Here is a 138,737-nt window from a genome sequence, read left to right as displayed (position 1 = left end):
AAGTTTGAACTAATCATCCTACGTGGAGGCATACTAACCTTCAGGACTGTTACGGCAATTCTGTGGGTAGTAAAGAATGTGGAAAAACATGCTGTGCTGAAACACCAGCATACCTTTGCTGATATCAGTGGCCTGGAGTATGTGATATCCCATTGTTGTTTGACCCCTTTCTGACACATCTTTAACTATTGCCACAAGTGGCTACTCGGGATACAGAAACCTAGATTCTTGGTGTTGGTTGCTGAATAGATCAGAGGGTCTTGTGCATAAAACTTCCAAAATGAAGGCCTAAAAGGGCATCTGTTGCAAATGGTTATATTACTTCTAAATGTTTAGCCAAACTTGAGCCAACCACTTCACTTGCATTAACTCAAAGCAGAGCTGTATAGTTCTGAACAGAGATGCCAGATCAGCTGCTTAAACAGCTTCAAGGAAGCATAATTAAATATTAGCTGTTAATATGTTACTTTATTCCCCACAATAGCTGGAGTAACTAATGAACTTGGACAGTGTCATCAGTCACAGGCTGTTCTGAAGGAGCTGGTGATCATTCAGTTCCTTGGATTAGCACCATGAGAAGCGTGAACGTTGCAGGATTAATTTTAGCCATTTAAGTTCAGTTGCCCCATAGGATTAGCTACCTGAGCATTGGTGCTGGAAGGAGAAAAAAAGAAGGAGAAAAAGGAAGGAGTGAGAGGGAAGCAGGCCAATTAAGGCACATACTTGGCCTCTTTTTAATGGGACTTCTGGTTGTGTGAGGAGCAGTAGGAGGAGTTGTCACAAAGATCATTCTGTGGACAGGAAGCTTAAACTGATGCTGTGAGGGCCTTTGCCAGGTGATGGTAGGACTGCTGTTGAGTGAGCTGCTGTGCAGGCAGCTCCAGAGCCTGTGCTGTGTTTATCGTGGCTGGTGTCATGCAAAGTACATGTACTGCATGACAAAGTACATGTACTCTGTACTGCAAAGTACAGAGGCCAGTTCAGAGATGGTCAAGTGGTTCCCATCTAAGCCTCAGTATATTAAGTTCAAAGCAACCTGTAACCTTATTATACAATTCACTTATCACCTAATTCAGGTCAAAGAATACAAAAGTACAAGTTTTCAGTTTTAACAGCCATGGTGAGCTTGGTCTATTTATTCTGAAAGAGCTCAAATTGGGTTCCACCTTTCAGTGTCCCTAAGACCTGCTCCGAGTGGAAACACCACGTCAGAGAGAAGCCCTGGAGACTAAACATGGATCACGTGTTTAGTGTCCCAGATTTCCATTTGAGCCTTGCTTTTGGTCTTCAAGGCTTCTTCTGCTTCCTGTGCTACAGCAACTTCAAACATGAACCGTTCTTTTCTAAATCTCCACTAGGACACCAAGATTAGAATGCTTTGCTCCAGTTACTAATCTCCAAAATACTTAATGTGCTGTGTAAGGCAGCATTCCAGAAGAAAGAGAAGATGCCCATGAACTGTCACTTGAAATTTAAGATTATCCCTTCAGAGACAGCCTGCAATGATCCTCTAGCAGTCATAAACCAGAAGTTTTGAAGCTTGTGTGGGATGAGCAGGGGAGGGGAGAATGCTGTAGCAGATTTAACATTATCCCTGAAGTCATATGGTAGGACTTCTACTCTGGTTCCATACATCAGGCATGAAGCAGCTGTGCTGATTCCCATTGCTCACTCCCACTGCTTCATGCAGACAGCGAGCTGCTCCCCAAGGATCAGCCTCAACAAAGCTGCTTGGTTTTAACCCCTGACATGGTTTGCTGGTTCTTCAGGCTCCTTTTGCTCCCTCCTTCAGGATCTTTCCTTCCGCTTTTTGAGCAATGGGCTCAGTTTCCATTTCTTAATGCAGCAGAGACTGATGAGAGGATTGCACCCAGAGTCAGGAGACCATCATCCATTTTTGTGTCTGTTCACTCATGACAGATCATGGCTGTTTCCTCTGACCTCAGTTCTGTGCCTCAGCGTCTGGAACAGCAGAGCTAATCCAAGAATGCTGCTAACAGAATGTGTAGTTACTGTAGAGGACATTAAGGATGGTGGAAAGGCTGGAAAGGGGTTTGTGGGTTAGGAGGGGAGGTCAAGTAAAACGAAGGAGAATAGACCCATCTATGCTAAATGCACAATGGGCCAAATGGAAGGTGTCTGAAGATGGAAGAAGTGTATAGGAGGGTCAGAATCACTCCATGCAGGTGTGCTTTTCTTCTGGAGCAGTTGCTGTTGACCACTGTCAGAATATGAAGCAAGCTGGATTTATGGTCTGACTCAGAAGCTTTTAGTCTGTTAAAATTCCTGGGTTTAGGCAGGGCTAGCTTTTTAGCTTTTTGTTTATTTCAGGGCTGAGATGAAGTATGAAGCATCTTCTCTCTTCATCTGTCTGGAAATAAATATGCTGTGCTGGTGCGGACAGCATCTTTTATGTTGCCAGTGAGATTCTGTGAGGGCATCCAGTGTCCTGCACTCACAGTAGCCATAGGCTGTTATACCAGGAGGAAGCTTGCCCCTGTGGAAGCTCAGTGCAAAGCTCTCACTGGGTCTGGCTTGACAAATGAGCCTTAAGAAGGTCCCAAACTGCTTTCTTGGTATATCCACAGTGAAGTGTCTGTGAGAACCCACCATGGGCACAGGAGAGCTGTCACAAGCTAGATGCCATCTGCCATCACTGCACTTGAGCTATTAGCTTCTTGGCGTAAGACCTTGCATAGCTTGTCTAGCACTGAGGAAAGCACCTCTGATTTCTGGATGAGGTAGGGTTGGGGGTTTTTGCATCTTTAAACTGAGTTTTGTCTCCCTTGGGTTAAGCATGTGCATTGCCATGGCTGGTGTAGCTTCTCAGGAAGCAATACAAGAAGAAATACATTTCAAATCCTGATCCTTACATTGTCCATTTTATTTTTTTTACCATACTACAGCTTAGTTGAAATACACCCCACTCCTCCTCTCACCCCACATTCCTGCCACATACCTGGCATTCCTTCATCCTTAATGAGATGGAGTGGGGGATTTCGCCTTCCTGGAATTTTGAAGGAATACTAAGTGGATTTATCATGAAAAGCCCCATTTAGGGTACAAATCTCCCTGAAAGAGTCCCCATATGGCAAACCTTGCTTTAGCTGGTAATGGTGAACAAAGTGTTTAGGTCCTCATTTAATAGCGATTTTGGAATATATATATAACATTTTGCAATATATATATATATATAACATAAATGAAATATATACCAATAGCAACCTGGCATGGTGCCCAGAGAAGCTGTGGCTGCCCCATCCCTGGCAGTGTTCAAGGCCAGGTTGGACACAGGGGCTTGGAGCAAGCTGCTCCAGTGGAAGGGGTCCCTGCCTGTGGCAGGGGTTGGAGGTCCCATCCAACCCAAAGCATTCCATGGTTCATTGGTTCTGCTTCAGCTCTGTTGTATTGCCATTGATGGAGACCATGTTGGAACAAGCTCCTGGGAGAGTGGATGAAGCAGAAGAGGCTTAGATCCTTGCAAATGTAGGTAGGGACACAAGTGGAACTCCGGGGCTGTTGGCACTTGATGTTTTACCAGTCACTTCGGTGTGGACACACTCTCCATAGACAAGGCAAGGTTGTTAAGTCAAAATAGTTTTCTTCAGTCTGAGTCATTAATTGACACTATTAACACAAAGCTGCCTGGTTGGATCAAAGGTTCTTCTGGCCTTGTCCTGGTAGTGACCTCCAGGAGATGTTGAGGAAGAAGTATAAGAATAGGAGCAGTAGTGATCATGTGTGTAAACCAGGAAGAAGATTGTAAGTAATTCCAGCTGCTCAACACCACATATCCAGGGAGGCATGTGAAATGTGAATGTGGTGCTCCTGGAGCCCCTGTTTCCATGAGATCCATCACTATTGCAGGACTTTCTTGTGTTGAAAGGACAAGTTAAGGTGTCCAAATTACAAGAGGTCCACACTGATGTGGATTTTTCAGTAGCAAAACCATGCTGGACTGTGGCCATCCCTTCGAAGCTCTGTGCTGTGGACGTTGTGAGTCAGCTCTGACAGCCCCTAGCTGTGCTCCAAAAGGGCTGGGACAGGACGCTTGTATTTGGCAGGTAAGCCCAGCCCTGCATCCTGCTCTGGGAGAGGGGCTTCACTGCAGTCCCCAGAGCCAGGTGCAAAGGCAGCAGCAGCTCTGGGCCTGTTGTACAACAGCCTCAGGCTGCTTTTATCCAGCTCCATGGTGGCAAATGGCCACGGGCTGTTCTTGCTGCTGGGGAAACAATGGAGAGGAAGGCTTTGATTTCCCCAGTGATGGACACCCTCCTGCTCAGGGGTGGTGCAAATGGAAGGAACTGGGGGCCAGAGCTCCGGTTTTTTGCTTTTATCCTTTGTTAACTGCTGGTAGCTTCTTGTTGTGAGAACTGCCACGACCTCTCTTGAGGGTTTGTTTATGCACTTTTGCTGACGTTGTTTGCAGCAGGACTTTGATGCACAGCCCCGGGGGCATCCTCTGGCTGGAAACAGGAAGAGTTGAGCCCAGCTGAACACCAGTGCGCTCCAACCCCGGAAGGAGAAGGGCTGGTGCCCTGCCATGGTGCCAGTGTGCGGGGATGCAACTTCCCATCACCTGGTGAAGATGAGTCAGTCACATGCTATTATGGACTGTTGCCAGGCTGATGGCTTGTGCTTTCCTCCACTCCACAGCAGCATCTCATGTGCACAGTGGTTATGGCCAGGCTGGAGCAGTGGATGGTGCTGCACTGCCAGCGGGTGGAGAAGATGCGAAGAAGAATCTGGCATTTAACAGGGATTTGTCGTGTTTTTCTAAGGAAACAACCAGGAGGTTGCAGAGGTTTTATATGGGGTTCAGGCTGCAGAGTTGTGCCTGTTAGAGCTGGGAGATGCCCAGCACATGATCTGGGGAGCTTTGCCCAAGCCTCCTGCCCATGGCATCCTGGGGGTTTGCTGGCTGCTCCACCGACGCCTTGTCAGGCTGAACTGAGGAAGGAATGATTCCCAGCTTCTGACGGCTTCACTTCCCAGTGTGCTGTAAAACTTACATATCCGTGCCTTTTGCAATAGATCCTGTTCACAGGAGGCTTTGTTTCTGCCCTTCACTGCCCAAATCCTTCTGGGTATTGAAAGCAAACAACTTTAATAATGATGCAGTAATGGAGAGGATAGTTTCTGTTTGCAATACCCCTGAGCCCATTCTCTCAAATGCGTTTTTAAAATCACAGTAAATACTGTATTTCACAACACAGCAGGTTCCCCAGATGGCAAAGGCCGTTCCCAGGAGCTGTAACCCCTCTGAGGATGTTTACCCAACTCAAAATGAACTTTATATTATACTGTGTCCTGGGCTGCACCCCCAGAGCGTGAGCAGCAGCTCAGGGAGGGGATCCTGCCCCTCTGCTGTGCTCTGGGGAGACCCCCCCTGCAGTCCTGATCCAGCTCTGGGGCAGCAGCACAAGAGGGACGTGGAGCTGTTGGAGTGAGGCCAGAGGAGGCCACAAACGTGCTCTAGTGGAAGGTGTCCCTGTCTGTGGCAGGGGGTTGGAACTGGATGAGCTTTAAGCTCCCTTCCAGCCCAGCCCAGCCCACTCTGTGATAGTAAGACACCACCTTCAACCTATCCTGCTGTCTTCCATGCTGGCATCTGATATATGTATAAGCACTGGTTGTGCATCACAGGGTTTGGAAATGAGTCTTTAATTGCAAGCTGGGTGAGGAATGGATGGCAGTTTTTGCAAGCAGACATCATTTGAGTCACAGGAGCCAACAGTCATGAGCAATTGACTGTCAGGTATCAAAGTACAACCTGACAACTGGGGAAGTAGTGCTCATTGAGAGGGGTTTTATCTCAAACTCTAGGCTTTAGAGAAGGTTTAAGTAGATGGTCACTGTTTCAAGGAGAACCTTAACTCCCAAGTGCCCTCCAATACCTCACTGCACGGGGCAGCAGCAGCAGGACCAAGATACACTGCTCCACTGAGCAACGCAGAATGTGGAGCTGGTTCAGATGTGAACATCCCTGTTCTGGGAGAAGCAGATATTGAGAAAACAGCAACAACATAAAAATATCCCCCCAGATCCCACTGTTCTGATTTTGAATCCAGAGCAGCGCTCTGGTGTTTCCACAGGAAAACCCCCTGACGTGTTCTGAGAAGCTACACTGACAATTCCCTATTTTAATCCCTCCTGGAAGGGTGTTTCAGCAGCTCCCAGTCCTGAACTGGGGAAGTGTTTTCCTGAAATGCAAACAGGAATTCTCCAGGGTTTTCTGGCTCAGGACATGGGTCCTCAGACCTGAGCCTGACTTCATGGAGCCACGGATCCCAGCAGTCCCCACCAGGCTGGTGGAAACCCAGCAGTCAGGTCCTGCCAGAAGGAATGATTTCTATTGCTCCAGCTTGGCGGATTTCATTCCTTGGCATGTTTTTTCTCCATGGGCTCTGTTAGAGGATTTTAAGCCAGGCTGCCACTTCCTTCTTAAAGAAGGTACCTTGGCTTAAATCTAGGCAAAACCAACCCCAAACCGAAACCAACTTCCCCTCAACTCTGCCTTGGGTTTTTTCCATAAGCATCCTAAGGACTTTCTTGAAATGAAAATAAAACTATGTCTATTTTGAAAGTGTTTTTATCCTTCAGCTCCTACTTCAAAAATGAAAGGGTTGGAGCTCCCTAAATGTGGCATCAGTTTCTTCTGAGATGTGTAATTTAAACATTTTGAAATCAGTGGAGGCCTTTAATGTCTTAATTTCTTAATACTGCTGCCCCAACTTTTTAGACATATAAGCCACTTGATTACAGTTTTATCTTATATGATGAACCATAATTAATATGATCATGTTTAATTTCTTCCTTATTGATCATAAGATAAAATAATTTCTCCAGAGAAAAGGGAGTTCCCTCAAATAACTGAACAGGAGGAGTTTTTAAATAATTTTGGGTTTGAAAAAAGAAGTTTAAGCCATGGGCTGGGATCAGAGCAGGATGTATGGAATGCAAACTGCTTGTGATGGGGGGAGAGAATCCCGGGGAGCCTTGGTCTGTGCCTGCACCATCGCCCTTTGCCATTGTGGTTTAACCCCAGCTGGCAGCTGACTCCTGCACAACTGAGCTGCTTGTCTCCCCCATGGTGGGATGGGGAGAGAATTGGAAGGGTAAAAGTGAGAAAACTCATGGGGTAAGATAAAGGCAGTTTAAGACAAGAAACCTGGAGAAGGGCTTGGGACAAGGGCCTGTAGGGACAGGCCAAGGGGAATGGCTTGAACCTGCCTGAGGGGAGACTGAGCTGAGCTCTTAGGCAGAAGCTCTTCCCTGTGAGGGTGCTGAGGCGCTGGCACAGGGTGCCCAGAGAAGCTGTGGCTGCCCCATCCCTGGCAGTGCTCAAGGCCAGGTTGGACACAGGGGCTTGGAGCAATCTGCTCTAGTGGAAGGGGTCCCTGCCTGTGGCAGGGGTTGGAGCTGGAGGAGCTTTAAGGTCCCTTCAACCCAAACCAGTCTGATTCTATGATGACAGGTAAGGCAAATGCCATGCACGCTTCCCATGGTCAGGGAGGAGTTCAGCCACCAGGACACCAGGGCTCCATAACACAAAAGAGTGACTTGGGAAGACAAAGGCCATCACTCCCAACATCTCTTTTTCCTTCTCCTCCCAGCTCTATACACTGAGCGTGACCCCATATGGTGTGGGATATCCCTGGGGTCAGTCAGGGCCAGCTGTCCCGGCTGTGTCCCCCCAGCTCCTTGTGCCCCCCCAGCCTGCTCTCTGGTGTGGTGGGGTGAGGAGCAGAAAAGGCCTCGGCTCTGTGTGAACGCTGCTTTGCAGTAACGAGCACATCCCTGTGTTATCAACACTGTCTTCAGCACAGATCCAAAACACAGCCCCACAGTAGCTACTATGAAAAAAAACAGCTCTACCCCAGCCGAAATCAGCACATCTTGCAGACAAGGCACAGGGAGAGCAATGGGAGTTTCCTGAGTGGCTTCTTTTCCTTCTCCTAGCACCATTTCATGGAAAACACAGAAAAGCCTTTGGTTGTCAGGGCTCTCCAGAAGATGTGCTCCGTTTTTCGGCTAAGCTCCATTTACTCACCGCTTTGGGAAGCAGCAGCTCTGTATAGAAGTAGAAATCCCCCTGCTGTCACACTCAGCCCATTGGCTTGTTCTTTTCAGAGGGGCTTATCGCTGGTGTGGGTGGCACCATCTCAGCAAAGGAATGTACAAGTTGGGAGCCTGAGCACACGGAGCCGTCCTCACCTGCCTCAATGTACTTGCCTGTCAGCGTCGAACACATCAGTGGTGCCATCTAAATGGGGGATGCTCTGGAAAGGTGCATTGGTGCATCTTTATAATGTGCACTTGTGCAAGCCAGGGACATCCTCCATGGCAACTTCCCAGCCCATGGGTAAAGCATCTGATGCAGCTGGCAATATTGCCCATCCCTGCAATGCCCTGGTATATCCCAGAGAGTTCACAATCCCAGTAATGATGTCCCATCCCTTTATCTTCTGAACAGCACATCCTCTGCAACCAAGGCCTTGAGCCTGACAGCATTTATCTTCTCCTGAAATTCAGTATGAGCAGAGTTACGCAGCTGGAACGTACTTCATCCGTACCTTGATATGATGTGCCATAGCCTTGTCCTCGCATCAGTGGTTCATGACTGAGCCCTCAGCCTCCATCCCCAGTTTTTGGTGCAACACAAGTGTGTTTGTGTGTTTTCTGCTGCAGCTGACACCCACCTTCCACCGCTCCGGAGGAAAAGGCCACTTCCACACTCAGGTTGTACCCTCAGGAGAGATCAGCAGAGCAAAGCGTCACCAAGAGGGTGTTGAAACAACTCTGTGCTTGGAAATGTTTTTGCTTAAACTCCTGATGCAGAGGGAGGAGAGTGCACTTCCAGCCCCCTGCATGCATGCTGACAGAGGAAATACGGGCTAATTTCTGCCTCCAGTTGCTCCCTGAGCTGATTCCCCAGCAATGCTTTGGTTTTAAGTTTCCCTCCTGGATCTCTGTGACATTATTACCAACAGTGGCCACTCAGGTGTGCTGGGAGGGGAGGAAGAGCCACAGAGATGTCAATTTCACCACTAGCAGGACAAAAGAAAACGCATGTTTGCTGAGCGGGAAGGGTTCCAGACCGCAGCAGGGGAGGGAGGAGAAGGAAAAGCTGTGAGCCTTTAGAGAAAGAACTATACAAAATACTTGATGATGCTTTTTAGGCCTTGTCAAAGCAGCAAAGCGCATTCCAGGGTTTGTACCTGTGGTCTCACAGGGATTTGACTTTGGATTCACAATTGTATAGTGTGTTTTGCAGCCTGGGTTTAAGCAGGGGCTGAGGTAAGTGGATCCAGGGCCATTGTATTGTCGGGTCTGGGCTGTGGGGGGATTAGGTCAGTATCAGCTCCCAAAGCTGCCTTAAGGCAAATTGAATTTTTCACAGAAAAGAGGAAGAAAAAGCCCTGTAACTTCACTGCAACTTAATCACCTGCCACTAACTATGGTGCATGAGCTATTCCCCACCTCCACTTTGCTTTCTAACAGTACTGCAGCAATTACTTGGCCTGTTTGACTGGAGCAGTTCTAATCCTTGCAGAATAAAAGTGATTCTGAGCAGCTCTGGCTGTTCTGGGTGTCTGATGGTCTGCTGGGTTTGAGCTCTTGGCAGCGGGCAGGCAGGAGGTCAGCTCAGTGGGATGGGTTTGAGCATGGGGAAAATCCTAGCATCACAGGATGGTTTGTGCTGGAGGAGACCTTAAAGCTCATCCGGTTCCACACACATGCGTGGAAGGTGACAGTCCCTCCACTGTCATGGTGCAGCTCTGTGAGTCCTCACCAAAACTGGCAGGGCTCTAAAGGGACGTGCTCAGGTTGCTGGCACGCTTGACCAAACCTGTTTTCCCAAATACTCTGTTTCAGCCCAAGCCTTAACATACCCGCACTACCAACAGACGGGTCTCTGACCTCCTGGCACCAAGCCCATGAGAAACAGCCACTGGCTCTCCTCCAGAATAATCCTTATCGAAAACACTTAGAAAATGAGTGGGTTTAGGGGTGGTGGTTCCATTAGGCTTGCAGAGCACGGGAGGCAATCAGGTACTGCTTGGGCACCCTTCCCTTTGGGTGTGTTTAGTGCCTTGAGTCCCCAGGTCAAGTCCTGGTAACCAGCACCGAGTCCTTACACCATTGATTCTGTGGGGATTCTGCACAGCATGTTCCAGAGAGGACATATTTCAACAACTGGGCTTTATTCCTTCACCTGTGGGTGGAATTAAAAGCAAGAGCAATTAAATGCTGAGCAGTTACCAAAATGTAGAGTTCTCATGTGCTTTGCAATAACTGCACCCGATATCCTTTTGTATTTTCATAACGCATCTTCCCTTCTACATTTCTCTCTTCCTGTGATGGCTCCCTCCTTTTTTCCTTGCTATTGAGCCAACACCTTGAACTCTTTTGGACTGAAATGGGCATTCATGTTGCAGATGTTTATGTAATGTAAGTGGCAAAGGCTTGGGCTTGGTTAAGTTCCTCTGCAGTGATGTGAGTTTTCACCCATACAGGCACATTTGTATCGGCTCTGCTCAACAGTAACTGTTCAATACTATGTTACTGTGTAAACAGCAATAGCAAAGTGCCCTACAGGGACATGGCCATGGGATGTTGGTAAAAACTGGGAATGAAGCCCTCTGTGGTCTGCCTGATCAGACAGCAAACCTTTTATCTGGAACTAGGACGTAACAGCTTTTTTCTTAGGAAATGGAGGAGTGAGTGAACAAAACTCACCTGTGAACAGCATCATCTTGGTCTTTGCTCCTTTTTTCTCTTAGTATATATATTTCCCCTAAGTTTATCCTTGTGTCAAAGCAAATTAGAAAGACAAACTGTAAGGAGAGTCATGTCTCTTATGAGGCTGGATGCTGCCACACTTAATAAGAACTCGAGCTCCCAGAACAGGAAACTCCCAATTAATAGTGATTAGAAACATTTTTTTCATTGTAAATACTCTAGCACAGTGTACATTGTCATCAGCACTTCTCTGGTTACAGCTGTCATCTTCAGTCTTGTCTGCTCGTTGGATCTCAATGGAAAGGTAGTCTTTCATTTATTCTCTATCATTAACAAAGCTGATTAACTGGAATACATATGAAAGATCTTGGGCTGCAACAGATGTAGAGCCATGCCTGGACTGACTGCTGAATGCGTTAAGCAAGGAGAAAACATTCATCTGCTCTGCTAAAAGCTCAGTGAAAGTGGGAACAGTCTGGGATGCTGCAAAATAAAACCCAAGTTTGTGGTAAAAGTGACTGTGCATTCCCCCAGCTGTTTATACACAGGGCTTGTTCCCAGTGTGTTCTGCTCGGTTTGTTGTCTTGCTACATCATTAAACCAGGCCTCAACAGCCTAGGGGAAAAAGAAATCCTGATGTTATGTGAGTTGTGTAATAATGAATATGCAGTTAAGGCCAGATACCTTAACCTTGAGTCTGCATTTCTCATGTCAGGTAACTTTGATAAAGGTCTGAGCTGCTCATGCCTCCTGATGTTTCCGTTAGTGTTGCTTAGTTCCCACTGTTTCTAATTGCTGACTATTTAAATGTTCCCTTATGGATTTAAAGAGGAAAGGCATTTTATCCTCACTTGGAAATGGGCATGTGTGATGGGACAGACTCTGATACTGCGGACAGCATAGCCCTGGTTACCTGAGTGCTGCTGCACCGGTCTCTTTCATCTGTACAGTAACATCACTGTGAGGGCACCTGACACTGAGGCTGGCCTTTTTAGGGAGGAGAAAGCCCTAAACATGAAATGTCTGTGTTTAAATCCTTATAACCCAGTCCTTGATTCCCACAGCTCTACTTCCGAGCTGCAGCTGTCCTTGTGTGTAGCCACTCAGCCCTGGGTCAAGCCCTGCTAGAACTAATGGGAAGGACTTTCATTAACTGTAGAAACTAGATCTGGCTCTGAAAGATGGACAAAGGCTTCTAACACTCCTGCTCCTGGTGAGTCTTTTATGCCTTCAGCTATCAAATGTGTACTGAGCTGAGCAGCATCATTAAAGATGCATGAGCTGTCAGTGTCTCTGTTTCCTGACAGGGCAGGCACGTGTTCTGCCCAGGGCTCTGAGCAGCAGTTCCAGCATTCACAATCTCCTTGTGCTCTTTCACTTCACTGACAATCAAGACCTGATGAATTTGGAGCATCTCTGAAGTCAGACCTGCCAGGTACAGCTGTCTGGTACACCGATGGAAGGACTCGGAGTCAAGCAGGGGTGATGCTGGACATGGGCTGCTCCAAGGAACTAACAGCGTGTGGTCACCCTTAGGAGAGGAGCAGCACCAGCAAGAAAGCACTGCAGCCATGGGAACAGATGGAGAGAAACTCCCCATGAATAAACTCATCTGGAAAATGGAAGATGAAGCTCCTCAGGCAGCAGAACTGGGGACTAAACGGGCTTCAGGATGTAGCAGGGCAGGTCCAACTCAAGGATTGTGTGATGCAAGTGTCAGACCAAACCAGGGCTTGTAGCTGGGATTCAGGAAACCTGCCTCCAGTTTTTCTGTACCAAAGGGCTCTGAGGCCAAGTTTTAGTCTGAGATTGTACTCAAAACTACGCTAAACTCTTGTGTATCTGAACAGAAATGCCAGGTGCACCCTTAAACGCTTCAGCTTGTCAAATACCTGAATGCCACAGAGGATTGTTTGGCTAAATACCCTCTGTACTTGGTGTAAGCCAGATTATTGCACAATATTTTCTTAAAGTGGGGGGAAAGCTCTCTGGTGATGACCGGTCACTGATGAGTTTCAAGTGGAGTGCAACAGGAGATATTTTAATTAACTGCCGATCAATGGCTGTCCAACAGAAGGCAGAAGGCCCTTTACATTAAAGGATCAGTGTGTGATAGTGGGTAGGAAATGTCATGTTTCTCCTTTGGTAGTGCTCTGACCTTCCACAGACTTCTGAAAAACTGGCATTTGCCTTCAAAATCAAAAAGTGTTGCTCTTTGTATTTACCGCATGCTCCTGTGATCTGGGCCTGTGGTGTTGGGTCTGGACTATTTCCATACATTTATGTTTTTTAACGGATTGAAGCAACCAGAGGCCAGAGAAACGTGTCGTGGTGCAGGTGTTTCTTAGGATGCAGGAGACCCCATTTTGCAGCTGTACCAGACCTGCCAGCACAGCTCCACTCTGGGTTTCCGTGCAGGTCCCTGCCCCAGGCTGGACAGCAGGAGCATGGCAAACACTTCCCAGATTTCTCTCAGCTTTGTGAAATACAGTGTGAAGAAAACCCCTGTTCCACAGATGAATTATGGGCTGGCAGTGCTCAAAGGCCAGGTTGGACACAGGGGCTTGGAGCAAGCTGCTCTAGTGGAAGGGGTCCCTGCCCGTGGCAGGGGTTGGAGCTGGATGAGCTTTAAGGTCCCTTCCAACACAAACCAGACTGGGATTCTGTGACTTCTTCAAGGCCAGAAATTGAGAAATATAAGGACACTATCAGAAGTGATGGTTTATTTTAGTCAAGAGAAGAAAGTGGAAGTGACTGCAAATGAAATAGCATCATCTTATCTAAAAGCTAAACAATCCTTTAGTCCAGTGCTGAGATCTTTTAGGATCCTCCTACTTTGCCTAATGTGGTCTTTTCCTAAAAGCCTTCAGCACTGACCCAAGGACTGACTATGAAGACCTGTTTTCAGGCAGCAGAGGGTCTTGCTTCTGATTCAAAGTCCTTTTGGATGCTGTTTTTTAAGGGTCCCCTCTTCTTGAGTTGCTGTCACTTCTAAACTCACTAAGACAGCATCTGTTGATAATGTGTCAGTGCAAGGAGCTTGTGCGGTACCACATGTATGTTTTGACTGCAAGTTGTATCTAAGCCTCAGAACACCTTCTCAAACTTCCCACAGGCGCAAAGGTGTTGAGTTAAAGCGGCTTGATTCTGACCTTCAGCATCTGCAGCCAGATGCACAGTTTGCACCTTGAGACAACCTTTCCAATGAATCTGCCCCGCCTGCTGTGAGGAAGGGGAGCAGCAGGCACCAGCTGCCACCCGGGGGCTGGAGGAGAGAAACGATGCAGAGCCGTGAGAACAGAAACGATTTTCAGCCCCCAGACTGCAGGCAGAAGGAAATGCTGTGCTGTTGAGAGCCTCTTCTTTCCCCAGAGCCTGTGGAGGTGGCACCGAGCCCACAGGTTTCTCTGTGGAGCCATGGCAGGGGACTTGAAGAGCTACAGAAAATGGAGGGATTAATTCTGTGATTAAAGCCCTTGTTGCTGAAGGTGCTGCTGCTGCTCCGGTGGGCTCTGAACTGCTGCTGCACTGTGTGAGGAGCTGGGAGGAGGAAACCACCACCAAAGCAATCCTTCCTCCAGAGAGCTGCCTTTGTGCTTCTAGGAAAGAGGAGGAAGGAAAAGCAGCCTTTGATAGGGGTGAGCTGTGCAAATAGTGGGTGTTGATCAATTAATCATTTTGCTGTATTTACAAGGTGCAAACTGCCACCGGCACCACCCCAAGTCTGGCTGGATTTTGTGGTGGTGAGGATGCACTTTGATAACTTGTTGGAGTGTTGGGATGTCATTGTGCCAGTTTAGTGCCTCCTGCCCAGGCTGGTGTAGACTTTCTTAGCTCAGATGGAGTAAGAGTTCCCAAGGCCAAGGCCCCTACTGCCAACATTTGCAAAGTTGGTTTTTTACTGATTCGATGCTCAAGAATGAAAGATGAGTTACTCTTCACTTCTCTTGCTGCAGCACTTTGTTGTTCTGCTGATTGGAGCCAGATCTGTTGCACCCTCTCTCTTTGCCTCCTAGTTTATTCTTCATCTAATCTTTGATTTCCTTTCATAGCCTTCTATTAAAATGAAGGTCCCAGATACACCCCTCATCTCTTTTAGTCCCATATTTCTGCTGCTGCTTTCAGGATTCCCTTGGTATCCTCCTGTGTCCTTTTCTCTCTTACTGATTTCCTTCATCTAAATTTCTTTTTTCATTCAGCCCCGGGTTATGTTCCCTTCTGTAAGATGTCTGAGAGCCTTTCCATATCTTCAGCACTTTCCAAGACCTTGTATCTGTTGTTTGTTCCCTTGTTTGCTTTTTTACAGAGGATAACCAATGTCAGTGTTCTGACTTGTGTATCTTTCTGTAGATCATGTTTCACCACCAGCACCCCTTGGTTTGAGCATAATTTCCTTTTCTTGTTCCTTGCTGCTTCCTTCTCACCAGCCCACAATCCACAGCTGAATCGCTCCTCTCCTGCCACCACTCCACAGTTCCCCTTGCGCTGCACTGCTCATTTCCTCCTGCTCTCTCTGTTTGAAACCTCTTGCCCTCACCATTAAGGCTGTAAGAGTAACGCTTCCTTCTGTTACCTCATCTCCTGCACCCTCCTGATGCTTTCCAAACCTCCCCTGCCCAATTGACTTTACCTCCTGCACTGGGCAAGCCCCAGTGCTTGAAGCAGCCCATGTTCACCAACTGTGACCAACTTCTGCCTTCAGTTCTTATGTCATGGCTTGCTGCTTCTTATCCCAAGCCCTTAGTGTGCTGCCAGATGCTGCCCATGAGCACTACCCAGCTGTGCCGTGCTATTGCATAGGACACCAGAGCGTAGGTTGCTCTTCTGCTTTGCAGAGGCTCATGCTCATTTGCAGTAGGTTTAAGTATGGATATGGTCTACTTCCTTACCATCCACATTGCTTTAGGGAGGTAACTCTTAGCTGGGGTAAAATACATTGGGAGACCTTGAAAGATCATGAAAAGAAAACTTTGCCATGGAGTTAAGCCTGTAGAGATGGAAATGTAAATTGAGGAAACAAGAGGGGAAATGGGGCAGCAGCTTCAGCCCATGCATGGCACTGCTGTCACAGCTCCTCCTGCGGCACTCGGCTCCCCTGCAGCCTGCCCATGCTCGACCCTGGCTGTTTTGACAAGTTGCCACCACGCGAGTGACAGGCACACGCTCTACAGAGCAAGGACATGAATTTTACTGTCCCCTCACTCCTACATTGTCAAGCTCCCAGCACAGCCCAAGACTGGCAGCTCTCTGTGCATCTGAGCTACAGGGTCTGCTGAGCATCCTTCAGTCGCTGCAGGTTTCCATCTGTGATTTTAATCCAGAAGAAGCAATTTGGTGGCCAGCACCTAGTCTGACTGCTGAGTAACTCGTGTTTTACCAAAGCACAAGAGAAGAAACCTCTTCTTGGGCCCAGGTGAAATCTGTCCAGCAAATAGTGAACTTGCTAAAGAAAAGAATCTGGAGGACCAGAACTACCTGGGAAATTGCATTGAACACTGGATAAGGAAGGAGGTGCTAGGAACTGTGCCTCTGAAAATGCGGGATGTTTAGTAGTGCTTTTTATGAAACTTTACCTTTGAAATATCTTTTTTCTTAACCTGGATCTCTAATCTTTTAAATTTGTACCCCCAAAAAAGGAAAAAAAAAAACCAAAACAAAGAATCTTGACTGTATTAAAGAACAATAAATTATATTTCTACTCTAGCTTCAAAGCTTTGTGTTGGCAACAGAAGAACTTTGACTTGCCAGCAAAGCTGAGGGTGCTGAGGATGCCTGCAGGCACTCTGACATGGGCACCCTTCCCTCTGCCCTGGATCTCCACCTTCTCCATTCCTGAGCTCTGGGCACCACAAGGTGGTAGCTGTTACTTATCTTCCCAATCACAATGCTCATACCCAGATCTGAATAGCAAAAGAGTTGGTGTTGGTGTTCAGATGCATTTCAGGTCTTTGCACTGACTCACAGGTTTGGAGTGGAGCCAGTTTGTGTGACTGCCCCATCACTACTATACATGCCTCAGAAAGCAGCTGTGCTTACAACACATCTTACATAAACAAACAACTGAATCAGGGACTTCAGAGACTGGTCCAGCGTTGCTCAGCTCCCCAGTGCCCAGGGCTGAGGCTCCAGCTGCCAGACTTGGGCTTTGGAAACCTGCCTCTGCCCTGTGTAGCCCCTGGCTGCCAAGGTCTCTGGCTGGTGAGGATCTAAGTCTTGTCTGAGACCTAGAGGGGAGCCTGAGATGAGCTCTTAGGCAGAAGCTCTCCCCTGTGAGGGTGCTGAGGCGCTGGCACAGGGTGCCCAGAGAAGCTGTGGCTGCCCCATCCCTGGCAGTGCTCAAGGCCAGGTTGGACACAGGGGCTTGGAGCAACCTGCTCCAGTGGAAGGGGTCCCTGCCCGTGGCAGAGGTTGGAGCTGGAGGAGCTTTAAGGTCCCTTCCAACACAAACCAGGCTGGGATTCTATAATCTGTAACTAAACTGTAACTTGGATAAAAACGTCTCCTCTCTTCTAATTCTGCACCTACACCTCTGTGAATCCAGTGAAGAGGAGGACATGGGCATTCTTCTCATCAGCTTTGTTTTCCAGGTTTTTGCATGTACAAATACAGCAATAAAACAAGCTTGTACACAATAAGACATGTCTCCATGTGTCACTTGGTGACTCTTAAAACACGGTTCTGCTGTGTTGCATCAGTAATATATGAATCCTGACAGAGCTCCTAGACACTCCTTGGAGAAAACTCCCACCTTCAGCAGACTTTCACGCTCTGGATGCTCTCTCACACTTCTGAACAATCAATTGCAAAGTCCAGGTTTATTACCCATAAACACTTCCCCTTATGTTGTCTTGTTCAAAGGAGCCAGTTGCTTTTCAAAGCAGAAGGCATTTGTTGAGCAGCAACGTTTGAATGAAACCCTGCAGCTCAATGGTCAGAGCTGTCTCCCTGCTCTTCTGTTAGGTGTGGGTGGAGGCCTTTTCTCAAGGAGGAGTACGGCCGGTGGTGATTAATCCTCCAAACCTCCTGAAACCTCTTTCACCCTGGAAAGGCAGCCGGTCCCAGACACACCACCTGACAGCAGCAGCAGGAATTCCCTCTGCACGGCTCCCAGCCCGCACAAGGTAAGCGTGGGCTCCCAGTGCCGCTCCCTGGCCCAGGAGGCTTCCTGGCTTCTCTCCCAGCTCTGGAGACAGGTTTGGCTCCTGGCAAAGACTCTTATCTGCCTCTCTTTGTCCGTCTATAAAATGGGCATGAGGCATTCTTCAGGAATGGTGTTTGTTGCCAGCCTCAGTCACTGTGCTTTAACAGCCTGACATGAATATTACATTGGTTATATGCATTAGGGATGTAGTTTCTCCTCAAAAGTGCTCTGGACTTCATCCCTAGCATCGATTCACTCTGTGGCATACAGGACCCTGCTGCTGTGCTTGGCTACACTGAACCAGGGGCAAAACAGTTTCTAACCCAGGTCCCTCCCCAGCTCTTCCACTGCCAGTGCAGGCAAGGGCATCCCACAGCTTGTGCGCAGCCAGCAGTGAGGGCAAATCTCAGCTACAGCCACACTCGGCAGCCACAGGAAGGCCCAGGTGTGATGGCTGCCTTCCACTGCAGCTTGGGCACCTTCTTTAGTATTGGTTTATTTATAGAATCATCATAGAACCACAGGATGGTTTGGGTTGGAAGGGACCTTAAAGCTCCTCCAGCTCCAACCCCTGCCACGGGCAGGGACCCCTTCCACTGGAGCAGCTTGCTCCAAGCCCCTGTGTCCAACCTGGCCTTGAACACTGCCAGGGATGGGGCAGCCACAGCTTCTACCCCCGCAACCCCAAGGAGCCCGAGCCCAGCCCGCACCCCCGGGGCTGCCGCTCCCCGCCCCGCGCCTCAGCCACCTGCGGGCCCCGGGGCCCCCCCCACGTCCCCGCCCCAGGGCGGAGCTGCGGCCGGAGCCGGGGCCGGGCGGGGGCTGGGGCTGCGCGGTGCCGTTGCCTGCTGCCTGCTGCCTGCTGCCTACCGCCTACCGCCTACCGCCTGCCGCCTGCCGCCTGCCGCGCCGGGCCCGCTGCGCCGCAGGGAGCTGCTGCGGGTGAGTGCGGGGCCGGGCGGCGGCGGAGCTGGGTGGGCTCGGTCCGGTCCGGTCCGGTCCGGTCCGGTCCGGGGGGGGGGGGCAGCTGCCGAGCGGGATGCGGTGGGCGCGGTGCGGGCCTCCCGGCGCGGGGGAGGTGTCCGTGTGCCCCCCCGCTTGTGTCCGTCTGTTCGGGTGTGTCCCCGGTCTGTGCTCCCCGCTCCGGCTGCTCCGCGGGGTCCCCACCGCGGCCCGGGCAGCGGCTGCGGTCGCACCGCGGAGTTGGGGTAACTCCAGCCCTGCGCGGTGCTGGACCGGACTGGCCGGAGCCGCCTCGCGGGGGTCGCCTCGGTCCATGTGGGCAGCCGTACCGTACCGCACCGCGCCGTACCGTACCGTACCGCACCGCACCGCACCGTACCGCGCCGTACCGTACCGCGCCGTAGCGCAGCTCGTGGCGAGGAGGCGAGTACCCCTTGAAGCGGTTTTTATTCCATGGGAGGGTTTCGGTGGTGTTGGAGTGCGTGTTCGTACCGAGGGGCATTCTGCAGAGCCCAGGACGGTAATTTCTCGCGTTTGCTCGTGGGTGGGTTTTGCTTATTGCCTTTATAAACCCTGGCATGATTTGGGTGCGGAAGAAACACGCTGGAGGTAGCAGAAATACAAGCAACCGTAATTCCTGAAATGGCATCAGGGTTGCAATTGCTGGTTTCTGTGGGAGATGAAGGTCTTTCTTGGAGACAGTCACATTCAGATACAGGCAGACCAGACAAACTTTACCGTGAACTTCAGCCCCTTCTCAGGCTCCGGGTTTGAGGTGGCAGTGCTGCCAGAGATGCTTCTCGTTGACTTCACAAGCCAACAAGTTCATGTTTAGATCTTTGCTTACTCCGGGTTTGAGGTGGCAGTGCTGCCAGAGATGCTTCTCGTTGACTTCACAAGCCAACAAGTTCATGTTTAGATCTTTGCTTACTTATTCTGAAAAGATCTTTTCTGCATTGTGATAACCACTCGAGGGGTAGGATGGAGGATGCTTCAAGCTGCAATAGCATCGCAGAAAAAGTGGCTTTTCACAAATGGCTGGGGAAAGGAGAGGGTTCACAAACCAGGCCAATACCCTGAATGAACCCTGAGTCCTCCTAACAAACCTGCAGAAAGCCTCGGGCTCCTGCCTGCCCTGCCTTCCACCTTGACCCTGAGCCCTGCCACCATTGCTCTGTGCTTTTTCTGAGGTGGAAGGGTTTATGGTCGGGAGCAGAGGCAGAGAGAGCAGAGTTTTCTGGCTGGAACTGAACCTAGCCTGGAAGGGGGTTGTGTTTGATGTGAAAGATGTAATGTATTAGATCCTGAACATGCAGAACGGGATTTAATTTATGATTTCCCTTCCTTTCTTAATCTCTACGCTAAGGGTTGGACCAATGGATGATATTGAAGATATACTTTTTACATTATTTTTGTGGGTTTTACTTCATGTCTTGAGATGTCTCACGAGGTCAAAAAAAGTCCCCCAAAAGGCAAAGCAGTTTGTTTTCCTTCTGATTGGAAAATGTGTGTATCTCATGAGAAAACCCAAGTTTAAAGTGTTGAACTTCAGATATCTGTGGTGGATGGGATGAAATGCTGAGATACTGTGTCGCCTTCTTGCCATCAAGACCACGTGTCTGTGCTGCCTGTTCCTAACAATGTCTTGTTGTTGAGTCTGTTGTTGCATGAAAAATGACTCTGTGTGAGTTGCTGGTACCAATTGTACGAGCTCCTTGGTGCTTCTGCAGCCACTTTGTTGGAACCTCATTTTCCCTTGGTTTAATAATTTATAAAATGCCTGTTGCCTCTAGGCACGTTTCATCCAGTAAGAAGAAAAACATCAACCGGTGTTTACTGGTTCCAGAGCCTGAGATTGACAAATAATGAAGCTTTTGTGGCTGAGGGCATGTCTGAATTTTATCTTACATAAATGCAAAAATACAGGGTTCGTGCTAAGCCTTCTGGGGATGTTGTTCCTTTCTTATCCCCATTCTTAAAAAGCCCTCTTGCTCACTGGTGGCAAAGTGTGACCTTCCTTCAGGTGGTTTTGGATCTGCTTCTCCTTTTCCCTTTTACCTAGGTCTGACTCAAGTTTGGGAGCTCTTGGGTATTTAATGATTGTAAAGTAAGATAGCAAAATCAGGTTCTACCTCTTCACAGGCTTAGTTTTGTTGGTGTGAAAGAAGTCAGTCTCTTCTTGGGCAATACATTGCACTCTCAAGTCCTTTGCCAGATGCTTATGAGCCATTATCATTAACTGCATTTCGAATCACTCATAGGGCTTGAGGGGGAAAATTGGCTTGCAGATCATCTTGTCTCCTTTGAAACTGCTAGGTGATGATTCAGTGACTTTAGTGGGCAAATTATATCACCAGCTAATTTGCCTAAGAAGAAAAACTTGCCTGTTATCAAACAAACTGGCATTCTGGCATTCTGAAACCTTTTGCTGCCCAAAGTGATACCTCCACTTTCAGACACTTAGGGGTTTTTGTTGTGGCACTGAAAACGGGACATACTAAACTCAGTCATATTTGTGCATGGTATTCACTCCACCTCCATCGGGTTTTGGAGTTATTGTTCCTGAAAGTATAAAAATCATAGTATCATGCAATCCCAGACTGGTTTGGTTTGGAATGGTCCTTAAAGCTCACCCAGTCCCAACCCCTGACACCTTCCTCTGGAGCAGCTTGCTCCAAGCCCCTGTGTCCAACCTGGCCTTGAGCACTGCCAGGGATGGGGCAGCCACAGCTTCTCTGGGCACCCTGTGCCAGCGCCTCAGCACCCTCACAGGGAAGAGCTTCTGCCTAAGAGCTCAGCTCAGTCTCCCCTCGGGCAGGTTCAAGCCATTCCCCTTGGCCCGTCCCTACATCCCTTGTCCCAAGCCCCTCTCCAGGTTTCCTGCAGCCCCTTTAGGCACTGGAGCTGCTCTAAGGTCTCCCCTTCAGGAGCCTTCTCTTCTCCAGGCTGCCCCAGCCCAGCTCCCTCAGCCTGGCTTCAGAGCAGAGCTGCTCCAGCCCTCGCAGGAGCTCTGTGGACTCCTCTGGACTTGCTCTGTCAGCTCCATTTCCCTCTTGTGCCGTTGCCCCAGAGCTGGATCTGGAACTGCAGGGGGGTCTCTCCAGAGCGCAGCAGCAGGGGGATGTTAAAAATCTCAACGTTCCAAGCCTCCTCTGTGGCTAACCCTCTCCTCCTCCTCAGGATGTGAAGCTGCTCACTGGGGTGTAATGGTTTTGGAGGACTTGGCTCTGCCAGGGATCCCAGCAGAGCTGAGTTTAAGAAGGAGGCTGAAGTTTGGTTCAGGGGCCCCACTCATCACCTTGCCATCCCCATCCATGCTTCAGCAAAGCCCTATTCCAGAGCGATGTGCCTCCTCAGAGTGCCTGGCAGCTTGTGGCTGTGTGCTGGGAACGTGGGTCAGGATTAGCCCTGGCGTGGGCAGCCAGAGCTGCTGAGTGGCTGGCCGAGGGGGCAGCGCAGGACGGGGTGCGCTGTGCCTGCTGCCAGCCCAGCCACGCTGCCTGCTTGCTGTGGAAAGCAGTTGGGGCTGGTGGCTCCTTGGCAGGGAGGGCTGTACTGGCAGGCAGGTGCTGATGTAGAAGCATCCAGGCACGGCGCTCTCAGCTCTCCTTGCTGGAAGAGCCGCAGGAGTGAGTGGGGATGTGTGAAAGGGGTCAGCTGGCGGCTCCGTGCAAGGCTGTTAGTCAGGTTACACCACCTCCCGGGACGGCCCTGCCAGCTGGCTTGTCTGTTAGGGAAGTTTAAAGAGGCTTATCGCAATCTTACTGGAAATCTGTCGTCTTCTATTAATCTCCTTGTCTCTCCTCATCTCCTCTCCACGTGCTCCCTTGCTCATTCATCTCGACAGCACCGTTCTGCCTGTGTTGCTGCGGGTTGGCACCAGCTGTGTCACTTGTGCAAGTCTTGTTTTAGGGCATCTTATTTTGTAGACTGTCATTTCTTGCTGTCCAGTGTTGTTTTTCTTTATATATATATATATCTATTCTAAATTTTAAATTATTTTTCTTTGATGGTGACGCTCAAGCTGCGCCAGGGGAGGTTTACACTTGGGATTCACATCAATTCCTTCCCCAGAGGGTGCTCAGGCATTGGAACAGGCTGCCCAGGGCAGGGCTGCACTCACCGTCCCTGCAAGTGTTCACACAGTGCACTCAGTGCCATGGGTTGGTGGTGGCCTCGGCAGTGCTGGGGAACAGTTGGACTTGGTCATCTTAAAGGTGTTTTCCAATGTGGTTGCTTCTAGGACTCCTGAAAGGACAGCAGAGCCCTGGTGCTTTGCTGGCTGGGGTGGAGGTGCAGGAGAGCCACAGGACTCAGAAGCAGACTGCAGCTCTGAGTAAGCCAAAGCCCACTGCTGTGCCGGGTCCTGCTCGGCAGCGGGCGTAGCGTGGGGCACAGCTCGAGGGACTGGTAACAGTGGATGTGAATCCCTGGCTGCTGGCACCTTCCCACCTCGGGGGGCAGTCCTGCACTTGGACTGGGCAAGGAGCATGGATGAATGGCAGTGGAAAAAGCTGGTGAACTCTGGGAGGTGAGAGGAATGAACAGTGCACCTCCAGTCTCACGGGAAAGTGGGAAAGGGTTCATCAGTTTGAACTGGTGATACTGGACGGGGTCTGAACTTGTCGGCACCCCTCAGCGCCTCCATGAGCTGGTGTTACTTTCAGAGTAATGCCATTTTTCCTAATGGACCTTTTCCTTGCAGGTTTTCCAGACGTGTGTCAGTACTGGGGTTAACAGCCATGTAGGCACCAAGGGAAAGAAAAGAATAGCTTGAGGAAGGCTGAGCCTTAATACCCTGACAAAGCAAACAAGTGGTGTATGGTTTGACCTGGGTTAGCTGAGCTGTGAGATTTCTGGCTCTAGAAGCCTGGGCAGGGAATGCCAAACCTTTGGCAAAGGTGTCTTGGCTGTCCCTGGTTCCAGAGACAGCATCCATGTGCTGATGGGAGCTACCAGTGCTGCTGGGAGCCACCTCTCTGCCTCTCCCCTCCACTGTCCCAGGGATGCTTTTTCTCCTGCACGTTTGCTGCCCGTGTGTGTTGCTGGCTGGCAGGGAAAGAGATCAGTGTGGTTTTTTTCCAGGATAGTCAGCTGATTTCATCCCGGGGGAAGTAGTTGAAAAGCAGGAGACAGTTCCTGCTCCTTAGCCTTCCATAATTCCAGCAGGAGAAGGATAAAGGAGAAGTGCAGTTGCTGGGTACTTCTCTATGTTTGCATTTGAAAGAGCTTTGATAGGATGTGATTAATGAGGCTAAAGGGAAGCTTGATAAATGGTAAATTCAAATGAACCTCAAACAAAAATGGCTTTATAAGAAGGCATTTGGTTGGTGCAAAGTGCAGCTCATGGGTTTCACGAAGCACTGTTTGGTTTATGGCTGGCAGTGCATGTTCCATGGGCTGGCCCCCCACCGAGGTGTGTCCCCGTGTGCCTGCTGCAGGAAGAGCTGCTGTGCAGCAGGTCCTGCTCAAGCTGGGCCTGTGCAAGCCCTCCAGCAGGCGGTTGTTTCTTTCCTGGGTTAGCTTAATATGTCTCCAAATTGGACTGTGGGCATCCTGCAGCCCCCATGTCCCCATATCCAGGCTCTAATTAAAGGTGCTCTCAAAGCAGCAGGCCAGCTGCCAGGGCCTTGCAGATGAGAACCATTGGCCTAATCTATTTTTCAAGTGAGTTAAACTAGGAAAAGATCCTGCCATTCTAGAAAGAAGTTACCTGGGGAGTTAACCCAGAATAGTTGTTCTGCTTTGAATTCGCACCCTATCTCACTTCAAAATAACTTTCCTTCCCCTATATACAAGCTCTGTAAGCACAGAATACAGGGCATGACTTAAGCAAGATCACCCAGCAGAGGCAGGAAAAAATCCTACTTTTCCTGAGGTGTTCTCTGCATTGCCTCCTGGCAATCCACACACGCTCCTTGACGCTGGCATCCTTTTCTGTAGGAAATCTACCCTATTTCTTGCTCCATCCCATAGAGAGATCTGCACTCCTGTCCCACTCCCAGCTCTCCGGTTTGCTCTAACACCCTGGCTGGAGCTTCCCACAGCCAAATCTGCTCACCTCCTCTGTATGGCTTCTGCGCTGGTCCTGCACAGTGGCACGAGCATCCCGAGTGCTCATCTCCCCTGAGGACCATGCAGGGTTGCACAAAGATCTTTTCTTAGGCTGGTTGGGACCTAATTCCCTTTCTGTGTGAGCACTGGGTGAGAGACAGCATCAGGCACCTTCTTGTGAGCTGGAGCCAGTGACCTGAGCTGGGCATAGGTGGTAGCTGCAGATGATGTCCTGTGGCTGGGCCGGGAGGAGGAGGGGGATGTTTGCACAGTGTTTTGGGTTGTGCTGAGGCACTCTGCTGTTACACTGCTCCTTCGGATTTGACAAACTCAAGTTCAATGTATATAATTTTAACATCTCATGATTCTTTAGGGGCTGACTCATGGTTTTTTGGCCTGAATGAATCATAGCTCTTGAACTCCATTGCTAAATTCATTATGCAGCAATTACAGGGTTGGAAATGCCACCTTAAGTGCACACAAACAAGCTGGCAGCAATTTTCTTCTCCTTTTCTCTTGCCCTGTGTTGCCAAGAGACTTTCCTTGTGAGTCTGCTCATCAGCCTCTGCTCTGTGGCTGAGGGGCTTCTCGGTCACATCTTGATGCTTTGCCCTTGAGCTGGAGGGCGCAGGAGTTGCAGGTTGAGTAATTCTGGAAGGGAAGAGGGAAGGCTGGAAATGCACAGCTTCACTCATCTATGACTGTTCCCTTGATTTTGTCCCAACTGCTCCATGGCCATTACTGTGTAGTCATGGCATCTCTAATGATCCATATGGGAAAACCCCAAGTATGAGGCATTGCTCTACAGTGGCAGTGCTGGACGTTGGCAGCACTTCACAAGCACAGATTCTGCTGCAAGTGCTCAGCAGCTCAAGGGTCAAATACCCATCAGAGGATAAAGACCAAGGAAGGTGTGAGCCCCACGCTGGCTGTGAGGTGTCTGCTAATATGCACCATTGTTTAGGTGCTAAGCCTAGGTTTGGGGATTTGTGTAGGACTTGTCTTGTTATTAGGGAGGTCTTAAGCAAGAGCTCATCTGGTGTGTTAAATTAAGAGGGGCTTTGTACTAGGTAGACTTTGCTTGCTGACTTCCTTAACCCACCGGAGCAGCTGGTGGGAGCTGTGCTGTAGATCTGACATACAGAAGGGCCATCTCCACCACCTGCAGGCTCAGATCAGATCTCTGTCTTTTAAGATGCCCCTGCTACCTGAACTGCATTTTCACTGCCAGAACACTGATTTTTCTGCAATCCAATTAAAACTGCATCTCAAAACAAATACTCAGCTGAGGTACATCCCGAGTGGCAGGGTGGGTACCTGTGCTCAGGATGCCCGCCAGAAAGTCTTCTTTAAAAGCAGCCATTCTTCCCAGCTGAGTTCTGGCCCTTAAATCTCCATATTTTTGGAAACAGTCTCTGCCCTGGGCAGGTCTGGCTGTCTGCACACCCAGCATGGCTTCATATTAAGACAGCAGAGAAGGATGGATGAACCTTGTGCTCATGGATCATGAGGTTCTCTTTGGTTCTCCTTGGCCTGTGGCAGCAAAGCCCTAGTGCTTGTAGTCCCAGAAATCGTAGAAGTAAGTAAGTAAGATCTAGACTGAGGAGGAGGAGAGCAGCACCAGCAATTCTGGTACCATGGTCGTAGTGAAGTTAACTTACAGCCTCCAGAATCATCTTTTCAAACTAAGAAGTGATAAATATTTGAAACTGAATTTCAGAGCAACTGTATTGTCCGAGCAGCAAGCCAAGGCAGTGTACCGTCTCTGACTGTGGTCAAGAGTAGATACAGAAAACACAGAAAGTAGGGCATGTATGGTGATGCGCAGGTTGATAACTGTGCCTAAAAATAAGGTACTTTAGAAACACAAAATCTGCCTCGCCAGCAAGGCAGTGGCAAGCTGCTCCGAGTGTCTGATTTGAGACTGAAATTGGTGATGTTGGCACTGCAGAGAGCTGTGCTAATCTTTTGTTAACATTTTGCTAGCAAAACGTGTTGCTTCAATCTGATGACCCTTGTCTAGCATAAGGCAAGTTACTTTGGAGCTGTGCTTGGGCAGAGGTGAAAGCAAGGGGCTGTTGGAGGAGAGGCTTTTCCTCAGCCAAGCCCTGCCAGCCACAGCCTGCTTCCTGTGCAGGGTTTCTGCTGATCTGCATTTTCAGGAGCCTTTGTCCCGTTGAAGTGTTATGGCTGAACTTTCTAGCAGATGCATTTACCATGTTCCTCCAGGCTTCAAGGAAAATGGTCTTGATTGCTCTGCAGTAGCAGCATCTGGTAGTGCTGATCTTTGCTCCTGCTGTGGATGGGCTGATGCTGGTATCCTGGAGCCACGGTACCATGCTGCTTGTTGGCACATGCAGGGTAGTCTGACCCACTGTGCTGAAGGTTTCTTAGTGTTGGATCAGCATCCTCAAGGAAAGCCTCTTTCTTACATGCTGGACTTTGACCTGCAAAGGCTAGGTGTACAGGAGGATGAGCTCTTTGGAGTGGAAGGGTGAAATGTGCATGGTTTAACAGTGGAACAATCACAGAATCACAGACTGGTTTGTGTTGGAAGGGACCTTAAAGCTCCTCCAGCTCCAACCCCTGCCACAGGCAGGGACCCCTTCCACTGGAGCAGCTTGCTCCAAGCCCCTGTGTCCAACCTGGCCTTGAACACTGCCAGGGATGGGGCAGCCACAGCTTCTCTGGGCACCCTGTGCCAGCGCCTCAGCACCCTCACAGGGAAGAATCCCCTGCCTCAACCTGCTGTTCACACTCTGGGGTTGAAAGAACAGCACATGAGGGGGGTTCTGGGTTGCAAGTGCATGTGGCTGGGTCATGGGAAGCTTCACCAAGGTATAAGGCCTGTATCTTAGAAAACAAATCTGGGTGTTTGAGCCATATGGAGCAAAGCATCCTGCACCATAGTATGGCTAATTAATTTTCCTCCCAAGCTCACCTCTTTACTGTCCCAGCAGAGCCTGTGGGAGCCCCACTGGTCCCTGCACAGCAGAGGAGGGTGGGCAGCACCATCCTGAGGAGACATACAGGCTTCTTGATGGGTGCAGGATGGGTTAGAAGGGATATTTTTGTGTTATTTGGTAAAGATCTTTTGAGGATTATTGGAATGGTTATGGATATGCTCAAGAGTGCCCATAAGCATTAGAGTTGAAAGCATATTTTTTTAGCAGTAACTAAATACAAATGCTATTTAAAAAGGATAAACGAGATTGTTGGGAAGAGCATCCTCTCTTAAATCTCCCACAGAATCAATATTCCTCCTGTGAGGTGTGTAGCAAACACTTCCATATCTTGCCAGTTATATCCAAGCCCACTACAAATCACCACGTCATTCTGCCAGCAGCACTTCTGATGAGTCTCTCCACACCTCTGTCGGTGCCGTGGCGGCTGTTTGGTGTGTTTGACTCTGGCACTTGGGTGCTCTGGGGTGGGTGATGGTTGTGCACCCCTGGTGACATCTCTCCTGTGGGCAGGGGCAAACACCTGGTGCTAGCAGGCTGGGTGGTATTCGTGTCTGTGGTCTGTTAGTCTGGGCCTGCAGAAGCCCTGCTGCTGACACATCCCGTGTTGGCACTGCTGAGGTGCCTAGGAGCTGTAGATGGAAAATCCAGGCACTTATCTGCCTCGTTGCTGTGCCAGAATAGGGCTGTTCCCAGGATTTTTTTTCTTTTCCCATGGGCCATAACGTGTGTAATTGACTTTAAACAATGGAAGGATTTCTGTTATACAGACTGGGGTGCGGGCGAGCAGGGCTTTAATTTGTATCTTAGGGGAAGGGTGTGGGCTCTTGCAACGGTGTTTTTGCGGTTCGCTTGGAAATTAGCTGTGTTTTTTCCTCTGTTTTATTTTAAAGCCTGTTTTAGGGGGAAATCTGTTGTTTTTCAAGAGATATTTCTCTAAATGTGCAGTTTAAAATGTCAGGAAGGGGAAGACTCCGCACATCTTGTGTTGCAGGGTTAATAAAACCCAGAATTCTTAACCAGGAAAAAAAAAAACAAACCCCAAAACCAAAGAAGAGGAGGTAATATCACTGTCGCAGATGATTGGGCTGCTTTCCCTGCAGGTGCCTGCGTTACAAGCCATGCTCACACATAATGTGCTGTGGAAAAAATAAATGGAAAGCTGAATCGGAGACTTATGCCCTCAATTAATTTTTGTTCCACATAATTGGAACTGCTGCATGCCTTTCCTTCAGTATTTAACTGCCTGACACAGAAGATGGGGCTGCTCTCATGCAAGGGAAGTTGGGATTCGGTTCATGTTTGCACAGAAATCCTGTTCTGATCTATCTTTCTTTGCCTAAGGGCAGGAATCCCGCTGCTTCTCTGATGCTAGAGATAAATTTTGTTAGCAGATGCTTTTCTGCTAAGGAGAGCAAAGGGGAGAGGTGAGAGGTACGCAATGAACTCTCAAAGGAATAAGATTTCCTGGTTTTCAAGCATTGTCTTCTCTGCAGTCCTCTGTGCTGCCTCAGGCCTGTGTCTGTGCTGCCTCGGGTGCAGTCACTGGGGAGTGGAGGGGAGAGCTCTGCTCGTGGCTTCATTTGTGCAGTCCTCATCTGTGGAAAGAATGAATGGGTACAATTAGTGCATATTCTCTGCAGATGTGCAGGCTGTTGAATGGTTTTCTCTACTGCACTAGGTTAGAAGGGGATGGTTTGTTTTGGGGTGTAGTTTGAAACCGAGCCCTGAACTTAGTTTCTGATCTTTTAACTCGCTTCAGAATCGCAGTTAGATTTTCAAGTTCAAAGTAACTGCAGTGTCCCTCTGCCTGCCTTGAGCAGCAAGGCAATGGCTGAGAGCCCAGGGTATCTGGTTTTAATGATCTGGTGGACCAGAAAGCAGGAGGCAAACCCGAGGCTTCACCCTTGTGAAGCAAAAGGGAGCTGAGCAGTTCCTGCAGCCCCAGGGTACCCTCAAAGGTGCGCCCAGCACCCACCCAGAGCTACCCCTCAACCTGGGGGCCAGCAGAGCCTGCTGTGCCCATGGATGTGGAGGGAGAGCCAGTGACAGGGGAGCTTGGACACTGTGCCTCGGGAGCCTGTGGTCAGGAGGGTGCCGGGGAAGCTCTGGGGCAGCAGCACAGGAGGGAAATGGAGCTGACAGATCAAGTCCAGAGGAGGCCATGGAGATGCTGCGAGGGCTGGAGCAGCTCTGCTCTGGAGTCAGGCTGAGAGAGCTGGGCTGGGTCAGCCTGGAGAAGAGAAGGCTCCTGAAGGGGAGACCTTAGAGCAGCTCCAGTGCCGAAAGGGGCTGCAGGAAACCTGGAGAGGGGCTTGGGACAAGGGCCTGTAGGGACAGGCCAAGGGGAATGGCTTGAACCTGCCAGAGGGGAGACTGAGCTGAGCTCTTAGGCAGAAGCTCTTCCCTGTGAGGGTGCTGAGGCGCTGGCACAGGGTGCCCAGAGAAGCTGTGGCTGCCCCATCCCTGGCAGTGCTCAAGGCCAGGTTGGACACAGGGGCTTGGAGCAAGCTGCTCCAGTGGAAGGGGTCCCTGCCTGTGGCAGGGGTTGGAGCTGGATGAGCTTTGGGGTTCCTTCCAACATAAACCAGGCTGGGATTCTATGAAGAAAAATAGGCAGGGAGGAAAAACCTGGAACTTGTAGTGAACATAAAAACTATCCATGTGAAATGTCTGGATTTGAAAATCTACGCAGGCAAGGACAGTTCTGTGCAGAACAGTGGCAGCCTCAACAGCACTGTGTGGAGCAGATGGATAGAAGAGCGTTTCCTCTGCAGAGCTTCTAGATGAAGGTTTTCTGAAACGCCTCCGAGTCCCGCTGCCTCTCACCGGGAGTTTTGCTCAAGCAGCAGCTTTGCACAGGAGCCATGTGGAGGGAAGCCTTTGGGTGGTTTTAATGCTCAAGTGTGCTGCTAAATCATGTGTGTGATCTGTCCCTGGGCTTGTGTCCTGCTGAAGCAAAGCCGTGGTGGCTGTGTCCATTGAACAAAGACCCAGCTCTCTGGCAGAAGGTATATATACATCTGGGGACCAGTGATGAGCAGATCTTCTATTCTGCTCATCACTGAGGTGCCACTGGAAGGAGCAGCGTGTTTCTAGCACGCTGATGAGGGGGATGACAGCTTGGCACAGAAGGTCTTTTCTTGAGGAAGCCCACGTTGAAATATCGATAGGAAAAAGAATGTATAATGTGCTGTGTGGGGTGTTTACAGGAAATATAGAGCAAAAATACTGAGGGGCTTTCCTCAGGCAACTGCCAGTGTTGTTACAAGTGGGACAGCTGGGATGGGAGGGGGAAGGAATGAGGCACTTCACACTTTCTGTTGCAGCACTGGCTCCAAAGAGAGGGTTTTTTTTTTACTTGCTGTTTTGCTTTTCCCCCTGTGCTTGTATTTAATTCCCACTGCTGGAAAGGAGCTCACTGAAGAGGGAGAGATCTCTAGGAATAGAGATAAAGCAGCCAGGCCAAAATGTTTTTAGTTCTCTGGAAAAGAATTTAGCCTTACATTTTGAGCTTTCCATGAAGCTGGAAACACAAGTGAATGTTGGTGCACCTCCAGCACCAAAGGGACAGCAAAACTTACCCTGAAACTTCCTTTGCTGCAGACAGATAAAACAGTAGCTTCACTTAAGAAGGTAATTGGGGCATAGATGAGGTTCCTTACTTTGCATGCATGAAACCTGTGGGAAAGCTAAGAATCTCTGCTGAAACTCCTGATTTCTGATGAGATCTTTCTTGCCCTGCCCCTCCTCACCAGACTCAGGCAGACTGAAGGAGCCCCTCAGGGCTCTTGGCTGAAATACTCGATTTTTCTTTTTTCATGAAAATGATGTTCCCTGACACTTTCCTCTTCGTTCCTTCAGGAGGAACCATTCATCCGGCAGTGCTGAGCATCTGCTGCTTGAAATGCTGCAGAAGCCCTGAGTGAGGGAAGGAGCTGTTTGCTTCTGAGATACCAACAGAACTAAATCGTGCAGCAACAGTTTTGATCATTTTCACTCCTCCGTGTGGTTAACCTGTGGGTGCTGCAGCGCTTGCAGCACGGTGCAGGGAGCATCGCATGCTGCATGCAAGAAGAATTTGCTACCAGAAGCAACAGTCAGAGCTGTTAGAGTAGCACCAAGGGACAAGTAAAGTTTCACTCATGGCTGCAGCACAGGACTAGAAGTAATAATCCTGAGGAGCTCTTGCAGTAGTTTGCTGCCTGGACTCAGGCAGGTGGCCTTGTTCTGCATTCATCTGTTCACCACTGGATGCTCTTGAGCTCTGGAGGCGGTTTGTTGCATATTATTTAAAGGTACTGGTGTAGCTGTATTGTCAGGCTGTGGTGTAGTGCCCAGCCCTGGGCTGTGCTCCCGGGCTGTGTGTTACCAGTTTCCGACTTCAGCTTTGCTGCCAGCCCTGGCATTCTGGAGCAGACAGTGGTCAGTGCCCACTGCCGGAGGATGTGGCACAACCTGTCTGGCAGGGTGTGATATTAGAGAATCATGGAATCCATTTCAGAAAAGAAAGCAAACCCTCGAGGAGGCTGGAAATGCAGTGCTTTGAGGTGCTCACCCCTACAACCTCTCACTGCGAGCATCCTCTCCTCCTTCCCTGGGCTCTGTAGGAAACGTGGCTGTCCTGGAGCACTGAAGGGGAAAACAAGTGTTTTGGGACCATTATTCCTCAGAGGGGCAGATATGTCTCTTGTGATTTGAACTCCTCTTCACAGTCTGCTGTACTGTTGCTATTGGTTCTGACTGTCTCTCTTCATTTGGAAGACCCAGTGGCTGAGTCCCCTGCTGTGGGTATATAAGGCTGTAACAGTTTGGGTAGTTGGGTGGTAGGGCTTGATGCAGTATCCCTGTGGACAATGCTCTAGTGAAATGTTTTTCCAGAAGGCAGGAGACGAGAGGAGCAGTTGTAGTAAGGAAGGAAACCCTGATTCTGGGCTATGGTTGTCTTGGCATGAAAGACCCTCTTGTCTTGATGCACAAACAGCCCAAACTGAACCACCTACAAACCCCAGAGCTCTGGCTCCAGAGCAGGGCTTCCTCTTCTCACCGCAGGTCAGAGGGCAGCTTTGGCTTCCTGTCTTCCTAAAGGTATTGCAGGCTGCTGCAGGGAGCAGCTTGTGTGAGCGTGGAGAGATGGGGAGTGCCTTGGCAGAGCCAGCACTGTTATGTGCTCAGCTGGGATATTTGTTGGGGAATGACTTGGAATGTGTTCTGCTGGGGAGGGCAGGGGGACACTGCTGCCCTTCTCAGCCTTGGTCTGGCTGCAGGGAGGGAGGGGATGGACCTTAGTTGTTTGTGCATGACCAGCCCCATGGCACATCCACGTTTTGAGCAGCCCTCCTGTGTCCTCTACCTTGCTCTCCATTGGGGAACAGTTGAACTCCTGTGCCTGCCTTTCCCTGTTGCTCCTGCCTGTCACTCCTTCTGTCACCTTCTCCTCTGGCTGGCTTTCTGGCTGTCTCTGGACAGTGTGATGGCTGCTGAGCTGCCACTGAGCTCTTCTCTTCATTGGGGACCAAGCAATGAAGCTCTGCTGCTTCCTCCAGACCTCTGGGTGATCCTGGCCAACAGCAGAAACAACGATGCAGAACATGGGTCTTTGGCTGCTTTGTGTCACCAGTGACAATGCTGGATGTGACACCTGAGAGAGAAGCCTGTGGATTGTTTGTGCTCATTACTGGAGGATGGGTTCAGCAAAAGGCTGCAGTGGGCTGTCAGCTAGCATGTCATGGGGCAGGAATAGGACAGGTTGGCCTTTGCCCTTCTAGGAATCAGAAGGGGTAAATCTGGCAGGGCCTCACTGTGCCATGGGGCAGGAGTTGACTCTTGATGAAACAAATAAATGGGGCAGCCACCTCTTCTGCAGGCTTCTTATGTGCTCCTATCCTTGCTGAAGGCTTTTGTTCTTGGCTTCGAACTCCAGTGAGAGAAAATTAGCTTGGGGTGTTGCTCTTTGTGCCACTCACTTGACTTTATGCTGCAAAGGCACATGCTTCACCTAATTGGCTGGGCCCAATCCTGCAGGTGCCTTCCCACAAGCAATCCAGTGAATAGGAACAATTTCCTTGACTTCTGAAGTGGCTGCTCACATATCTGGGTCTTGAATGTTATCTTTGTTTGAAAGATGCATAACCCAAAAGAATTGTTTAGTTGCTAAACTATTTCAGTTCAAGGTGTCTCATTCAAGGGGTGCTCTTCCATGGTTTGTATTCATTCTTAAGTGGAATAAAACCAAAGTCAATTGATGACACTTAAGTGAAGGACTCTTGAAGTGTTTGTGTTCTGCTTCAGTGTCATGCTGTGCTTTAAAGTAGTGCCCTGGGGAGATGGGAGGGAGGATTTGCAGGTCTTTGCTCCAGCTTCATTGTCTGATGGGGAGATGAGGAGGCTCCCCAGCATCCCTCAGCAGTGTGGCTGTTTTCATGGATCCAGCTCCAACCTCGGCAATGTTATGGCAAAGTGTCTGCAAGTTGAAAGCTTTGTAGGAAGGTCGAGGGAGGCAGCTCCGAATGTGTGCTGGAACACGAAGAGGAGTGCACTCGGTTTTCTCATCTGTGGGAGGCAAGTGCCAGCCTCTAAATGCCACATGAAGAGAAGTATGTGTTGAGGAGCTGAAGGACTGCTCCAGGCAGCACTGGTGGTGAGGAGCTTGTAGCAACCCCTGACTTGGTAAACTCTCACTTCGCAGCTTTGTCATCTCTTCTCGTACTGCAAGTGAGTACCCAGTGCCCCGAAAGTCCTCCTGAGCTCAGTGAGATGAATCTCATACTAAGCTGAGACAGAAGATTGTGTTTGCCCTCACTTCCATGCCCTTTGTAGGGGCTGATCTTTGACATGGTTGGAGCAGGTGCCACAGCACCCACAGGGTGGTGATGGCACAAGCACGACACAGTTGTGAGCATCTGGCCTTCCTCTTGACCCCTGAAGGCACGGTCCGTTGGCGCTGCGGGGCCGCGTGTGGCTGGCAGGATGTGCGTGGCATGGCAGCTCGGATCCGCTGGGCTCATGGAAACACGGCTCTGTCACACATGAGGAACAACACTCTTCTTCCCTCCCCCACCTTTGAATAAAGCAGAAACCAAAATGCGATGCCTTGCAAACCACAGGCACCCACACAGTGACACAGCCAGCTTCTGTGTCGCTCTGCAGGTAAACAAATGTTGGGGCCTGAAGCTGGGCTATAGTTAACACCTGCCGGTTTGTGCCGTATGAAGGCAATGTGCCATTTGTTTGGTACAGGAAGAAACGAGGTCCTTGGAAACAGGCAGCTGGAGTGATGGAGCCAAAGTCTCTCTGAGGCTCTGGGGTCCATGGATGGTGCAAGGGGATTTGTACTTTGGTCTGGAAGGAGCTGAGTGGTGTCTCCCACAGGAAGATCTCTCAGGATGAACTCTCTGATCCTTTAAAGATCCAATTGCTGCTTGGGCTGAAGAGACGCTGGGGGCTGGTACTTCAGAAGGCTCTTGGTGTCTGTCGATCTCTCCAGTTTATTCCCCTCTGTAGGCCACTCGAACCTCCCTTTTGTTCTGTTGTGAGAGCAGAAGAGCTGCTAGAGGACAAGGTATGTGCAGGAAAGCTGAAACGTGGGCAAGCAGAGCAAGCCACACTTGTGCTTTCTTTATAAATCAATGTCCTGTCACTCTTTGCAAGGTGCAGTCCTAATACCACCAAGAAATACTCCAGCTTTTTTTAAGCAAACAAAGAAATGCTGAAATAAGGTTTCTTGGCTATTAGGAAAACCCAGCCCTGCAGAAGTAGGTCCTTGTTTCTGCTTCAGGTGTGTTTTGGAAAATATTTGTTCATCTTTCAGCAAACAATGGCAGAAGTGGCCTGGAAAAGGAGCAGGGTGGGAGTGCCGCATGTTTTATGCTGAGAGGCATTTCCTGCCCTTATCTCCCCTCCTTCGAGGTATTGTGAACGGGGCCTCAGATCTGCAGCCTGTGTTACTGGAGCAGAGATCGCCAAGACAGATACCTCCCTAGGAATGCCTGTGAGGGGCAGAGCCTCAGGGGAGCCCAGCTCTCGGGAGGTGCTGAGGAGCTTTCCAGCCAAGTGCTTGTGCTTGGAAAACGTGCCTGCCCCAAAAGGAAAGAGTTTTGGAAAGCTGCATTTCCACTGCTCATGTGGGCAGGGTGCCTGGGGGCTGTCGTGAATCGCTATGGGCAGGCAGAGCTGCGTGGGGCTCTCGTGCCATGGGGCAGCCCCGGAACACTTTCCTTGCTTCCTGACATTCCCAATCATGAGCTGGTATTTTCCATCTCAAGCACGTGTTTGATTTCTAGGCTAGCATCTCTCTTATGAAAAACCTTGCAAGATTTGGGTTTGTTTTTCTTTGCAATTTTAAGTTCTTACCGGATGGAACACAGTTGTGTTTTTTTGTTGGAGTTTATCCTGAAACCCTCAAAACATGGCTTACAGGTGCTGCTGAAGCTGCCCTTGGCCTTCTATTGACCTTCTTGCTCTTTACAGCAACTTGACAGGAGGATGGAGCCAGGAGGGGCTGGGCTCTGCTCCCAAGGAACAAGGGATGGGACAAGAGGAACTGTCCTCAAGCTGCACCAGGGCAGGTTTAGATGGAGCTGAGGAACAATTCCTGCCCCAGAGGGTGCTCAGGCATTGGAACAGGCTGCCCAGGGCAGGGCTGCAGGCACCGTCCCTGCAAGTGTTCACACAGCGTGGAGACGAGGCCTCAGTGCCATGGGTTAGGGGTGGCCTTGGCAGTGCTGGGAATGGTTGGATCTTAAAGGTCTTTTCCAGCCTGGTTGATTCTAGGATTCTGTAATTTACTGGATAAAGAGACTGCTCAGACCTGCCTGTGTGCTCTGGCTGAGTGTGTTTGTTTTCAATTCTCAAACCAATTATCTCCAGAGGAAATGGTGTGTCTTGCTGTCAGTCAGCTGGGATATTTATAGGTAAGGTCAAACCACTGTGAAAGGTCTGTAGCGGTGTTTGCAAGGAGTGGATGTCTCAACCTTGTGAATGTACTGGGATGTGGTGGATGTGCTGCATGGCATGGACATTTCCCTGCAGCTCCTCAGGGTAAAGCCTCTCCAACTGGGCTGCTTCGCCCTCTGAAAAGGAATGAAGGGTGGCTTTTCCTGGCTTGGCTGGGTGGGGTAAGGTCTGTATCCTCATGATGTCTCTCATCTTGTTTTAGCTATCCCTCTTCTGATGCTATTTTACCCATAGATGCTTTGTATTTGCAGCTTGTGAGACTGTTTCTTCCTCCCCTTTGGAGCAGGATAGTCGAGAAAGGAATGGCTTCAGCTGCCCTGTTGGTGCTTTCTCAGGTGCTTGTGAATATTTAAGCTCTCTATGGTCTCTTTTTCCCATCAACTCCTCCACCCCTTCCCTTCCTTCAAGCTGGCTGAAGCATAAGATCTCTATTCTCTTATATGGTTATTTGCAGCTCAGCTCACTTTGGCACGCTCACCTGGCCATTCAGTTTGCTTTATGCAGGTCAATTTGGAAAGGACTCATGCAATTTGCTTGTGATATTGCTTTACTTCAAATGCACCTTTCCTTGTTGCTCCTTAAATCTGGGGCATGTTTCCTCCTCCTGTGCAGCAGAGGATGCTGCCCATGGGTTACCCAGTTGATGGCTCTGTGAGTAGTGCTGCTCAGAGGTCTCTGGTGTTCTGGTCACACAGAGTCTGGGGCTGTGATTTAGCTGCTCTTGTTGATGTACTTATGGAGTCTGTACAGTGGAGCCAGAATGAGCTGGCATGTGGTAAATGACAAACCTGAAGGAAGAGAGAAATGAACACAGGCCCCTGTGTTTGCAAGTATTTGAGGTGGTTTAGGTGTTAGCAATGCCTCCCTGAGAGCTGTGTGCTGTCCATCTGCCCTTGGCTGGGGTAGGAAGGGGCTGTTGGAGTGAGTCCAGAGGAGGCCACAGAGATGCTGCGAGGGCTGGAGCAGCTCTGCTCTGGAGCCAGGCTGAGAGAGCTGGGCTGGGTCAGCCTGGAGAAGAGAAGGCTCCTGAAGGGGAGACCTTAGAGCAGCTCCAGTGCCTAAAGGGGCTGCAGGAAACCTGGAGAGGGGCTTGGGACAAGGGCCTGTAGGGACAGGGCAAGGGGAATGGCTTGAACCTGCCCGAGGGGAGACTGAGCTGAGCTCTTAGGCAGAAGCTCTTCCCTGTGAGGGTGCTGAGGCGCTGGCACAGGGTGCCCAGAGAAGCTGTGGCTGCCCCATCCCTGGCAGTGCTCAAGGCCAGGTTGGACACAGGGGCTTGGAGCAAGCTGCTCCAGTGGAAGGTGTAGAAGAGCACAGGCGATGCTCCTGGTGGGTAGAATTCATCTGGGAAAACCTGCTAGGTCTTGGTGCCCCAGGATACCCATTTATCTGCAGCCTCTTACTTCTGGGTTATTCGTGCTGGGATGGCCCCATCTTGTGCCTGTGTCTGCTCTGGGCTCTGCCACTGCAGACTTGGTCCCCTCTGCTCTCTGTGTTGCTGCTCAATCCATGCAGTTGAAGTGCAGTTATGTGAGCTGCCTTTTCAGCTGGTAGGTGTTGCCTGTCGGTTCTCCAGCAGGCTGGTCTTGGTTGCTCCTCCGCAGGGGAAGATGAGTTGATGCCTCATGCGTTCCTCCTTGTTCCAGGTTTCCAGCACATTACACTGGTCACTGCAATGGGCCTTTCCCTGCCTGACCCCAGGATGATGGCATAGCAGCGGGCGGCTGCTATCCAGAAGACTTGCGGTGGGCATCGTTTCCCGCTGGGACATCCTTCACCCCGCTACCCCTCAGCAGAAGCCATGGATGCCCATGTGGACCTCCTGACAGAGCTGCAGCTGCTGGATAAGGTGCCTACGCTGGAAAGGCTCCGGGCAGCGCAGAAGCGGAGGGCTCAGCAGCTGAAGAAGTGGGCACAGTATGAGAAGGAGATGCAGCACAAAAAGCGGAAGCATGAGAAGAAGAGGAATGCTGTTAACCGAAAGAAAGTGTCGTTTGAAGCCAGTGTTGCTCTGCTGGAGGCTTCTCTGAGAAACGACTTGGAGGAAGGTATGGCACTTGTGTCTGGAATTGCTTTGTTTGGCTATGTGTGAGGTCCATGTTGTGCTCTGGTGTTCAGAGGCATCTGCGTTGGCATGCATGCACTGGACTACCCTTGACGTGCTGTCGGTCTCTAGCGTGTTGCCATCTCTCATATAGCTGTGCAGTGCTCAAAACACATTACCTAGGTTGACATCAGGAGTGGGCACATGAATGCCAGGATAGGGCAGGAGTTATGACCGAGGTTTTGGGGAAGAGGAGGCAGCTTTCATCTTCCCTTTCACACTTCCTGCTTACCGAAGGTGTGAAACATTTCTTTGCCTTCTGGGTGTGCCTCTTTTAGTGGTTTTTATGGAAGTCTGTCACAGAGTTTTACATGTCAGTGTAAATCTCTTCAGCTTCCCTGCTTGGGGGGATGGAATGAGAGCTACAGGGATGTATGATTTTTCCCTCCTCATTCAAAATAGCACAGGTTTGCTTAATGCTTCCTATAGCAGAGAACTGCAAATTCTTCACAATTTGGTTTAATTGCACCACTTCAAAGTGCATCAAAGTGCTTTGCTTTTGCTTCAAAATCTGAAGTGAGGAAGGAAAGAAAGTCTAGAAGCTGATCTCCATTAACCTCAGCAAAGTGTGGGGGAAACCTGTAAGCGCTGGGAGCTGCAGCTTACTTCTTTGCAGAGAAGTATAAGCCTTTCTTAGAGGACATTGGGAGCAGCCTTTGGGGTTGCTGCTGTCAGGTAGCTATATCGGTGTGATCTTCCTGATCCTTTGCCATGGTGGAGACAAGGGAGATGCCAAGGAAATGTGGCCAGTTGAGCTGCATCTCTGCTGGGGAACGTTGCTTTAGTTTCCAGCATCTTTTTCAGGAACCACTATATAGTTACCTGGTATGTGGAAGGAAGGCAAGAACCTTGTCTTTTCTTCTGAGGAATCTCCCCAGAGTCATGTCCCTGTCTCTGAGAAGGCCTTTTGTGCACCATAACCTGTCTTTCTGTGCGTGTTTGCAGCAGTCTGGGACTGGAGCACTGTGGTGGTGGACACTAATGGCCTGGGCAGTGTGTTACAAGTGTTTGACAAGCCCTGCTGCATGTCCACGGTTTTGGTGCATTTGTAGCCTCTCTGAGAGAGCAGACCTGGGGTAATGCCCTGAAAATTGCAGTGTTTTGTTTGTTTCTTCCTTGCTATAAAGGTTTAACAATTGTTTCCGGCTCTTGGCTCCAGTGAACCTGTATTCTGAGCTGTTGTAGTCTTCTAGGACAGCTCCAGCAGCGAAGCCCCCGAGAGCCCTACTGTGAAATCATGTCTGTACATGTTGCCTGAGATGACAGATTTAGGACTTGTTCCAGCTCTGCCTGTGCTGGTAGATACTTGGCAGGGTATGGCTTTGGGTTTGGTACCCAGCTGCGTGCCTGTAAGTGACAGCTCACAGTGTTGAAGTGGATAATAAGCATTTCATCCTCCTCCTCATGTGATGGTGCCTCTGTTCAGTGCTTGGGCTGGAGGGTGTGATGGGGCCACAGGTTTTCGAGAGGCCCAACCATGTAGTTTTGCTTTCTGGCTCTGGATCTGGAGAGTTTGGAAGGGGGAAAGCTCCTTCATTGTCTGTCTTTTGTATTTTGTGAGAGATGCACAAATGGCAGAGGTGCGTGCAAACATGGCACTGGAGGGGGTTGGTTGTGCACGCTGGTGACAGTGAGCAGAGCTGGTGTGCTAACGGACTGGTGTCAGAGGTCTTGTGGACAACAGCCTTGCATCATGTGTGGACACAGACACTTGGCTGTTGGGTTTGCAAGAGTTGAGCTTTCAGCTCACAGCTTCACTCTTTTCTTCCTGTAAGGCAAAATCCATTGCTGCAGGTCTCTTTTGGTACTATAATAACAGAATCACAGGATGGTTTGTGTTGGAAGGGACCCTAAAGCTCATTCAGATCCCCTCCCTTGGTCTGCTGCTCACACTTGACCTCTATCCATAGGCAAGCCCATGTAGCTGGCTTTAACCATTGGCTGTTCTTCGAAGTGATGCTGGTTACACCAAATGTGATAAAGGCACTTCCCTGTTGGTGCAAAATCCACCTCTCCATGCAGTGGGGAGGGCAGGATTCTGGTGCTGGGGTTTTTCAGATGCCTCACATTTTTAAATTTGATTTGCTTTGTGGTCATTTACAAAGAGTGTGGGACCAGTTTCTGTCCCTGCTCCATCCCTGCTGTGCCATGGAACCAGTGTGAAGGGGAGGAGGGGACAGAGCCAAACAAAGATCCCAGACTGGGAATATTCCTTAGCCAGTGCGTGAGGCCCAAGTGGGGGAATTTGGGCATTCGTGGGCTCTTGGATGTCCCAGGTAATTGTTTTGGTGCATGAATCATCTCTTCTTGCGCGTGGGAAGTGGAGGGGGAGGTGAAGTATAAATGATGAAGAAGCTGAGGAGTTGGCGTGAGGCAGGCTGGAGAGCCGGGGGTGCAGCGGGCACGTGTCTCCTCTGTGGCTCTGCGTTTCCATCCTGTGTGATTGAGTACTTGTGTGTTTAGTTTGAACGCTCGCACTCCTGCAGTGGCAGAGGGGGTCTGCAATGAAGCTGAGGAAGAGACAGTGAAGTTGGTTAGTGGGTTGGCTCTTTGTCCAGGAGGTGTCTTGTGCTGCGGTGTAACCTCCTGATGGAGGCAGTGGGTTGAGCCCTGTGAGATGGAGTCCCTGGTGCGCAACCCTGCCCTGCCCTCCAGGAAGCAGCCCCGTGTCCCTCAGGACCTGGACGTCCTCACTTCGCTGTCCTTTGCCTGTGCCTTGCCAAGATGCAATTGAAAGAGCAGCTCCTGTGCACCCAGAGCTATCCCAGCCCCCATTTCCTTCTGCCATCAATGGCACAGGCACTGTGCTGGGCCACTCCAGCTTCCCACCGAGCCCGTGGCAAACGTGACAGCCTTGGGGGAGAGGGCATCTTTCCCATATAAGAAATGCAGGTTTCTTCAAATTCCAGCTTGGTTTGTGTTGAAGGGACCCTAAAGCTCATCCAGTCCCAAACCCTGTCACGAGCAGAGACACCTTCCACTAGAGCAGCTTGCTCCATGCCCCTGTGTCCAACCTGGCCCTTGTCCACAGGTGACTGGTGTGTTGCAGAGCTGCTGTTTCTCAGCATGGTGGCAAAGCAGGAGTGAAGGCAAGAGCTCCTGGAGAGTATCACTGAACCATTAGAGTCAGAAGGGCCCTTGCAGTCCAACCCCCTGCCAAGGCAGGGCCACCCAGAGCAGGAATGTGGGTATGAAAAGGAACTGTGAGAGCTGCTGAAGGCTGCTGAAGTCCTGCACGGACTGAAACCATGGTGAGGAGGCTGTTCCCTGGAAGCATGGCAGCCCCAAAAGCAGCCTTGGTGGCTGCAGGGCTGTGGTGTCCAGGTCTTTCTGCATCACTGAGCTCCTGTAAAAGCAGCTCCAGGAAAGGGGAAAAGGAACTGGTGTTTCTTACATTGACAGAGGTTGGTAAAGTGGCTGCCAGTACACTTGTGTGGGTCCAGGGAGACCTTGTAACACCCTTCCAAGACCTAAAGGGGGTTAACAAGAAACCTGGAGAGGGGCTTTGGACAAGGGCCTGTAGGGGCAGGCCAAGGGGAATGGCTTGAACCTGCCAGAGGGGAGACTGAGCTGAGCTCCCAGGCAGAAGCTATGATCTGCTGTTGTGATTTGCTGCCTGCAGCCCCTTTACACACCCAGCCCCTTTGCAGGGGGAGCTTCCACTCGAGTGGCAGAAGCTGGCGGTGCTGGTGTTGGCTGGTGGGTGAGCTGCGCTCCCTTTGGCTAACCAACAGTGAAATAAAGCCCCTGAAGGACTGGTTCACCTTCAGCAGCACTGGAAGCGCCCTGGTTTCTCCTGCTCTTAGGTGAGAGTTGCCTCCTCCCAGCCGTGGCTCTGGGAAGCATCGCTGCGAAGTCCTTCAGCTCCCACCTTCTGGCACTTCATCCTGCTAAACTCTCAGCGCCAGAGCGTTGCATAAAGCAGCATTTCTGCAGCAGTTTAACCGTGTACATGCTGGTCATTTGGGCTGGTGAGCAGAACATGAATGAAGACTCGGGTTTGACAGCCTTGGACTTGGCATCCAGCAGAATGGTCCCTGTTAGCAGAGCAGCAGGCGCAAGCTTGGGTCTGGCTGTGTTCTGCGCTGGCGTGGGGAGGATTTCCTAGGGGACGGTTACAAGCATTGCACAGCTTGTTCATAGCAGTACAGACCCATATTTCACTTCTTGCAGACCCTTAAATGTACTGTACATTTGTGGTAACGATGAGGGTGGTAAACCTTTTAGGAGCCATCCCCAGGTACCTCCTTCCCTGCTCCCTTTGCACCCTTCTGGAATAAACCCAACCTTGTCATTTGCAAAGGCACTTTAAAAAGAGGCCCTAATTAGTGTCTATAAATTGCTGTCTTTAACCTTTACAAGGTGATGTGATCTGTTCCCTTGTTACTAAAAACCTTTTATGAGGCGCTTTAATTTTCCACCCACATTATTAGTCTCCTGAAGCTTTTTACATGGGGTTCCTATGTCCAAATCTATGAGCAAGCGCATAGAAAGATATTTCTGTCTGAGATATTGCTCCTGGCTTTGGTGCCCTTTGAAGGGCTCTGGGGGGTGGAAAAAAACCCCAATTTTTTCTCTTTCTTGTGAGTAGCCTGAGTGTATCTGGGTATTTGGGGAATGCCTTGAATCTGAAATGAAAAGTTTCAGTTCAATAACAAAGGCACTTCTTGCGTTTTAAACTCCATAGGTGTGGAAATGAAGGCTGTGGTCCTTGGGAAGCTGGATGTGGGAGCCCTTGGCAATGATGGATCTTGTTAATTTTGTTAATGGGGGTTGGTATGTTTTCCAAAAGCAGATTCACATATTTGGCCACATTTAAGTTGGCTTTTTCATGCAATCTGGATACGATGCCAACCTGGGGATGCTTGCATATGGCACTAACTAGCTGGCATCTGGGAGCACAAGTGATATTGAAAATGCAACTTTCTCTGTTGTCATAACAAGTAAGTGATGTTTTTCTTGTCTTTCTTTTTTTCTTCTGGCACAGTGGGATTTCAGTCCCGTGGGATGATTATTCCCATTTCTGTAAGAGCTTGAAATGCAAAGGTTTCTGTTTGGAAATTAATGCTGAAAGTCCATCTTGGGTTTACGTGGGATAAGGCCCTTGCCCTCCCCAAACCAAACATTCTTTTTCAAACACTTTCTTTAATCAAAAAAGTTTGATCAGAAATACTTAAAAAAATAAATTAAATAACAAAATGAGATAGAACACATTCCTGAACTTCAGAATGTGGTTTATGAAGTGTGACACCAGCTGCTGTAGAAGAGCTTTGGTCTCCGCTAAGCGTCTTCATAATCCCTTTCGAGGTGTCTGTTCTTGGGCAGTGGCTGCCACATGCACTGAGCATTGCTGCTTGCTGTTTCAAGATGTGTGAGTTGAGAAACAGACTCATTCCAGACTAGAAATTGTGCACCTTTAGAGTTTCTCGACTCCCGACAAGTGTCATAGCGCAAGCGGTCTCCCTCCATGCCCCGCACAGCCAGCAGCTGCTTTCCCTGACTGAAACAAGGCTTGAAAATGTGCACACGAATGTCCTTGCTGAGCAGTGGTGATGTGGGGATCCTGCCTGGAACTGTTTTGATCAAAACCTAAGCACCACCCCCCACCTCCATGGGCACTTCTGTCTGTGTGCACCTTGTCTGGGCAGCACATGCGTTCTCAGTTGCAACTGGGTTGGTTCCACATTGCTTCAGTTTCTGGCTCGTACACATGTACCAGCTTCCACTGGTTCTGATACCACTGAAAATGTTTCTTATGTTCCTTGTCACAGCATTACAAGATAATGCATAAACATTGCATTCAATTACTTGTCCCTCCAGTAAAGACGGTCTATTTGGACTCAAGGTGTTTTAAAATCCAACAGCAATTGGCCAATGACTGTTGACAATCACAGATTTTCTTTTTTACTAGAAGAGGCTTAAGTAACTTAGTTGGCTTCTAAAATGTGGCTGCAATGTGCTCAGGAGGGGAAACTTTGGAACCTAAATGCAAATTGAGCTTTTTTTTCTTGGTTTGTTAATATTTTCAGTGGCTGCTCCTTGGTGCAACTGTGAGTAAGGAGTATTCCCTTTGGAAATGATGTCTGTGCAATGGGGAGCAAAGGCTGGAACTCTTAGGGTTGTGTGTGCAAGGTGCAGCAGGTAGGATATGTAAGGTCACCATCTGCTCTACGAACCTTGTCGGGCCAAAGCACAGCAGGGAGAGCTCAGGACACAATTGCTGCCTTCACCGGGAACGTCAGGACATGGTCAGCCAAAGGCAGATTATCAACGGAACCTTAATTCAGCCAGGAGATGTTCCTGCATGCAACCAAGGTGTTTAACCTTTCCCTTCCCTGTCCTGGCTGCTCTGCTTCCAAGGGTGTGCAGGCAGCATTATATGGCTGCTTATTTTCTGACAACTACAGGCTGCCAAATGTCAAAGCTAGAACTTCCAGTCCGAACCCAATAATGCTTGCTGACATACTGGTAGCTTTTTCTAGCCAGTAACTTCCCAGCTTGGCTGTCTTTCTGACGTCCCAGTGGCATCAATGCCTGCCATCTGCATGAGGGGGACCAAGGCATCTGAGTGTAGAGATCGGTATGGGTTGGATCAAGCACAGAATGCACTGCACCTGACTGCCTGCTTGCTAGGATAACGGCATGGAAGGGGTGATCATAGAATCCCCGACTGGTTTGGGTTGGAAGGGACCTTAAAGCTCATCCAGCTCCTACCCCTGCCACGGGCAGGGACACCTTCCACTGGAGCAGCTTGCTCCAAGCCCCTGCGTCCAACCTGGCCTTGAGCACTGCCAGGGATGGGGCAGCCACAGCTTCTCTGGGCACCCTGTGCCAGCGCCTCAGCACCCTCACAGGGAAGAGCTTCTGCCTAAGAGCTCAGCTCAGTCTCCCCTCTGGCAGGTTCAAGCCATTCCCCTTGGCCTGTCCCTACAGGCCCTTGTCCCAAGCCCCTCTCCAGGTTTCCTGCAGCCCCTTCAGGCACTGGAGCTGCTCTAAGGTCTCCCCTTCAGGAGCCTTCTCTTCTCCAGGCTGCCCCAGCCCAGCTCTCTCAGCCTGGCTCCAGAGCAGAGATTCTGATGCTACAGCCCCACCAGCTCCCCGCTCAGGGGCTGTAACATGGGGTTTCTTGCAGGCACCATGTTTCTTGCCTGCCTGGCTGCCCTCCAGGTGTGTGCTTTTTCCTATGCTCCGATTAGCCATGTCTTTTGTCCCGCTCCAATAATGAGAAACTAGAAAGTGTAAGTAGTAGATCAGTTGGAGACCTCTGGTATCTTGTGGGTAATAAGCAGTAGCAACCTGGAGTGAAATATCATGTGTCTTCCCACCTTGGCTGTGACCTCCCATAGCCAAGGCTCTGTCTTGCTGTGGTGCTGTGTTACGATATTTAATACAATTCTGGCAAAAGGATGTACGACACGAGCCTGATCACTCATGAGGGCTTACTGGTACCTGGCATTTTGCAGCATCATCCTGTTTTCAGGTGTATTTTGTCAAAAAAGAAACCCCAAAACTCCAAACCCAACCTGCTCCCCAAGTCAGAGCTCTGCAGCTGAGCACATAACTCTTCTTTGCAATGAATTTTGGTGGGGAAATTAGTATTTTGGGGGGTGAAGGCTTCTTGCAGAGCTAGACCTCACTTGTCCACTTTACCCTGACACAGCTGAAAACACGTTTCCAGGCAGGGAGAACTTGGCTGTGAGCTGTGGTTGCAGGCTTTGCTTTCTGCCACTTCTGGTCAGGGAGAACTTGAACAGTGGATTACATCTTTTCCACCCTCCCTGATTTAAATTCCTGCCTTTCTGGATTTAGGCCAGCTCAGCTCAGCTGGTATAGATTTCTTCCTCTTAGAATCATGGAAAATAAAGGGTGAGAGGGCCTTGGGATGTAATCCACCTCCTGCCCCAAGGCAGGATCAACTGTAACTAAAATGCTTGCTAATGAGGCTGGAGTTAGGTATCTTAGTGTATTTATAGGCATCTCCACAACACGAGCACATATACCTGTGTGAGTGGCCCTGCTTCTCATTCAGTCCTGCATATTTTTCCTACTTCCTTATGTTTATCTTCCTGTTTTCTTTACATCCCATCCTTGCGCTTATTGACTGTGAGTTTTCCCACTTCCGTGGAGAATGCTCTCATTCTTTCTTTAATCGCAGTTGCTATGGCAGCTGCTTCAGGCGGTGCCTTATAACCTAGTGAAGAGCTGCTTTTACATCCACTTTCCCTGCCTGTTTTCCCCCTGGAGCCTGGCCAGAGCTCTGAGGAGCCTCATCACCCGCTGTCAGTGACTGACAGGAGATAAAAGGAAATAAAAAAACGTCAGATTCTGGCCCAACTGTTAGAAACCTCTTCTGAGCCCTGCCTCCCCTCCAACCCATCACCCAGGGGGTGCTGCGAGGCCAGGAAGCCAACTCTTTAATTCTGGTTGCTGATGCATTTGCAATCAAGAGCCAAGATGCAATCAAGCAACCTGTGCTCCTTTGAATTCAGGGAACAAGAGCCCATGTGCAGCTACTTGCAAGCGGATGCAGTTTCCACTGAGGTCCCTGCAATTTGCAATTGCTTATTGCTGAACTTGGCTTCTGGATTCCCCAGGAAGTGAGGTAGAGACTGCCTGTAAAGGTTACTCATGTAGGAAACGGGCTTTAGTTGCTCTGTTGTGTTTCTTGTGCTCTGTATGCATTTTGTAATCTGCAGCATCTCTCAGTTTGGCCAAGGATCTCAGGGGAGGTCTCAGTTCCCTTTTTCCTGGTAGTCTCATCTGCTCTGCCTAGCTTTGCTTTCACAGTGGCACAGAGGAAGGGTCCCTGCCTTGAGTGTAAGAGCACCAAGCTCTGAATTGCAATAGGAAACTTCCAAAGTCTCATTTATCTTTGTGTACCTTTGCCTGGGCTGACAAGTGAAATTCTGTTAATTATAAAAACCAACCGACACCTCCCCCATGGAAACAAAACCAAAACCAAACATTTATTTATTTATTTATTTATTTCTTCCTTAGGGCTACTCCTGCAGTGTCCACCTCTAAAAAGGGGATTCTAGAGCAGGAATTACCCTGACAGGCACCCAGCCCTGTTTACGATGGCTGGCAGCTGATGGTTTCCGCAGTAGAGAAGCATTATCTGCACACAGCTTGTACATTGTCCTGTGTTGCACCTACATCTGCCTGGAAACAGCCACCTTTTGAGTGGGTGGGAGAGATTCTAGCACCTTCAGAATACTTCCAGTCTGGTCTGATTCAGAGCAGCAAAAGCTGGAGATTAACTGCTGATACTTACATGGTTCTGGTTGATGATGATAAGGCTTGAATGTAGTGAGACATGATTTCAAGTCTTTCAACTTATCCAATCTGAAGGATTCCCTGTATCAAAATGACCTATTTCAATAAAAGCAAAATTTTAATGTCAGAATATTAGTGAATGAAAATCATGAAGTCCTTGCACAGGCATAAGCAGCTCTGCTGCACAAAAGTTTCATTGCTGTAGGACATCTACAGCATCTACATCTGCCCAGCATCTTGTGAGAGGGAAGTTGCCTGGAAATCCATCCCAGCTGTCAGCCTCTTGGAGCTGGAAATGAGCAATGATCCTGCAGCATAAGACAGATATCTCACTCATGTTAAGGATGTGGACAGAAGAGCACTTTCTCCATCTGTCTACCAGTGTTGGGTTCAATTCTCATGTGTTGTCAGAGGAGACAGGTGAGATATGAACTGGGGTGCTGTGATTAACCCTCTGGAGAGGTTGTCAGCTCTAGAGACAAGGACCTAACTTAGAGACCTGGAGCTGGACAGCACAGAGAACAAGTTCCAACCTCCTTGGGAGCTCAGACCCTTTCTGTGACTCTTGAACTGTTCACACCTGGGTTTTTTTCACTTCAGATCCTGTCAGTTTGTCTTTGCAAGGTGAGAGCAGGGATTCACAGGAGCTTAAATGGGACTCTTCTTTTAATTAAAATCTGTGTTTGGTAACCTGAAATAGCAGGCATTAGAAAGAGCCAGAGCTCCAGCCAGTCCCTGTGGATCTGCAGTGACATCCTCCTGGCTGTCAGGCACTTGATCACAGGGTTTTCTTTCCTCCTGAAGCTGTTGCTGTCAAAACAATGATGCGAGTCCTGAATGTGATATGAAGCTCCAGTCTAAGCTGTAGCCAGTCAACTTCCAACCTGCTGCTGGATGCTGTGCCAAAACCACAATGTATGTGGGTTGGTAGGTGACAGCAGGTCATGGAGAGATGCTGGAAATTCATTTTGCTTTTATTAGAAAGGCCAGTGAGTTTAAAATTTGATCTTAAAGGGCATCTAAGCAGGATTTGAAGTGTGCTTTCGTAGTAAATTTATTCTTGTATCACTTTAATCATGTGGCTGTGAAATAGCTGTGAAGAAGCTGCTGCTCTACCCCCTGACCCAAATTATTCTCATCTGTGCCAATTTTCTGTCTCTCTTCAGAGCAAGGCAAACTCATCTGAGATTTGGTCAGTCCTGAATCTGTAGTGTGGATTCAAGGTTTGGGTCATCATTGCACTGGATCAGCCACTGCTCTGAGATTTTCAAGTAACAGGAATGTTTGCAATGTTTATCTGTCCAGTTATCCTAAGGAGAACAAGAGAACAGGAAGTATTCTTGCTTCACTTATATTCAAAGACTTGTCTTCTAGTTGAAGGGCAGCATTTCTTGACTGACTTCCTCATGTGAAGTGGGATTGACAGCCTTAATTGCAGCTAGATGTGGAAGGGCCTGTGGGTTTTCCAGCCATGGAATAGGAAAGAAATAGGGATCCAGTTTACCTACCCACTGAGCTGCTCACATCTGTATAAAACCCCTCCTTGTAACACACTGTCTCCCTGTCTCCTGGAGACATTCCAGGCCAGGCTGGATGTGGCTGTGGGCAGTCTGATCTAGTTGAAGATGTCCCTGTGCTCATTGCAGGGGGTTGGACTAGATGAGCTTTGAAGGTGCCTTCCAACCCAAACCCTTTTATGGGTGACCAGTGAAGCAGGAGCCCAGGTACCCAGCAAGTTACTGGGTGGCCACATTTAGCACACAGTAACCACTTGTAAGCAGTGGTGGTAGCTGTGCATGAGCTAGTCTCATGGGGGAGATGATTTGATGGAGGAGTGGGTGGCTTCTAGTTGCCTCAGCTGGTCCAGGTACCAGCATCCATGATGTGCTTTGGGCTTCCCTGTTCCTGCAAGGTTCAGTACTTCAAGCATCCCAAGGGGAACACCAGCATGTCCTGCCTCAGTCCAAGTGCTGGCTTCTGTCAGGGACCGCATCACCACACTGGTGTGCATCCTGGAGGCAGGCTGCTTGGGACCCATGTGTGGGCACAGCCAGTGCTGGAACAAAACCATCCTCTTCCCAGAGGCTGAGATGAGCTGTGCCAAAAGCCTTGGTCTGGCAATGCAGCTCAGGCCTGCCCAGTGCAAGCAAGCAACCAGCATCACTTGATCGAATTAAATTGGGGCAGGGGGTGTGCGTCTGCTGGTTTTTATGGCCTATTTTTTTGGTTTTGGAAGCTGTTTAACTGGGAAGGTGCTGGGGGGGAGGGGGAGGAGCTGGCCTTATTTAAAAAGGGTCTACCCTTAGCCTGTAAATCTGGGCCAGATCCATCAGTACGTGCTGGTTGCTTTCTGCCACCCTGGGAAGGAAAGAGACCATAAATGTCACTTCATAGCTGTTCTGCTTTTCTTGATTAATCTGGACCAGTGTCTCTCTCCCTCCTAATCGAGTTCGTTTTCTTCTGATCTACTTTTGTCAGGGAAATCTAAACTGGTTTAGCTATTCCCGTTTGTTTTCCATTTGCCTGATGTCTCTTTCCACAAGGCTCTCTTGGCTTTACCCTGATTGCTGCTGGGTTGTCTGGTGCTGTAGCTGCTGATGCTCTGGTGTATAATTTTGTAAATCTTAGCCAATATTCACTGGGATTTTTTTTGCCAGATGTTTTCTTTCCCGTTTGGACAGATTAGTTTTAAATTGGCAAGTGCACTGGATTTAAGGAGAAGACAATTGCTACTAGCTGTCAAAAAGAAAACAATAATTGTCAGTCATGTTTTACTGAGCCTCTGCTGAACTGATCTGCAGCAGAAAACATCATTTTCTTGTACTCTTATCTTCAGGAAATCTGGTCTTGGTGAGTTCTGCTCTCTTGATGATGGGGATGTATGCTACAGCATAGAAGAGAGAAAAATTAACTCAGGATTAAAATGTGTGACAGCCTGGAATTTAACTCCCTGGTTTTTAGGAGCATAAAACCATTCAGTGTGCCGGTATGGCATAAAATCAGGGCAGATGTGTGCTCCTTGTCTTTTCTGCATGTAAACCCTGTCTGTGCATGTGATTTACAGCGCTTTCCCGGACACAGCAGGGGTTAGTGAATGCGGCGGCTTGTTTGTTTGTGCTGAATAGGCCTCAGTTCTGAAACGAGCCCCGAGTCACTGCGAGACAAGATAAGAATAGCTGGGGGAAATCTCGCTGTTCCTGCTGCCGCTGCGCTTCCTGTCGCATGGAGCGGCCGCCCGGCATCGGCTTCCTCGGGCTCTGCGCGGCTGCCGCTGCGGCCGGGGGTGAATCGGGCTTGGAGCAGTTCCTGCGATCCCGTGCGATGCCCAGGGTGTTCCTGGCTGTGCCCCTGCGGGCTTTACCAGGTGCGGGCTGGCTGCCTGGAGAGGCGGCTGGAGGCCAAGGGGCATCTCCCAAAGAGGCTCACGTAGCCCCTTCCTGACTCCGGGCTCGTCTGACTCCTGCGAGAAGTCGAACTGGGGCCAGCAGCTTGATGAATCAAGCTGTTTCTTGTGGAAGGGAAGTGTTCTCTGTGAGGGGCGATGCAGTGTCCTGCGTGGTATGGACACATGGAGCTGATCCAGAAATGTGGCCAAATGAGACCCGTCAGTGGGTCAGTGTACCCTGGCCCCTGTGCCTCGCTGCTGGTTTAGTCCTGGGGGATGTGCTCCATTTCAACAGCAAATTTCTCCTTATTTCCAGTGAGAATATTGGAAAGGAAGGGATTGCCAGCCAAGAAGTTGGGGAAGCGTTGTCACTCACATCTAGTCCACTGCTTGAAGAAACTCAGTGATTTAAGTACTCTGGGTGGAGGGAGGAGGGACCAGACAGTTGCAAAGCATCTCAAAACTGCTGACAATGCAAGGACCTCCTTGTAAGAGCTCCTCCTGCTCCTCCCGCAGCTCCTTGAAGAACCTCAGTAATGCTCCTTGAATTTCACTGCAGAACAGAATCCAAAGGGGGTTGCACATCTCACCTGGCTGCTCTGGGGCTCAGGTCTGTCCAAGTTCCCACCTGTGCAGGGCTCGGTGCTGTGGTGGAGGAAGTGGCTTTGCCTTATGCCTTGTCCCCTTCCCAGGATGCCTCTACAGATGCCAGCTGCTGTGATTTGTTCCTCTCCCTGTGGTGAGGATGGTCTCTCCTCTGCATGCTGAGCATTCGTCTTTGCGTTTATGATTGTTTGGCTTTCTGATCCGTGGTGTGACTGTGCTCAGTTTTAGTCTCTTTGATGCTGTTGTGCATGACAGGCACAGAACACCTGAAACCAGTTTGGTTTAGTGGGTCTGTCTAGAGAAACAACCCTCTTGGAGAACAGCTTTGCTGAGGAGCAAGGCTTCATCAGTGAAGAGGTTAATGGAAAACCATCTATGCCTCATGCCAAGCCTTGATTGTCATCTTGCTCCTTTTAGGCCCTGCAGTTGTTCTGTCCCCAGAGCACCATATGCGACCATTTGATCTGCAAGGGATGAATGTTTGTTGGGAAGCTGTCCCTTCCTTCGGTGCTTCTAGTGCCCTGTTAGGTGCAAGAGGTGGCTCCAGAGCCGCCTTGTGTCTTTCAACCGGAAGTAGGTGGTGATGCATGGAGGTCTTGGCTGGCAAAATGTGCTCCATTCCCTACTAATATGTTGCACAGATTATGCAATTTACACAACCAGGGCCCATTTTAACTCTCTTTTCCACAGTGATCCCCTTCTTTCCAGGTGTGCTGGATAGAGGAAAGGTGATGGTCCTGTCCATGGAGCCAAGCCAGAGGCTACAGCTACAAGAGCTGGCCAGAAGCAGTATTCAGCCTTCACAAGCTCGCTTTTCAAAGGGGAATAACTAGAATTTGGTTCAAGGTTCGTAGGTCAGGTTTCCATTATACAACTGTACTGGTTGCAGCTGCTTGTGTGACATCCAGACCTCACTGGGTGCTCCAGGTCTAGTTGGCTTCTTTTCCTGGGAGTTATTCTTTATGATGAGATGTACAGAAAGAAACAGGATCTCTCTGTTGTAACTACCTCAGGCGGTAATGGCGGCTTGGATTGGGATTTGCTTCAGTCTGTGAAACGCGGGAAACCTCTCGGAAGTACTTGTCACAAACAGCGGCTTGGAAGGAAGGAATTGTTTTTAAGACTGTTTTTTACAGACAAAGGTAGGGCCAAAAACAATTGAGGAGGGATCTTATAATTGGTCACAGATGTAGTAATGAGGATCAGATCTCCTGTATCCCCAAAACAGGTACTTGTGCTCTTGGCACGAGTTGCGCTGAGCATGTGGATCTCTGCCTGTGTCTGAAGGACAGGACTGTTGTGCGTGAGGAAGGTTATACCTCTGGCTTAGGGAGTGAGAGTGCAACCCTCCCAGTTTATTTCATGGGGGATAACACGGTCCATGGCATCTCCAGCGACCAGAGTGCTTTGACTCCTGTCCTCATGCTGGTCTGCAAGGGCCCTACACCACAGCTAGCCAGCCCCACTCCTGTTCTGGAGCAGCTTGCTCTTGAGAAGGGCATTGAGCAAGATGCTGCAGGGTTCTTCGGCTGGAGGTTGGTCAGCAGAAAAATATGTGTTCTCTCACCATAGGCTGCTGAAGTGGGTGGTCACACTGGAGAGACCGAATTTCAGGTTTGGTAGCAGGAAAAAGTCAGGGAGTGCTGGATCTGGCCCAAGCAGTTGGTTGCATGGGGACTGCACATCATTCCAGGACTGACTCCTGGTTCCCTGTGCTGTCACTGGGACCCACCTCTGCAGCCTGTAACAATGCTGTCAGCAGAGCAGTGTAATCAGCCAATTTAGCATTGATTAATGAACTTATTAAGGTGGTGGTAGCTACTGAAGCATTTTGTTGTTACTATATGTTTGTAAGTCAAAATATTAGACTGTGGAATTGATGGGAGAGAATGCAAACCTTAAATCTGGCTTTTCCTCTTGCCCTAATGTTCGGAGTGTGATAAATGGGATGCTTTAAACCTGCATAAGAGCTGTAGGAGTCTTTTAATGTGGAGGTGTAACCCATGTATTGTATCAGTATCAATGAGCTCAGTGTGAAAATACAAAAAAAAAAAAAAAAAAAAAAAATAAAAACCGCAAATCCCTCTCTGTGCTGAGGAGAAGGTGCTCATCTCAAACAGCATGAACCATTCAAGGCCAGGTTAGATGGGGCTTTGAGCACCCAGGTGTCCCTACCTATGGCAGGGTGTTGGAACTGGATGAGCTTTAAGGTCACTTCCAGCATAAACCATCATGTGCTCAGTAACCTGGTCTGAAGCACTAAGACAGAGAATTTCAACTCTTTTCCTCTTTACATTAAGTAAAAGACTCCTCAGCTGACCCCAAACGTTGTTGTGGATAAATGTTCGGGGGTCCTGATCTGACATCCCTGGTGTGAGCTGTGCCTGTGGGTTTGGACCCCAGACTTCCCCTCAGGGAGCATCCTTCTTCCTCTGCCATGGTGTACGTATGAGTCATAGGATGATGAGAATTGGAAAGAACCTCAAGATCATTATGACTCCTCAGTGCTTTGTGAGGGGGAGCTGGTTTTCTCTCTCCAGCCAGCTCTGATCTGAAGGGGTTTGCCCAATTCGAGTCATATTCTGCAAATGAAAGGTTTAAGCTGACTGAGGTGGCTTTGAAAGTGAAGGAGCCACTCATTAAAAAGGAAATTGCTCCTGACCCTGTGCACAGCTTCTTTCTTCATACACTTTGCTGCAGTAAAGCTCAGCAGAGCAGAGCTGGCAGCACAAGCTGTGTCATTTTGAGCTTGCACAAGGTCAGTGCTTTGGTGTCTGTGGGAATGGCAGGGATGGGGGAAAGCAACAGGCTGGACTTTTTTTTCCTTCTGAGAAGTCTAAATGAGCTGTCGAGCTTTGAAGCTGCTGCCCGTGAGCTTACCTCCCAGCAGCATACAGACTGCATCACCCAGCCTGGGAGCACTCAGAATCTCCTACCTGAGGTGGTGGGAAGCAGAAGTCATGTAGAACTTGTGACAGGAGAAGTCTGAGTGATTTGTCACGTGTGTGTGATGAAGCAGGTAAGATAACTATTAAGCAAGGTCTGCATGCTGAGCACTTGACAGTCAGGGTGTCCACCAACCCAGGTCATGCCACTGCGTGCCAAGTTGTTTTGACCTAATTTAAAGGGCTGATATGCAGTCCCTGAGGACTCCTGGAAAGGGATTTCAAACCTTCTTCAATGAAATTAAGAAATATTACAGAATTTAACTTTTTGTTTACTCTTTTTTTTCTTTTTTTTCTTTTTTTTTTAACTTGGATGCTCAAGATAACGGTGTTAAATTTGGGCTGCACAACAGGCAACCTGCAGCAAACTTATGCCATGGTCTTTATTGAATAGACCACTCTCAGCTGGATCAGGCCCAGGGCCCTGGATGGTCTCCAGCTTCAGCCCCTGGCTTGCGGGATGAGTGTCCTCTGTGCACAGCTGCTGTCACACAGGTTTCTCATGTACCTTCTCTCTGGCCTGTCTCAGACATTGTGAGTATTATTGCAACTGTGAAGAACCTGCATTTCTGCCAAGCTCAGGTGCTAAGTTCTGATTCAGTTCTTAAATGTACAAACTGGCTTCCATGCAGTGTTGGGTGCCTTAGAGGATGATGTTCACAGATGAATTCTCTTTACTTCTCTGACAAGGGTTTGTTGGCTGCCAAGAGCTAGGAGAGAGCTTTGAAGATTCTTTCCAACCCAAACCCTTCTGTTCTGTGATCTTAAGAATCTTTTCCAACCTACATGGTTCTGTGATTCTAACAGAGAAAAGGGGTCTCTGAAGCGGGACCTGAGGAGCAGCAAAGGGGTGAGCCCAGTGTGCTGGGCGAGCTCCTGGGCTGTGGTGAGCAGGCTGTCACTGCAGGAGTCGTTTGGCATTAATTCCTGGCAGCTTGGAAAGCAGATGTGTGCTTCCCCACCCTGCCACCAGCACCTCTTCCCCTACTCGAAATAGAAAGTTTCCTGCTTTATAACTGAGACTCTTAAAAACATTCATGTGGTTCAGGTCAACACACAGCTGCTCAGCTGGGGCCACCCCGTGCCTGAAATAGGAGCTGGGGCAGAGGCTGTTGACTCTGGAACCCAGTAACACTTTCAAATGGCAGTATCAACTATTTCCTGCTGCACAGAGTGTATTAGAGTATCCTCTTGCAAACACTGGCCAACTGGCTTTGCTTGGAGCTTGGGGGTTATTGCAGTGCTGCTCCTCAGATCATCATGTGTTAATGTGACTAGGGAAGCTCTTCTTGTACTCAGACAACTGCAGAAGTTTACCTCCTGACACCACTTCTCTCTTTCATCCGAACACTTCTGAAGCTGTGATTTCTGTTAAAGACTTCTTTCTTTTCTTTTTTTTTTTTCTGCATTTCCTTTTTGGTACCTTTTTTTGATTTATTTTCTAATAAGCTTAGTGCAGATATCACAGGTGAAGACTGCTGCATGTCTCAGTAGATAGATTTTGGTCTACTACATCAAAAGTAGTCTCTGAACAGGTATGTAAGTAGGATCCTCTGTGCTACTCAGATAACAGGCTTTGAGGTTGTGTTGTCTGGGTGCATTTGCGTGTGTTGTCATGACTTCCAAGAAGAGCTTTTTTTGTAGGAGAAAGCTGGCAGTAGCCAGAGCAGTAGAAGAACAGGAGGTCCTTGTTGAGCCTTTACTGACTCTGTAGGTGCCCTTCAACTAACTCTACCTGAAACACAAAGAGAAGCAAGAAGTGTTGCTTGCCTGCTTGCACCCACCATTTCTGGGGCAGGCTCGTGAAGTGGGGATGTAAGTTGCTACCAAGCTGCTGCTGGAGGATGTGGCTCTTCCCTCTCTCTCTCTGTTGGTGTTCCTTGCTCAGGCCACTGACTTGTGTGGCTCTGCTCGAAGTGGGACACTTCCCTCTGTGTCTGGTCAGTGCTTTCTGCTGAGCGCCACTGCACCCTAAAAGGCAGTATTGCCCTGCTCATGGCTACAGCTTCCAAGTCAGCCTTGGTCTCCTTGATCCATCCATCCATAAGTCTGACTTAATTTTTGCTTTCTAAGTACTCTAAATTGACACCATTCACATACCTGCTCTAAAGAGAGAAGAGGCTTTTTGGCAGCCCAGGTGTCCCTGTCACAATGATGCTGGGAATCTGCTTTCCTGGCTCCCTGCCCACAGAAATCCTGCTGAAGGCAGCTGAGCCTGAAGGTTGTATAAAACACATCCCTTTTAAAGCCCATCCTCTGTTTAAAAATCACACCGACATAATTTAGTTATTCTTCCAATAACAGATGAGGAATGGAAAACCCAGAAAATAATCTCTGACTTCACTTTTTCCTTATGTGTTTGGTATCTCCTGCATGGACCAATTTCACTGTTAGTCTGAGCAGGAGGAAAGGATGGTGATGCTTTTGAACATGATATTTAGAAAGGCTTGTCAGATGGCATTGTCCTCTAACTTTTATTTTTCCTATTGAAATGAATTTGGCTTTGTATCTGCTGCGTCCATTGAGCATTGCTGGTTGCAGATGGGTAACTTGTGCACTGTTACTAATCTGAGCAATCCCAGGTAGATGGCAGCCATTGAAGAAAGAAAGTGAAGTCCTGTAGATGCAGGACAGGAGAAATGTGGGATGCAGTAGGGCTGGACACCTGGCCATTGATCCAAGGCACTGCTGTAGGTAGTTATCCCTTTATAGCATTCTTGTGCTGTGGATAGGGGTCAACACATAAAGCAAAAATCGACTGAAACAGACACAAAGAGGGGAGAAAGTATTGGACTCTGTGTTAACTAAACATAGGAGTTGTTGACAGCTGTTACCTGCTGGAATAAAATATGTCTGAACTGGGCCCCAGGCTCTGCAGGAAGAGCTTCCCAACTCCCTGGGGCTCAGGAGAGGAATGCCTTGGAGACAGAAAGCATCAAAACCAGAAATAGCTTTTCTTTGCGAGAAGCAGCACCCGGGCTGAGTGTAGCTGCATGAAACGTCCCTGCCCGTATGAACATGGCACGAAGCAGATGGGGCTCTGCTGGGCTCTTTCCAAGCTTCCCAGATTTTGTAGGCGTATAAACTAGGTGCAAAGTGTCTTAACAGGCTTTGAACCTTGCAGAGCAAGCGTGGTGGTCACTGTGGAGGGGATGTCTCAGTTGCTGGCCCAGCAGGCAAACTGGGCTGTATTTGTTTTGAGGTGTACTAAATGTTTGAACCCCAAAGTGTGGTTCTGTTTGCAGAGGGGGCTTTTGCCTTTCAAAAAGCTTTAGGAAGATGCAGAATTTAACTGGGCCAGGATGGACTCTCAGTTATATGTTGCAGTAACTGGACGATTAAAGCTAAGTAAGTTCATCATGTTATTGCTCAGGGTTTAGATATGCTTTTAAATATGAGTATCCTAGTATGTGGAGTTAGGAAGCTGGATGCTTTGCTGGCAGGGTGCTCATAGCTTCAGTGTTGTTTTCCTGGCAATGTTTCTCCTGTGTAATAAATATCCCTGCAAAACCATAGCAGTAAAAATACAGCTTTGAAATAGCTGAGTCCATCTGCAGGACCATGCCTGCCCGGCTAGGGTCAGCCCCTGACACCTCTGCCAACACCGATGGGGCACAGACACGGACAGTGTCTCACTATAATGCTAGGAAGAGTAGCAACCACCACGCTGGGATTTTCACTAGAGCTACATTTGAGCAGAAGTGACTTCCAGCAGTGTGTAAAAGCACCCTTCTTAATCCAGGTGACACTTCATATTATTGAGTACATAACAGGTATAAACATACAGGAATTACTCTAGTGCCACAGAGCCTCAGTGTAATTGTAGCTTTTAAAGGTGCTCTGAGAATGGGGAAGTGAATGAGAAGAGTTTAAATATTTTCAGGAAGCAGTCAGCAAGTGGAAAGGACAAAATCAACCTGAATTTGTGAAACCAAAGGGCTGTGTGTGTGTAAGCTCTGAGCACCCAAGGCAGCCTGCTTGCCAGCATGGACAGTTGGCCACTGTACAGTTCTGGGATGAATCAGGACCTTCTATCAGAAAGGTGTTTGTTTGTTTGCTGGTATTTTTCCCTCCGTCGTATCTGTATCCTTTCAGTTGGCTTTTTCTCTAACGAGATACTAATATCTGAAGTATGTACATGCTGGGTACAGATGGGAGTGTAACAGTACCCAGAATTTTACGGTGTAGCTTACCAGCTTAGAAGGAAGTGCTCTAGCAAAGGGGTTTTTTTTCTCCATGGAAAAAATCTTCATCTGGTTCAGGAACTTTTCTGGGAAAGCTGTTTCTAGTGCAAACGTAAGCAGGAAGTAACATCAATGAAAAGCCATGGTGCTGTTGCCTCTTGTCAGGTGAGAGCTGGTTACCCCGTGCTCGATTTTCCTTAGCGCCTGAGCAGTGTTGGGTTTTTTTCTTACCCCTGATTTATAGGTTTTGTGGAGGACAAGTGAGGCTTGGACATGCCTGGGAGGAGAGGGAGCTCCTGAGATGGGCACTGCTTGTGTCCAGGGAGGAGAATCTGTCTGAGGCTGCCCCAGGACACGTGATGGAGGATGACTGAAAACTGGGGCTGTATTTTCACAGCTGCTATGGGAGCTTCTTCCATTTAACACAGCACAGATATGAATTGTAAACTATAAACTAAAGACTAATGTGCACCATCGTGGCATGTGAGAGGTTCAATTATAGGCAGAGCAAGCAGAATAATGGAAAATACATGTGAGTGATTATTCAGTTAATATAATTTGCAATGAATTATTCACAACAATTTGTTCACCGAGCTCCTATTGTAATCATTTTCATTCCTTCATTTGCTATGCATTTGAAACTGCTTCCCACCACTTGTGCTTGACATGTGATAAGGTATATCCATGCATCCAACCCCTTCTGCCCACCTGCCCCTCGCCTACATGCAGAGGACAGATTTTGAGCTTGGTATTTTAAGCACTGAGCTCTCTTTCAGAAGTCAATGGTAAGTGTTAAAAGGGAGGCTGCTGTCTGTTGTAGCTGCTAATGTGACCCATAAAAGCCTATTCTGTTGGGCTTGGGGTGACCTGAGCTCACAGAAGACCTGTTTCCATGCTCTGCCTTGTGTCTATGGTGTGTGTGGAACTTCCTTTCACAAGTGCTGTGCTGAGGCTTGACTTGACAGAAGGTGACAAGTTGGTTGTGGCCTTGTGAGCTGTAGCGTTCACTTCCTACCTGCCTGGCATCATTTGTGCCTGGGGGAGGTGTTGGGCTGTACAGTGAGGCACATGGCACCGGCTGGCTTGAGGAGAAGCACTTTGCTTGCTCAGGTCCCTTTCCCTTATGTTGTTTGATGCTGTAGGCAGTGGAGCTGGTTGGTGGGTCTAGCTCCCAGCACTGCAAATCATCACAGTTGTGACCTTCCTTTCCTATTCCTAAGGCAATGGGAAAGTCACAAATGTGCATTTCGTAGAATCCCAGCCTGGTTTGGGTTGGAAGGGACCTTAAAGCTCCTCCAGTCCCAACCCCTGCCACGGGCAGGGACCCCTTCCACTGGAGCAGCTTGCTCCAAGCCCCTGTGTCCAACCTGGCCTTGGGCACTGCCAGGGATGGGGCAGCCACAGCTTCTCTGGGCACCCTGTGCCAGCGCCTCAGCACCCTCACAGGGAAGAGCTTCTTCCTTATACCCAACCTAAACCTCCCTTGTTTCAGTTTGAACCCATCACCCCTTGTCCTGTCACTGCAGTCCCTAATGAAGAGTCCCTCTCCAGCATCCTTGTAGCCCCCTTCAGACACTGGAAGCTGCTCTGAGGTCTCCACGCAGCCTTCTCTTCTCTAGGCTGAACAGCCCCAATGTTTTTAGGCTTCAAAAATCCTTCTTTGAATCTCAACCCTTCAAGAACTCTTACAAGCTCTGTCAAGCCATGATTGCAAAGCCTTCAAACCCCCATATTCCCGAACAAGCTGAGATTTATGCTTCTTCCCATGGAGGGACAGCACTTGTAAGGTTGATCTGCCAGCATGTACTTGTCCAAAGCTCCATAATCAGGCAAAGCATGATTATGGAGCTGTACATCACTAGTACATCATGGCTTTTGAATGACAGATTGAATTAAAATCTGATGGCATAGGATCCAAAGTAAATAAGAGACAACTGACCCCCTGGTGAATGACTTCTCAGTTGGCTTGGATGAGGAGAGCAGGAGCTTGGGGCTGGCCAGAAACAGTGGAAGCACAGTCATGAAATGGGATCAGCACTGCTGTTCCTGTAGGGCACACAGTGCTGGGGTACCAGCTGGGCAGAGTTGTGGGCTTCCAGCCCCAGCCTCTGAGCTGGAGCACTTCAGGCACTTTGGGCTCCTGTGGGGGGTGAGTTCTGCTCTTTGTTGTTTCCTGCTGTTTTGTGTCGGTTTCCTCGAGCACATGTCAAAGCTTTGATACGATTCCCAGCAAACACGGACACCAGCAGTCGTTCTGAGCGGGATGGAGCAGCCTGTGATGCAGTGTGGTTGGTTTGGGATGCATGGCAGTTGGTTTGTTTCCCTCCTCTGGGCTTTGCTGCTGTTTTGATAACGTCAGAGCGGTGGCTTCCTAAGAGAACTGCACTTTGCTTTCAGTTTGCCTTCCTGCGAGTGTGTTTTCCAGCTCTTTTAAACAAAGCTTCATAAATCAACATCAGTGTCGTTGTGGAAATGTTTTCCATGGTCCCCTTTGGATGCCAGAGGTGCTCTGTGGCCAGGGACAGCCCTGCCAATGGGTTTCCCTACGGATGTGCTGGGGAAAGAGCTCCCTCTAACAGCGTGTCTACAGCAGCCGAAGCAGAGGCTTCAGGAGGCTTTGGGAGTCAGCAGCCCTGCAGCTCTTTGGATTGCCAGCTCTGAAGATGGTTGTTGCCCTTCCAGCTTTGCCGGTGTTCCTTACTTTGCAGCTCTGGTTTCACTTAACGGCTGCATCCTTGCCATCGAATGAGATGGGACTTGGATATCTGTTGCTACCATGGCCCAGGGAGATGATTATGAACTTCTGGCTTGTGCCATTATCTCTGGCTGGTTCATAATCAACGCCACTGTGCTATCAGTGACATTTGAGGTGGGAAAAGCATTAGGTATGGAAATCTCTGGAGGAAAAGCAGGGAATGAGGAAGTAAACAACAGAAGATGGGCATAGATCATCCAGATCTGCCAGCAGTGTTGAATTTGAACAGTTCCTGTTGCTATTTACGCCCTATGCCAGGCTTGTTGGTGCAAGATCTGTGCCTCAGAGCAAACCTTATTTCTCACCTCAGGGGACTTCTCATGTGTTTTAGAAATTTACACTTTGATGGAACAAATCTTATCTTTTCCCCTCAAAGGAGCAGTTTCAAAATAAAGCCTCTGTGAAGCTTTCTTCAAATACCCAACAGTTTGTGTGCACTGTCCAAAGCAACCCCTGTGAGTCTGAGGTGTGGCAGGTCCCTGAACTTCCCAGACTGATAACTTCTTGAGGGAAGACCTCGGCCTTCCCTCTGTGAGATTTCTCTTACGGTTTTTACTCAGGCACCCAAGCCACCGGTTACCCTTGAGCACTGGTGTTGCAAGCATAAGATTGAAATGTGGACTGTTCCAGCACAACCCTGTGACAATGCTGGCTGTGATAGCAGTCTGTGCAGAGGGGAGCTTGGGGAAGCTTGTGTGCTGATGCTCTCTTCTGGATTGTCGTGGTTTAAGCCCAGATAACCCAGAACCACGCAGCTGCTCGCTCACTCCCCTTGCTTTTTTCTCCCCACTCCTGGAGGGATGGGGAGGAGAATGGAAAGAATGCAACTCCCACAGGTTGAGATAAGAGCATCCCAGTAACTAAGGTACAACACAAATCACTGCTGCTGCCACCAAAAATAATAATGATAAGGGAAATAACAAGGGAAGAGAATACAACCGCTCACCACCCACCAACCGATACCCAGCGTGACTGAGCAGTGATCTAACCCTTCCGAGTAACTGCCCCCAGTTTATATACTGGGCATGACGTGCTGTGGTATGGAATACCTCTTTGGTCCGTCTGGGTCAGGTGTCCTGTCTCTGCTTCCTCCTGGCTTCCCTCCTCCCTGGCAGAGCATGAGACTGAGAAAGTCCTTGATTGGACTAAACATTACGGAGCAGCAACTAAAACCATTGGTGTTACCAGCGCTGTTCCCAGGCTGAAAGTCAAGAACACAGCACTGCATCAGCTACTAAGAAGGAGAAAAATGACTGCTACTGCTGAACCCAAAATATGGATAAAACCAAGAAGGCTTTTTTCTGGTTGGCACTGTAGTGACTGCAGGCTGACATCAGTGCTGGGCTCTTGGCTGCGAGGTCTCCTCCAGCTCTGCCCACACTGGAATACCCTGATGGTGTGGACTGCCTTTGCCTTGAGCTAGCCAGGGCTAGCTGAGAGCGAGAGATGTGTTAGGATTAGTGATCTGATTCTCCCTTCCTTCTGTTTCCTTCCCTTGCAGTGTGTTATTTGCTGAAGAGCAACATCAGCCCAGACCTGTGCAATGAAGATGGATTAACTGCGCTGCATCAGGTGAGGAGGAGGAGGATGCAGGTCCCTGCCCCTTGCACTGTGCGTCTTCCCACTGCCCTCTGAGCAGACCCACAGGGTAAAAGGAGAGAGCTCTTGGGTTTCATTGTTTTGCTCAGGCACAGCAGTGAAACTTCACTGTGTTGTGCTGGTGATGCCGATTCCTGGGGAGCAAACTGAGATTAGACTCTTCTGTTGCCATATCCCAGACTTTGTTCAGTCATAATAAATGGTCAGGAAGCGGGGCTGGATTCCAGGCATGAACAACATTTCCCCCACCCTTTAATTTTTGTAGGGCCGGGTTATAAACTCTCAGAGCATACTGGCTCACATTTAGAGACTTTGGCAACTGGTGAGTTTTGAAACTGCTTTAAATAAATGATGCCCAGGGTGCTTGGAGAGCCAGCTGATGACCTCCGTAGGCCCAGGGACTCCCCAGAGTCTGTGTGATCAGCAGTAAAATACAGACTTGCTGTAGTGGTGAGTGTCTGTCCTTCCTCACAGCTCTCCACTGATCCTGTAGGGTTGTTCTAGTCTTCTTAAGGCCCCCATCCCCACCCATCCTCATGTGTCCTCATTCTCAGTAGCTGCAGAAGGCCCATGGGACTCGTTGTGCCCAGAGTGGCCACCTCCACTGCCACTGGAAACAGAAGCACGGCTGTCACACTTGCTCTGAGTGCAGGATAGGGGCTCATGGGTTTCTTGCCATTTGTCCCTTCTGTAAATGCTCCTATTAACTCAGGGTTTTGAATTCTTCTGCAAGTCACTTGCTCTCTTCAAAGCTGGATGGATGTTTGCTTAAAAATGCAAACTGGCTTCTGGGAGAATAAAAGCTCCCCACCACCAGCACCACCTCTCCAAAGAGATGTTGTTCTGCACATGGAGAAATGCTGACAGCCTCATCACTTTCCCCACTAGATACTGAATCCATGGAGAATCACACCTTGCCCCCACTGAAGGTTCAGTTATTGTAAAGGTGCACTTGGGAGCTGAGGTGGGAATTTTGCATCCACAAGAATTAACTGAATCGCTGAAGAGAGGGAAGCTCCTAAGTGAATGCTATTGCCCATAAGCAGTTGCTTCCATTGCAGGATGCGGTTATACTCCTGTGGTAACTTGGCTGTGTGATAGGCATGATTTTAACCTCACTTCCATATCCAAATAAGAAATAGAAATGCATAAAGGGTCCTTGGCACTCAGCTACAAAAATGCTTGTGGGTTGTAATTCAGGCCCAGGACAAGCCCATCCTGCAGTGCTGAGCTGTAAGTCTGCTGTCGGGTCTGCAATAATGCGTAGGCCACAAACAGGCTTCTTGCAGAAGAATTAATCTTATTTTAGTGTCTTTAGCATACTCACTTCATGTCAAGAAGTGAGCACAAGATGGATCAGAAAGCAGATTCCACCTTCCCTGAAGGAGAGCGGCTGAGCTCCTCTTTGCAGGCTGCCCCTGGGACTGTGGTATAGATGCATCCAGGATGCTGATTTTTTCAGGAAATGAAAGTTGCCCTTTGAAGTACCTCATAATCTGAGAATCCAACTTACATCTCTTCAGAGAACCATGGTAGGTAGTGTGAGCTGCTGGGAAGATTTTTACTCATCACATGCCAGTGTGTGGAATTTTCCTTAAGAAAAGGGAATGTCAGCTTGTCAGCTCATCCCTTGGTATGTGGTTATACTGGTTACAGTGAATTTCTGCTATGTTTGCTCCTGAATATGGAAGACTCAGCCGAAACAGAAGCTGTGTGCACATTTGCTCTTATTCCTTATTGGTTCTGTCCCCAGACCAGAAGATCCTGTAAAACACCAGTGACCTTCAGTGTGCTCAGCGTAGGTGTTCTGCATGGTACCTTTCTCACCACTTGTGTTCAGTTTGGTGTTTAACTGTTGGAGATGCTTGTTGTCAAACACTGCAAGTTGCCATGTCTGGATGCCCTGGTATAAGTGAGCAGGTGTGCGCCCTTATCTTCCCAAGGTTTAAAAAACCCAATCTGTCTGTACCTCTTTCTCACCAGTGCTGCATAGATAACTATGAAGAGATAGTCAAGCTTCTCCTAAGCCACGGGGCCAATGTCAATGCAAAGGACAATGAGCTGTGGACTCCGTTGCATGCAGCAGCTACATGTGGTCATATCAACTTGGTGAAGATCCTCATCCAGCAGTAGGTGGCTTTTCTGTGTCTGTCCCTTTCTACAGATCTGATTCTACCCACAGCTTCTGTGGATGGAAACCAAGACTGCTTAGTGACTTGCCAGATTGCAGCAGTGGTGATTATTCCCTGCTTTCAAGCTATTCATTGGACTCCTTCCTGCTTGGGGGAAAAGAGGGTGGAGGAGGAAGAGCAGAAAGGTTGAGGACACACAGTAAAACCCTAGGTGACTTGACTTTGTTTCATGAAGCTTCTGGAGACTGGGCCAAAATTTGCCACAATTGACCTGCATTCTGCTGTGTCTGTGTTTGTGCTTGTTGAACCATGCTGGATAGGTAGAAATAGGAGCAGGCAGCAGAATGCACCCTCAAGCTCTTAAACATGACTTCAGGTCCTCCAGCTGTAGTCAGAGAGACACTGATGTAGGAGAGCAACATGTTTGTGTAGCTCAAAATCTTGAGTGAACTTTGTGACCTGTCTTACTTGCTCTTCATTAGTAACCTGTGAGCTTCTTGTAATGCTTTTGTTTCCCATCGTGTGACATGAGGTTTTTGCACTGGACCTTCCACTTGACTTGACCAAAGCCTCAAGCCTCTTCTAGGCCTGTCAGTGAAGAGGAAGAAACCAGATGTGCTTTGAGCTGTACCATGTCCAGCTCCCTGCTGTGACTCCTGCCTGGAGCAGATGGTCCTGGCTCTGTAATGGAGCCCTCTCCTCCATTTCCTCGAGTGGGGGTGTAGAGAGCAGAGTGTTAACCCGCTGCCTGGCACAGCAGTGCCTGCTGCTCTTCACTTGTGGAGAGAGACTTTTCCCTGTGATACTGTCATTAGGGACACTGGCATTGACAATTTGCCCCTTCTTTGGCCATATAATGATGGAAGTGGAGCAGAGGATGCCAACAGTCATCCCTTGGAGGATGTTCCTACTTAGGTTAGGCAATTTTTGAATGGGGGGCGTAAAACCAGAGGAAATAAACATGGAACAACATAGCGCATTCCTGAGCCTTGAGTGAAGATAAGGGAGTGTCACAGGGATGACTGACAGGTGAGGAACTAGAGCTTATGGACTTAGTTATTGCAGGCTGCCCTGTAGTAGTTGCCATCAAATTCAGACTCTGGTAGCCTAATGTCATGATCCCAAGCTCAGAAACAGTCTTCCCTGGGCCTTTTGAGGAATGGGGGAGATTTCATTTCTTTTGCTACAACCAAAGTTGTCCTTGGTGGCATTTGGGCAACTATTAAACCCCAGTTAGTTTTTCCTAAGCATTTATCCCGGTGTTTGGCATTGTCTGCTCTAGGACATCTGAGGTCCTTTCTTGCGTAACTCAGTTCTGTCCTTGCAGTGGAGCAGACTTGCTGGCAGTGAATGCTGATGGCAATATGCCGTATGACCTCTGTGAAGATGAGCCAACTCTGGATGTCATTGAGACTTGCATGGCCTACCAAGGTAAGGAGACTGAGTTCATGTAAAATACAAAAATGGGTCAGTGTAGTACTAAAAATTATCTTGTTTTTCAGCTCATGATTTGCCTCTAGAGAAAAGCAGGGTGCTGCTGCCTGGCATAATTTCTTAAGCCTGACTCTGTCTCATTTCTCTGATTCCTAAATAACGATGAGGGTGAAGGACAGTGGACAGTCCCCTCACTTACAAAGCCTCTGAAAAGGATGTGAGGTCACATCAACCAGGAATCATAAATCTAATTCTACTTAAGCAGTAGAAGGACAGACCTTTCCAACTCTCCTCTCTCTAACTGGAATTTTAACAGGGATTACACAGGAAAGAATCAATGAGATGCGGGCTGCTCCGGAGCAGGTCATGATCTGTGACATTCATGACATACTTGCGACGGGACAGGACCTGAACAGGACTGATGCCCAAGGTGCCACGCTGGTGAGTGAAACTCTGGCAGCTTCAGTTTTGCCTTCCTTCAGCCTGGAGGTTACGAAACCTGCCCTGTGGCAGGAGTTACACAAAATCAACATGTGCAGGTCACTGGGAGGAGTGAGGAAGCTGTTTGGATCTTGTTCCATGCTTTAGTTTATTGTCACATAGCTATCCATGAGTACAGCTGGCATAACCTAGTGTCTAACCCTGTGCTTCTCGAAGCAAATCCCTTGTCTATGTGAGCTCTGCCAGTTGTGCAGCAGCTCAGGTCCCGCAGCAAGGGTCTTGTCTGACAGTGGCCGATAGCAGCAGCTTCCAAAGAAAGGTGCAAGAAATCCCACAGTGAGGAGTTGCAGACTGCAGAACTCGTACTTTACCCGTGGGGAGATGGAACTGAAAGACATTCCAGTGACCTCTTGCTTCTCACTAGTCGTGTAGTCTGATCTGACTCCTGTGGAGCAGATGTGAGTCCTCTGGTTTCCGTGAGAGCAGGATCTGGTGTTGGGCAATCTGAAGACTTTCTGCCTCTTCTTTCTGCTTTGCACAGCATCTGCCTCATGGACAGTTGGTGGACTGTGATGTTTATTCGTATAGGATGGCACCTGCCCCTGGGCAAGGAGAGCAGCCAGGACAAACGTACAGCTGAAAGCAAGCTGGCATCTGATTTGACTGGATGCTGTCATCCAGGGACCAAGAATGCTGAACAATCCTAGTCCTGTTCCCTCCTTTTTCAGCTGAAAAAATGTCTCTTAAATCCTTGCTTATAGAAGTCCCAACCCAGGGATGTCCCAACCCATTCAGTAATGCTATCATATGTGTTGGGACTTGCATACAACCTTAGTCATTTGATGCTTGGGTGCAGACATAACTGATACACAGACCACATGTGAACATCTGCTTGATGGTCAGACTATGGCAGTGCATTCAGGTTTCTTAATCTAAATTGTCACCTGTAACATACACCAGAAGTGTAAGGGGAGCACAGGCTCGCTCCAGGATAAACTTGGAGGACTGAAGCTTTTTTCCCAACTTATTTTTTAGCATGCTTTCCCCTTTAACAAGGATTATACACATAAATTTAAGCAGACCTCTTGGCCTCCCTTTTAATATCACCCCCAAGTGATTCCTTGTTAATTCACATGGCCTCTAGAGGGTATGACCCAGTGCTATAAAATTTATGTAGAAATTAATTGAATTACAGAAAGCATCACAGTTTATCTCCTCTTGAGGGTTCAGCTTTGGGTGGTGGAATCCACATGGGAATTCTTGAGAAGAAGCTTTCATTCTCCTCTTCAGCATGGCTGAAGCAGGATGGGTGCTGACTGGAGTTCAGATTAGGGCCTAGGTTAGTATTTTGCTCAGAGATGCAACAGCAGGCCACAGTTATGAAAACCATCAGAGACATGAAGTGTTGTGGGGGACTAAAGGAGTCTCTTATTGATGTCTCCAAAGTGGTGGTTGTAGTTGGAAACCAATATGTGAAAAATCATATTCCATTAAGTAAAAGTAGCCAAGGATTAAAACGGTTTTGGTTTTGAAATGGTGAAAATAATTATAGTGTGAGTGGAAGCGCAATTGCACAGAGAGAATCGGGACCAAAGCAGGCTGAAAATATGATAAATAAAAAAAAAAGACATCTATAGCACTTAAATGGGGAAGAGGAGACATTCCTCTGCCATGAGATATGCAGTTTACAGTGGGTGATGTTCCCCATTGTAGGCTTGCATTTTAATGGTGCTGTTTCCTTACAAATTGGGCAGCATTTAAAAGCCCATGTTTAATGCAGGTAATACTGAGTAACAGGAACAACCTGCTTTTGACCTGATGGCATCTGCCAAATGTGGAATGTGCTGCCTGTCCAGATCTAGACTCAGACATTATCCAAGAAACTCCACTGAAACTTGGTGTATAAAACCATTCGTGGTCCTTGCAGGTGGTTCATGCTCTGTTCCTTATCTCCTAGCTGCATATAGCTGCAGCCAATGGTTATCTGCATGCAGCTGAAGTCCTCCTTGACCAGGGGGCAAGCCTGGATATTAAGGACTGGGACGGCTGGGAACCTCTTCATGCTGCTGCTTTCTGGGGACAGGTAATGATTTTGTGGCAAGTGTCATGTATGAGGGTAACGTTTCTTTTTGCCTGGGCAAGCTATAAAGTACTCTGCACGCAGAAGAAACCTGTAGTAGGGCTGCAGTCTCTGGACAGCATCAGATGAGGTCCTTGGGGTGCCAGAAAGAACAAAAATAACCCTAAATTATTCCAGCTAAGAAAGTTCAGGGGAAGTATGCCTATGCAGTTGAGTGGTAGGAGTAATGTTTATCATCACGCATGTACCAGAATAATGTGAGATGAGCTGAGCATGCAGGCCATTGCTTTTTATCTTATTCCAACTTCTCAGCTTTGAGGAAAAAAGTGATTGCCTAAAATACCTCTATCAGCTTGGCTTTCTTTCCCTTCCTTTAGATGCAGATGGCAGAGTTGCTTGTGTCCCACGGGGCCAGTTTGAGTGCCAGGACATCTTTGGATGAGATGCCAATAGGTGAGTTTTTTAAGCTTAAAAAAAAAAAGGACAAAAAACCCTTTTCCCCCTGAGCATGCGGGAGTCTTCACGTGGTGCTTTCAGAAGCATTAATGTCATTTTTCAGGTGTCTTTAGAATCAGACTTGCTGTTATTTAAGTGGGACCAAAGTTTTAAAGCACCTACTCTGTTCCTTCTGAAAATGTCTCTTTCTGCTCATAAACCCAAAAGAGAATGCATTTCTCAAGCACCAAGTCTTTCTCCCATGTGTTTCCAGTCATGTTATCTCTCTGTACCTATGCTGGGTACAGGTACCTGCTCTTCCATTGTAGTCTTTGATCTGAGCAGCCATTGAGTGCATCCCTAATACTTGGGTGTCTAACTTTGCCTTGGTGCAGTGAAGTGTGGTAAGCTCTGAGGGGTTGGAGAGGAAGGGGAAAGCACACACAGGTGTTGGAACAGATTGGAAGTACAAATGCTAGCATCTGGCCATGTGTATTGTAACCTTGTGCCAGTTTTGCTTTTGAGCCTTTATTGAAAAATCTGTGCATCTCATTTGGAAGGTTGGGAGTTCTTGTCTTTTGTCCTGCTCTGGTTTAGGGGTTTTTTGTTGTTTTGGAGGCTTAAGTAAAAAAGCACTGTATTCAGGGGAGCTGTACTCTGTTAATTACATAAATTTATTGTACTCCCATCCTGAAGCATTGGTACAGTGGTGAACTCTTGTGTTTCATGGGTAAAGGCACAGCATCCTGTGGGACAAATGCAAACCTGAGCCCCTGTCACAATCAGCAGCTCTTGTTTTCTGCTCCTGTTAAGGTGTCCAAGCCATTCTGCCCTGCCTAATTTGTTTAGAAATTAAAAGCATATTCTGCTTAAATTTCCCTTCTCTTCCTTCTAGCATTTGTAGTTGTATATACTAGGAAGGCAGACGGTGTTAATGGTACCGCATTTGAACTGTCTGATTAACAACTTGGTTTGTGTGTGCCATAGATCTGTGTGAAGAGGAGGAATTCAAAGTATTACTTCTGGAGCTGAAACACAAACATGATGTGATCATGAAGTCTCAGATGAGGCATAAATCCTCCCTGAGTCGAAGGACGTCCAGCACTGGCAGCCGGGGGTAAGTGTGTTGTATCCCACAGGGTACCCAGGGCAGCAGCTTAGCCACCCAGGTGTGACTGCAGAACACCCTGGGGTCGCTGTGAGAAAAACTTGTCTGTCCTTCCTGAGTGAACCCTGAAAGGCAGAAGCTGACTTTGGTTGCTGAAAGCAGAGCTCCTTTGAAAGGCAGTTCTTTCACTAGGAAGACGTGTTATTTCTTGGGGGAAAATGGATTTGCCTGGTTCAAGAACTGCTCCAGGCAGAGGAGCAAGTGGTGAGAATTTACCCTGTTAAACCACTGATACTGGTGTAGGAGCATCAGTGCTTCACATGGATTAACTTCTCAATAATGTGTCTCATGGCCAAGATGCTGGTCTCAGATACAGGTTTTTAGAAGATGTTTACTAGACACCAAAGCGGCCATGCAGACCACAAGCTCCCTAAACAGCTCATGGCCTGTTTCCCTCTACATTTCCTCCACTGGTTGCAGAGTAGATCACTGGGTGAGCTGTCTCAGATCTAACACACATTTGCAATTACTACTTTAAAACTCCTTAAAATTCCTCCCACTTTTAATATCCACACCACTGCCTTTGCTTTGCGTGGATGCCAGGAAGCTAACTCCACGTTCCACTGCAGTGAGAGATGCTGTAAAGCATGAGGAGGAGGTGAGAAGATCTATGGGGTAAGAGGAACTGTCATGTCCTGCTCACAGCTTTGATGCCCCTCTCCCCTGTCCCACAGGAAGGTGGTGAGGAGGGCCAGCCTTTCGGACCGAACAAACCTTTACAGGAAGGAATGTGAGAAAGAGGCCATTGTCTGGCAGCAACTGGGCGCAGCAGAAGAAGGAAGAAACTCGGGTCTCATTGGAGAAATTGGGGAGATTCGGCCTGACCAGGAGAATACAGACCCTGTAAGGAATCTCTTCTCTATTTTGGGAGTCACAAAGGAGGGCAGGGAGCACAGGTTCAGTAGCAGTGAGTGCTGTGGGATTGGAGGTGGCTGAAAAATCTGTAAATCTCATCCGTCAGATGTAAATCCTCATTTGGGATGAACTGGCATAGCCCATTAAAAGTGGAAAGATGGTGCTGGATTTACAGCCGCCTGGTTTTGAGATAAAGCCCTAGGGAACCTGGAAGTTCAGGAAAAATGACGTGTGTATTTCTCTTTATAGGTAACAAACTGGTAATCACAAAAGAATTGTAACCTTGTTCTGCAGTTATTCATTTAAGTTGGTTATTGTCATGTTAATTACTATGCTTATTTAACGGTATTTGGGTTTTTTCAAAGTGAGTCCTTCTGAGTTAATGTTCCATGTTTCTGGTGGGAAAGCAGCTCCTGGCTGGGGCTCACAGCGTTACAGGGTCCTGTTAAGTGGGTGAATTCAACGTCTGTGCTGCAGTACCTGTCTGGTGGAAAGGCTGAGTGTGAGCAGGCTTAGGAAGTTGTCACAGGGGTGAGCTGTGCCATGAGGGATCGGAGAAGATGCTCTTCTTTCATGTCTTCTTGTTACAGAATTCACTGCTGGAGAACTCTTCCCTCCTTCCGGAGTTAGCAAACAAAAGTACCCAGTGTGACTCTGAAATCCCCCTCCAGAATGGACTCATGGCATCTGCCAGCACTTACCAGTACACCTTTTCCAATGGGGACATTTGGAGCATGCATGCTGATCCTGAGAGCAATCCAGGCCACATGCTGCCCTATGGCAACCCTGGGCTCCCTGACACAGAGCAGTTCTGGGATGTCTACAAGGAGCACAACCATCAGACGCTCTCTGAACTGAAGCGGCAGCGGGCTGCAGCCAAACTCCTCAACCACCCTTTCCTCAGCACCCACTTTGGCAGTGGCATGGGAGGTGTTGCTGAGAATGTGGGTGATGCCAAGTCGCACCTAATCGAATCCAGGACTTCTCCCTACAGCTCCAATGGGACCTCAGTGTATTACACAGTGTCCAGTGGTGATCCACCCCTCTTGAAATTCAAAGCTCCCATGGAAGAAATGGAAGAGAAGGTTCATGGCTGCTGCAGGATTTCCTAGTCTCATCTGTTTCTCACCCCAGAGGAAACAAGGCATGGGTAGGCTGGTTGAATCTATCACAGAGGCCAGGTTGTTTGCATTCCAAAGGGAGAATTTGGTTATGGACATCCTGACTGTGGTGGCCACGTTCATCTCAAATTGTACTTTACCCTGCCAATTACTTTCATTGCAGTAGAATGAGTAATGCAGGTGGTGCAAGGCTCTTAGGAGAGGAAGGGATGCACACTGATACGATGTAAAAAGAGTTGCCCTACTCTTCCTCCCTGGGGAAGAAGGTATGGTGCTCTGCCTCCCTGTCCTTGGGAAGTCATGAGATGCCTTGGAACAAAGAAAGGATCTGAATGGAAATCTTTGCATTGGAGCCTCTTGCTGTAAATCACCAAGGAAGGTGACAGTTCAGACCTAAGTGTTCACTCCTGGGTGATGCATATATCCTGGAGGGAAGATCAACCCCAGCATGGGTTTGCAAGAACGGACAGAGCTGTGTTCCATACAGCTGGATCCAGCACTTACAGCCTGAACAATGAGCAAGCATCGGTGCTGCACTTGCTTTAGGAAGTTTGCAAGGTGCTATCTCCTTGCAGTGACACCTCACCAACAAAAACTGTGCACTGGCTGGGTCCCATTCTGCTCATGTACAGTCATCACTGCAGACTGCCGTCAGGTTTGAAGCAGAACTCTTCCTCAACAGGCTTCACTCCACAGGCTTTGAAACTGGTGTTGCAATACAGGGCCCTGGCAATAGAATTTTACTGCAATAAAATACTGACAAAGGTCTATATTGGGGTAAGCAATTTAAGCTTATTTGTACTATTTAGACTCTTAATTTGTTTAAAACTGAAAAGACTTTTGGTGATCTCACATTCCTGTTGATTCTGTTTGTTTACTCTCTGCTCAGCACAGATACTAGGGGCAGTATGCTTCGTGTTCTAATTTCTTTTGGGTTTCCAGAACCACAGGGCTTGGAAGGGATGAGGAGGAAAGGCTTGTGACACTAATCCAGAAGCACCACGAAAGCGTTTCTGATCTCCCTAGGGTTACAGCAGTTGTGTTAACCTGCAGTCTTTGGCTGATAAATAACTGTTAAAGCATTGCTTTCGTACTTGAACACTGCAGCAGGGCACGAGGTTTGTTTCTTTTGGCTGTTTTCCAGCTCCCATTCTGAAGTCATCAGTAGTGGTTAATAGCTGTCAGAAGAAGACTTAAATGCCTCTGCATAAGGGAGTTGCCTGGCACCATGCAATACTTAGCAAAGCTTCTGCTGTTGAGCAGTTGGCCCGCCAACACCAGCGGTTTAGTTTAGTTCATGTGAGCTGTGACAGGCTGCCTGAGAGACACCAGCATGGTACGACCTGGGGTGCTGGCACCGGCTCATTGCCTGTTAAGTCTTTATGTACCTGGGGAGGTGAGAAGAGAGTGCCCTGGGGGGCACAGCTCTGAGGGACTGGCCACGGTTAACAAGTTGTATCGACAGAAGTGACTGAAATCTGCAACCCTTTTTCTGCACAGAGGGGCTGTTGCACACATAACTGTTTGCCTGCAGTGAGTATATTTGAGCAGTTCAAATTGCAAGCTCTGAAAACAGATGCCTGTTTGGGTCTCTGTAAGCCACCAGTGGATTAAATCCAGCTCACAAAGTTGTGCTTCAGCCAGGCAACTGCGAATGCAGCTTCCACCCATCTTCTAGCTGGCAGCTATTAGACATCAATACTACACTTCACACGTGGGAATCCTCACAGCCTTGCCTTTTTTCTAGGCTATACAGAGATGACTTAAGCTGCCAGTGACTGTCAAGGGCTACCCTCTGCTCCCCAGCAAACAGAGCCCATCACTGGGGTTGGATAGGTGATGATACAGGGCTCTAGGCTTCTCATTCTCAGCTCCTGGAGGCTGCAGAGGTACAGGAAACTCTTGAACCTGTGAGTTTATTACCTGGCTGACAATTTACTCTTTTGAACCCTGAATTATTCCAGCTGTGATCTTGAGCAAACCAACAATTAATTTTCTATCAGGAGAAAGATATTACAGGTTCTAGATTACAAAACATCCCCCTAATTGGACGTTGTATTGTAATTGTAAAATTGGCTGTAATACAGCTGTTTTGGCTCTGTCACTGTGAGCTGACGGGCTCACTGAAGTCCGGTGGCGTCTGATCAAATGTCATCAATTCTTTGGTGATCAATTCTTATTCAGATGAGAGAGAGTCAGTAATCAATAACTCTTCCAGGGTATGTTTCACAGCCATGCCACCTATTTACCACTGGCTTTGGGTGAAGTTGCATCAGACTGGGACTTGGAAGGCAGTTGAAGAGTGACCTAGTATGGATTCATTCTTATGTGTTGGTGACGCTTGGGATGTAACAGCCACTGCCTGTGGGGCACTGGCAGGTACACTCAGGGAAGCAGCTGGCAGTTCATGCCATGTGCAGAGTTGTTGGTTGTAGGTATGGGATGAGCAATCCTGTGAAGTGGGTATTTAACCTGATTTTGGTGAACTATTTTGTAGAGACAAACAGGCTTTCACGGGAATAACAAGCACACAGATACTCTCATATGTGCATTGTAGGAGCCTACCTCTGGAATCAGGGCTTTTTATTATGAAATTTAGCTGTGTTACAACAGTAGTGGTTTTTTAATATCTAAGTGTTTTAAAGGCTGACCCAGTGGAAAGCTCTGAGGTACATAGCACAAGGCACTTGGCTGTTTCATTCCTTAGCATTGCTAAAAAGCTGTAGAAACTAGAAATCATGTTGTAACTGGTGTATCTAGCACACAGAATCACAGAACCAGCTGGGTTGGAAAAGACCTTTAACACATCAAGTCCAACCACTACCCCAGGACTGCCAAGACCACTTGGCTTATTAGAGGAAGACTGGAAGGAAGAAGGGGGAGAGTTACGCTATACTCCATGTTTTTTGGCTCAATAAACATTGAAGTTGTACTTAGATTCAAGATCAGATTAGAGTCCCACTTCTGTCAGCAGTAAGCCAAAGGCTGTAGTTGTTCAAAGATTAGAATGTGGGTGTATTGCTGGGTCTATTGTAGGCAGAGCTGCACATAAGGATAACCCTTCTTGCAAACTCTTGTTTTATGCTGCACTCTCACTGTTTCTGGCAGGCTCACTGGTTAATGAGAGCAGCTTTATTTCCATGTTGACTTTGTTTTAGATGGAACATAAAAGGTGTCTCTCAAAATTGTTTTTCACTTTATTGAGTTCAAACCAATCCCAGAATGTTTAACAAGGGCTGAAGTACCGTGACTGGGGTCTGTTTGACGTCAGACCTGGCTCTCTATTTCACGTACCAAGTGATGTGATTACTTAGTCTCTGTGGTGCTCCAGAATCATCAAACCCTCCCAGTCTTTGGAATGATGGTGTGATTCTGTACAATCTTGAAGACAGTGGCTGAAGAATGAGGAACACCTGGTTGGGAAGGAGAAGAGCATTGAAGGGCAATAGCAATAAGGAATAAGTGCTGCAATACTCAGTGGAGGTGGCGAGTTCTGTAGTTTATTGAGCAGAGTCTTAGTTCATGGGGTTGAAGAAGTTACAAGCTCCCAAATGGCATTACAACTTGTGCTGTGTCCTTTTGCTTTAATGTCAGAGCTGTTTACCCAGATCTCCTCTGCGGAAACTAAATCAGCAATACTATGAAATAGGAATACCTTAACTGAGATGGCAATAGCAGTGGTCTGCAGTGAGCCATAGATGAACTGGTGTCCATCTGCTGCGAGGGGTTCTCCCTGCGTCTGGATATTTCTGTGCCTTATCATACTTGCTGAAGGTGACTCGGTAACTGAAGTCACCGAGGTTTGGGTTGGTTTGTGGTGCCTGTACAGAAGAATGTTTTGCAAGGGAACAGTTCAGAGCATACCAGATTTTGAAGTTTTCATTTGCTTTTTCAGTTTCTTTCATTATAACCTCCTCTCTCTTCCTAAATATACAGAAATGAACTGCACAGGGTCTTCATTCTAATTCACCAAATCACATTGACCTACTTTGTTATAGCAGTTCTCTGCAGGCAGAATCCAGAATACGCTTGTAGCAGCAGTCTCGCCTCTTACTACAGAGCACAGCTAATATGTACATTGTTTGTTTTGTTTTGCCTGTGGCTGTACCACAGAACTTGTGGTCCCTGGTTGTTCTTCAGCTTTATTCTGCTGTACTCATGTTGGCCAAACTGGCAACAGACATCCCAGCTCCAGTACTGCTGGATTCTCCAGGCAACCCTTGCAGCACAGTTATGACCTGGAATATTCTGCTGTATTTCAACTGCTGAAGCAGTTTGAATGGTTGAGGAGACTCCGCTCAAGATACCTGTTCCCAGCCCTACATCAATGCAATTATCTCCACCCACAGCCAGGACACAGATACGGGTTTTTAACTGGTGCAGATGCAGCCTCAGCGCTGTCAGCTCTGTGCCTTCAGCTGTGAGACTGCTGCGTGCGAGCGGGCTGCGGGAGTGTCGGTGGCCCTGGTGCTGCTGCATGTCTGGGGTAGCCACAGATGACAGCGAGCCCTCTGCAATAACGCGTGATTCCCGTGATCAGTAGTAAATGATGTACCAATAAAACTTGATGACATGTATTTTATGTGAAAAAAAATATGTAAGAAGTGTACATGATATTAGCAGCTTTGTGTATAAAATGGCATTTTGGCAATCAGAGTCTAATATATTTAAAACTTTTTTTTGTAAAAAGGATATTTGATATTGTATGGAATTGACACTATTGCTACTGTATGAAGATGGATTCTTAACATGTTGAAGCAATGCATAAAATCTTAAACTTGATGTAAAACTCATGCCAAAAGGGTATATCTGACAGTATTAGCACCTGACTCCATGTCTTTAATAGATTGATTTTTTTAATTTAAAAATTATATTAAATTTGTTTTAATAATACAAGAACACCACCGAGTTTTATTTCATGGGTTTACATTTGGGGACTCTGCTTAAAGGTCTGTGCCGCCCCCTCAGCTCCGGGAGTTCTCTGGAAGAATACACCCAGGCAGGGGGTAGGTAGAACTTTCAGTTTCCAGGCGGTAGCAGCAGCCTGCGATGGGGACGAGCAGCAATGATGGCACCGGGGCTGCCTGTCCCGGGTCTCATCCTCTCCGGGACATCAGGCGCTCCTCAGCGCGCTCCTAAGGGGGGTCCTTAGCGGGGGGTGGGCTCGGGCGGAGGCGGAGGGCCCGCAGCACGTGGTGGGGGAAGGGACCCGGGCACTGACGGGGCTGCGCGGCCCGGCGGCTGCGGGAGCGACCCCGCCGGCACCACCGCTGCTTCCCGCGGCCGCAGCGAGGGGGCCCGAGGGGCGGGGCCGGCTCTTCCGCAGCCAACCGGGGCGCGGGGCGGGGCGCGGAGCCCCCACTGAGAGCGGCGGCGCGCGCTGTTTGGATTCAAACCCGCTATAAAGCGGCGGCCGGGCCCGAGGGGAGCCGGTCGGCGCCCGCGCGATGGCGAACCCGTCGCAGTGGCTGGAGGAAGGCGCCGGGCGGTGGCCGCCGCGGCCGCCCGGGCCGTACAGCGAGGCGCAGCGGCTGGCGCTGGAGGAGCTGGTGGCGGGCGGCCCCGAGGCGCTGCGCGCCTTCCTGCGGCGGGAGCAGCTGCCGCCGTTCCTCTCGGAGCCCGAGGTGCAGGCGATCGCGCGGGGCGCGCTGCCGCCCGCCGCGGCCCCGGAGCCGGCGGCCGAGCCCTTCGCCGGCGCCTCCCTCGACGCCTCGTCGCTCACCTACTTCCCCGAGCGCTCGGACCTGGAGCCGCCGGCGCTGGAGCTGGGCTGGCCGGGCTTCGCCAGCGGCGCCTTCCGCGGGCTCACGCGGGTCGAGGCGCACTTCCAGCCCGGCTGCGGGGACAGCATCTACGGCTGCAAGGAGGCGGTGCGGCGCCAGATCCGCTCCGCGCGGCAGGTCAGTGCGGCCGCGGCCGGGCGGTTGCGGGCTCGGCTGCGCCTGGGGCCCTGCTGCAGCGGGGCTGCGACCCGGGACGAGGATCGGCGACGGCATCGACGGGCGTCCCCTTCGGGTGGCGCTCAGCGGGGCCGAGCGGCTTTAAAACCGCCGTCGGGCAAAGAACGCCTCGTTGGAGCAGCTCTGCTCTGGAGCCAGGCTGAGAGAGCTGGGCTGGGGCAGCCTGGAGAAGAGAAGGCTCCTGAAGGGGAGGCCTTAGAGCAGCTCCAGTGCCTAAAGGGGCTGCAGGAAACCTGGAGAGGGGCTGGGGACAAGGACCTGTAGGGACAGGCCAAGGGGAATGGCTTGAACCTGCCCGAGGGGAGACTGAGCTGAGCTCTTAGGCAGAAGCTCTTCCCTGTGAGGGTGCTGAGGCGCTGGCACAGGGTGCCCAGAGAAGCTGTGGCTGCCCCATCCCTGGCAGTGTTCAAGGCCAGGTTGGACACAGGGGCTTGGAGCAAGCTGCTCCAGTGGAAGGGGTCCCTGCCCGTGGCAGGGGTTGGAGCTGGGTGAGCTTTAAGGTCCCTTCCAGCACAAACTAGTCTGGGATTCTATGATGTGATTCTGTGACAATCTCACAAATACACGACTGATGCTTATTCCTCCATGTTTGTGGATGTGCTACACCCATGATATCTTGCCTGTCGTCCTTATTGTCACTCCAGAAGGAGTTCCCGGTCCCCAGTACGACCTGTTGATCCCTTGCTGCTGTTCACGGTCAAACCACCCACTGCTTACATGCTTACTTTGCTCTTGTTCCAAGTGGAAGGTTGCCTTTTCTGTGTTCCTTACCAATGTACTTTGCAAAATGGGTTTGCATGCAGAAACCCGCTGTTATAAAAGGGTATGACACAAAAAAAAGGCCTTTCTTGAAAAACTTTATTTACTAAGAAATAATCATCTGATTATATTTTCTTTCTTCTTTCTTTCTTCATCTCATTGGCTGTTTTTAAGTAATGTGCAGAGCTGCTCTTATCAGGGTTTCCCTCCTACAGGACTGAATTGTTTTGATCTGGTGCAGAGTAAGGCTTGGAGGTCATGCAGCGTACTGACTTCTAACTGTTCTCTGTAACTCATAATGTTACCTGAGTTTATAGCCTCCAACTGTAATCCGCGGGAGGGAACCACCCTTCTGGTGAGCAGCCACTCAATGGGCTTAGCTAGAATTTAAATGTACAGCTTCCTCTTCAGCGGCCGGGTGAAGCAAGCCCTGGCTCTGCATAACGTGTGCGCACATGGCACACCCTGAACGGCAACGGAGCTCAGTCCTAGCCCCCTTCAGAGCGCAGGAGCTTAGGGTGTGTATGAGGATGACATGAACGATGGGCTTCTCGCCAGAAACGGTCACAGAGGGAGGGCTGTTCTCAGGGATCTCATCAGGTGGATGAGACTGGTCTGGTGACTCAGGAAACTCCATGGAAATACCTGTTTATCCAAAAAGCTGTTCTTGCGTGTAGTATCCTGCCAAATGGCTTCCCTTGCTCCAAACCAAACCCCAGGGAAACTGTTCCTGCCGCTGCCGTGTATGTGCCTGATACATGAAGGCTTTTTGTAGACACGGAATGGAGAGAAATTTTGGCTGTCAGCCTCAGAGTGATAGTGCTCAATCATGTCTGAATACTTTGGGTGAACTTGAGAAATTGGAAGGCTTCGGATGCTGTACATTTTCTTCTCAGCTCACTCAAATGCGGTTAGTTTAAGTGATTAAAGGGGACCCTGTTGCTATCTTGCCTCCGCAGTCCTGAATGGATGAGTGTAGAGAAAAGGATTTTCTCTCCCTCTTCTAAACATAACTGTACTTTTGCACATTTTGAGTAAAAGTGTATTTCTTTTCAGCTGCTGATTCTAGGATTAGAGCCCAAGTATACCATTAATTGAACAGTCATTTGAAGGCATTAGTGCTTCCAGGATGTTTAGTGTGAATTTTCTGTGTTCAGGGGTTATTTTCTTACTCACTTTTCTTGTGAAAACCATCTTATTTTTCTTTATCGTCCTTGGTACTTAAACAAGTGATTGGGTGGAGAAAGCCACAGGAGAGATGTAAGAAGCACAAGCATAAACTAATACCAATGTGACTGTGTATGTTATGCCCAGGAGCTCATCCATATGGAGCCTATCCCTTAGGGAGCACGATGCAGGTGGGAATGCAAAGCTTAGCCAGTTCTTGTGGGAAATACAGGCAATGCCACCCACAGAGCAGCTGCGCTGTGAGCAGGCACACCTTGTGCAGGTGCCTTATGGATCTGACAAGGGCAGGCGCTGGGTACCAGCAGTGATTGTATCATCATGGTTCCTGATGCTGCTCTGATAGAAAGAGAATAGGAAAGACATGAAATCAGATCTTTGGGTCCCCACAGCGATGTGTGCTCCTGATTTTGAAGGGTGAGAATTCTTGCACTGAAATGATGTGCGATCTGGCTCTGAATTTTCTAGAGAAGGGGGTTCATAAACACAGGACTGTCATCTTGTCTTTGGCCTGCTGAAAGAACACCTCCCCATCTTAGGACTTGCCTCCTGTAGAGAAAGGTTGAGTGAGTGGGAGGATTTCTTGTGAAGGTGTGCTATGGAAACTTGGAGCACACCAAGTAAGAGTCTGGAAACTGTTCAGTTTGTATGTTGTCACAGAACTAGCTTATGTCTTGGTAGCTTATTTAGGGACAGCATTCCCTTCTTACCAAATAGAGGAATCAGTCGGGGGTTGTGAGATGCTCAGTGGCGACAGTGAGGAGGTCACCCGAGCTCATTCTCCTGCAGGCAGTGGCTCCCTGTAGCAGGTATGGCACCCTGGGAGAACAGGAGGTGGAGGTGGCTGGTCTGGAATTTGGTTCTGCTGTGATGGCTTCCACAGTGTTACCGAAAGGCCATATTAGAGGAGATTATGTATGCAAGCAGGATTTGAAAGTGTACAAAAGCCGCAGCAGAGGTGAGGAAAAACCTCTTTAGGCTTACTCTTTGCTATCCAGGGCACAAGGAATTTGCAGAAACATTGTGGGAATATAGAAATCTTTAATAAGTTGCCAGGGCCTGCACAGCAGGACAAAGAAATGTGCATCTGGCCTCAATGGTAGGAGCAGAAGATGGCTGGGAAGGCAGTGATCTGGCCTTGTGTAAAGTAAAGCCCTGGAACAAATGCTGTCACTTCTCTTGCAGGTAATTGCCCTTGTGATGGATGCCTTCACAGATACCGACATCTTCACTGACCTTCAGGATGCCTTTAACAACCGCAAAGTCCCTGTCTACATTCTTCTTGACCAGGACTCTCTACCCCATTTCTTGGAAATGTGCGACAATCTGGGGGTCTGTCCTGAGCAGGAAAGTGTAAGTACTGACTGTGGGTGCCTGCGAGTGCTTTGGCTTTATTTTTTGTGCTGCAGTTTATGGTTATGGGTGTCCAAGTTACGCTTCTGTAAACCAGCAGACTCCCTTGGAAGATTACAGCGTCCTGTCTGTTTGGTAACTGATGTGGAAGGGGATTTTCTGGCATGTTTCTCAACTTCTGAAGATCAAGGCTCGATATCTCATGGTTTCAGTCTCTAACACAACATGTGAAACTGCTCACAAACTTGGCAAAAGCCATGCAGAAAAGGCACATGTCCTGCACTATGCTTCCTGTGTGCAGGAGCTGCAGGTTACCCTGTGCTGGGTTGGGTGGGCACTGTGATCCGCATCCTGAGGAAGCAATTAGTTTTTCAAGATGTAAGTAGCTTTGTTCTTTGGCTCAAGGAACCTCTTGCTGAAGAAGTGGAAACACGGCTCAAGGGTGGTATAGCTCTGGTAACATCTCATTTCTTTCCTAATACACAGTTACTTTCTTTTGAAAGGGTTTAGATTATGTCACCCAGGTGATCTATTAATTCAGAGGAATATAGGCTGACATAACTGCTACAGCATGGCTTGGTATGGCTTATGTTCACTTCAGTGAGAGCTTCTCTGGATGGGGAACACTTCTAGCCTCCTGGGCACTAACAAATCAGAACTGGATGTTCTCTCCAAAGACTCTCCTAATCTAACAGAAATTTAACTATTAACACGTGCAGACAGTGTGAGGAAGCTCATTTTGTTCCTGCCTTCCCTAGCGTGCATGGCTGCTTTCAGGTGGAATTGCTAACCAAAACTTTTTGAAAGTTACTTAGATCTGATATTACATTTTCCCTTTTCTGAAACAGCTGCTGAGAGTTCGAGCCCTCACAGGGAGCACGTACTACCTGAGATCAGGTGCTAAAATTGTTGGGAAAGCCCACGAGAAGTTCATGTTAATTGATGGCATTAGAGTGACAACAGGCTCCTACAGGCAAGTATTGGGGTCTGATGGTGCTAGTGAAGCTACAGAAAGGGGGGAGTTCTGCAAGAACGATGTATGACCTTTGCTGTTTGCCTGGTATTAATGGAAGCCAATGGCAAGTGGACTGGCTGAGCCTAGGTGGGGCTAATGCAAAACTGGAAACAGCTTTGGAAAACTGTTTTGCACAACTCGTTGCTAGCAAAGCACCTGGCCATGGCTAAATAGAGTCATTCCTGAAGGAGAATGAATAGTTTATGAACTTTATACTCTCCTTTATGCACAGCAGTTCTAAGCTAAGTCTTGCTATCTGTAACTGTATGTGTTGAAATGCACTGGAGATTAACTGTGGCTCTTGGTTTGTTCCTGCTAGTTTCACGTGGTCCGATGGGAAGCTGAACAGCAGTAACTTGCTGCTGTTGTCAGGGCAAGTGGTTGAACACTTTGACCTCCAGTTCAGGATTCTTTATGCCCAGTCAATGCCCATCAGCCCTAAGTGTCTGTCCAGCTGCAGGAATAGTGGGATATTCAATCACCTGGTGAGCAGAATAGAGTCCTCTAAAGAATATACTGTGGAAGGCAACTTGAGAGCAGAATTTGCCAGATTATCCAGTACTCCAAAGAAACTATTGAAAGAACCAGATCAAGCTGAAGATAGTTCTGGAGAAAACTCTTGTAACCTGGGGCATTCCTGCCTCTCTGCAGAGGCAATCGAGTTTGGCAATCGAGTGGCCATGGTGGATCAGAGAAGCACATCAACTCAAACTGGCCCATGGGAAGAGAAGCCAGCAGTGACTGTGTGTAATGCTGCTACGCAGACCTATTTTGTGACAGCAGAAGCTGGCACACAGGCATCAGTCACTGCTAGAATGATGGGCACTCAGACTTCAGTCTTGTTGAAAACTGCAGTGACACAGACAAGGGAAAGTGAGTACACAGAAACACCGCTGCTTCACAGAAAGTTGTCAAAAGAAGGATCTTCTCTGTCTGGAAAGGCTGTATCAAGTTGTAGTCTGTGGTCACTGTCTTCATCCTCATCCCAGTGCTCTCTTGCCAGCTCTACTGGCTCGGTATCTTCTCTTCGGTCCTTTGAATATCCTGTCTGTCACAGGGCAGAGTATTTCCAAAAGCTGCACAAAGAGAGGCAGTTCCACTACTCCACTATCAGATCGAAGCTGAGCCACATGGTACATATCCTATCCAGGAGGAGCCGTGAGCCTGAAAGCTATGTGTCCCAGTACATGGGAAGATGCCACCTGAAACAGAGGCGTGACATCAGTGCCAGCTTGCGCAGCCTCCGGGACCTTTCCCTCTATTCTCTGAATAAACGATGACTCCACTGAATGCAGAACACGCAATCTCCAGTCTCAAACTGCAGTCACTCTGTTCCTGCTGATTACTCCACTTCCTTCCAGGACTTTTCCTTTTCTTAATACACATGTGCATACCCCTTCAGCACTTTGCTTTATACTATGCAGTTTAAGCAATAAAAAAAGAGGTGTTTATTTGTATGATAAGTACTTACCTGTTCCTCTTATATGTGTTAGTGGTGAAGGTTCATTTTAATTTTGGATGTATAACCTGAAAAGTAAGCTGCTTACTGCTTCCTAGGATTGCTAACGCTCTGGCTTTATGTATATTTGGCAAAACCGCAGTCAGATGGGTCCTGCCTGGGGGCAGATTCAGTGACATCAATGTATACTTTTTTTTTTTTTAATGTTTGCTTTTTTTCCTATTTTATCTTCAGCATGAGGGGAAACAACCTTTATAAAGAGCCATAAAGCTGATTTTATTCTGACTTCAGCAATATATACATCACTCGTCCTTTAAAGTTGTGAAGGGTTTAATGGAGCTGCTGCAGGCTCTTACCTGCAACTGTGTCCCTTGCCCATTGTTCAAACCTTCTGAAATGGCCTCAACTAATTTAGCTCTTCAGCTTGGTCATCCACTCATGCTTTTGTGTAGGTATACATACACACAGTTTTGTGTATATATATATATGTGTGTGTGTGTTTGTATATATATGCACACATTCTCAGAAGAGCATTACTTTAAAACCAGGACTGGGAAGTAGCAACTTAACACTTCGTTGGAGCTGTACCCATTTTAGAGACAGTCCTGGTGTAAATGTTTTCAGTATTTGGAACTAAAAGCTGGATCTGTTGGACCTATATGACTGCTGATGGGAAGGTGTTGCTGAAGTGTGCTGGGTTTTGTGCTTGTGAGCAGAGCTGAGATGGTATCTCAGCTGTATCCTTATTGTATCTTACTATATGTTGTTTCTCCATATCTGTTGGACTCCTCTTTTGGAATGACTTCAAGGAACTTTGTCTCTCGTGCAGCTTGTTACACAGTTAAGAGTTTCAGGCATAGCACTGTAAAATGAGCTTCCATCTCTGGCTCCGTCTAGGAACATACGAGCCATCTTGCTTCTATTAAGAGGCCTGTACAAAATGTAGAGGTGAGACAATCACTGAAGGCACATGACAAAGCCCCTGCTTAAAAGCAAGCTGAGATGCACTACAAATGCTATGGGTTATGTTTTGTAACGTTGTACAAGTGTGAGAGTGAGGAAAAAAAACCCAACCCCTAACCCACCTTTTAACTGTCCTACCTGAAATATCCTGTTCCCTGCTCTGCTTATCCTTTCCCCACTACTAACTTGGGTTAAGGAGCTGCACTGTTGCTCTAGTTTTTCAATATATTCTGTTTTCAGTATTAAATGAGTCCTAGGTTAAGTTGCTTTGCAGAGATACGATGTGGCTCTGCCAGCAGCAGTCTGTGCATGTGTCTGCGCTTGCTGGATTACTGGTCTGAGCAGTGTGGAGGTTCTCTAAGACCTGACCTGTGCTGTTGTCCACTGGCCCTGCATGTGAGTGACCAACCAGCCTGTTCAGCCAAGTCAGACTGGAGTCTGGGTTGTGTACTTTCGTATTTATCCACACTTGCGTCCAGTAGATGGCACATTTAAGCTGTTGTCTTTAATGTTCCCGTAAACTGCAAAGAATGGGGAATAAAGAAAAATATCCAAAACACAAAAAGGCTGCAACTCCAGTGTACAGAGCAACGCTTTTTTTCTACTAACTTAGGTGTTCCCACGTCTGAAATCATATAGGTATCTATGTAGCATAAAGAGGTTTAGCTACTTTTATTGCTTGGATTTCAAAGCAGCCACTCCTGTGAGGAAGGAGGCAGATGTACAGAGAGGTGCGGGCTGAGGAAGAAAAGTTCTGTCTGTGCTCAAAGAGGTAAGAAACTGGTCCTACGAGCTGGAACACGGGGAGTGAAGTAAGTAGCAGAAGGGGAGCTGACATACATGGTCAAGGCCAATTTCGAGTGCCTGTGCTCAGCAGTGCTTCTATGTATGTAAAATCAACTTGCTTGCTATGTACCTTTATTACACTGTGTATCTGTTACGGTGCTCTCACAAGAACAAGCAGCAGTTTACAAATAAACTCTTTTTGCCGTGGGGGTTTTAACCTGATCAGTGCAGAGCTTTGCTTTCTGATTGTTTGGTGGTTTGGCCCCAGATGTTTCTTAAGCACGTCCGTGTGCTTGAAGATCGGCAGCTACCCTGGGCTCGCAGAGCAGGCTGTGCTGGGGCGTCTGCCCGAGGCGGGGTCTTGGCCCTTCTCAACCTTGGGACCAGGTCTTTGATCACCGGGGCAGCAGCGCCAAGGCTGTATTTACTCTCCCCGCTTAATGCGAGCTCCGTGTGCTTTGCGGATGCTTCTCCCTGGGCGCCTGATCCCAGCCGCCGCCTCTGCCACCCGCGGCTTTCCAGCCGCCGGGCGGAGCGGAGCCTGCTCGACCGCCCGCTGCTGCCGCGGGGCCGGGCGGGGGGCGGAGAAGAGCCGGGGAGCGTGGGGCCCGCCCGCGGAGCCGCTATAAAGCGGCGGCCGGGCCCGAGGGGAGCCGGTCGGTGCTCGCGCGATGGCGAACCCGTCGCAGTGGCTGGAGGAAGGCGCCGGGCGGTGGCCGCCGCGGCCGCCCGGGCCGTACAGCGAGGCGCAGCGGCTGGCGCTGGAGGAGCTGGTGGCGGGCGGCCCCGAGGCGCTGCGCGCCTTCCTGCGGCGGGAGCAGCTGCCGCCGTTCCTCTCGGAGCCCGAGGTGCAGGCGATCGCGCGGGGCGCGCTGCCGCCCGCCGCGGCCCCGGAGCCGGCGGCCGAGCCCTTCGCCGGCGCCTCCCTCGACGCCTCGTCGCTCACCTACTTCCCCGAGCGCTCGGACCTGGAGCCGCCGGCGCTGGAGCTGGGCTGGCCGGGCTTCGCCAGCGGCGCCTTCCGCGGGCTCACGCGGGTCGAGGCGCACTTCCAGCCCGGCTGCGGGGACAGCATCTACGGCTGCAAGGAGGCGGTGCGGCGCCAGATCCGCTCCGCGCGGCAGGTCAGTGCGGCCGCGGCCGGGCGGCTGCGGGCTCGGCTGCGCCTGGGGCCCTGCTGCAGCGGGGCTGCGACCCGGGACGAGGATCGGCGACGGCATCGACGGGCGTCCCCTTCGGGTGGCGCTCAGCGGGGCCGAGCGGCTTTAAAACCGCCGTCGGGCAAAGAACGCCTCGTTGGAGCAGCTCTGCTCTGGAGCCAGGCTGAGAGAGCTGGGCTGGGTCAGCCTGGAGAAGAGAAGGCTCCTGAAGGGGAGACCTTAGAGCAGCTCCAGTGCCTAAAGGGGCTGCAGGAAAGCTGGAGAGGGGCTGGGGACAAGGGCCTGTAGGGACAGGCCAAGGGGAATGGCTTGAACCTGCCCGAGGGGAGACTGAGATGAGCTCTTAGGCAGAAGCTCTTCCCTGTGAGGGTGCTGAGGCGCTGGCACAGGGTGCCCAGAGAAGCTGTGGCTGCCCCATCCCTGGCAGTGCTCAAGGCCAGGTTGGACACAGGGGCTTGGAGCAAGCTGCTCCAGTGGAAGGGGTCCCTGCCCGTGGCAGGGGTTGGGACTGGGTGAGCTTTAAGGTCCCTTCCAACACAAACCAGGCTGGGATTCTATTCTTTTCAAGGTTTTCGCCCACACTAATGAAAGTACAGGCATTACAAAGCTCATTCAGGGAGCTGGCACCTGAGAGTGACACGTTCCTAGCTGTCTTAATCAGTTGTTGCTTCCATGCCCTGCACTGGGTACAGGCAAACGTTTGTGTTCAGTCTATGTGTTTTGTTGTTGGTTTAGGTTTTTCTTATACTGTTTATTTTCTCACTTGAAAAGTTTGATAGACTCTGGAGAACATACGCTTTGGAAATCAGCTTGTCATTTTCTTCTGGCAGTGCTTTCGAAGAAAAGATATCAGTTCCCGGGGGAAAATACCAACTCTCTTGCCAAGGAACTGGAGACCAAATTTGCCTCTCACAGAAGTTGATGCCTGGTTTTGCCATAAGTCAGGGTTAGGAAGAAACTTGAAGCAATGATGCACTTATTTTTGTTACTGTTATGGTTTTTCCAAGATATTCCAGCACCCCAAACATATCCACCTTGTACTTGGTGCTCCTGTTACACCCAAGTTATTGATGTGGATGAAGAAGACTGGCAGCAAAGTGTCTTTCTTTTCCTCATGTGAAATACTTGTTTATGATCTCACTTAAGGTTTTGGAGAGGCGTCAAGTGTCTCTCTCCTGTGTAGGTCTTGGCAGTGCTCTGGAGTTGGGGGGAAGGAGCAAACACTCAGTTGTCTGTAATTTTTCCTGGAAGGTGAAGTTATGTAGTAAAAAGAAGAATGCTTTAGAATGACCTTAATTAAAACCCATGAGCAACTGACTAGATGCAGGAGCTCTGATTGCTGCTAATTCTGGATGAGCTCTGATTTTTAAAGACAGAAAAGGTGTCTTTCTGCAATAGGCTTTCAGGGTAGATTATCCGGAGCTATGGAACCAAAAAAGATACAGATCCTACCAAAAGAAGCTTCAATGTCCACTGTTGAAATTACAGGATGATCTTAAGGTCCTTTCCAACCCAAACTATTCTATGATTCTATGATAAATCAGTGAAATGATAGCAAAATTGGGGCAGAGAATCTTTAGCAACAATTTCTGCCCTTAAGCTCCATTTCTTTTTTTCGATTTATATAGGGACAGAATTATAGTGAAGGGCGATGTATATTGTATCTCCTGTACCTCAGTGTCCTGTACTTGCTAATCACCTTTACTAAAACATCCTTCTCTTTGCAGAAATTTATTCGACTCAGTTTTTTTCCTTTTTATTACATCTGTAAATGTTCCAGCAGTCCTGTGAACAACAAATGGATATATCAGATCACAGAAATCTGTCCCATGTTTCATAACCACCAATTAAAAAAAGGGGGGGAAGACAGAGATAGGGGGATATTTAAGTTGAAGGTCAAATGCCTCCTGTGCCATCTGCCTTGGGGTGCTGTGGAACCAGCCTAATGATTTCTTCTGAAACTTGTTGCAGATGATTGCCCTGGTGATGGATTCCTTCACAGACACTGATATCTTCAAAGACCTCTTGGAAGCTTGTAGCCAGCGGCAAGTTAAAGCCTATATCCTTCTAGATCAGTCTTCGTTTTCCCACTTTCTAAAAATGTGCAAGGATCTGGGAGTTGACCTTGAACAGGAAAAGGTGAGCCTTGTTATATTCATAGGGACAGACTTGATCCTCTTATGGCTGTGATCTTTGAGGTATCACAAGAAGAAACGGTTGTATCTGCTGCCACAATTTAAATGGGGTTTATGTAGCTATAGCTCTTGAAGATTTAAGCATAAGAAGGAAATGAATGGAGAAACTGAAATCTTTGTAAATGGATGTTACAGGTGCTTTCTGAGCACAAATACTAATTGAATATTAAAGGCAATGCAGGAGCAATGTCCAGTTCCTAAAGCATGAGTGGAGTTGGTCAGGCTTGCTGAGACTTTGCAGGCTGGTGGAGAAGCAGGTTCCTGGGGCTCTGTGGAACTTGTTCCCTCTGAGGTTAAGTGACAGGAGTTTTTACAGTCAGATTTTGCACAATCAGCTTATGGGTTTGCCCCTTAATGCCATCTCTTTGCGTACTAAAGACAAAATTATCATTTGATTTGTAGAGGATGTGCTATTGTGAGCAGCCTTTGCTAGTTCCTCAGTGATCATTGTTGTGTGTTACTCCTTTAAACACAATCGTTTACCTTTGAAATCCACATGACACCATATCTTTAACAGTTGATGAGAATTCGAAATATCACGGGGAACACATACTACATGAGGTCGGGTGCCAAAATTGTTGGAAAAGTCCGTGAGAAGTTCATGTTAATTGATGGCATTAGAGTGACAACAGGCTCCTACAGGCAAGTGCCCATTTCTTTATGTTGCTTAGCATGATTTCTTTACATGGAAAGGAAAATCAGCCATGTTGCAAAACTGTTTTCCTTGTCAGAGTAAATGTGTAAAGTTTGTCCTAAAAAGTGCACACTGCCTATCATTTGGATTATAGGAATAATTTAACTTAATATGACAAAAGAGAATTTTCAGTTAATACTGCCATTTGTTTTGAATTAACTCAAATTTTTCTCATCCTTCCTTTGCTAGTTTCACGTGGACAGATGGGAAGCTGAACAGCAGTAACATTTTGATCCTGTCAGGTCCTGCAGTCGCACATTTTGACCTGGAATTTCGGATTCTTTATGCACGGTCAAAGCCTATCAACCTCAAAGAGTTATCCAGCTGCAGGAAGAATAAGGTGTTGGACCAGGTGGTCAGTATAACAGTGGCTTCCAGAGACTTGACCAGGGAAAACTTCCTGAGAATGGAGTTTTTGTATCTTAGAGCGTTTGTAGGGAATCTCAAAAGGAAGCGAAGCTGGCTGCATGCCTCGAGGGAGGCTGTCTACCTGTCAAATAATGCAATGCATGCCTCTCCTCCACTGACTAAGAGGAATGGTTCCCTAGTTATGAGGCCACACTGGATCATAGAGAGATGAATTGCATGTTCACTCAGAGTGAGAAGCAGAACCTCAGGAACCACATCCACTTGTCCATGTCCAGTAGTGCTGTCTCACAGAATGTCCGTGAGAGCAGCTGGGAAACAAACCTTGAGCTGAGAGAAGTGATCCTGGCATTGTGGGTTTGTTCAAAGACTCCTATAATGCAGATCAACACATGCACTTAGGGTATTGTCTTCAGCTCAGGTGTGTTTTTAGAAAAAAACCAAAACCCCTCTTAACACCTGGAAAGCCATTATTGACTTCTAGTATCTGTCTTCTGTCAGATTTTCATCTTTCAACCATTCTCACATGTATTCAGCTGATGGGTTACCAGTGGCTTAGCCCAGTAACTCAAATTGGTTTTTAAAGTAATTTAGGTGTAGGAAATACGTTGCTTAAAAGTCTTCCAAAGATGAATAGCAGGACTGCTGCACAGCACTGAAATCAGTCCTGTGTGGCACGAGCTCCCTATGAATGTCTGAATGACACAGAACTGAAGCAGAGTAACCATAGTCTAGAAACTGATAGATCAGTACCATGTTACTGGTCCTCAACTGTTACATTATCTTTATGTGAGGCTGTGCTGCCTGGCGGGATGAGGTAACACATCAGGTGAACAAGGGTTTTGATTGAATTCCAAATGACCTTTTCTTAATTATAAGAACGCTTGGCTTGCTGGACATCATGCAATAAATATCTAGCTAAATAGACACAGATTTTTAGAAAAAAAACCCAAACCCTTTCTTAACACCTGGAAAGCCATTACTGACTTCTAGTCAATATCTAGTCTATCTAAATAGATATTTAGAAAAGTTTAGATAAAAATCAATAAATATCTAAAATATTTATTAGTTGAGTAGATCTGAAATTTGTGAAGCTGCTGCTACTTCTCAAAAGCCTTACTTCAACCAGACATGCAATAATGTAAAAATCAGCAATAGAACCATTTATTCTCAAGGTTTCATGCAAGTTTGATTCTTTTTTTTAATCCCTCAGTGTGTAGAGAAAACAAAAATCCCAAATGAATAGGCTGTCGGTATCCTCCCAGGCAGCTGTGCATGGAGGCACTGAATCCCAGCAGCCTGCTAGTGCAGAAATTTGTCAGTCCAATTAATGAGTGGCAGCTGTAGCAAAAGCAAAGGCACACCGTTCCTTGGGTTGCTCTTGAGGCTCTTGCTACTGCAGAAAACTCAGGTATATGCTTGCATAAGTGATGTGTGGGTTCCGAGCTTCAAAGGGGAAGGTTATAACTTAGCTGGGGCACTTCATATGCATCTCTGCTAAATCTCACCAGGATAACATTAAACTGGACACTTGGAGCTCACAAATGTTTTTTTTTGGCACTGCAATGATGTACTAGTTAGGATATGACTAATCTGCGCCCCTTTTCTTCTGCACTTAACACTCATGGAAATGTAATAGTTCTGACTCTCCTACTTTGTAAATGTTCAATAGTTTATAGTTCAATAGTCTTTCATCCAGATGTAAAGAAGTTTGAAATATATGTATTTTTATTCTTAACTGTGTTTTTCACAAACCGAGCCCACACAATGTTGTACTCTATGCTGAATATTGTTTGTGCAATCCTATTTCACAATAATTATCTGGATATGTTTTCTCAACTAAGTTTTTAACTTTATTGTTCATCTCATCATTTAACAGGTAACTCTTTCCATGTGCCATTAGTAGGACTTTTTCTCAATAGTTGCTTAATATCTTGATGATATGAAATAGTGTGATAAGTTGTGTTTATTTCTGATAGATTGGACTTAATCTAGCTATATATTTCAATGTGTTTTTCAGAATTTTAAGAATGTCTTTAATTCTAACTGAATAACCTCTTTCTCAAGTGATACCTAGACTTGACTTAAAAAGTGGTTGTGGAGGTACAGCACTGGGAAGTGTGGTGTTGTGTTAATCCACAACTGCACTGCTACTGTGTCCAGTCATTCAGGAAGAAGGCGAGTGATTAATAAGTATATAAAATGTGTTTATTTTCCATAAGCATTAATTTTGACAGCATTACGAAACTTACTGGAAGTTGTTTGTTTCTTTTTTTTTACTCCAGCCTGTACTTAATTAACTCAAAATCTACATTCAGTTTGATTCACCAGCCACTGTCCTGGGCTGTAACGAGCCAACCAGTGGTAGGGCACCACTAGATCTGTTAATATGACTGTGATTGTTTTCTTTCTAGTCCTTCAGCTTCCTGGTGTAAAGTGCCACAGCTGTGGCACATGTAGTGTGGAGGCATCCTTCATGTGGAGCAGGGAGGTGATCAGTTTTACTTGATCAACAAGACAAGGACTTTTTGGAGGCAGTCTTTCAATTCTGTTAAATCCTAGCTTCTCCCCCAGGTTATACATTTTAGTCACATCCGGGGGGCTCGGCTCAGACTTGCCCTGGGCATGCAGTATTTGTTTCACTGTTTGCCTGAGGGCTTGGAGGGGAAGGGTGGTCCTCAGCAACACCACTTCTGCTTGTGGAACTACCAGCATGGCGCTTGCACATGGTGCTGTAAACCCGGAGCCCCATCACACACAAGGTTGGCAGCTGACAGGGCCTTTCACCTGCCTGCAGAGAGCTGGGGCAGTGCTCCGCTCCCTGCCTGCACCAGCGGGGCTCCAACCGGAGCTGGCTTTCACGTCCTGGGCTGCATCAACAGGAGGTGAGCAGTAGGTCATGGGGGTGATCCTGCCTCTCTGCTCTGCTCTGTGAGACCCCACTTGCAGCACTGTGCATTTCTGGTGTCCCCAGCATAAAAAGGACTTGGAGCTGTTGGAGCAAGTCCAGAGGAGGCCATGAGGATGCTCAGGTGCTGAAGCACCTCCAGTATGGAGACAGGCTGAGAACACTGGGGCTGTTCAGCCTGGAGAAGAGAAGTCTGTGGGGAGACCTCAGAGCAGCTCCCAGTGCCTGAAGGGGGGCTACAAGGATGCTGGAGAGCAGCTCTTCATCAGGGACTGTAGCGATAGGACAAGGGGTAATGGTTTCAAACTGAAACAGGGGAAGTTCAGGTTAGAAACAAGGCAGAAGCTCTTCCCTGTGAGGGTGCTGAGGCGCTGGTACAGGGTGCCCAGAGGAGCTGTGGCTGCCCCATCCCTGGCAGTGTTCAAGGCCAGGTTGGAGACGGGCTTGGAGAAAGCTTCTCTAGTGGAAGGGGTCCCAGCTCGTGGCAGGGGTTGAGACTGGGTGTGCTTTAAGGTCCCTTCCAACACAAACCAGGCTGGGATTCTGTGATTCCCTCAACAAAAGCAATTGGCTCCTCAGGCCCCAGGTCCGCCTCGGGCCTGGGACAAGCCCCGCGGGGTGCCCGGACCATGGCAACGCACGGCGCGTCACGTAGGCCCCGCCCCACCGCTTCCGGTTGCCCTCTCACCCCAAGATGGCGGCCCCCGTGGGACCTGTGAAGTTTTGGAAGCCGGGTGAGGGGCTGTGGTGGGTCTGTGCGGGAGGGTTTCCCTCAAACCCGCCTCGCTCCGGCCTGAGCTGAGGCCGCAGCGAGAGCCCCAGCGCTGCCCCCGGCGGCTTCTGGGGGTCGCACGGCGTTTAGGCCCCGAGGGCGGCGGAGAAACGTGCTGCTTCTCTGCCGCCTGGGTTGCAGAGCGGCGGGTTCTGTGTGGCTCCAGCCGGGCGTTGCCGTTTAGCGGCGGTGGCGGGATGGTTCGGTGGGGTCGCTGCCGTTCGGGGGTTCGGGGAAGCTCACAGGGGAGCCCCAGAAAGTTAAAGGCAGGTGCGAGGTCCTGCGAGTTGCCACACGCAGGGAGAGCCCCTCAGCAGGAAGGAGCTCACGGAGCCCTGTGGGCCGTGAGCTGAGCGCGGGCCATTGGTGATCGCTGACAGCAGAGACCCAGTCCTGCCTGCATCTCGGGCTGGGTGAGGAGAAGCGTTGCTGTTGAGCTGAGGGGGGTGATCCCTCCCCTCAGCACTGGCTGACCTGTGAGCACCCCAGCACCACGACGTGGGCTTACTGAATGAGGTCCACAAAGTGAAGGGCCATGAGTGTGGTTGAGAGTTTGGAGCATGTGATGTGACATGCTGAGAGAGCTGGGACTGTGCAGCTTGTAGTGCTCTCAGGAGGATCTTTTCACTGTGTGTAAGTACCTCGTAGGGGAGTGTAAAGAAGATGGACCCAGACTCTTGGTAGTGCCTACTGACAGTACCAGAGGCAATGAGCACAAGCTGAAACGTGATAAAGTCAGCTTAAACACAGGAAAACCCTTTTCTGCTCTGTGGGGGGTCAGGCTGTGGAACAAGCAGTCAGGCAGGTTGTGGAGTCTCCATCCAACTGAGGACCTGAGCAGCCCTTGTAAGTGACTCTGTGGTAAGCAGTGTTGGTCTAGAAAGTCTCCAGAGGTCCCTGCCAGACTCTGCTGTGCTGTGGCTCGGTGGTCATTCCCCTGTCCTCTGGGCAGTTCAGTACCTTACCATTTGCTTACCCCAAGGGGAGTTTGGTGGGTGTGAGTTTGGCAGTTTTAAAATGTTGCTCACTGTGTTGTGGTATGCTGTGACTTGCAAAGCTATTTCATAGGCAAGGTTAGTTTAGCAAAGAGCTTCTTAATCATTTGAATATCATAGTAATATGTTGTAGATACAACATGTATATGTATAGCAATATGATGGCAATAGTGTATTTAAAAACCCCATAGGAAATGCTGTAAATGAAAATGGGTACATGATGAGCAGCAGCATTCATTCATTCTGCTGATTTGTCAAGATCCAGATATTCAAGTCCCTGATTCTGAACTTCTCCATTTGTAAACTACTAGGAAGTAAATTAACTATCCCGGTGGAAACCAGGATGCCCGGGGAGTGTACAGTTCCTGGAATCATTGCTAATCACTCTTCTAATTCAGTCAGTTTCCTATAAAACTTGAATAAGGACTAACAGTTTTTGAGCAGTGGGAGAAATAGGAAAAGCCCAAACAAGCAAATCCTGCAAAACATGGGAATCTTCTCTTTGCCCTCACACTTTCCCAGTTGAATCTGTAGCTAGAGATGTTATACATTCTGTTACTGAGATGAGGGCTTGTTTCTAGTTAATTTGCATGATTCAGCATTTTTTATTGTCAGTTTTATGGTAACCTGCCGCAGGAATAAATTAAGTTTAATTTACTGAGGTAAATTCAGATGTGAAACAACTGGTGTATCTCGTAAACGTGCGAGGTTGAATGTTTATATGGTTGTTATTAGTTAAGGGAAGTTCTGCTATCTGTTTGAATGGGTGGCTTAAAATTCATGGACATATTTCTGGGAAGGGTATTGAAGTTGTATCTGAACTGTTGCACAGAAAAAGAAGAAAGTTCCCAAGATCTTGTTGTATGTTTTTCCTACGTGGTTTTTCCCTCAATTATCATCCTTTTAAAATCCAAATACTTATTCACATTAGATTTCTGTTTAACCAGCAGAAGACACAGATTTCATTTGAAATCATTTGTTTACTGTAGTTGATATTTTGACTATTTTAATAGGAAAGTTAGTCTTTTGATATATGCTGCTACCTATGATTCCTACTCATTGGGAATGTATTTATTTTGGTTGTACTGTGGTACACAGAAATGTGTTCTTCCAGTTAAAATTGACTTATGTTATCTAGGCACGGAAGGTCCTGGTGTCAGTGTCTCAGAGGAGAGACAGAGTCCTGCTGAGAGCAGCAGCATATCTGTCATCTATAATCCTTATGCTTCCCTTTCTATTGAACAACAAAGACAAAAGCTGCCTATTTTTAAGGTAAAGAAGTTCTTTTGGGTATATTAGATCTGTTGTATGATGTCTGTCTCTTATGTCTTTTTTGAAAGAGCAATATAGAAACACCTTACAACATAAAGTAACAATTTTATTACCTTGATCTCTTTATTTGTTGGAAATGATTGTCCTGGTTGACAGCTGTTACTAACAGTTTTACAGGCTGTGTTATTTACTATATGTTCTATATGTCACTTATGGATTTCTAAAGGGCTGTTTAGCTTTTGGCAGTAAATCCATGTAAAATGAATTTACTGTCTCTGCCTGATATGTAAATGTTGTCATTAATTAGTTTCTTATTTTTGTACACATCCAGTTTTGATACTTGAATGTCATCTTCTGTTTCAGCTAAGAAATCACATCCTTTATCTAGTGGAGAACTATCAAACTCTGGTGCTTGTTGGGGAAACAGGTTGTGGGAAATCAACCCAGATTCCACAAGTAAGTGTTTGTTTAACTTGGTAAAATCAGGTATTCCCTTGGGGTATTTTACATGAAATGTTAAACCAGCAACCCAGAACTGCACTGAGAGAAGGGAAGTCCCCTGTGCTTGTGTGTGCGACCAAGAGGAGAGAAATAGAAGCAGCTGTAAAACCTTCCTCCACTACAGGAAAGGACCAGAGACAACACATAGTTTATTCTGGTACAAATAGTAGTCACTGTGCTGCAGTACGTGTTGATAATCAGTAATGTTTAAAATTTTGTTGAAAATATGTTTTAAAGTAGGGAAATAAAGTACACTTTTCTTAGGAGCTTTCCTGTTGGAAATTTTTGGAATGTTGTATTTTTCACGGGTTTGCAAAATTTTCTCATTTGTGAAGGCAATGTAGAAAGTCTGAGAATGTTTCAAAGTTGGTTCTTGAGTAGCTTGGAAAGTTGCAGACCAGTGATGAATGTAACCTGCATCAGTGTGACTGCAGGGCTTGTGCTGCTTAGCTTTTTTTCTTCAAGGGGTAATAAATAAAAAAGGAAAAAATTAAGAAGTTAAAAAATACTTAAGACTGAAAGAACTGCTCATAGATGTTTTCTGATAGTATGTGTTTAGGAGAGATTGTATTATACTGTATTACTTCTGATGGTGAGACTAATAACGCACAAAATCTCTTAAGTAACTGATTTGTCTGAGGATGTGCATCAGATGGTGTCACAACCGGCAAAAAACACATAGTGTGGAGAGCTAACACCTTGCTGCAGTCACAGCATGACCAGTTCATTTCTTACCCTCTGTATTTGTTTGCAGTACTTAGCAGAAGCTGGCTGGGCAGCTGAAGGAAGAGTTGTTGGAGTGACACAGCCTCGTCGGGTTGCTGCTGTTTCAGTGAGTTTCTCCATGTCTTTATTTTCCCAGTTTAATGTCATTATAACTTCCAGTTTATTAGCAGGAATGGTGTTGGCATGTGCTCCTGAACGAACAGAAGTTTCCTTCCTCACAGAATTGCTGGTACTATATGCTGAATTGAACTAGATTAGTAAGTCTTGCCAAAAATTCCAAGTCCAGAATTGCAGATGTAGAAGCTTTGAAAAAAATTGGGTGGAATCGGCAGAACTGTGTATGAAAGTTAGACTTGTGCAGGGCTGTGATTGATTCTGGACTAGAACTGTGCGTGAACCTTAACTTTTTCACAAAGTAAAGTAGTGATGTAAATCTGTGTACAGTAACATAGCTGTTGAAAGAAAGAGGAGGTTGTGTACCTCTTTCTAGCAGCTCACACCAAAGCTTTTTGAATCTCTTCTCTGTATTGTTTTTTTGTTGTTGGTTTTTCTTTGTATGTTTGGTTTGGTTTGGTTTTTGCCTTGTAAGAATGTCGTGGAAAAGAAACAACAATTTTATTGTGAGAACTCTTTTACTGTTTAAGTAGATATATATATCTTTTCCTATAGAGACATATATAAGTAGGATGTCTGGGAAAGCATAATATCAGCTAGATGTACTACAAGAAGAAGAAGAGGGGGATGCCAAGGGAAACAAATTGTACTCTCTGGTAATAAAGAATAAGTATAAAAAAAGTCTGTATGGAAAACATCCAGTACTCCTTGTTTTCATAACTCCTGCCAAACACTGACTCGGTGGGCTGAAGTTTCTGCTGCAGCGCTCCTTTTACAGAAAACTGTGGTGCAGTTTTGTAACCCTCATTTTGCTTGTTCTTTATAATGTATTAAAGTGTACCTGCAGCAAATCAGCTTATGCCTCCCATAAAAATGTAGTAGACTGAGCAGCTGTACAGCTTGCCTTTTCATCTCATCCAGTATTCTCTGAGAATATCCAACATGGAGAGGGAAACAGCAGTGATCCGCATTTTGTGCTTTGGACAGTCTGCCTGCAGTGTCCTCCCTTTTCTCCTTCACAGAACATCCAGCTGACAGTGCGTAGTTCTACAGGGGATGTTGTGTATGCTGCAATGTTTTCTCACAACAAACTTAGTTCTTCTTTCTCTTTCATGTCTTAAAACATTATTTTTAAGCCTAAAATAAAATGATTACTTGAGCAGGGCTTAATATATAGACACAGTAGGATTTTCCTTTGAAATGCTGTTGCAAACTGTGTGAACTGTATGGCTCTTACAGGGAGATGAGAGATACAGTTGATGATTGCTTTGTCTTGAATTGAAAGTGATCTTTTATTTTAAGAGGTGTGCTAATCTGCTTTTTCATCTAGAGTATGGGGGGAGTGTCAGAAGTAAAGACAAGTTGTTGCAGAGGCATAAGGCACTGTTTAGAAATTCCTAAACTTCTGCTTGGATTACCCAGGCTGATAATTATCCTGAATGCTTGGGCTGAAAGTGGCTGAGTGATACTATTCTAAGTGAAATCATGAATTCACTGCCTGTGGGTATGGTTTAGAATGTCACTCAAGTGACTGGAAGTAGCTTGCCCTTGGAATTCTACTAGGACTAATGTATGTATTGTGGGGTTTTATTGTGCTGTTAGGTATTAAATGTCCTTGTAGCTTGCTGAAACCATGGCCTGGTAGTATCTAATGTTCTGTAGAATAAGTGTAAATAACTCAAGATTTTTAGCTAAAGGTGCTATTGGCTTAAAACTGGTCCAGGGTAGTACTGTTGCTTCTTTTAATTATTCTGCCAGTTTGTTATCTGTTTTCTGCATAGAAGATTCTCTATTACCTTTATACAGTACAGTAGCATCTTTATTCAAAAAAACCCAAAACAAAACAAGAAGGAAGTCTGAGTAAGTTCAGGGACACATCAGTTTACCTGGTAACTTCTTTCTGTATGCCAAATCCCTGCATTCATTCCCTTTTTGTATATCGACTGGTCTTAAATTGCATTCCTACAACTGCTGCTAGGTGGTCCTTTCTCAGCGTTGTGACTGGTGGAGTAGCTGCCTTTGTAGGCCTGTCAGAGTGCTTATCACAAAAAGGTATCTCTATGGCTTTCCCGGTTAGAAGCAGCTTAAAACATTTACTAAGTTACACTAAAATATTTTAAAGCATTTACCAATTGTATGTTCAGTATGCACTGTTTATGTCAAACAGAATTTTGTGTTAGAATGAGAACAAATAATTCTTCGGAAGCATCAGCTCTATTTCCTGTTTTGGTGCCAATTCTCTACAAAATAATGATAGAGTGAAGAAATGTGCTGTGAGCTGTCTATTGTTTGTAAGAATCTTTTTTTCTCAGATTGCAGGCAGAGTTGCCGATGAAAGAGGTGCAGTGTTGGGGCATGAAGTTGGATATTGTATTCGGTTTGATGACTGCACGGATCCACAAGCTACAAGAATTAAGGTGAAACTTGAACAGTGTGTGGTTACTCTGAAAGGGTTAGCTGAAACTCTCCAAGTACTTTTACAAAATTAATGAGACCCTTATGATGCCCAGTAAAGAGAATACATACATTGCAGTTTTCCAGGTGGGTATCCCGAAAGTGTGCTTGGAAAAGCTGTGGCTATCCAAACCTTACTAAAGTGTGTACATGTTCTTTTCTGCTAGGCTGGCAGCAACCACTGTGAAATTAAAGGGGATTTTCAAGGAAGATGTGACCAGTTATTGGTACAGTGCTAGTGTGACCTGATGTGTCACACAAAGTCATAGGGAAAGGCTGCAGTGAATCACAGCTGAAGTATACTCGCCACCCTAAAAATAGATTTTGGTTAAAAGTGCAGATAAAACATGAGATGAGTAGGCTGACTGAGTGCAATGTGATGTGAATTCAATAGTAAGCTTTGCAGCTGTTCTTCAGTACTGTGAGCAGTATTAATGTTGCTTGTGTTGGTACAGATGAGAGTTTGCTTATGCTGGAACAGCAATGATGATGAATGAAACAATTTACTTAGATTTTTGATTTCTGAGGCTAGTAGCCCTTTTAAAAGCTGAAGAGCTGGAGATGCTTGTTCATTCAATGCAGCTGAAATCTTCAGGGTTTTTTTGGGATTTGAGTTTAGTGTTTTTTTTGTGTGTGTGTGTGGGGGGGGTTTAGTTGTGATGATTAATCATTTGGAGTTGGAAATCTGGAGGTTTTTGCCTTGCACATCAGTTCTTGCCTAGTTCAAGGCCACATTTGGAATCCCAGGTCAAACTATTGATCACTGCATAAAGCTGGTTGGGTTTCCATGGGCTAGTAGGAAGCATTAAATTTTAATGTTGCCTTTTTTTAACATGTGAAGGTTTGTGTACTGGTCAGATACTATGTGGTCTACTTTGAGAGGGTCAATATTACATTGACATGCAGGATGTTACTGGTAGAGCTGATTTAGCTATGTTACAGACAACAGTGAAGAAACTTCTATTGCCATATATCAGTGCTGCCAACCTGTTATTTTATTTTTTAATGCAAAAATAGCTTAAATACTGATTAGAAACTGGTCAGTCTGATCACCTCTGGGTTAGCATTCAGAAATACTGGCAGCCGGAAGGAAGCAGGGACAGGACACCTTGACCCAAACTAACCAAAGGGGTATTCCATACCACAGCACATCATGTCCAGTATAGAAACTGGGGGGAGTCACCCTGAAGGCCCAGATCGCTGCTTGGGTTGGGCTAGGTATCTGTCGGTGGGTGCTGAGCAATTGTATTGGGCATCACTTGTGTTTACTGTTTTTTTTCCTTTCCCCTTTTAGTTTCATATTCTCTCCCCTTGTTTTTTCTCTTACCACTATTTTTATTAGTGGTAATAGTAGTATTTTATACTTTAGTTACTGGGCTGTTCTTATCTCAACCTGTAGGGTTTACGTTCTTTGGATTCTCCTCCCCATCCCTCAGGAGTGGGGAGGGAACAAGAGGGGAAGTGAGTGCATGGCTGGGTGGTTCTGAGTTACCAGCTGGGCTTAAACCATGACAATAATCTATAAAAATCACGTGGCTAATTAAGACTAGTTGGTGGGTTTTGTTTACATTTTTCTTTGCATTCACTTTTAGTTTCTAACTGATGGTATGCTGGTGAGGGAGATGATGGCTGATCCTTTATTAACAAGATACAGGTAAGGAACCATGGAATGAATGCTTGCTGAAGTGTAATTTGATAAACAACTGATTTTTTTTTTAATTTTTTTTTATGCTGAGGTATGGTTATTGTAAATTAAATACCAAAAGTGAAAATTACTTTAGGAGTTTGACTACTTAATGTTGTAAAGAGTTAGAAAATCAGCTGATCATTGCAACACCAAACTCAGCAAGATTTGCTGCTGTGCTTTTGGAACAAAAGCTAAATGGGGTTTAGAAGAACTGTTTAATTTGCTAGTTTTAAATTAACTTTCTTTCTGATGCCAATCAAATTAAAAATAAAAAATCACTAACAAAAGCAAGCATATTCCAGTATGCAGACAAGCCGTGCAGTGCAGTAAAGCCAGACCCTTTTTTTCTACTCTTTTCCAAAAGCTAGCCTGAATAAAGAGCAGTGTGTATGGGCCACGTTATCTACATTTTTCTCCCTATCTTGTTTTGTGATTTTATTTATTTTTTTAACTTCCACAGTTTTCTAAGTGGATGTGCACAGTAATAGTCCAGTAGCAGATTTCAAATAATGATATTTCTGGAAGATGGGAAGACACTAATTCTAGTGTCAATCATCAAGCCATTTTTGAAATCTTAATCTTTCTGCTTTGTTCACAGTGTCCTCATGCTGGATGAGGCCCATGAAAGGACTCTTTATACAGATATTGCCATTGGCTTACTGAGAAAGGTTATATATTTTAATGTTCTCTGTAACGATTTTCATTTTCATCCTTTTTGTTAAACCCCTGATCCTGATGGCTGATTAGTGAATCCATTTGAGAGAGGGCAATTTCTGATTCCTTATTATCCTACAGCCTGTTGTACATGCCCAACTATGTACTGTAGACATCTGTCACTCAGGATCCTTGTGTTTCCTCCCCCCAGTGCTGAAATGTCTCCTTATTAGCAAAAAGGTGGTCTTCATTCTGCTGCTGCTGATCATGTGAAGTGATCTCATAGGGGGTTATTGTTGACTTTCAGCCTGGTGAAGATCTGACTCCTACCAGAAATTAAGAGTAAACAATCATGATTACAGGCTGAATGCCCTTAAAATGAATATATAAACCTTCAGCCATCAGGCTGTTAGATCTGTGGAGTGATGAATGTGCTTCAGTTCCTCAGCTGTTTTGTATTGTCAAAGTATTTTTAAAGAGAAGTTATTGGTAATCTTGGTTTTAGCCTTGTATCTCAGAAAATGTTTTTTACTCTGGATGTTCTTAATCTCTGTCCTAGATTCAGAAGAAGCGTGGGGATCTTCGATTGATTGTAGCTTCAGCTACCTTGGATGCAGAGGTATAGTTCCAATGTGGTTTGAAATAAATTGACCTTAAGTGGCAACTCCACTTGTATATATATATGTGTATATATATGTGTGTGTATATATATATGTATATATTCTGTGTGGAGCTTGCTTCTTGTGAAACATTACTGCTGTTTGAGTGGCGAAGAAGAGAGGAAAGAATGCAGGAAAAAAGTCTGCAGTAGTTAGGTTGTTGCATTTGGTTTTCATTTTGTATTGGCAAACTTTTTTTGGAAGTGAATATAAATATGAACCTGCTTCTCATATATTGATGTCTGTTTTTTCTTCCCCCTCCTTCCCCCGCTCCTTCCAGCCCCCCATTGGTGGTGTTGTATGAAAAGATGTTCCCTTGACTTAATCTAGTCTAGTAAGAGACATTGGTTTAGCTGTGTTTTGCTGATGGCAGTAATTTGAGACAACCACAGGCCAGTAAAAATGAGTGATAAATGAGGGGATTCAACATCAGTGAGATCCTGCTAGTTCCCTTGGTTGACTTGTGGCCTGTGGAAACTTATGTAACTGACTAAAAACATTGTTAATTTAATTTTGAGTAGGAACAGAAAACATGTTCTTCTATAATCAGAGCAGTGTTTCATCAAGCCCAGTCTTTCTGCAGCAGCAGCAGCAGTAGGAGATGCTGGTTAGGGAGAGTGTGGGAGTGCATGCAGCTGCTGTGGGTCTGTTCTCTGTGAGCTGCCTCAGCACCTGCAGTGGTTGCAATAGAGGCATTACACAGTGCATTCCTGCAATTTCATTCTAGTATGTGTTTATGGACCTGCTGTTTTTTAATTTGTCTTCAGATCTGCTCGATGAAGCTGTTAAGTCTTCAGGACATCATGTGAGAGCAATTTTCAGAAGTTTGCCACCTGCTGTGTAATGCAGTACTTTATTTAATTTCTTCCTTTTCTGCTCGTTTCATTAAGGACCTCCTGGTTCTATTAGTATGGGATTCGCATTTTTTTTTTAACACAACAATAACCAGCACCAGTTTTACATTTACTTACTTTGTCACCTTTGATTCTGTGCACCTCAGCTGTGTGGGTTTTCAAACTGCTGCTCCCAAAGCAGAGCCCCAGCCTTTCCAGTCTCTCATAAGGCAGCTGCTCCATTTCCTTTATTGTGTTCTTTTGCGTTCCTACTCCCCTGTGTCCTTCATGAGGTGTGGTGTTGAGAATCTGTGTGCAGCACTGAAAGTGTAGGTGTACTGAGATTTCCTTTAGTGGCAAATAGCATGTGCCATAAATTTTTGACTGTAAGCTCTGGTAGCACTTGCACTGTTGTGTATTCTGTACATTAGATAATACTACAGTACTCTGCCTTTGCAAAATTTTAACTGCCAAAAATAGCATGATTCAAATAGCTTACAGGTAATGTAAAAATAATAAGGGAAAAATTATTAGTATGACTATATTAACATTTGTTTAAATACAGAAAGTTTATTGTATCTCTATAATGGTCATGAAAGTCAGGATGGATTATTTGGGTTCTTAACTTTCATTCTTTTGCTCTTTTGCATTTAAAATACTGTGGCAATGAAACTGAATTTATGAAGGTGTCTCACAATGCAGAAGACAAAAACCTAAATCAGCCTAAGTGCTTTTACCAAGTGAGATGGTGGTGTTCAGTAAGATCTGTAAAATAAACTTGCTTATCCAGAAATGGATGAGAATATGCAAGCCCTATCCAAAACTTTGAGGACCAATCATTTCTAAGTTCTTCTTAGCTTTGACTTTGCTACTGTTATAGATCCAGTAAGAAGTTTATATATCTGCTTTGTCCAGCAGTATCAGTTCTTCTAAGTAACTTTATTGCCTCTTTTTGACCTTTGCTTCTCAAAAGCAATAAACATGCAACACTGTGTGTGTGACAAGTGCCTTATGCCGGACAGGAGAGAAGGCAACAAACCCCAAATCTAAAATTTTAAATTGGCACTGTCAAATTTATGAATAAAACACCCAAATTGCAGTAATTGAACTTCTTCATGTCTTGAGGTTTCTCCCTTCATTCTTTGAAATATCAAACTGAAAGTGTTTCTTTTTATTTTAATGTAGAAATTCAAGAATTTCTTTAATCAAAATGATACCGGTGACCCCAGCAAAGATACCAGCGTGATCCTTACTGTGGAGGGCAGAACGTTTCCAGTGGACATCTTTTACATACAGAGGTGTGTTTGATCTTGTCATTGGTGCTTAGGAGGGTATGTAGCTATGGTATCATTTGGTCTGTGTTAGAGCTTAGATGTTCCCAGAAGGTGTGACCTTCAATCTGGCAAACATTTGGATATTGCTTATAGCAGCTAACATGTTTTTAGGCTTGCTGTAGTGGAAAGGAAACAAATTACTTGCTGATTCCCAAGGATGCATCATGAACTAAATGTGGTATGGCTGTTGTGTAGTTTCCAAAAGCTAGCTTGCTTTTTGTTCCTTATGGAAATGAGGAAGCTGTACTTATTTTTCTGCTAATGTCTCTCCTATTTTCTCCCTGTAGTCCTGTTCCAGACTATGTAAAATCAACTGTGGAAACTGCAATGAAAATCCACCAGATGGAGAATGATGGTGATATACTGGCATTTTTAACTGGCCAGGTACAGACATAAGCAATATTTTTGCCTTACAACACTGAATTGTTGACTTTCTGAAGTGCCCTGAGTCTCCTGCTTTCCTTAGCTCTGCTTCTTTTAGTGACATTAAAGATGACAGACATTTTTACATTGATGGGAGCAGAATTAGGCCAGTCACAAAGACTTGTAGAAAATGTATGGCCTGAATTTATCAAAGCTAGTGATGAATAGTTTTTCCCATTTAATACTTTCAGCCTTGTTAAAAAATGTGTGGGGGTTTTTGTGCTAATCACACCTGCAAAGTTGTTAGATTTACAGTGAGTCATTGCTAATAGTTAAGGCAAATGGAATTTACATTTGTTGGGTTTCACATCATTATCATGGCAGACAAATGAATTTCTGTGAGATACAAATTTGTCTTTTCCTCTCTATGCCTGTCAGCTCACTTTGCAGTGAGAAAAAACTCACATTTTTCCAGTAAAGAGCTACCTTGAAGAGCTTCAACATCTTGCATATTTTCAAAATAAAATTCTTCATCCTCACTATTGATGTAATTTTTGGAAGAATGAATTGGGTATCTCAGGAGGCAGTGTCTGATCCTTTTGTTGTGTGTGTTTAAGAGTGAGATGCCACAGTTGATCTCTGAGATTAAGTGTGAGGTTGAGCAATAGGTGCTAATGAAGTTACTGTGTCATTCCTGATCAAGACCCACAGCATTCTGCACAGTCAAAATAGATTGGCCTCCCATTTTTCTCTCACAAGTTGAGATGGAGAGGAAAATATGCCTGCTTCCTCCTGAGCTTTGTTCAGTCCTATCCTAGTGATTTTGCTCATGTATTTGTGATGTGACATTGTCTCAAATAACAATGAGCAAAAATATTAATATGAACACATATTTATTATGAATAGCAATTTATGTAAGAATATTACAAAATTGAGCTAGTCAAAAGATCCCAGGGTTTGAACAATTTGAACTATGGTATTTTGGTGCATTTTTTTACATGTAGGTGACAGCTATGTGGTCTAAAAGTGAAACCTCTCACATTCTGTCCCCTGTCATGCTCTGGCTCTAGGAGGAAGTGGAGACTGTTGTTTCTATGCTCATAGAACAGGCTCGGGCCCTCTCTCGCACTGGAATGAAAAGACACCTCCGTGTTCTCCCCATGTATGCTGGGCTTCCTTCTCCTGAGCAGATGAAAGTGTTTGAGAGAGTTTCTCACAATGTCAGGAAGGTAAGGCTGCCATGTATGTCTCAATTTCTACCACCCAGAGGGGTATCTGCATTACACAGATTGCATATATCTGACTCACGTCATGAGACTATTGCAAACACTTACCGAAGGAGTCTTTTTGTATCTCCTAACACTGCCTATCAGTTTTCAATCTGTGAACCAAGAGCATGTTCTCTGGCTTCCCTTACCACCTTTGATCAGTCTTAGACATGTTAGCTCTAACTTTCCTGTTAACCTCATCAACTTTCAATTTTCAAGAGTCTTTGTAAAACCTCATATTTGTCTATGTCCAGTTGCAGTTTCTTAATACTCTTAAGTCTTTTACCTGGTTTTATTTCTTTTTGTGGTCTAAGTGTCTATGGCTGTTTTCTACCTGTAATGGAAACATTAGTGTCAGAGTGGGTAAGTAAGTGCTGTATTTTCATCTAAGAAACAAGTTGCTTGGTTTTAGTAGAAAAAATGCTTTTTTTTTTTTTTTTTTTGACTTCTGTCTGTTTCAGTTATTTAATGTCACAGAACAATATAATTGGTCATGATTAATGCTTCCTGCTTAGGCAGAGCCTGTGTTGGGGCTGAGATATGCCCATAGAATTACACAGGGTGACTGGTTATAATTTTGTTCATGCTGCAGACTAAAAGGTAGAATTGTTCATCTGGTGTTGGAGAGCATTGAATATAAATGAACCACAGAATACTTCTTTTCTCTCCAGGGTATGACATTAGTCAATTAACTTCCAAGATTTACCTTTTTAATTTCAGGTGATATAAGGACTAGGTTTCTCTCTGTCATCTGGGAATGATTATTTTTTGATATTTTAGGAAGTAAGTGTAAGTGTGTCTCTCCAGGGATACTGAAAGTGTGACACTTAACTCTGTGTTCTCCTCCTACCCCTTGCCTTGCTCCAGTGTGACAGGGAACAGCTCAATAGAACTGAGAAGAAAGAAAGTACTTGTTATTACATAGTTTGCTAAATAAGAACAGCTGATTTACAGTCAGTTAATGATTTTCTCTGCAAACACTGCCAAGTTGTTCTTCTAAGAAGAGAGAATAAATTTGGATGAGAAAGTGATTATGAAGCTGTAAAAACTGGCCTATTTCAAGCTGACAGCTCTGTCTGCTGCATTACTGTATTGTTTGGTACTCCAGAGTGTCTTTACTGGAACTGTCTGTTACTGAGACCTTTCACGTGGCTTGTATTTGAGTCCTAGTTCACTGATGCAAGGCCCTGATGGTGTAATTGAGACTGGGGAGTTCACCATATCCTCACTGTGTCTGTCTGTAGGTGGTAGTTGCCACCAACGTTGCAGAGACCTCCATCACGGTTCGCGGAATAGTATTCGTAATTGATTGTGGGTTTGTGAAGCTTCGTGCCTATAACCCCAAAACAGCCATTGAATGTCTTGTGGTGGTTCCAGTCTCTAAGGCTTCAGCTAATCAGAGAGCAGGACGTGCAGGACGGAACCGCTCTGGTAAATGTTACAGGCTTTATACAGGTCAGTAATCTGATATGTAGGGAAGGTGAACTTGCTGATGTGACTTCCATTTTGCTTTACAGCGGTTTTAGTGTTAGATAAAGAACAAAAGTGTGTTTTTTCTTTCAGCATGATAAAATGATAGTGATAATGGTAAATGATAAAAGATGCACAAGCGAGTCCAGAGGAGCCCACAAAGATGCTCCAAGGGCTGGAGCAGCTCTGCTCTGGAGCCAGACTGAGAGAGCTGGGCTGGTTCAGCCTGGAGAAAAGAAAGCTCCTTAAAGGGTGACTTTAGAGCAGCTCCAGAGCCTGAAGGAGCACTGGCACAGGGTGCCCAGAGAAGCTGTGGCTGCCCTGTCCCTGGCAGTGTTCAAGGCCAGGTTGGACACAGGGGCTTGGAGCAAGCTGCTCTAGTGGAAGGTGTCCCTGCCCGTGGCAGCAGCTGGAACTGGATGAGCTTTAAGGTCCCTTCCATTCCAAACCAGGCTGTGATTCTATATTTCTAATATAAGGACTGCTGGAGCTGCTGCTACAGATTTCTGTGAAGAACATTTCAAGTAGAAGTACAGGTGGGGCAACTGCAGAATCAGCGGTGTAGCCAAAATCATTGAATTTTCTCTTTAAAAGAAATCATCTTTAAAATGCAGTAATTGGAGAAAGATCATCTTTGAGTTAGAGTTCTTTTAACACCTGTTAATTCAGACTTGATAATTTTAACTTGAAATGGGTATGATACACACTTCTTGAGTGTACAGGGTAGGAGTTGAAACTCAGTCTTAAATGGCTTTGTTTTCTCCCACTGCAGAGGAGGACTTTGAAAAGTTGCCCAAGTCCACTGTTCCCGAGATGCAGCGCAGTAACCTTGCTCCCGTCATCTTGCAGCTGAAGGCTTTGGGAATTGACAATGTGCTCAGGTTCCCCTTTCTTTCAGTGAGTCCTAGGCTGTAAAATCTGTCATCTTTCCTTACTCGGAAGGAAAATCAGTAGCTGAATTGTTGGTAACACACAGAACCATTGCCCTGTTAATTTGGAAAGCATAACTTGTTGTCAGCTTTGGGCATTGAGAATCAACTAGTGCAAGTAATGTGTGTGACAACTTGGAAACAACAACTGTTTGTATTCTGGAGATTGCTGTTCAAAGTATTGGCAAGTCAAGAAAGGCAAGCAGATTCTGCAAAATAACTGTAGTCCCTTTCCATTGAATTTATGAAGAAAAAGGGGGGAAGGGAAAAGATACCTAGAGTACTAAACCAGTGCTTGTCTGTTTTGTTAGAAAGAGCAGTATCAAGTTTTAGATTTGCTTTTTTGTAAAGTTTCTAGCTACTCTTATATTGATGTGGAAAACTCGCATGATGGCATTAGAAGAGAAAGTTAAGAACTGTTCTGATCTGATGGTGGTGTGAGCCTGTTGAGATGATTTTGACTCGCAGCATTGCAGTCAGTGGAAGGGTGAAAGCAAGAGTCTGAGACCTCTTTCCTCACTATACAGGAGTAGAAAGATAGGTAATTAGAGCTTCAGGATTTTGTAGAAGAGGAAGGCCTAAGAATTTCTATGATAACTCATGTGTTCTGCGATGATAACTTTAAATAATGAGCCTTTTTTTTTTTCTCCACAGCCACCTCCTGCCCAGTCAATGGTGCAAGCTTTAGAATTGCTGTATGCTTTAGGAGGTGAGAAATACTATGCTTTGCTTTATTTATAGTTCAGTTACATGAGTTATGAAAAAAACTGTTAATTTGGATTTGGTGATTGGATGGACATTAATCAAACTTGCATTTGAGAGCTGTGCTTTGAGAAAGAGATAACTCAGCCTTGACTGGTGGAAGCTTTCTGTTGGCATGTTTTAAAAGTGTACCTCAGTCTCTTCTGAACTTAACTTTCTTTTCCTCCAGTTGTTTCAGACAGGTAAGCAAGCAAAAGGCAGCAGTAACTTTCTGGGAGCACCTAGAAATCCATTTCGTAGCATATAAACTACATATTAAGTGTTTAGATTGAGCAAACATATTTTATAGCTATTACCTGTGTATTTCCTTGCACCTTCATGGGAGGAACCAGCTATTTATCTTTGGTAGGAAACAGGGTTCTGAGCTGATGAGGGTGTTGGTGTGATTCTCTTGGGCAGATCCTCTGTGTTTCTTCAGACCTTAAAGGGGGCTAGAACTGGATGAGCTTTAGGGTCCCTTTCAACCTAGGATTCTATGAATTACTGATCACAGCTTGTTCTCAAATTCATTAGAGTCTGAACCACATTCTTAGTCATATGGTTTGGTGTTAGGTAGTCCTGCGAGGAGCAGGGAGCATGACTCAGTGGTTCTTGAGTCCCTTCCAGCTTGAGGTATTCTATGACTGTATAAGTGCTAATTTCTGTTTTATTCATTATGCTGCTGTTGGATACCTGTAACACTCAAGTCACGCTGTAGTAATATTTTTATACACAGTTTTTGATTCCTTTTTGTTGTGAGTGGAATGAATGCTGCCTGATTTTGTTTATAGGAAGAGCTATTATATTGTTGGGGTATTTGACAGCTGTTTAATCTTTTTGAATGCAGCAAACTTAAACAAAACAACTTGACACAAGAAGAAGTAATCAAAATGAAACAATTTGACTCTAACTCAATGTCTGTGGTTAATTTAAAGTTAACAATATTTGCCCCATAATATAAACATGAAGAAAAGGGTAGTGTGATGGAGACTGTAAACGTTGGAAGCATCCAGAGGTTTGTGACTATTTTGACATCACTTAGAAATGCTGTGTTGTAGCTTGTGGCAGTCTGCTGTCTTGTTCACATGGAGCTGTTATTCTCTGCTTGGCCATAATTTTGCTCTGTGCTGATTCAGTTCCATCTTGCAAAGGAGAGTTTTGCTTCAGGCACTTGGTTCTTGGCAACCTTTTCAAGCTTGGAACAAGGACCTTCACACTGGTTCAGAAGCATGTTGCAAAGATGAATTCACAGCCAAAACCACCTGGGGAGATGGAGAGGGAAGGTCAGAAAACTTACTGATTAGCTGTTTGATGTTTTGGCGAGAGTGTTATGCTCATGGTAACTTCACAGAGCAGTACAGAGCTGTTAATCTCTTGGCTGCCCAGCTTTTGTAGCAAAGCAGAGGAGTGCTGATGTTGATGAAGATGTAAAGAAATGTGTGTAGTGTTCAGATTCACTCTTAAACATTGCTGAAATTTAAGGTGTTAGATGGTTTATTATGGAGATTTTCTGTAAGTTGCAGAGATAAAGCTGCCCAAGCATTTGCAGCTGCAGTAAGGATTACATTTCTCTTATGCAAGTGTGAACCTGTATTTCAACACTTGCATTGTAATTGCATGCAAATGTGCAGTTTAGGGCCAGGACCCTACCGTGCCAGTGCAGTGCCAACAGAAAAGCAGATGCTCTTCAGGTTGAGATAGTTCTGTTGAATAAACACGCTGTTTTTAGACTGATTATTTTTACAGTGATACAAACTGATTACATCAGGAGTATCTCTTCTCAGCCTTCTCCTTTGATGCTTTGAAAGTCTGAATTGTCAGTTGGGGTTTATTGTTTTTAAGCATCATTTAGGAAGTAAATAAGCAGGTAGAAAATGAATTTATTTTTAGCTTTGCTTCAAATCCAAGGTTTTTTTGAAGATTTGTTTGTGAGTTGTCACCTATCAGAAACAACCACTCTACCTAAAAATAGAATGTTTTAATCCCTCAGCCTGTAACATACTAGTGCCACAGTACCTGAGTAGTTTCTTCTGAGCGTCTTCAATAAAAATCTTTGCAGCATCTTTTTCTAAGATCTCCAATTTCCTATATAGCTACAATAAAGTGGTTGCTTCCAGGATGATTTCAAGGCAACTTTTACCTGTTCCGAACTAGTATCCATTGCAGGCTTACCGCTGCAAAGACATCTGTGCATGAGCAAAACTGCATTAAGATTTGTAAGATTAAGCAGAAGCCAAAGGATTTTAGCTTGATGCACATGTAAAAAGTTAAAAAGATGGTAATTTATCCTTTTTGATAGTAGTAATGCAGTTACCCTTCTGTAGATGAAAGACTGCATATTCTAAGGTATTAATTGTGATAGCACTTAAACCTCTCATATTGCATCACTGGTTAAGTGAAAGCTATCAGACCTTCATTTTTGCACTGTCTGTGACTTGGTGTTTATATCACTTCATCATTTCACACAAGCTGCCTTTTGTACCTGTTTCTGAGGAAAATATTATGACATTATGTGAAAGGCCTATTAGGTTTGGTTGGACAGTGTAAGGGTGTGGCAAGTGAATTACTACGTTGCCATAATAAGTGAGATGATAGTATATCAAATAATAAACACTTGATAGAGGTATCTGTGGTTTTAGATATGCTGACATGAGTTATAAAAGATCGCATTCCTTGACTTGATTTGTGGTTTTGTTTTTCTCTGGGAAGCAGAGCTGAAGTGCAACTGTGGAGGTTCTGGCACCACGGTTTGACAAATAATGTTTATATAATGCATGGGTCACAGTTGTGTTTCCTCAGTCCTCTCTGCTGAGGTTACTTATGCAATCGGCAGTGCCCCAAAGTCCTATTCACGGGCTCTCGTTAATCCCAACTGTAGCTTTTCTCCTGTGCTCTGCCTCCTTGTTGTACCTGATACAACTTGGTTGACTTGCAGTTTTCTTTTGCAGTTCTTACTCTTTGCTGCCTTTTGTAGTGAGCTCTTTTCATGATGTTTTTATTAATTCTGTTTCCTATGTCCTCTTGCAAAGGAAATGTATTTCCATTTAAATCATTCCCTGAAATTTCAGCATAGTGTTCTAGGTTGGAGTAGGACCTAGTGGCTTGTGTGGGCAAACCTTACTGCAGGTATTTGACCGTAGGAAGCTACACAACTAAAATGATAAATGTGCAGGGTTGCTCAGTGATAGCTGGGAATCAAAAAGCAATCTATCATGCCTATCTCCTGTCCCAACTCCAGTAAAAAGCTTACAGTTGGAGCATGGCTGACAGTTCAGTTGCTGATGCATGAGGCAGACTAAACTGTAGGCAGTCTTCATCAGCTGCACATCTCTAGTTTAGAATATATTAAAGTTAAAATAAGTTCCTCATGAGCTCAACAGATGTGACTTAGAAAAATGATGCCCTACCCCACTACCCCATCAGTGCTTCCTCTTTTTACAGTTGTGCCTGTTCCATAACTGTGCCTTTTTTTTTATTCTCATGAGGACTCCTTCGGCTTCCCATCTGCATGAACAAAGATGTTGCTAAATACTTAAATAGAGGATGCGTAAGTCTAGCAGCTAATAGGCACTCTGGACGTTGCATTGACTTTGATTTGCATTGACTGCAGATTTGCAACGTCTTTGGCAGTAGCAATGGAACTTGGTCAAAATCAAGAAACTTCTGTGTTATGTATGTTTGAAAAAAGCCAAAACAACCCACTGACCCACAGCAGAGTAAATAGGTATTAAGAAGTGCTTAAAGCTTAGTTTAATATACATTCAGCACCTCTTAGGTGCATTTGGTATATTTTAGCTCATAATATTTGCTTTTTAGTACTTACTATATCCTTAAAGAAGACTTTCTGTGCTCTTTTGCCTGTATCATTGCTACATTGATTAATATGCTGCAGGTTTGGATATGCACTGCCGTTTAACAGAGCCTCTTGGAATGAGAATAGCAGAGTTTCCTTTGAATCCTATGTTTGCAAAGATGCTTCTGGAATCAGGTAGGAGGAAAAAAATTGGATTTTATTCTTAGTCTTGTGATGAGGAGAGGACACTGCCACTTGTAATGGTAGTGTAGTACTAGACATTTACTAAATTTGAAACAAACGGTATGCTTCATCTTATTATGGTGTTTAGTGGTAAAAATTGGTTAAACTTGTGGCTCTCTCTAATAAATCTAACACATTTGTCTTTAAAGTTTTCCATTAAAACATTCACTGTCATACTAAAAAAATCCAGCAGTTCAGGTATTTTGGGTTTATGTGTTATAAAATATATTCCTCTTCTTTTCCTTTTTATTCTGTATGTGAATAGTTGAATGGAAGGTGATTTCCTTTACTGAATTTCTCCTCAGGAAATTTTGGCTGCTCCCAGGAGATTTTGACAATTGCTGCCATGATGCAGATTCAGAACATCTTTGTGATCCCTCCAAATCAAAAGTCTCAGGCTGTAAGTTCAGTCGTGTCTCTTTTTTTTTTTTGGTTAGTTCCACGTTTCTGGAATTCTGCCAAGTATTTTATTGAAACCTGTTAAAGATTCAAGTTTATATGAAAATAAAACAAGGTCTTGAACTGTGCCTGTTGGTTATAGGTAAAAGAAGAAGTTGAGTAACAGTGGGAACATTGAAGATCTATGCTAATGTTAAAAGCCTCCTTCTGAAGACTAGAAATATGAAAGTTTATAAGTCAATATTGCTCAGCATATGGGTTTGCTAAAAATACCCAAGCCTCCACAAACACCACTTCCTTTTAAGAGCAAAGCGCTAGGATGTAGCAGGAGCCTCACTTTAACGCATCCTTCTCTTGGGTTTTGGGGGTTCATTTTCAGTTCATTTTTCTGATGTCAGTTTTAGAAGTGCTCCTGAAGATAGGTGGGCTAGTAAAATACTGCTGTAGCCTAGAGGAACTACCCTGTATGGTAAGAACTGCCACAGTCACCAGAAGATATGTACATTAAGGGAACTGATTTTTGCAAAAATCAGTTTGCTTATTAAAAACTATTTCCTCTTCTCTAGGCCAGGCGACACAGAAAGTTTGCTGTGGAAGAGGGTGATCATCTCACTATGCTTAATGTGTATGAAGCCTTTGTCAAAGTAAGTCAGTTCAGGCGTATGTGGACTTGCAGGAATGGGAAGAACTTGAAGTGTTCTGGTTGAATTCACTTCTGATTCTGGAAGTTCTGGATACAGCTTCCTCAAAGCTGAGGACTTACCAAGTTTATTAAGTGATAATTCTGCTTTAAAAGATATTCTGGTCATATTTTGTCACAGACCTTCTGTAATTCCTCTGAACAGGGAATAGAAACAGTTGGGTTTGGATACAGCACAGAAGTCTCATGGGTAGACAACTATTTTTTCAAGGAGACTGGGATTTTTGAAAGGGCTTGGAAAAACAGGTATCCAGATTCCTAATGAAGTTCATACTCTCTTATCTTTTCTTTGGAAATATGAGTTTTACTGATTATAAACTGCATATAAATCTAGCAGTCTTTTGTAAAAAAATTGCCTCATTGATAATCGTGTCCTCTTCTTCATTGACCTTATGGATTTACCCAAAGGTTTGACGCCATCTCAATACTTCTCTGTAAGCTCAGGTTTTACTTAACTGTTGTGAAGTGCTAGACCTGTTTGGAAGAGTATATTTTGCTGGTATAAAGCACTTCTGTATTAATATATTTGCAGTATAACCACACAGGTATTTGACTTCTCTCTCCCCAGGCCCAAAGCAATCAGGCACCAACTGAATTTTTTGCCCTTTAAATTTGATATCTGCATAATTCTCTTAGAAACAGCCAAATGCAGAGAGAGGCTCTTGGAGTAAGTGCTGGCTTCTGGAGAAATAGTTCTTTGCATAGAGAAGACCAGTGAAAACTGTGTACCGAAAAGGTTGTTTACATTTTGAGGTTGAAAACAGACTAGTTTGAGATGGTGCATTTATATGTGAGAAAAGAACAACTGATGCTGTTCTTTCACCACATATGAAGAAACAAAGCACATCTGTTTGAAAATACCTCATAGTATTTGTTCTGCTACTATTTAGAGGTTGTTTGAAATATGTTTTGTAGTTATTTGACCTAGGTATCCTTGTTAGTTTCTATGTAAATAGGTACTTTTCAGGGAAAACAACAATAAATATGTTGTAGGAGTCAGAAGAAAGGCAGAACAAGGCTATGTGATCCAAAGAGATTGGCTTTTGTTTTGCTGATTGTATCTCATTGTAATTTTTTTATTCTTCTTAACTGTACAGCACAGCAAGAGCTCTCAGTGGTGTCAGGAGCACTTTCTGAACTACAAAGGGCTTGTAAGAGCTTCTGTTGTAAGAGAGCAGCTGAAAAAGCTTCTTGTCCGCTTTAAAGTGCCAAAGAAGTCCAGTGAAGGTGAGCATTGTTTTTAAGCTGTTGTCCAGTACATAGTGGTCATAGTCTCTCAAACTGACAGTCTCTTTGTGCTTTTCTTGTAACCTTTGAATTCTTTTCTTCCTGGCCAAAAAATAAGGTTAACTAAAACCAGATTTTTCTCCTAAAAATGAATACAGAAGAGCATTTTAGCCAATTTTTGCAGTTAACATTTAGTCCGGTCTTTATTAGTTACGTTTTCCAGCAAGAGATTATAGCCACAGATTATATATTGAATGGACAGATTTACCAAAAGAGTCATAAATAGATCACCCCGTTCCCTCTTTTGGGTTTCCAATAAGCCATATTTCTAGTATGTTCAAAATGATGTACAGTCACTGGGATCTGATTGCCGGCTGCGTTGCACATGCAGGGAGGCCATGAGCAGTTCTCAGCACTTGTCTTTAACTGCTCTGAAAAATCAGAGGTTGAATTTTAGCTATCATGCAAGGTTGCTCTTAGGACTGTGAAGCTATCTACACGGAGACACGAGTGGCAACAGTAGATTTTTACGTGGTAATCTTGATTTGCTGTGAAATTAAAGTCAAAAGAGATTGCAGGGCTTGTCTTCCTTCCAGCCTTTGTTATTAAAGCATGATGCATTGTAAAAAGTTGTTTGAGATGATTAAGTGGTATGTTAGGTATTTTTGCCATTCCATTGACTCATTTTAGAGGAAAATTTTTCTTTTCAGGTGATCCAGATCCTGTTTTGAGATGCATAGTTTCTGGATTCTTTGCAAACGCAGCTAAATTCCACTCTACTGGAGCTTACAGGTAAATATATATAGTTTCATTACAACTGTTGCTTAGTTGAAAAGCTCCTTAGACTGGATAGGTCTAAGTATAATCAACACACAGATGCTTCTTTAGACAATTGCAATAAGAAACACGTGACAATTGATTTACTAAATATGTGAAGTTTTGTATTTTCAAACTGCTTTAGTGTTTATCTCTTTGGCAAATGTAAATAAAGTTGCTGATAGTGGGAAGCTGTTTCTAAGAGTAATTAGTTTGTGTTAATGTAAGAAAGTACAGCTGTAGTGCAGCAGCGTTGTAAGCACTTCAAGGGCACTCAATAGAAGCCTAAAATGCTGCTTTTTCATTTTAATATAGGTAGAACTCCTAGGACATTTAAGTGTCAATTGTTCCTTTGCGCAGGATTTAAGCTTGGTTTCATCTGTTCATTAAACACAAATGTTTTTAATTTGGTCCAGCTCTTTTGTTGTTGCCTTTTATTAACATTCTTACTGGGGATGAAAGGAACCAGCTGTTAAACAATGAATAGATGTACAGTCTGAAATGCTGTTTTGCTTTCAAGGACTATCCGTGATGACCAGGAACTTCATATCCACCCCACTTCAGTGTTGTATGCAGAGAAACCTCCACGCTGGTAAGTTAAACTGCTTTCACTTGTTTTGTGATCTTGGAAAGACAATTTCAGCATCCAGACATTTTCATGAATGACCTTTCCCCATCAGTGGAGGAATAGATGTAGAAGGTCATGGTTCCCTCGGTGAGAATTCAATTGCTATTTCCTTTTCAACTTTTTGTGTAGGCAGTGTCCAAATAAATCAGGGACATAGAGTGATATTTAGCTGCCAAAAAAACCTGCAGAGGCTGGGAAGCAGAGTCAGGTAACCCTGCTTTAACGGGCACCACATCTTGCACTGCAGACTTCTCTTTGGGTAGTCTCTGTACCTATATAGAACTAGGGTTAATTTACTTTTATTAAGCCTATTAGGGATATGATTTTATGAAATATTCTGTCAAGTAGGTGCTGCAGTAATTGCAAATGGCTGATGCAAAAAGTTCTTTCTGTTTAGCAGGTTGAGGAAAGAAATGTTTGTACTTTTGTGTTAGGATCTTACAGTTTCATTTTGTATGTCAGAGATGCTCAGATGACGAATAGACACATTCCTAACAATCAGGCGGCACTATCAATCTGAAGTGTTTGGACTCTTGTCCTTCTTTGGCTCTTGCTGAGACTTCGAAGAATAAACTTGGCCAATGTCATCTGTTATCTTTGAATTGGACTCCTTCACCTGGTGTGTTGGATTTACAGAAGTATAACTGATTGGAACTTGGCCACAAATTACATTGGCTCACAAAGCAGAAATGAGTCTAGCTCATTGTACCGATTCTTCAGAGCTGAGTTAAGCAGCATGGAGTTCTGTAGGTCTTGTGATATTGCCACAACCAACTGAAAAACACTACTGGCTACAGGGGTCCTGTAACACGGGAGTTTAACTTGCTCAGGAACTGTGATTTCCATGCTACTGCTGCCTGGGCAACCATCCTCTACTGAAGGCTTCAATTGTCTCTCTGTTACAGGTGTATATTGAGTGTGTTCCTGTTCTTGTTTTTTTTTCCTCAGGTTTCTCTTTAGTTGTATTAGTTTGTGTGTCTTGGCTGCATTTGGCAGAGAAGAGAATTTTGGACTTGTTCTTCTTTGCTTTTGGGAGCAAAACACCAATTAATGACAGGCCACAAACCTTGTGGGCTTGCAGCTCTACTATGTGTAGAGGGCAGATAACATGGCTTTGCACTTCCTTGGTAAAAATTTCTTTTCCTGCTGAAGGGTGACTTCAGAAATAGGTTGTCCATGCTGGCAAGCTGTTCATGCTGGCAGCAGTGATTGAGTCCACAGGGGTTTCTGTTTCTAAACCTCTTACAGGAAATGTTCTGCTAGTAGTTAAAGGTGTTTTCTACCTCTAATCCTTATCGTGACTGTCTGCAGACAGGCACCAGAGGTAGTCATGCTGTGGTTTGTGCCCTACTTGTTATGGGTCCAGGGTTTTGGTGCTTTTGAATCCTTATTCACGGTATTACAGAGTAACTAATATTCTCTCTTCCAAAGTATCTGTTAAGAGTCCCCCTTTGCTCCAGTGTAAGAAATATTCTTTCTTCTATACCTTGCACCCAGATGTCCTAATAGTAAGTGAAGGTGTTTTTAATGGTAAAGGTTGTATTAATGTAAAGTACTCTGAAAACCAGAGGGAAGGAGGTAAGAGTTTGTATTATAACATAAAGACTTTCTGGTCATTCTGTAAGTACTGTATCTGTCAGTATATATGTGAAACTGCATACTAGATATAAGTATAAATACCGAGTCTAAATATAGAATCACAGACAGGTTTGGGTTGGAAGAGACCTTAAAGCTCACCCAGTTCCAGCCCCTGCCACAGGCAGGGACACCTTCCACTAGAGCAGCTTGCTCCAAGCCCCTGTGTCCAGCCTGGCCTTGAACACTGCCAGGGATGGGGCAGCCACAGCTTCTCTGGGCACCCTGTGCCAGCGCCTCAGCACCCTCACAGGGAAGAGCTTCTGCCTAAGAGCTCATCTTAGTCTCCCCTCTGGCAGGTCAAAGCCATTCCCCTTGGCCTGTCCCTACAGGTACTTGTCTGAAGTCCTTCTCCAGGTCTCTTGTAGCCCTTTGAGGCACTGGAGCTGCTCTAAGGTCTCCCCTTCAGGAGCCTTCTCTTCTCCAGGCTGAGCCATCCCAGCTCTCTCAGTCTGGCTCTAGAGCAGAGCTGCTTCAGCCCTTGCAGCATCTCCATGACCTCCTCTGGACTTGATCTGGCAACTCCACGTCCCTCTTGTGCTGTTGTCACCAACATAATGCTGTTCTCATCATTCTCCCTCATTGCTATAAAGCAAACACTTTTTCTTTCCTTCTCCTAGGGTAGTTTACAATGAGGTCATACAGACTGCGAAATATTACATGAGAGATGTGACTGCTGTTGAATCTGCGTGGCTCTTGGAACTGGCACCTCATTTTTACCAGCAAGTAGCAGTACAGGATCAGCATAAAACCCAAACGGTACCATTGCTGTATTAGCAACTCTTGCATCTGAACTTCTAATGTGTTTGTGTTTTGTTGTTGTCTATTTAATGCTGCAAAAATAATTTAGTTTTGTTCGTTTTAGTGGTTATAATATAAAAAAGAATATACTGAATTTTTTCCTTATAATCTGGCCAACAGACATGATCTCAAATTTACAAAATAGAGTATCACTAGTAAATGAAGCCTTCAACCATTTTACACTTGAATATAGGCACTTGGTAGCACTTTTCTGAGGAGCACTATGGGTAGGCAATGGTTATAGGTTGCGTAATAATATAGGAGAGTCTTTATATGCTTTGTGAATTTGAGCAGATTTAGAGCCTTTTTTTGAGCATTAATCATATTTGCTAAAAAAAAATTACAAAAATGTGCTCTTTTCAAACTTGAAATCACAAAGGAAAGCTGCTATTTGTGCAAGGCTTTATTACAAATTCTGTTGCATGTGCATACCTTTTAGAATCCTTGACTGGTTTGAGTTGGAAGGCACCGTAAAGCTCATCCAGCTCCAACCCCTGCCACAGGCAGGGACCCCTTCCACTGGAGCAGCTTGCTCCAAGCCCCTGTGTCCAACCTGGCCTTGAGCACTGCCAGGGATGGGGCAGCCACAGCTTCTCTGGGCACCCTGTGCCAGCACCTCAGCACCCTCACAGGGAAGAGCTTCTGCCTAAGAGCTCAGCTCAGTCTCCCCTCTGGCAGGTTCAAGGCATTCCCCCTTGTCCTGTTGCATTCTGCAAGTGTGGTGTAAAAAGGAGATGAGCTCATGTTCCAGTTATATCAGATCTGTTCCCTTTTGACTCATGTATTTACATGTTGTAACATCCCATACACAACATAATGTCCCCTTATGATACGACCTCTTCATGGGCTAAGTTTGGGGTGACTTCCTTCATGCTTTCATTCCACACTTCTGTAGGCCTTTAAGAGCCTGGAGGTTCAAGGGTCCAGTGCAACTACAGCTGCAGTATTAATAAATTAGTTAAAGTCTAGTACTTCATGCACCTACTTCTAGCGTTTGTGCAGCTGTGTTGTTGGGAGCACACATACGTTTATCTGCATTTTTACAGAGATACTAGAAGATTGTATTTTATACCAAGCCAGAATCACACTGTAGGTTTTGAATTTCATAGGTTTATTTTAGCTCTATCAGTAACAAGCAGAGCTTGGCAGGGGTTGTCTTTCATATTTGTATAAGAATTTCTTTAATTTGAAATGACTGAACACATTCTAGTTGAACTTTAGTCCAATTGTCCTGTATATGCTGATCAGTTTTTCTTTTCTTTTCTTGCAGCATCTTTCCTTGACAGCAAAACGGGCTAAAGTAGGAGACCAATGATTTGACATGACTTAAGTCTTCTGTCATCAGATGCAGGGCCTACCAGTGATTTGAAGCTGTCTACAGTCCCTTCAGGAGTCAGTTCATTAGCAATTTGATCTTCCATCAACTTAAATGTTTAAATGCCTGCCAGGATCTGTAGGGGTTTATGCATGACCAGTACATTTTAAACCCATGTAGAGCTTGCGTTGTGGACATTTTATTCTTTGCCTACTTGACCACCATTGTTAATCTGGGCATGTTGCTCTTCCTAAATAGGTAGAAAAATAATTTAAGAAGTAAGAGGACATACAAGACCACAAAAACCTGAAACCTTCAAGAAGGAAACTGATTTCCTAGAGTGGTATGGCTGCCTGATGAGATGTAGAACAGGGTACCCTGCCTCCTATTACCTACAGCACTGTGACTAATACCGGCCAAACTGAGCCTGGCTCCTGACAGCAGGAGCTCAGGGCAATGAACTAGCCCTTGAAATACAAGGTGCTGCCAGCAAAACATTGATTCCGCGTTGGACCATCCCAAACTGGCGCAGCAGAAGTCTCCTGCCTGTGGTTGAGCTGCCCCTGGCTCCCTGTGCTGTGACAGTCCTTCTGTAGGACAGTGTCTTGTTTCCATACACAAGAATTCAGCCTGGGGAGAGGGAGAAGGAGCAGCTCAGTATTTCTTTTGGAAACATAAAGTTTTTGCTCAGTCAGGGGATACTGCTTTGCTTTTTTTTTTTTAATTATTTTTTCCTAACAAGTGAAAAGATGGAGCTTCACTGCTTGGAAAACCCAGAAGATTTGAGCAGGGGTTTATCATGCAACACTGTTTTTTTAGCAAAGAGGAAAATGCTCTGTCCTTTCCTATAAAGAACACAATCCTATATGTTTCTTTTATTAAGGATCTGTTCTTTGTTGCTTGGGACTCTCCTTCATGTGTTATTGAAGAGAAAGATGTTCTGAACAGTTGCTGCTTTAATCAGACTCCATGGCTGCTTTTCAGCACATTTTGGATACATATATTTATTTTAGAAACACATTGTTTGAAAATGTCCTTTTTGTGAGGCAGCTGATGTGATGGGTGTGTTTGGGCATCTCAACTAGAATTTTATTTTCTTTTTAAAAAAAAGGATGTAAATAGGCAAAAATTTCTACATAGAATAGATGCCTTCCTTATCATAGGGCTGCCTTGAAAACTTTCTTGAGAGCTTCTTTACCCTCTCCCTTCCAACCACCTGCAGAGGGAAGATGTTGTGTCATGCAGCGTGTGTCTGCTCAGTGTCTCTGTACTGACTGCCAGCACAAAAAGTTGTATCAGTCTCCATGTATAGCACCAGCAGCATGACAAACCACATCACCTTGTTTCCCTGTGAACCTCATCTTTGGATTTCTCTCTCTTAGAGTGGAAGCTCTTTGGGGCAGGGACTGTCTCCTAGCCAGAGCCCAGAACAGTGTTGGCACTTACTAAAGAGATTCAATTTGCAGGTGTTTTTTTTTTCTCTTAAAGGATTAGGGAAAGAGCTGAAGATGAAGACATGTAAAACGTGCGTGTCTCTGTCCTCTGGAAGTATTGTGATGAAAAATAAAACCGTTGAATCAAGGAAGCTTGAGAGTGCATCACTTCTGCCTCAGTAGCAGGCGCTTCCTCAGCATACAGGACAGTTGTAGTGAGCTGGTCTGGCCTGGGCTGGGATGGCAGTGGGTGACCACATCGCTGCTGGTTCTGGGCATTTCTGGTGGTTCTGGAAAACTGTCTTCTCTGGGTGCTCTCTTACCTGGCTGTGCAGCTGCCAGATCTTCTCTTGGAATGATTGTGACTCCTGCTGAGTTCAGATCCAGGGAGGTACAGCTTCAGACATGCTGCAAGCAATTGTGCTTTTAGAACAAGTGCAATAGGTCCTTGTAAACAAGACCAGAAACTGATCCTTGGGTCTTTAGCAGTTTTACAAACTGCTGAGGCTTTGCCAGAGGTGCAGACACAGAACAGGCAGACTGCCCTGGGTTTAGCAGCAGCAGTCATTTTTTTTCTCCTTCTTGGTAGCTGGTGCAGGGCTGTGTTTTGGCTTTCGGGCTGGGAACAAAGCTGATGAAAATGATGTTTTGGTTTGGCCAGGGTCTTTGTGAGCCTCATGCTCTGCCAGGGAGGAGGGGGAGCCGGGAGGAGGCGGAGACAGGACACCTGACCCAGACTGACCAAGGAGGTATTCCATACCACAGCACGGCATGCACAGGGGGAACTGGGTGTGGCCGGAAGGACGGGGGGTCGGCCGGGTCGGACTCGTGGTTCGGAGCCTGGTATTGTACTCCTTTCTCTTATCATTGTTGTCGTTGGTGGTGATTTGTATTGTACATTAGTTGCTAGACTGTTCTCATCTCAGCCCCTGGGAGTTGCATTCCTTCGATTCTCCTCCCCATCCCTCTGGGAGCGGGGAAGGGGGGGCAGCCCCTGGGGAAGGGGGTGGGGGGGGGACTAACGTAGGCCTCGATTACTTCCAGCCTGGCACCACTCACTGGGAGTAAGGGCACAAGTTGTGTGGCTGGGGTTAAACCACGACACAGACTTTATACCAGTGAGGCAGACTAAAGAGAGTACCGTGGGGAGAAGGCACTCTTTGCATCAGAAATGTGGACTCTTTGAAGGTGTTTGAAGACAGAGACCCAAAACATAGAAGACCTGAAAATCTCTTTACTTTGTAAAATGCTGGCCTACATCTCTCAGCTGGATTTATACATAACCTTAGGCTTTAAATAACTTTGATTGAGGAGATGAGTAACTGTACCTTGTTCTTGGCTCTTTGCTGCATAAAGAGTCTGTGCTGTTGTGGGGGAGGCCAGAGTCATTTGAAGATGGTTGTCAGGAGTTTATGAAACAGATTATGGATTTTAAACTTGGGTTTTAGAGATTGAGGTTGATTCAAAAGCCTTATGTTGGCATGAAATAGAAGTCATGCCACCACTGGCAAAGAGATACATTGTTTTGAAGAGTAAATTTACAATCCATTAATGTCAAATTACCATGGAGGAAAAAAAGGAAGCTATATTCCACAAATCCATCAGGAGGTGTTCTCAGTGCTCCTTGTCATTACCTTAGTATTGTCTGTTATAAGATGTAGCTAAATCGGAATAAAATTTGGCTGAGACGATATTAATTGAACTGTATTTTGCATCTTGTAGATTAAAAATAATTCTGATATACTGATGGAAAAACAGACACAAATCTCCCTGCATCCTCTGGAGGCAGAGACGATTAAAGACTAATATGAAAAAAGGGAAATAAATAAGGGAGAGGTGCTGTTTCTTCTTGGTGCATGATGGTAAAAGTGCCTGTATAATGCAGTGCCAGGTTGGACTGGGCTTGGAGCAAGCTGCTCTAGTGGAAGGTGTCCCTGCCTGTGGCAGAGGGTTGGAACGGGGTGAGCTTTAATGTTCCTTCCAACCCTGAGGTCCCTTGCCCAACCCAAACCAGGCTGTGACTCCATGATATGTAATTGAGTGATCACCCAGCAATGTTCTCTAAAGGTACATCAAGGTAATGTGATGTAATTTATTTTTAAGCTGAGTTCATTTTATATATGTGTTGTGAGAAGCACAGATAGGCATTGGGAAAAGAGGTAATCATGTATCTTTTACCAATCCCCCCTAGTTTATCAGAACCAGGTACCTGTGTAACTCATTCGAGATCTGGTGGTTCAGATTCCTTCTGGCTCGTGGTCCAGGGCAAAGAGTTATTAGTTTCCTGAGCCAGCAAGTGTTAAAACGGGACAGAGGTGCTGAGGTGGGAGCGCTGGAGCAGCGTTTGTGCATGGGGAACGTGAGGCCCTAGAAATGTTCTTTAAAACCAGCTGTTTTCTTCACTAACTTTTTCTGACTGTGAGGGGGGGATGGGCTGCGCTGGTCCTGCTGGGAGCCTTGGTGGTAGGAAAGGAGGGAAGGGAAGAGCAGAGCAGCAGAGCGGTGTCTGCAGGGAAGGGAAGGGGGAGGATTTCTTCACCATGGGTTCACCTTGTGGCTCACACAGGGCATTGCCTGATGACTGCTCTGGATGCTGCTGAGCAGGTAGTTACTGAGCTGCTGGCTTGGTCAGTGAGAAACTGAGCTTCCAGAACCTGATTTGGGAATGAATTAGCAGAGCCAGTACTGTTGTGCTTGTGCCCGTTGTGTGACTGTGCTAATAGAACCCCCAACCACCAGGAAGTCTGTCCTTGTATCCAGTTTCTGGGTGTTCTCAGACTTGCAGAGCTTTTGTTCCTGGGAGATTGGACGGGGTTTTCCTGCTGTCAGTTTAAACTCCGCCGTTCTCTGGAAGCTTTCTCAGAGATGAGCATTTTGGGCTCAAGCTCGACTGCACTTTGAGCAAGGTGCCGGTAGGTGGCAGGCGGCGGTTTCGAGTGGTTCTATTTTGGAGACCAAATACATGACCGGTTCAGCTTAAAGGTTTTCCTCCTCCTTCAGTTCTAACATTTGGCTGGTTTATGGTAAGTGGGATGAGAAAGGGTAAAGGAAAAAGCTATCGTTAGGGTGGGATAAAGTATAATTTGGAGTGTGGTGATCAGTGGAAAAGCTGTGTGCCCCTTTGGTTTCCCTGCAGCGCAGAGGCATGAGTTCCCTGCTTTGCTTGGGCAGCCTCTGCCTGCAAGGGTCCTGTAAGGTCAGTGGGTCTCAGACCTGACCAGGAGGCTCCTGTACACCCAATCCTGTGCTGCTTTGCTGGGCAAAATCAAAACTTCCAGGAGAAAGAGCAGGACATAGATCAAAAACCTGTAATGGCTTCTTGGCTCCCTTCAGGCCAAGAAATAGGTTGTTCATTGCAGGTGACTGTTGGCACAAAGATAATCCTTTTGGACAGGGCATGTTTTGATGCCATGAAGCATCTTCCATGGAACTTGTGCTGTTTCTCTTTTCAGGATCTGGTGAGATAATCAGGGTTTCACAGAACCACAGACTGCTTTGGGTTGGGGAAGGGGCCTTAACACTCATCCAGTTCTAACACCCTGCCACAGGCAAGGGCACCTTGCACTAGAGCAGGTTGCTCAAATAGATTGTTTATGAGCTGTGCAACAGCCAGGCTGAAGCGAGAGCAGGGAAGGAACCTTTTCAGATGAGCTAGGTCCTGAAAGAGCCAGGCTCCTGTTCAGTCCTGCTGCTAAGAGCAGGATGTTTGTAAGGCAGAGGTGATCCTCTCCTCTTCCTATTCTTCCCCTTGCCTATCAATGCTCCGGGAGGCTAGAGACTGTTTCCAAGTGTGTGGGTATGCACATGAGGGTTTTGTATCTGGGACAAGAGGGCACAGACATGGCCATGGTGAAGGCATGCTTGTCCCCCAGCCTTGAGAGCACAGGGAACCCCTAGGATGGCACTGTTCAAGATGTCCCCACTGGTGCTGTTCTGTGAGCAGGATCTGTGGCATGTGAGCGTGTCTCCAGCACACACTGTGGTAGGTCTGTATCATTAGTGTAATCCATCTTTGCACCTTTCCATTTAAGTGCCACTTGGAGGCCTCCTGAGGATGTGCTGGACCACAGGGAAGACTTATGAAGATGAGGGAGGAAGTCCAAGTGGAGAGCACTTGTCATTAAGTGAAGAATGAAGGGAACAGTGGTGAAAGGAGGGCTGCAGATATATGCCTGGTAAGAATAACTGCTGTTCTGGACCTGCTGTACATCCTCCTGCTGTTCTCCATATGCAAAAGCTGTTTATAGATGCCTCCTAATTCTTGTCCTTTTGTCACCGAGTCCTGTTGAGTCTATTTAAGGGTTTTCTTGTCAGTATGAGGAGTGGAATACAGAGGGAAGATGTATTGTAAGTGGAGATCCTAGGGACCAGTAAAGCTGGGATATATGGAAACCCACTACTCAGTTCTTACTGATTTGAGTGAAATTCCCATTAGGGTTTGGAAGATTTCCATGAGCCTTTGTACCTCAGCAGGCAGTAATTTCTGGCAAGATGAGTATTTTAGGTTTTGCCAGAATTCCTGCATTAGGTTCAATGAGAGAAGAGTTGAGCTGAGCCAAATGAAGCTTTGAGCAGGGCAGAGCCATGCTGACAGCACCCAGCGGAGCTGTGGCAGAAGGTACAACGCCAGCACTCAGCACCAGCACCAACCTCTTGAGGTGGGTGCTCCAGTGAGAAGCACCTTCATGGAGCCCAGGGCTACAACAGACTGCTCTGGAGCGGGCCCGTTGTGTGTGTATTTGTGCTTTGGGTTTACAGAAGTTAGAAGATGAACATTGTGCATCCGCCTTCTCCTCCGGTGTTGTATCATGGAATGGGTTTTCTATTGGAGACAGAACTGGAACATCTGAATTTTGCTGCTGACTTTGTCTCTCATTGGGTAAATCCACTTGTAGTTCATTTGACTGAATGGTAAACACACTGAAATTGTACCTCCTACAGCAGTAGGAGAATAATGTCTTTCAGATACATTGACACCCACAAACACAATGCTTTCTGGAAGGCAGAAACGATTTTGGCAAGTGTGCTTGTGTGTTTGGAGTTTTGTCACCAAAACTGACTGAAATGTTTTGAGAGAAAACTCTTCTTTCTAAAGCCAGCATTAGCAGATTGCTGACATCTGATGTTTCCCAGTGCTCACTGATCTCTCAGTACTTCATTTGAATTGCACGGTTTTCCTCTCTTCTATTTCTCTTTTTTATGTTGGGGTTTATTTATGTCACTTGTCTCCCTTTAATTCCTTCTTTATGGTCAGTAAAGGAAAAGTGGTAAAGAAAGTGAGTCTCCTCCCTCTCCTTTCTTCTAACATAGTCAAGTGGCAGGAAGCAGTCTGCTATGTCTCTCTCCTGCCCATGCTTTGCTTCTGCAGAAAGGTGCAGCCTCACAAGTGTGTGTTGCTTTCCCTTTGTTTCTATTTGAGGAAAAAAGGAAACAGAAACAGACAAACTTTAAAGCATACATAAGGTTTTAGAACCTTCCTTAGAAAAAAGATAAAAACCTTTTTAATTAAAAGTTTTCCAGGAGGTGGGGGAAAGAAGAAAGGTTCTGGCCCCTCTGCAACTGCCCAGCTGCTTGGGCTTTGTCTCTCCAAGCTGTGCTCTGCGCAATCACAATCACAGCTCTCCAACTCATGGGGCCTTTATAATGAAATCAAAGGTCAGTTCTTTAGACCCCCAACCTTCCTCGTTTGCTGCTTCATGTCCGTGTTGTGTTGGCTGAAGTGCTGGTGTGGTGCAATGGAGGTGGGAAGAGTCAGAAAGCTCCTGCTGCCCACAGGCTGTTGCTCAAATCTTGATGCTTACGTTATGCTGAATAGGCAATATGGGGCTCCCAAATGGAGCAACATGTGGTAAGTACCTAAGGAAAAATGGGAAGTGGATCAAAATTAATGATTATGAGGAGCAGCTTTTCCAAGCAGCTTCTTGTCTGAGTAGCAGGTATGGCTCAGTGGTTTGGAAGGTCTTTTAACATCTTTAAAGATTAAAGCCTGCAATCACTGTAGTGTAAACTTGCATTAGTTATTTACAGCTACGTGCATGAAAGGGCTCTGGGTGTGAGTCAGGGATCTGCAAGGTCTAACTCCTGGACGTCTGGCTCCATCAGTGGACGCCACAGGCATGTGTAGGTGTCTCATCTTCAACTCAGTGCAAAGGAACTGTTGATGCTAAAGGATAAGTTTCAGTTTGCTTGATAGGACACCCACATAAGGTAGCCAGGGAAAGGTGAGTTTGAGGTGGTGGTACCAGTGGGAGCTCAGCTCTTTGGGGTACTGTAAAAACTCCCGTGGAACTGAGTTTCTAAAAGCCTCCCATAGGTGATGTAGACATAGGTGAACCAGTTCCGAAACTGGAAACCCAGAACTCAGATGTCAGTGGGATGCTGATGGCCAGCAGTGATTCAGCTGTGCTTGAGGTTGCATGAGGGAGATGGACCAAGTTCCCCATTTCTTTGACCTTTGCTAGTAAGTGCAAAGCTGCAAGGATGCCGAGTTCCTGGCTTTAGCTCTTGGGACCTCACACCGCTCTGCTGCAAAACAGTTAAAATGAGGATTTTGGTATTTATAGGATGAGATAGGTTAATGGTAAAATCCTACCCTCTGTGATGCCTCAGTGCTTGACTTAGGAGACCATGGTGGGGCTTCTAAGGCCTCTTCAGTTGAAGGTGGTAAAACTCCCCACCACCATGAGAGAGTCTGAGGGTGCACCCTCTGAGTACAGACCAGCTACCTCCTGTAAAAGGTAGCTAGCATTGAACTGGCCTGGGGGAAGGAGTGTGGCTGCAGCTCTGCAATAGCAGCTCCCCAGGGAGCAAGGACATCCAAATCCTTGCATCTGCATGAGAGGGACACAGGGCAAAACACTTAGCTGGGGCTCTGGGGAGCAACAATACCTGGGACCACACAGCCCGTCCCCACTGAGCTGAGCCAGGGGAGCTGGGCACAAGCACTCAGGTCCATGGTGAAGGCTGGAGAGTCCGTGATGCTGACAGCAGGGACAGCCAGGCTCAGAGGCACTCAAGTAACAAATTGAACAGTGAATATCTTAAGATGACTTTGGTTTATTGTCCAGATCAGGTCAGTGGAAAAAATATTGGGAGACTGAGCAAAGAGACAGGCTGCTTTAGCAGATAAATGGACTGATCATTTCGTATTGAGGAACAATCTCTAAAACATAGTTTACTGCGCAGCTGAGGGCTGAAGCATTTGCTGATGCCAAGAGCTCCTTCTTTGACCCTAGGCACACATGGAATTAAACGGCACAGTGTTTTTTGATGGTTAAACTCCCCGAAGAAGACACTTCATTTGTTACTGGGGCTCTGATGAAGTAAAGTGTGGTTTATATGTACAAGGCCAGCCTTCAACTCATCTCAGAATGAATGGAGAGGTAAAATTGAATTTTACACTCCTGCTGCTATGATTAATGTAGGGGCTTTCGGATCCGGTGGCTGGCCGCAGGAGGGCAATGCAGGCTCACTCTGCAGGAGCCTGCCTGCCTGCCTCCACTTATGCAAAGGGATGCCAAAGAGAGGGATTCTGCATAAATGAATAGCTATTGTAAGAATAAACCTGTTATAGCAGTAAATTCCCCGCGTACCCATCTCAGCACAGCCCTCTGATATGAGGCTGCACCTGGCAAAGGAATAAACTTGTTAGATGAATAAAAGAGCACATGTGCATTAAATCAGGGAGTCTAATGCCAGGAGACTAAGAGAGGGCTCTGCAGCACTGGTCATGCAGCTTCCCTGCTGCACCTCACTGGGGAATGGAAACACAATAAAGCTGCTTGAGGGAAATGCACAGTGTTGGTCGGGATGTGCGGGGCTGGATTGCTTCTGATGGACCTTCAGCTGTCTTGCTCTGTCCTCCAGGATGGCTTGGAGGAAGGCACAGTGAGATCCTAAGGGTTCTGAAAGCTTCTCACAGGCAGGAGAGGGACAAACTGCCCAGCAGCCCTAGGAATGTGTATTGTCCTCATCCACTTAAGGAGCAAAGGGCGGGTGAGACCTTTCACCATCTCTGCAGCTCAGGACTTCAAAAGGCTAAATATCAGAGTTTGCAACAGGAAAAGAGTATGGAAACCTGTCAGTTCTGGTCTGGTGAAATCAATGGACTCCCACCTCTGTGGCTTTAATGGGACTGAAAATAGAACTGTGTAAATCATTGATTTTTTTAAAATTTTAAACATCAAAGTGAAGCATCTTTTACTTTGCATTTGTTATTGGAATGAAAAATTGGAAATACTGGGTTTGTTCTTACCAAGTTTCTTATTCCAGGTTAGTTAATTCCAAATCTAATACAATTGTAAGATTCCTTCACTAGAAACATTTCCCAGCCCAAGATGTGAACAGATCCCACTGCTGGTGAAGTGTGCGGGAGTGTTGGGAAAGCCAAAGCTCTGGAAGGGAGCCTGGTTGGAGGAGCAGCTCTTCCTGTACCTGGGATATTTCTCAGATGTTGAGCATGGAATGAGCTGACTCCCCTCAGGCTGCACTTTGTTAGTCTGAAAATGAGCAACCTCCTGCCAGTGGTGTGGCTGCACCGGCTTCTCCATCCTCTAGGCAGGTACAGGGTGATTAAACACCCCATGCCTGCAACCCTGTGCCTGCAGGAGGGCTGCCCTTTGCAGTGCTCCCCAAAGCACCTCTGGTGTTTGGTATCATTTAAACAGAGACCTTTGGAAGCTGTGGCAGCCCTGCTCATTTTTCTGTGCCACACAAATGTCATTTTAGTTTGTTTTCTGAGCTGCAGAAGTGGGAAGAAAAGTTTTACTTTTGGGGATGAAGGTGCTCATGATCCTCTTAGCTCAGTAGTGAGAATGTGTGTGACTTAAAGGGACAGAGTTTGTACAGAGGGATCTTTTGAAAAAGCTTTGATGTCAGGAAAAATCCACAGAGCAACCACAGCTTCTTTTTGCTGCTGTGAAGCTGCAGCACTCATTTCCTTGCTTTTCCAGCCAGCACACGGGTGAGAGGTCTGCTCCAGAGGAGGTCACAGAGATGCTACAAGGGCTGGAGCAGCTCTGCTCTGGAGCCAGGCTGAGAGAGCTGGGCTGGGGCAGCCTGGAGAAGAGAAGGCTCCTGAAGGGGAGACCTTAGAGCAGCTCCAGTGCCTAAAGGGGCTGCAGGAAAGCTGGAGAGGGGCTTGGGACAAGGGCCTGTAGGGACAGGCCAAGGGGAATGGCTTGAACCTGCCAGAGGGGAGACTGAGCTGAGCTCTTAGGCAGAAGCTCTTCCCTGTGAGGGTGCTGAGGCGCTGGCACAGGGTGCCCAGAGAACCTGTGGCTGCCCCATCCCTGGCAGTGTTCAAGGCCAGGTTGGACACAGGGGCTTGGAGCAAGCTGCTCCAGTGGAGGGGTCCCTGCCCATGGCAGGGGTTGGAGCTGGATGAGCTTTAAGGTCCCTTCCAACACAAACCAGGCTGGGATTCTGTGATTTGTGACCCTTTCCACCAGCAAAGGCGTCTGTATCAGGTACAATTATGGCCAGCAGTATTAAAGCCATCACTGTTATAAATGGGACTTTGGCAGCTGTCGGTCACCTCTCTGGTATCAAGAGGTGCAAAGTGTGACAAGCTGCTTTCCAGAGCCTACAACAGACATCGCTCGCTCCAGATCTGGGCTGGGATGAAACACATGGCAGTGGTGGAGGGGTCCCTGTTACCTCCTGCAGTGACCCTGAGCCCATCCATCCTGTGCGGGGCGATGTGGCGGGAGGTGGTGCTTTGGTAGGTGCTGTGCAGTGGTGGCCAGTGGGTGCTTGCTGACAAACTGCAAACGACAAACGGCTGAGGGAAAACAATGAGTGAGGTGGGAAAAGGAAATTGTGTTTTTGACAATCTGCTACTGCGGGGGGGGGGGGGAGAAGGACCAAAGACCCCTAAAGGACGAGGAGCCAGGGAGAAAGGGATAAGTTAACAATAAATGGGCATGTGGTGACAGAGGGGGAGATGGTGGGACAGCGGGAAATGCAGCGGGAGTCTGGAGAAAATCGATATGAGATAAGCGTTGCGGGGTAGCGCTGTTCATCAGGTGACAAAGTTAAAGGCAGCGAGACACTAAAAGTGAGAAAATATCACTGACCCCCTGCAGTATTGATCAAACAGCTGAGACACTCAAGGCCAAAGTCACTAATAAAGTGAGACGTATCAGCAAGAAGCCCATGAGAGCAGATGAGCTGGCTTCCGAAGGTCTTAAAAATAAAATGCATCTGCAAAAGTTCTTGTTAACCATCTTCTTTGTCTTGTTAAGTGCAAAGAAGACAAAGCAGCCTTGTGGAGAGGCGCAGGCAGCGAGCTGAGATGCATGAAGGTTTGCTGTGTTATTAAAAGGGGGGTTGGTAATGCTGGGGAGGGACAGCAGTTCTGCAGGCTGCTGCTGCCAGCTCTGCCAGCGCACCTGCAGGAGCCAGCCTGCTCCGCTCAGCAGTCATACATGGAGTGATGCCCCAAAAGTCTGGCTGCACAACTAAATGGGTGCTGCTGTCTCAGCCTGTCTGCCTGAACTCCTGAGGTGGTAACGTTGCACATCTGCCAGCGATGTCCCAGGAGCCTTAAATCTGGCCTTAAATCAGTTTACAGTGGGAACCTGGGGCTATTTGTATTGAAGTGGCTGAAATCATGCCAGGAGGATTGGATGCCCTCATTTATTTTGCTTTTTGAAACAGGTTCAGTTCAGCTTCTGTTGGTGCAACCACAACCCTCAGTATCCTTTTATAATTATCCTAACACATCATCATCTGTTCACAGTGTTGTCTTCATGCACTTTCCCTACCTGCCTCGTTTGTGGTTGTTGAGATCCTGAGAACTGCGAAAGCGGGGTTGGGTGGGACGGGAGGGTTGGCTCAGAAAGAAAAGGAAAAAACAAAATTCTCACTCTTTTGGTTGGGTTTTTTTTTGCTTGTTTTTCTGGTTTGGGTGTTTTTTTTTGAGGAGGAATTTTCCTCCCACTGGTTCCTGTCTTTCCTCTGTTTTCTGCCCACCTTCCTTATGGAAGAGAGGAGCAAAGGAAGATGAAGTAAATACTAACTTACCTACTGAAGGTGTACATGAGATCCCTGTTATAACGATGCTGAGGTGTCCTAAAAATAGATGGATCATGAATAATTTTAGCATAAGGACCAATAGATTCTCACGAGGAGTTTTCTTTGGGAGAAGAGAGCTCAAAGGGTGATGACAGAGGAGAAGTGATTTGTGGAGCTCAACTATAAGGAATAGAGATGAAAGGAACTGCTGCTTCATCAGGTTTCTATATGATAGTAGAAACAGCTGTACCTTAAATTCATACCTGAAGATGTTAAAACCAGGAGACTTTGTTCTGATGAATGGGGTTGCCATCAGAAATGTATTGCAAATTTTAACCAGGCCATTGACTGTTTTACATGCAGCAAAGATGGATAAGCGAGCAGAGATTAATTTAATTAAATCAATATGATCACTAAGCCTCATAATAAAACCTTAAACAAAAACTTTGGGGAGAAAAATTGATCACCTTTGCTGAGCATGAGCTGGAACAACTGTTTGTTCATTAAATTACTTCTTCCAGCAGTTTAGATCTTGACTGACATCTCCCTCTCCCCATTTCCCCATCCTGTCACATGAGAATAAAACTGGTAACTGGTCCTGCAGAGTTTTGTTTTTCTTTTGCTGTTAGCTCTTCCAGTGTTGAAGGTTTGAACACGTCATGGCAGAAGAAGGAAACCCCACTGCAGCCCTTTGCACCTCTGTCCCTTCAGAAGGGCACAGTTGTGCCTCTGTTGCTGTTTCCAGACATTTTCTTTCATGCATATTTGAGTGACTAAGCAGGAGCAATGAATGAGGTTTTAAATGATCAGTGATCTTGGGCATGCAGGTACTGGCTGACCAAGTGCTTCCTGCACCCCCTGTTGGGTTTTATACTCTGCTGAGCCTGTTCAGTTTTTATGCTCTTACGTCCTAGGAAACCATCAGCTGAGTTACCTTGGCAGACAGGAAATATCATGAAGGAGATGGAACATCTGCTGGGATCACACGTGTGACGAGGTGCCTGTGGCTGCCGTCACAGAGCATCACTCCTCTGAAATAGGCTTTGTCCAAAAATATCTGAATCTGGCTTGTTAATGTTGCTGGCAGGTCACAGAGGGGGTTTGTTATGTCCACTCCTAAAACAGTGCTGTTTTCCTTTCAAGCACACATGTATTCACACAGCTGAGTGGTTGCTGTAAGCATGCTGCATCAGGAGACTATCCACAGTTATAAGGACTCAGAGCATCACCTGACTTGTGATTCCTCTTTAAGTGATTGCTGTGTCCCGTGGCAAAGCAGAGCATTTTAGGCTTTCAGCAAGATCACCTTGCTGGACCTGTGTCACTGGACACATGAGTAATCCAGCAGATCTGCTGCTGCAAGGACCAACACCATCAAACCCTCTCTATCTCTCCCCCTTCCAATTCATCAGTGTTCTTCCTGTAATTTATGGCTTTTTATAGAAGACACATCAATTAGACAGTTTGCCTACAGCTGTTGAGTTGTGCAGGTGAGCATGTGGATGTTGCATATGCCCTTCTGGACCAGAAGTCCATCCTGCCTCCATAACTGCTTACTCCATCCCTGTCCTCCCAAAGCAAAACTGAGCCACTGCAGAGTTTCCTGCTAACGCAGAGGCTTTTCCCGTGCTGCCTCATGAGAAACACTGGTGCCCCTGACTTAAACTGATGGGGCGCGAGGACCTGGGCAGTGCCTGGTGCCTCGGTGAGGCCAGCCTGAGCAGTGGGATAACGGATGATGTGCCAGTGCTGGAGCACCTGCAAGCGCTGTCAGCGTGGCGCTCGTCCCGCCTGTTGGTATGGTAACAACCCGTTATTTAGTGGAAGGCACCATCCATAGCACCGTCCAGCTATTTGTACTTGTCTAATTATTGTTACTCTTTGCATTTGCTTCCAGTGTATGAGTAATGGAAGAGGGTTAGAGGGAAGGGAAGGTGCAAGGGGAAGAGAGCAGTGATTTGTGGAAGAGGTATCTCATCTCAGAAAGGAGGACATTCATCTTGCTGAGCATCAACAAGCAGACCCAGCAGTGACTGACAGGGCTTGGGTGGGCACCATGGTGATATTTAAGGTTGTTTTGATCTGTGAGCACCAGTTACTCGTGTTTTGGTTTCTAAATATTCTCCAACAAGCCAGTTGTTCTGAAAGTGAGCCATCTCCCTAGGAGACCTGAAGAGATGATAAAAGACTTCCCAGATCCTGATCCAAGCCATCATCCTTGGTAACTTGGTGTACGAGTTAGTTTTAATTAATTAAACTAGATTAAACAGGTGCTTTTTCCTCCAACACTCAAAGGTAATTCTAGGTTTTTCAGTGTGGAAGTCTTTATCCAAACTGGGACAGCAGACATAGTTTTATAACAAGCCTTCCTTCAGTCCAGCATGTTTATGACTGCAGTAAAGCACAGTTGCCCCTCAGGGCACAATGGTTTTGTTGGGAGATTTGTCTTGTCTTGGCTGGATGTAATGGTGGGTGGGAAATAGACCCCTGATGCATCTTTATTTGTATGTGTGTGTACATGTTCACCTGCCTCCTGATAGAAGTTCCCAGAATAATGCTGCTCACCTACCAGAGGGATTCTCTGTGTTTTATTACAGTCTAATTTAGAGTGAGTTAGCCTGCTTTAGTGGAGTACAAAGTATTTTGCCCTTCTGGAGATTTATAGGAGAGAACAGAAGGGTGGAGAATGAGGTGTTTAATTCCTGCTTCATTGAGAGATGCGTAAATTGAAAATCTGGATGTGTCAAAATAGAAGATATAGCCCAGTATCAGCTTGAATAAGCTTCTGTTAATTGAGCATTTTAACTTGTGTTTCACACAGCTTAGCTGTAATATATTTAAACACTGCACACTTCCAACAAGTAGTCACTTGTAGCACACTTCCAATCAGCCTGTCAATAAGTGGGTTGGATTTCTTTGGCCACTGCCATCTAGCAAAGACCAGCTTCTACCTTCTGTAGTAGAGCTTGTATTTGATGCAAGAAATCTTCCCCTTGGTTTGAGTGATACTTAAACATCTAGAACCAAGAAGGCTCAACGTGTTGTCTGGCTCCTGTTGTTTCGCAGGTGTATGTTTCACATGGAGTGTTTATAGATGCAGTGCAGGAACTCTCTCCAGGGTCACCTTTATTGCACACTTCGATGCTGCTCTGCAGAGGGATCTATGCTGATAGTTTTGTTTTGTTTTTATTTTTCTATTTGTTGTTTTGTTGTTTTTTTTCCCCAACTGATTCCTGAGAGGAGGTTTCTTGAAGTCTGCACAAGTTCATATCATGCCCTGACCCGTGATTATGGAGAATTTCATGCTTATATTGCTCTTTAGGCTGTTCTGATAGCAGGGGCTTCCACTTTTGATGCAGAGCCATGTTCAGCAATGTGAGGCCTTTGCAAGGCGATCAAACAGTTCTTACTCTGCTCCAGAGAGGGCAGTGGGTAAATCCAGCAGCTGATGTGTTACCCTTCAGCATGCTCTTGGTTTCTATGAGAGAACAGTAAGTATGTCCTTCAGTAAATAAATGGTTGTATGAGAAGGAAGATGCTGTGTCTGGACTAGAACTAGTTGGGTTGCTACCAGGGGTAGCACCGGCTCTCTGTTTGCACTGTTGGTATTGCACTTTGGAGGATGTTTGGGAACCAATACAGCCAGAACACAGCGTGGTCAAATACAGGTTTTCCACAGTGGAAGCAAAACTCCTCAAAGACCTTTTCCTGCCTCCCCTCAATTCTGGAGGCATGCAGTGTATTCCCTGTAACACCCTGATCTCTCAGGTCCCTAACTTCACTCTGGGGAAAGCCACCAAGGTGCTGTCAGGAG

At 46.7% G+C, this 138,737-nt stretch overlaps 4 protein-coding genes across 7 annotated transcripts; all 4 read left to right on the top strand.

Annotated features, from left to right (window-relative positions):
- Positions 1 to 18,765: 18,765 nt before the first annotated feature.
- On the top strand, positions 18,766 to 74,189 carry PPP1R16B (protein phosphatase 1 regulatory subunit 16B). 2 transcript variants are annotated; one of them, XM_061380079.1, is made up of 11 exons: positions 18,766 to 18,829; positions 38,469 to 38,870; positions 63,579 to 63,649; positions 65,660 to 65,805; positions 67,136 to 67,239; positions 67,559 to 67,683; positions 69,641 to 69,766; positions 70,141 to 70,216; positions 71,186 to 71,315; positions 72,041 to 72,209; positions 72,812 to 74,189. In XM_061380079.1, exons 2-11 carry the CDS (start codon positions 38,624 to 38,626, stop codon positions 73,331 to 73,333), a joined length of 1,716 nt encoding a protein of 571 aa, XP_061236063.1. In that variant the 5' UTR covers positions 18,766 to 18,829; positions 38,469 to 38,623; the 3' UTR covers positions 73,334 to 74,189. The 2 variants fall into 2 exon arrangements, with proteins under 2 accessions (XP_061236063.1, XP_061236061.1); XM_061380077.1 differs by lacking the exon at positions 18,766 to 18,829 and adding an exon at positions 36,519 to 36,983.
- A 4,597-nt stretch (positions 74,190 to 78,786) lies between these two features.
- On the top strand, positions 78,787 to 87,044 carry LOC133226473 (protein FAM83D-A-like). The gene is made up of 4 exons (XM_061380076.1): positions 78,787 to 79,242; positions 82,432 to 82,599; positions 83,448 to 83,572; positions 83,934 to 87,044. Exons 1-4 carry the CDS (start codon positions 78,790 to 78,792, stop codon positions 84,892 to 84,894), a joined length of 1,707 nt encoding a protein of 568 aa, XP_061236060.1. The 5' UTR covers positions 78,787 to 78,789; the 3' UTR covers positions 84,895 to 87,044.
- A 106-nt stretch (positions 87,045 to 87,150) lies between these two features.
- On the top strand, positions 87,151 to 92,435 carry LOC133226472 (protein FAM83D-B-like). Of its 2 annotated transcripts, XM_061380074.1 has the most exons (4): positions 87,151 to 87,946; positions 89,954 to 90,121; positions 90,695 to 90,819; positions 91,061 to 92,435. In XM_061380074.1, the coding sequence occupies exons 1-4, from the start codon at positions 87,494 to 87,496 to the stop codon at positions 91,449 to 91,451; spliced, it is 1,137 nt and encodes a 378-aa protein (XP_061236058.1). In that variant the 5' UTR covers positions 87,151 to 87,493; the 3' UTR covers positions 91,452 to 92,435. The 2 variants fall into 2 exon arrangements, with proteins under 2 accessions (XP_061236058.1, XP_061236059.1); XM_061380075.1 differs by lacking the exon at positions 90,695 to 90,819 and having other exon boundaries at positions 91,061 to 91,232.
- A 2,304-nt stretch (positions 92,436 to 94,739) lies between these two features.
- Positions 94,740 to 122,660, top strand: DHX35 (DEAH-box helicase 35). Of its 2 annotated transcripts, none has more exons than XM_061380073.1 (22): positions 94,740 to 94,879; positions 97,051 to 97,184; positions 97,548 to 97,640; positions 98,440 to 98,517; positions 100,838 to 100,942; positions 102,572 to 102,633; positions 103,265 to 103,334; positions 103,880 to 103,939; positions 105,998 to 106,110; positions 106,434 to 106,530; positions 107,580 to 107,738; positions 109,022 to 109,208; positions 110,020 to 110,144; positions 110,831 to 110,885; positions 114,810 to 114,905; positions 115,259 to 115,353; positions 115,919 to 115,996; positions 117,150 to 117,279; positions 117,990 to 118,071; positions 118,616 to 118,687; positions 120,979 to 121,117; positions 122,430 to 122,660. In XM_061380073.1, exons 1-22 carry the CDS (start codon positions 94,840 to 94,842, stop codon positions 122,472 to 122,474), a joined length of 2,115 nt encoding a protein of 704 aa, XP_061236057.1. In that variant the 5' UTR covers positions 94,740 to 94,839; the 3' UTR covers positions 122,475 to 122,660. The 2 variants fall into 2 exon arrangements, with proteins under 2 accessions (XP_061236057.1, XP_061236056.1); XM_061380072.1 differs by having other exon boundaries at positions 109,022 to 109,232.
- Positions 122,661 to 138,737: the final 16,077 nt, after the last annotated feature.

This window comes from Neopsephotus bourkii, unplaced genomic scaffold, assembly GCF_033783945.1.
Source record: "Neopsephotus bourkii isolate Nb327-2 ecotype Australia unplaced genomic scaffold, CSIRO-AGI_Nbou_v1 NB_1787, whole genome shotgun sequence".
Lineage (NCBI taxonomy): Eukaryota > Metazoa > Chordata > Aves > Psittaciformes > Psittacidae > Neopsephotus > Neopsephotus bourkii.
This window is presented reverse-complemented; position numbering and strand designations above follow the sequence as displayed.

Coding starts and splice junctions, on each gene's coding strand:
- PPP1R16B (XM_061380079.1), top strand. CDS start 38,624: ATGGATGCCCATGTGGACCTCCTGACAGAGCTGCAGCTGCTGGATAAG. Junction 69,767..70,140: donor CTGCTGCTTTCTGGGGACAG/GTAATGATTTTG, acceptor CCCTTCCTTTAG/ATGCAGATGGCAGAGTTGCT. Junction 70,217..71,185: donor TTTGGATGAGATGCCAATAG/GTGAGTTTTTTA, acceptor TGTGTGCCATAG/ATCTGTGTGAAGAGGAGGAA.
- LOC133226473 (XM_061380076.1), top strand. CDS start 78,790: ATGGCGAACCCGTCGCAGTGGCTGGAGGAAGGCGCCGGGCGGTGGCCG. Junction 79,243..82,431: donor AGATCCGCTCCGCGCGGCAG/GTCAGTGCGGCC, acceptor CTTCTCTTGCAG/GTAATTGCCCTTGTGATGGA. Junction 83,573..83,933: donor GTGACAACAGGCTCCTACAG/GCAAGTATTGGG, acceptor TGTTCCTGCTAG/TTTCACGTGGTCCGATGGGA.
- LOC133226472 (XM_061380074.1), top strand. CDS start 87,494: ATGGCGAACCCGTCGCAGTGGCTGGAGGAAGGCGCCGGGCGGTGGCCG. Junction 90,122..90,694: donor TTGACCTTGAACAGGAAAAG/GTGAGCCTTGTT, acceptor TATCTTTAACAG/TTGATGAGAATTCGAAATAT. Junction 90,820..91,060: donor GTGACAACAGGCTCCTACAG/GCAAGTGCCCAT, acceptor TTCCTTTGCTAG/TTTCACGTGGACAGATGGGA.
- DHX35 (XM_061380072.1), top strand. CDS start 94,840: ATGGCGGCCCCCGTGGGACCTGTGAAGTTTTGGAAGCCGG. Junction 97,641..98,439: donor AATCAACCCAGATTCCACAA/GTAAGTGTTTGT, acceptor ATTTGTTTGCAG/TACTTAGCAGAAGCTGGCTG. Junction 103,940..105,997: donor CAGCTACCTTGGATGCAGAG/GTATAGTTCCAA, acceptor ATTTTAATGTAG/AAATTCAAGAATTTCTTTAA.